The sequence below is a fragment of the Lutra lutra genome, chromosome 1 (assembly GCF_902655055.1).
Source record: "Lutra lutra chromosome 1, mLutLut1.2, whole genome shotgun sequence".
NCBI classification, from domain to species: domain Eukaryota; kingdom Metazoa; phylum Chordata; class Mammalia; order Carnivora; family Mustelidae; genus Lutra; species Lutra lutra.
Genome location: NC_062278.1, coordinates 55,297,640 through 55,441,818, shown reverse-complemented (window position 1 = coordinate 55,441,818; position 144,179 = coordinate 55,297,640). Strand labels below are relative to the sequence as shown.

Below are 144,179 nucleotides of genomic sequence, written 5' to 3'. Positions count from 1 at the left end.
ATCTTTTCGGTATTGGAAGACTTAGAGAAGAAAAGTTAAAGTGGAAAGATAAATCGATCAAAGATTTGGAAAAGATGATGTTTAGTTATCAGATTTTAGAATGTGAGGAATAAGAGCAATTTTTGATATTTGAAAGAGGTACATTTATTTAGTAAATAATTGGAAATGTGTTTGATGAATTTATGCAATTTAGTAATCCAATAAATGATTTATACTGTAAACCCCCATCCTTTAAAAAACTCTAGTGACATAAATGTACATTTGAGGATCTCTGCTCTTGGGGCATTCATATTCAAATTTGCAGGCTTATTTCAAGGCAAATAATTAAGTGCTTTACCTTTTATTCTTGTGATGCTCTTAACAGAGCTACTGTAGTCCTGGGCTGTAGGAAGTTTTTATGTTCTGACTGTGAGAATTTAACTTCCTTCAGTTGGTTTGACTTTATTGTCATGTTTGTATCAACATGGGGAACTTTCTTCCAGTTTTTCAGAATCACTCCAACACTTGGCTAGATTTTTAAGATAAATTGCCCCGTTTTTGGCTCTAGAGACTGAATTTTGGGTGGCAGCCCTGCAACAATGAGTAAAAGAATGACCTGGGGCGGAGACAGGAGGCAAGAGATGCAGGTTTCTCGACGTTTGGGTAATAACTGTGAATTTTCATTATGATACTAACAGGATAGAGGTTGGGATTCTTAAATCTATTTTTGCAAAACTAATCTATTCTAATTTATTGAAATGTGACCCTTGGTCTTTGATTCAGAAATAAGAGTAGTGACTGGGTGTTGTTTGTAACCGTGAATTTTTATGAAGCATTCATTTAATTTCAAATGGTTACATGAAATGATGATTACTTTTATTTTTTTGCTTTGTTTTTATAAGTTATTTCAATTCATTTTTTTCTGGTTAAGTGTTTTAAAAAAGCTTAAACTTAAAAATATATTTGCAGAGCCAGAGCTTTGGTGTATTAATATTTTGTAAAATAGTTAAGCAAAAGAAGGGACCAAATAAGGAAAATGATCATTTTGTGACCTTGGAGAGGCATGGATAATTGTAAACTCTCAATACAGCTACTCTAGTGGCTTTCCTGCTCTACGTGACAATAACAGGAATTGATTAAAAAAATTTTTTTTTGAGATTTGTTTATTTATTTTAGGGGAGGGGGCAGAGGGAGAGGGAGAGAGAATCTTAAGCAGACTCCTTGCTGAGTGTAGAGCCTGATATAGGGCTTAATCTCATGACCCTGAGATCACGACCTGAGCCGAAAACCAAGAGTCAGATGCTTAACTGACTTTGCTACCCATGTGTGTCCCAGGAATTGATTTTATTTTTTTGATGATTCAGTTTCGAAAAAACAAATTACCCACTCTAAATTGTCTTTATTGAGATATACTGTGTGAGACCAGTGGTGTGGTGTTTTGTTTGGAGACATGAAAGCCGAGCCGTTGCAGTGACATTCGGGTATTTCCTGGGTGACTTGTGGGGTAGTCAGACAGTGTCGTGATGAGGCGATGGTCTCCAGAGGCTGCGAGAGTTGGACTGGTGGCCTGGCCTAAGGGAGATATCCTGCCCTCTCAGTGACGGCTCACTCACCCCTGGGCCTGCATGCTGCATTTTCTCAGGCGTATTACTTGCTAACATGAGAGGGAAACACCCTTATTGGCACATTAAGGCACTAAGAGGCTTTCACAAATGCCATCTCTGACAGCTTCTGAAGGGGCTTTTCAGCTGTCACCATGACCCCTGCTGGGCTAAACATATGTTTAAAACATGTGGAGGAATGGTCCGGTTTAGAGACTCTGCTGCTACTCAGTATTATTCCTGGCTCTGTTTTCTGCTCCACTTGCCAACATTCTAATTGTGTGGGGCTTGCAGCTGCCGCAGTCATACTGGTCTCAATTTGGTGTTTCCGAGCTCCTGAAGATTCCACCACTCCTGCCAGAAGTCCTCCCAGTTGTTACCACCCAGATTGCTTTCAAGTTCATAGGCAAAACTGGGAGACTGGTTTCTCTGTCTCTGTGTCTCTTTCTTTCTTTCTCTCTCTCTCTCTCTCATGCTCAAGCTCATGTTCTCCTTCTGTTTCTTAACCACATACTCTAAGTTCATAGAGGGCAGCTCTTTTAGCTTTGCTTGTGTGGTGCCCGCCCATCCCCACCCTGGACTCGGTTTAAAGGAGCAGTTTATGAATGGGTTAAATATTACTCACCCATGTTTTTCAAGTCCTGTCTGTTGCTGCTTGCTGAAAAGGTGACTGGGTTAACTTAAATGATACTGTTGAGCAGGAGGTTTTTCCTCTGTAGCAATGCAGATATAAATTGAGCATGAGTTAATCAGTGGTGATATTTAACTCGGGCAGCTTTTCATAAGGGATCTGCCATGTTTATTCAAATGATCCCTTTACTTTCCTACTATCTCCAGTCCCTAAATGTGGCAGTCCAGATTTATCAGGGTAAAGTAATGGATGTGACAAATATTTCAGTTGGTCCAATGAGGTCTTATTAAAGAGTCTGTAATATAGCTGATACTGATGTTTTTGAGTAGCAGCACTGAAGGGACGGGGATAAAGAGGGATTGGAAGGCAACTAACATATATCTGTTCCAGCAGCCACGTGTGGATCTTTATAAGCATTTTCTCATTTAATCCTGACAAAAACCTTATGTTCTACTTATTTTACTTCTACTTTAAAAATAGAGAAACTGAGGTTCAGAGGTTTAAGTATCGTATTCTAGGATACATAGATGGTAAGTGGTAGAAATAGTTTAAAATCTCGGTGGGTCTGACTCCAAAGTCAGTGTTCTTTCACTTGGATATAGTGTCCCAAGTTTGGTTCATTCTTACTTTGGTAAATGTATAAATGCAAATGTGTTGATTTTGGAAGGCTATTTACCTGTCCTATTATCATCTCCAAGGTTGTTGGCCAAAGTATTACCTACTTTATGATATGTAAATATAAATCAATGAGGCTCATTTAAAAAATATCCTTTTCCTTTGTACCAAATAAGAGCCATTTCCTAATATCACACACCTCAAGAAACTATGGAATTATACCAAAATCTGTCTCTGTTAATGGCATTTTAGCAATCAGTGTTTGGGAATTGCTTTCAGAGCAGATTTACAAACCACAAAGGGCATGGAATTTGTGGTGTATGTTCAGGATGAGGCAGTGTTTTCTCAAAGGGTACAAGTGAGAAAAGATAATCCAGATGAAGACCTAGACACACATGTTGGGGTCTTCTAAAAGAGTTGTCATAGCCAGAATGGAAAGTACTAGAACAGTGGGTTTGGAGCAGGGAGGGAGGTGGTATAGCCTTGTAGTTAAGAGCATCATCCTGGGAGACAATCAGTTGGGGAAATCTTATCGCTGTCACTTATCACTGTGTGACTTTAAGCAGTTGATTTCTCTGATTATTTCAATTTCATCATCTTTAAAATGAGGATAAAAATTGTGTTAAGGTTCTCTAGAGATATAGAACCAATAGGCTATAAGATAGATAGATGGATAGATGGATAGATGGCTAGATAGCTGGATAGCTGGATAAATAGAATTATGAGGAATTGACTCACATGATTGTGGAGGCCGAGAAGTCTCATAATCTGCCATTGGCAAGCTGGAGACCCAGGAAAGCCAGGGGTATAGTTCCAGTCTGAGACCCAGGAAAGCCAGGGATATAGTTCCAGTCTCCAAAGGCCTGAGAACCAGAAGTACTAATCGTGGAAGTCCCAGTCTGACCAGTGTCCCAGCTCAGCAGTCAGGCAGAGAGGGAGAGCTTGCCTTACTCTGTATTTGTTCTATTCAGACCCTTAACAGATTGGATAATGGCCTTCACATTGGGGAGGGTAGTCTCTTTTACTCAGTCTACCAATTTACATGCTGTTCTTTCCCAGAAGCACCCTCACAGACAGACCCAAAAATGATGGTTAGCCAGATATCTGGGTATCTTATAGCCCAGTCAAGTTGGCACAAAGTTAACCGTCATGACAGTTCAATCTTCTTCCTAGCAGTTTATTGATAATAAATAATATGATGGGCTTTTAGAGCTTGCACAATGTCTGTCACATAGTAAACACTGGCAAGGTGTAGCTGTCATTTCCTAGCACTAGCAATGAAAGGTTTTCTATACCATGCCAAGGGGTTTAGATGTTTTCCTGAGTTCTTCATAAAGAATGTGATCAGCAAGCCATATATTATGTTAATGTTTTTGCAAAATAATCCTGTGAAGGTTGTAAAAGTAGAAGTGCAGAGCAAATTTTAGGAACAATAGAAGAAATAACATGATACTGCAGGAGTGATGAAGAAATAATAGGTAACAAGTATAAAGGCAATTCAATTGACTGGTTAGTGATTTCTGGGTCTGAGAGAGAAGGAACTAGTATAATTATGTTTTTAGCCAGGATGACTGGGTAGTATCAATATACAAGAAAAGAAGCCTAATAAGCAGATCTTATGACAAAATATTATTTTTGTGATATTGGATTTGAGATGCCATTGACAGAGCCAGGTGATGACATATGATCTAACCCCAGCCTCAGCAGAAAGCCCGTATATAGAAGGTTTTCAGTAGATTTTTGGTAAGATTTTTGGGAGATACATATATGGCAGATGAAGGTGTGGAACTTTTATATTATTTTGGTAGGATTAGAAGAAAGCCAGTACTAGGGGCGCCTGGGTGGCTCAGTGGGTTAAAGCCTCTGCCTTCAGCTCAGATCATGATCCCAGGGTCCTGGGAACGAGCCCCGCATCAGGCTCTCTGCTCAGCAGGGAGCCTGTTCCCCCCTCTCTCTCTGCCTGCCTCTCTGCCTACTTGTGATCTCTGTCAAATAAATAAATAAAATATTAGAAAAAAAAAGAAGAAGAAAGCCAGTACTGTACCTTCGTACCTAGGGGCTGAGGAAAATAGAAGCAGCCCAGAGAAGAGATGGAGAGGGAGTTGCCAAAGGCGGAGAACTAAGAGAAGGTGGCGGTTGCAAGGTCAAGGAGGAATGGAAAGCAGTCTTCTATATGTTAATATTCGTAGAGAAGACAAGTAAGAGGTACAATGAAAAGAATTCACGGTGGGGTGCCTCAGTGACTCAGTCAGTTAAACGTCTGCCTTCAGCTCAGGTCATGATCCTGGGGTCCTGAGATGGAGTCCCATATCAAACTCCTTGCTCGGTGGGTAGCCTTCTTCTCCCTGTCCTTATACCCCTCCCCCCTGCTCATGCTCTCTGACTCTCTCTCTCAAATAAATAAAATCTTAAAAAAAAAAAAAGAATTCATGGTATTTGAGATGATGGGATTAGTCATTTTCATCCTTGCCAAAGTATATCTATACTGTGGAAGTAGGGGCTAAAAATGGCTTTAGTGAATTGAAAATAATTAAATAATTAGAAATGAGGATGCGGGTATAGCAAATGGTAAGTGCTGTGACTGTTCTTCCAAGAAATAGAGTTGTCAGGAGATGGAGGCGATGCATGGTAGGTAGAAGAGGGGTTGACACGAGGCTCTTCTACTTGACTATATGGAGGCATGCAGGGAACAGGGCAGGAGCATACAGGGTAGAATTACTGGGGCAGTAGAGAATTCACCAGTTAGGAAGGGACCAACTCAGGAGCAGCTGCAGTACAATTAATCCTGAGCCGTAGAATGGGAAGTTGGGAAGGACTCCTTTACCCCCGAGATGGATAGAAAGGAGGTGAGATGGGCAGAGAGTTGAGGAAGTCCGCTGTTCCTCAGCTTCTCTGTCCATGTGCAGTAGCAGACAAGGCTTTCTGTTGAGAGAGGCTTTCCATTGAGAGCAGAGTAGGTTGTAGTGAGATGGGGACTCGGAGAGACATTTTTTTTTTTTTTTTTTTATTTGACAGAGAGATCACAAGCAGGCAGAGAGGCAGGCAGAGAGAGAGGAGGAAGCAGGCTCCCCGAGAGAGCAGAGAGCCCGATGCGGGGCTCGATCCCAGGACTCCCGAGATCATGACCTGAGCCCAAGGCAGCAGCTTAACCCACTGAGCCACCCAGGCGCCCCTCGGAGAGACATTTGTAATAGACGCTGTTGGGAATTCACTGGAGGCACGTAGCAGTTGTTCTTTGGGTCTGCCTTAATTCGGAAACAGTGTTTGCTTTCTTCTAGGAGTGCTAGAGTTTGGGTGGATAAATGAATATAGCAGATAGGGGGAAAGGAGCTGTGGCAGTGAGGATAATTGCACGAGGTGGGTGTGTTGAAGTGCTCTGGGTTCTGGTTCTAGCAAAGAAACTGACACCATGGGAGGGGGTGTTCAGGGGATGGGATAAATGTCACAGATGATATGTGGTGTGAGTATAACACAGATACAGACACAGGGCTGGAAGGATGCCTGTCCCTATCCTCTAATCTATTGCTGTGAATATTTATGGTTGAGATGGAATGATCACCTGACAAAGTTCGGAGGCTTCAAAGGCTTTTTTTTTTTTTTTTTTTTTTAAGAGAGAGCTAGTGTGCCTGACTGAGGGGAAAGGGCAGAGGGAGAGAGAGACTCCACATCCAGTCTGGACCCAGGGCTTAGCGTCACAACCTGAGATCATGACTGGAGCTGAAATCAAGAGTCACACACTTAACCAACTGAGCCACCCTGGCACCCCCAAAATAATTTTTTTAAAAAGTTGTAGTTATTCATTGTTTATAATTTCAGCCTTATGTAGAATGCTACTTTTACGGTAATAAAAAAAGTTCAGTTAATTCTAGTGATATCTTTTGGGGGATAAAAACAAATAAAATTAATTTGTAGCTAATTATAAAATTTGTATTCATTTTCAAAAAGTACAATGGTAGCTTGAAGTTGTTAAGAAACCTATGATCTGAGGTCCTTTCAAATTTTCTTATTCCTTACATTCCATGGCCAGGGCTCCTGGTTTTTAAATTGAGAACAGAAGTTGCTTTGGATACTCTAGGGCAGAACATATGAAGGTCTTTAGTTCAAATGTTCAGTTTATAACATACAGGTTTACAATGACTATACCTAAACAGTCTTGGTAGGTGAAATGAGCCATATGTTTGTCTTTTAGCAAACAATTCATTGCACTTATATTAGAGATAATTTCAAAGCCAAAGTAGCATGATATTTATCTATCTTTATATAAACTGATCCCTACATTCAACAGTGAAATCTTTTATGTCAATTTACAACCTGTATATTCTGACGAATCAAAGATTTTCTGAATGTTACAGAATTGTCATAAGCAATACCATCATTGAAATGGCTTTTAACAAAAAGGGGGCTTTCCTTTATTACTTCTACTGAATAATTTCTATGTTTTAGAAATACTGCGTGTTAATTTTTGTGGAAAATAATAATGCAATTTATTTGAAAGGTCCATTTTTCTGAGAATAAATCAATGCTTCTTAATCAGCTGTCTAATCTGCAAGCATTGTAGATATAAATCAACTTACAAATTAAGTTAGAAATCTAAGTTAGACACAGATTGATTTTGACAATTGCCTTCAAGTGAAATAGCCTGGACCCAATAAAATTCTCTCCATTGATTTCCAGAAATGGCATTTGGGATAGCCTTCTGGTATTAATGTGGTGGTCATGCCCTGGTATTTGTACTCAGCTATGGTAGTAAAGTAAGTTTAAATTGATGAGATTGGATAAATAGCATTCTTCAGATGTTCTGGATGACAGCATATCTAATGTAATTGCATTTGTCTGCCAGTTTCTGTGTGTTAGAGCACAAAAGATTTTGAACCATGCATAATTTTGATAGAGAAATTCAATTCACTTCCGTCTATAATATACTACAAATTATAAATTTTCATTACCACTATTCAATCACTTGAGAAAAGAATGCATTTTAAATCAGGTTCCATACCAAATATCTCATTTATGGAGCTATGCTGCTTAAAATTGGACAAATCGATTACCTTAGTTAATATTGAAAATATTAGTTGGAAGCATTAAAACCATCTTTATTAGTTCTAGGATCTAGTACTACATAAACTTGTATAATAAATATTAAGAACTACTAATACATCAGGTTTTAAAGTGAGAGAATTTCCATTTACTTAAGTGTGGTGAATTGTTGCGACATGATTATGCCGGCCTGGGTGCTGAAACAGGACTAAAACATTCAAGAATCCTATCAGCTCCTGTAGGCAGCTAATAAATATGCCCATTAGACAGTCTGATGAGGTATTTTGGGTTTCAAGGCCTGATCATAATGGTGATTTATGCTTTTATAGCTACTTTTATTATAAGCTCATGAAGGACTATGTGGTCACTCACTAATTGATCACCACAATTTCCTTATGAGCTAAGTGGCTGGTATTTATTTATTGTTCCTCCAGTATTTGGTTACTTTTCAAGAGGCTAACATTTTAATCCATTTCTTTTAGTCCCCATAACTACACAACTTGAATATATGATCTTCAATTGAACTATAATGTTTAGAAATTCATTGATATTTCACTCTAAAAGATGATTCATTTCATCAGAAGTTTTATTCCTAACCTCATGCACTCTTCTCTTACTTTTTAATATTACGTTTAACTGTAGCTTTGCCAAGGTTTTCTGATTTCTGTCATGCAGAATCACAGAATTGTGATTGGAAATGACTTTAAAGTTTCAGGTTCTGACTGCAAACATGAATCTCCTCTTGGCATCTCTGAAAGTTGGGCATTGGGCCAGGATAGTAAATGTGTTCCCTGGAGTCTGCAGCAAGACAGCCCTGATCTGAGTCTTTACCTAATAAATCTGTGTGTTTATTGCAGACATTTTGAGATCAACTTTTCAGTTAAGAGACAACTTGAATGGTTACAGTTTTATTTTTATATTAAAGTAAAACCTTTCTTGCAGTAGCCTTCAAATGCCCTAAGGATTAGTGGAATATGCAACTTCTATTATTTTGACACTTTTAATGACTAATATGTTCCATTTAGTCAGTTTTCCATAGTTCATGGTAAATATTTGCAGTTTCTTCAATCTCAGAATATTGACATGATTTCCAGAGGTCTTGTAAAGCACCCTCATTAAGATCTTCTGATATCTGCAGTTGTCTTAGGTTGTTGTTGCCAGAATGGCACATGTTAGTTAAAAACAGTAACAGCTTACATTTTTTTCTAAAGTAGGCATTGAGCGGCGCCTGGGTGGCTCAGTTGGTTAAGCAACTGCCTTTGGCTCAGGTTATGATCCCAGTAGGGCTCCCTGCTCAGTGGGGAGCCTGCGTCTCCCTCTCCCTCTGCTGCTCTGCCTGCTTGTGCTTTCTTGCTCTGTCAACTAAATAAATAAAATCTTAAAAAAAAATAAAGTAGGCATTGTAGTAAATAGCTTATATGAACTATGTATTTTTAAAAACTAAGCATTTTACTTTAAGGCAATTATGGATTTTATCGCATGCAATTGAAACAAGTGATGCAGAAATCCTACGTGCTCTTTACTCAGTTTTTTCCAGTGGTACTATCTTGTAAAACTGTAGTAAATTGCCATAACCAGGATGTTGATATTGATGCTATATTTATTGTTCAGATGTCCCCAGTTTGGTTTGTACACCTTTGCATTTGTGCATCGAGTTCTATGCAGTTTTACCAGGTGGGTACATCCACTGTCGTAGTTAAGATACTGGACATCTCCGTCACCTGAAATATCTCTTGTGTTGTCCTTATAGACACATCCCCTTTCCTCCTGCTACCCTTCCCAGTCCCATCCTTAACTTCTGGCATGAACTCATGAACTCATGAACTCATCTGTTCTCCATTTCTGTAATTTTTGTCATTCCATGAATGTTATATAAATGGAATTACATAGTATGTTGATTTTTAGGGACTGGCTTTTTCACTAAGTAAAGTTCTCTGGACCAAATTCCAAATTTTGTGTATCAAGAGTTTGTTCTTTTTATTGCTGAGAATATTATGTAGTGTGAATATACTGTATTTAATCCGTTGAAGGACATCTGGGTTATTTTCAGTTTTTGGCTATTATGAACATGAATAATTATGTACAGGTTTTTTGTGGGAACATGGATTTTTATTTCTCTGAGATAAATGACCAAGAATGCAATTGGTGTTGTACAGTAATTGCATATTTAGTCTTTGAAGAAATGACCAATTTTTCAGTTTCATACCAGCAATGTGTGAGTGATCTAGTTTCTTTACATTCTTGCTGCATTTGGTGTTGTGTGTGTGTGTGTGTGTGTGTGTGTATAATTTAGCCATTCTGATAGGTGTGTACTATCTTACTGTAGTTTTAAGTTGCATTTCTTTAATGGTTAAAGATTTGAACATTTTTTCATATGTTACTTTCCATCTGTATGTCTTTTTCAGTGAAATGTCTTTGTATATCTTTTGCTCATTTTCTTGGTGTGGTGTTTGTTATGGTTTTCGTTTTGAGACTTTATATATATTTTAGCTATTAGTCCTTTGTTGGTTTGGTAAATTTTGTGTCTATGGCTTGTCTTTTCAAAATCTTACAGGGCTTTGCAGAGCAAAAGTTTTTAATTTTGGTGGAGTTCATTTTATGTTTTTCCTTTTATGAGTTCTACTTTTGGTGTCTAGTTTAAGAACCCTTTGCCTAGCTCTAGATCCAGATGAATTTCTCTAGTTTTTCTTCTAAAAGTTGTATAGTTTTTCATTTTATGTTTAAGTCGATGATATAGTTTAGTTAATTTTGGGTAAAGGTACATGATTTAGATTGAAATTCAGTTATTTCCCGCCCTCCCCCCCATGGATGTTCAGCTATTCCAGGATCTTTTGTTGAAAAAACTTTTCTTCCTCCATTGAGTTGCTTTTGCATCCTTGTCAAAAACGAAGCCAGCATTACCCTGATCCCCAAACCAGGCAAAGGCCCCACCAAAAAGGAAAATTTCTGACCGATATTCCTGATGAATATGGATGCTAGGATTCTCAACAAGATCCTAGCTAATAGGATCCAACAGTACATTAAAAAGATTATCCACCATGACCAGGTGGGACTTATCCATGGGATGCAGGGGTGGTTCAACATTCGCAAATCAATCAATGTGATAGAACAAATCAGTAAGAGAATTGACAAGAACCACATGGTCCTCTCGATTGATGCAGAAAAAGCATTTGACAAGATACAGCATCCGTTCCAGATTAAAATGCTTCAGGGGCACCTGGGTGGCTCAGTGGGTTGGAGCCTCTGCCTTCGGCTCGGGTCATGATCCCAGGATCCTGGAATTGAGCCCCACATTGGGCTCTCTGCTCAGCGGGGAGCCTGCTTCCCCCTACCCTTCTCTGCCTGCCTCTCTACCTACTTGTGATCTTTGTCTGTCAACTAAATAAATAAATCTTTAAAAAAAAAATGCTTCAAAGTGTAGGGATAGAGGGAACATTCCTCAACTTCATGAAATCTATCTGTGAAAAACCCACAGTGAATATCATTCTCAGTGGGGAAAAGCTGCCTTCCTTTTGAGATTAGGAACACGACAAGATGTCCACTTCCACTACTGTTGTTCAACATAGTACTAGAAGTCCTAGCAACAGCAATCAGAAAATGAAAAGAAATAAAAGGTACTCAGATTGGCAAAGAAGTCAAACTCTCTCTCTTTGCAGATGACATAATACTTTATATGGAAAACCCAAAAGACTCCACCTCTAAATTACTAGAACTCATACAGCGATTCAGTAATGAGGCAGGATACAAAATCAATGTACAGAAGTCAGTTGCTTTCTTATACACAAACAATGAAAATATAGAAAGGGAAATGAGAGAATTCATTCCATTTACTATAGCACCAAAAGCCATAAGATACCTGGGAATAAACCTAACCAAAGAGGTAAAGGATCTGTACTTGAGGAACTACAGAACACTCATGAAAGAAATTGAAGAAGACAAAAAGATGGAAGACCATTCCATGCTCATGGATCAGAAGAATAAACATTGTTAAAATGTCTGTACTGCCTAGAGCCATCTATACTTTCAGTGCCATCCCGATCAAAATTCCACCGGCATTTTTCAAAGAGCTAGAACAGGCAATCCTAAAATTTGTATGGAACCAGAAGAGACCCTGAATTTCTAAGGAAAAACAAAACTGGGGGCACCACATGTCCTGATTTCAAGCTTTACTACAAAGCTGTGATCACAAAGACAGCATGGTACTGGCATAAAAACACACACCTAGACCAGTGGAACGGAGTAGAGAGCCCGGATATGGACCCCCAACTCTATAGTCAAATAATCTTCGACAAAGCAGGAAAAAATATACAGTGGAAGAAAGACAGTCTCTTCAATAAACGGTGCTGGGAAAATTGGACAGCAACGTGTAGAAGAATGAAACCTGACCATTCTTTTATACCATACACAAAGATAAACTTGAAATGGATAAAAGACCTCAACATGAGGCAGGAATCTATCAGAATCCTAAGGAAGAACATAGGTAGTAACCTCTTCGATATCGGCCACAGCAACTTCTTTCAAGGCATGTCCCCAAAGGCAAAGGAGACAAAAGCAAAAATGAAATTTTGGGACTTCATCAAGATCAAAAGCTTCTGCACAGCAAAGGAAACAGTCAACAAAACAAAGAGGGAACCCATAGAATGGGAGAAGATATTCACAAATGACACTACAAAAGGCTGATATCCAAGATCTATAAAGACTCAAACGCAACATCCACAAAACAGATAATCACGTCAAAAAATGGGCAGAAGACATGAACAGACACTTCTCCAAAGAAGACATACAAATGGCTAACAGACCCATGAAAAATGTTCATCTTCATTAGCCATCAGGGAGATTCAAATCAAAACCACATTGAGATACCATCTTAAACCAGTTAGAATGGCCAAAATTAACAAGACAGTAAACAACAGGTTTTGGAGAGGATGTGGAGAAGGGGGAACCCTCTTACACTGTTGGTGGGAATGCGAGTTAGTGCAGCCATTTTGGAAAACAGTGTGGAGATTCCTTAAGAAATTGAACGTAGAGCTATCCTATGACCCTAAAATTGCACTACTGGGTATTTACCCCAAAGATACAGATGTAGTGAAAAGAAGGGACATCTGTACCCCAATGTTCATAGCAGCAATGGCCACAGTCACCAAACTGTGGAAAGAACCAAGATGCCCCTCAATGGACGAATGGATAAAGAAGATATGGTCCGTATATATGATGGAGTATTATGCCTCCATCAGAAAGGATGAATACCCAACTTTTGTATCAACATGGATGGGACTGAAGATTATGCTGAATGAAATAGGTCAAGCAGAAAGAGTCAATGGTTTCACTAGTGGAGCATAAGGAATAACATGGAGGACATTAGGAGAAGGAAAGGAAAAGTGAATTGGGGGAAATCGGAGGGGGAGACAAACCATGAGAGACTGTGGACTCTGAGAAACAAACTGAGGGTTTTGGAGGGGAGGGGTGTGGGGGGTTGGGTGAGCCTGGTGGTGGGTATTAAGGAGGGCATGTATTGCATGGAGCACTGGGTGTGGTGCATAAACAGTTCTGGGACACTGAAAAGAAATAAAATGAAAAAAAAAAGTATTTACTTGGGTCTCTTCTGTTCCATTGATCTGTTGTCTGTTGCTTCACTAATACCATACTGTCTTAATAATGTAGATATATATAATATTGACAGAGTGATTCTTCCTACTTTATTCCTCTGTTCAAAATTGGTTTAGTTATTCTAGAACCTGTGTCTTTCCAAAAAATTTGGAGTAAGCTTGTGTGTATATGTGTAACACCTTGGTGAGATTTTGATGGGCATTGTTTTTTTGTTTTTTTTTTTAAAGATTTTATTTATTTATTTGACAGAGAGAAATCACAAGTAGGCAGAGAGGCAGGCAGAGAGAGAGGAGGAAGCAGGCTCCCTGCTGAGCAGAAAGCCCGATGTGGGGCTTGAACCCAGGACCTGGGATCATGACCTGAGCCGAAGGCAGCGGCTTAACCCACTGAGCCACCCAGGCGCCCCGATGGGCATTGTTTTAAACCTATAAATCAATACTGGGAGAATTGACATCTTCACTATGTTGAATTTTCCAATTCCAATTCAGGAACATCATCTCTCTATTTATTTAGATCTTTGATTTCTTTTATCAGCATTTTGTGGTTTTAAGCATACCGATCTTGTACATATTTGGTAAGATTATACCTGAGTATTTCAGTTTATTTGGAGCAATTGTAAAAGGTACTCTGTTTTTAATTTTAGTTTCTGCATATTCATTGTTAGTGTGAAGAAATGTTGATTTTGGTGTGTTCATCTTGTATCCTTTACTTTTGCTGGACTCATTTCTTAGCTCTACAGGTGTTTTGTAGATTTCTTGGGATTTTCTACATAAAAAATCATGTTATCTGAAAATTAGGAAAATTTATTTCTTACTTTCCATAATGTATGCCTTCTGTTCTTTCTTCTTGCCTTATTGCAGTGTCTAGAACTTTGCTGACTAATAGAAGTGAGAGTAGATATCTTTGCCTTGTTCTTAATTTTAGGAGGAGAGCATTCAGTGTTTTACTATTAAGTATGTTGTTAGCTATAGGCTAATGTACTTCTCCCCATTCCTAACTTGCTGAGAATTTTTTTTTCTTCTTTAGTTGTTACTGTGGTGGGTTCCATTGATTTTCAAATGTTGAATCAGAGTTTTATACCTGAAATAAATTACAGTTGGTTGTGCTTAATTCATTTTATACATTGCTCAATTCGATTTGTTAATATTTTGGAGTATTTTTGTGTCTCAGATACTGATCTGCAGTTTTGCTTTTTGTTCTACCCCTGCATGACTTTTATATTAAGGTAATACTGGTATATTAAATGTTCCTTCTTGTGTTTTCTGTAAGAGATTATGCAGTTTTTCTTTAAGCATTTGTAGAGTTTAAACATCTGGCTTGGAGATTTCTTTTTTGGAAGTTTTAAGTTATGAATTCATTATAGAACTACTCAGATTATTTCCTAAATTGAAATTTGGTAGTTCAATGAACTGGTACATTTCATTTAAATTATTGAATATATGAACTGAAAGTTGTGTATAACATTCCTTTCTTTTTAAATGGTTACAGGATCTGTTTTGGTGTCCTTTGTTTTATTCTTTATATTTGATTTGTGGATTTGTGTCTTCTCTTTTATCTTTGTCAGTCTTCCTAGAGGTTTGCCAATTTTATAGTTTTTTGAACAAGCATCTTCTTGTTTCATTGATCTTTCTCTCCTCTTTTCTTGTTTCCAATTTCATTGATTTCTGCTCTTTATTATCTCTCTTTTGCTTGAGCTGGGCTTGTTTTGCTTTTTTTTTTTTTAAGTTTCTTGAAGTAACAACTTTGGTTTTTAATTTGAGACTTTTTCTCTTTTCTAGTATAAGCATTTAGTGCTACAAAATTTCTTCTCAGGGGTGCCTGGGTAGTGCAGTTGAGTTGGTTAAGTGTCGGACTCTTGGTTTAGGCTCAGGGGGTTGAGAGATTGAGCCCCATGTTCAGCTCTATACTCAGTGCAGAGTCTGCTTGAGACTCTCTTCCTCTCCTTTTGCCCCTCCCCCCCAAAATAAATCTTTTAAAAAATAAATAAAATTTCCTCTCAGCAATATTTAGCTGTATCCCAATATTTTGATATGTTGTATCCTCATTTTCATTCAGTTCTTTGTATTTTACACTTTCTTTGTGACTTCCTCTTTGGCTTATGGATTATTGAGATGTGTTATTTAATTCTCCTATACTTAGAGATTTTATGTTGATTTGCTATTACCAATTTCTGGTTTGATTCCATTGTTGTCAGAGAATATTCTCTGTATGACTTTAATTCTTTTAAACTTTTCGAGGTTTGTTTTGTGACCTAGAATGGGTTTATCTCATTGTCTGTGAAATTTAGTCAGATGAAATTTATTACTTTCTCAAAACTTATCACTCTTTATTATTATTATTATTTGGGTATAGTTGACACACATTACATTAGTTGCAGGTGTACAACTCTAGTGACTAAACAACTCTGTGGGCTACACTGTGCTCATCACAAGTATAACATCTATCTAGCTAACATCTATCACCATGCAACACTAGCAACACCATAGACTCTATCTCCTATGTTGTACCTTTCACCCCTGTGATTTATTTCGAAACTAGAAGCCTGTATCTCCCACTCCCCTTCACCATTTTGTCCATACCCCCACTTTCTCCTCTCTGGCAACCATGAATTTCTTCTCTGTATTTATAGGTCCGATTCTGCTTTTTATTTGTTTATTTATTTTTTAAAAGATTCCACATATAAGTGAAATGACATGGCATTTTTCTTTCCCTATCTGACTCATTTCACGTAGTATAATTCCATCTAGGTCCATCCATCTTGTCTCAAAAGGCAAGATCTCATCCTTTTTTTTTTTTTCATGGCTGGGTAATGATCACTTTTATTTTTAGACAAACTGTATAGCCCAAGAGTGTTTCTCATCCTTTTTTCTACATAAACACAACTCCCCTATTTTTGATACTCTTCTCTATCCTATTCTGTTTCTCTGGACCATAACTGTCTTGTCTAATGTGAGGAATTGCCTTACCCTCAGACCAGGAAAGGCAGCAGATGCCACAGTTTTTTGTTTTTGTTTTTTTAATTTAAGATTTCATTTATTTATTTGATAGAGATCACAAGTAGGCAGAGAGGCAGGTAGGTTTTGGTATTTTCACAGGGTGGTGCAACCATCACCATTATCTAATTACAGATAATTTTCATCACTCCAGAAAGAAATCCCATACTTGTTAACATTAATTCTCTGTTTCTCCCTCCATCAAGCCCCTGGCAACCATGAATCTATTTTGTCTCTATGGTTTTGCCTACGTGGATATTTTATATGATGGAAGCATAAAGTATATGGTCTTTTGTGTTTTTCTACTTTCACTTAGCATGTTTTCATTTTCATGTTATAAACTGTAAAATACTTCATTTCTTTTTGTAGCTTAATAATATTCCATTATGTGGAATAGATATACCATATCTTACTGATTCATTCATCATTTGATGAATATTTAGGTGGTTTCCAGTTTTTGGCTTTTTGCTGCTCTGAATATTTATGTATAGGATTTTGGTAAATGTATGTTTTAAGTCTACCATCAGTTATGCACCTGATGGAATTAATGTGTCACATGGCAACTCTATGTTTAAGTTCTTTTTTTTTTTTTTTTAATTTATTTGACAGAGAGAGAGACATTGAGAGAGGTAACATAAGCAGGGGGAGTGTGAGAGGTAGAAGCAGACTTCCTGTAGAGTAGGGAGTCCAGTGGAGGGCTTGATCCCAGGAACATGGGATCATGACCTGAGCCTAAGGCAGACACCTAATAACTGAACCACCCAGGGGCCTATATATTTAAGTTCTATTTTTTTTTAGTTATGCATTGGTTCTTTAACTTTTAATTTTTAAAATTAAAAAAAATTAATTGTAGTACTGTTAACAACTAATATATTAGTTTCAGGTGTACAATATAGCAATTGAACAATTCTGTACATTTCTCAGTCTCATCATGATAAGTGTACTCTCAATCCCCTTAAATTTATTTCACCTACGTCCCCACCCATCTCCCTCTGGTAACCACTAGTTTGTTCTCTATAGTTAAGAGTGTGTAGTTCAAGGCCGTACGGAAAGCAGTCAGTAGCTGGTTTACCTGCCCTTGCTGAGATGCGTGGGTGCCTAGTTTGCCGGAGCCGGGCTCACACTGCCTCTTTGTCCTGGTCCCTAGTTTTCTTTGCAGATTTCATAGCTGTCTTTAGTTACTCTGCCTGGATAGAAAAGTCACCATTTACTGCAGCTTTCCTTGTTACCATCAAATAAAAAAAATAAAATCTTAAAAAAAAAAAAAAAAAGAGTGTGTTTCGGTTTGTCTCTTTTTTGTTTCTTAAATTACACATATGAGTGAAATCATATCTCTGACTGACTTATTTCACTACTCTCTAGATCCAGCCATGTTGCAGATGGTGAGATTTCTTTCTTTTTTATGGCTGAGTAATATTCCATTGTGTGTGTGGTGTGTGTGTGTGTTTGTGTGTACCACCTTTTTATCCATTCATCCATTGATAGACACTTGGGCTTCTTCCATTATTTAGCTATTGTAAATAATGCTGCAATAAACACAGGAGTGCATATATCTTTTTGAATCAGTGTTTTTGTATTCATTGGGTAGTGGAATTACTGGATCATACAGTAATTCTATTTTTAATTTTTTGAGGAACCTCCATACTGTTTTTCACATTGGCTAGAACAGTTTGCATTTCCACTGACAATACATGAGGGTTCTTTTTACTCCACTTGTTAACTCTACTTGTTATTTCTTGTGTTTTTGATTTTAGGCATTCTGACAGGTGTGAGATGGTATCTCATTTTTTTTTTAATTTTATTTTTTGATTGGCCTTTTCTTGGTAATTACTGATATTGAGCATCTTTCCATGTGTCTGTTGGCCATCGGTATGTCTTCTTTGAAGAAATGTTTGTTCATGTTTCTGCCTATTTTTAACTGGATTATTATTATTACTATTTTTTATTTTTTTTAAAGATTTTATTTATTTATTTGAGAGAGAGACAGTGAGAGAGAGCATGAGCTAGGAGAAGGTCAGAGGGAGAAGCAGACTCCCCATGGAGCTGGGAGCCTGATGTGGGACTCGATCGCGGGATTCCGGGATCATGACCTGAGCCGAAGGCAGTCGTCCAACCAACTGAGCCACCCAGGCATCCCTTATTACTATTTTTTAAAGTGTTGAGTTATGTAAGTTCTTCAGATATTTTGGATACTAGCCCTAATGGATATATCATTTATGAATATCTTCTGTTCAGTAGGTTGCCTTTTTGTTTCTTTAATGATTTCCTTTACTGTGCAAAAGCTGCTCATTTTAGTGTAGTCCCAATAGTTTATTTTTGCTTTTGTTTCTCTTGCTTGAGGAGACTTATCTAGTTGGAGACATATCTAATGTTGCTATGGCCAATGTCAGAGAAATTACTTCTTATGCTCTCTTCTAGGATTTTTATGGTTTCAGGTCTCACACTTAAGTCCTTAATCCACTTTGAGCTTATTTTTGTGTAATGTTTGAGGAAGTGGTCCATTTTCATTCTTTTGTATGTAGCTGTCCAGTCTTCCCAACACCATTTGTGGCAGAGCCTTTTTTTTTTTTTTAAATTTTTGCCATTGTGTATTCTTATCTCCTTTGTCATGGAATAATTGACCATATGAGTGTGGTTTTTTTTTTTTTTTTAAATTTCTGGGCTTTCTATTCTGTTTTGCTGATCAGTGTTTCTGTTTTTGTATCAGTATCATACTCTTTTGATTACTATAGCTTTATAATGTATCTTGAAATCTGGGATTGTGATACCTCCAGATTTGTTGTTCTTTTTCAAGACTGCTTTGGCTATTTGGGATCCTTTGTGATTCCATACAAAATTCAGAATTATTTGTTCTAGTTGTATGAAAAATGCTGTTGGTATTTTGATAGAGATTGCATTAAATTTATAGATTGCTTTTGACAGTATAAACATTTTAGCAGTATCAATTCTTCCAATCCATAAGCATGGAATGAATATCTTTCATTTGTGTTCAGTTTCTTTCATCAGTGCTTTATAGTTTTCAGAGTGCAGGTCTTTTACTTCTTTGGTTAAGTTTATCCTTAGGTATTTTATTCTTTTTGGTGCAGTTGTAAATGGGATTATTATTGTTATTTTTTAAAGATTTTATTCATTGATTTGACAGACAGAGATCACAAGTAGGCTGAGAGACAGGTAGAGAGAGAGAGGAGGAAGCAGGCTCCCCACTGAGCAGAGAGCCCGATGTGGGGCTCGATCCCAGGAGCCTGGGATCATGACCTGAGCCGAAGGCAGAGGCTTTAACCCACTGAGCCATCCAGGTACCCCTGTAAATGGGATTATTTTCTTAATTTCTCTTTCTGCTACTTCATTATTAGTGTATAGAAATGCAACAGATTTCTATATATTGATTTTGTATTCTGCAAGCTTACTGAATTCATTTATCAATTCTAGTTATTTTTTGGTGGTCTTTTAGGTTTTCTATACATAGCTTGATGTTATTGGCAAGTAGTGAAAATTTTATGTCTTCCTTACCAGTTGGGATGCATTTTGTTTCTTTTTCTTATCTGATTGCTGAGGCTAGGACTTCCAGCACTTTGTTGAATAAAAATGGTGAGAATGGACATCTTTGTCTTGTTCCTGACCTTAGAGAAAAAGCTCTCAGTTTTTCCTCATTAAGGATGATGTTGGCTATGGTCTGTCTTTATCTTTTTAAGGAACTAACAACTGTTTTCTAAGGATGCTTCACTATTTTATAATCCCAGCAGTATATAAAGGTTCTGATTTTTCTCTACATCCTCACCAACACTTAAAATTTTTTTAATGTAGCAGTTTTTGTGAGTGAAGTGGTATCTCATTGAGGTTTAGATTTGCACTTTTCTAATGAGTTCATTAGAGCTCATTTCCCATCTCTTCCAAATATATTGCACTATTAACTCAGTACAAGTTTGTTTGCCTTTGTCTTTATTTATTTATTTTAAAGATTTTATTTATTTATTTGAGAGAGAGAGAACAAAAGGGGAGAGGGGCAGAGAGAAGCAGACTCCCTGTAGAGTGGGGAGCCTGAAACGGGACTCGATCCCAGGACCCTGAGATCATGACCTAAGCCAAAGGCAGACACTTAACTGAATGAGCCACCGAGGCACCACGCCTTTATTTTTTTGAGCTGTTTTTTTCTATACCTAGAATGCCCTATCTGTACCTCTTTGCTAATACTTTTCATCCTTGAAGGCTCATGGCTAGTCCAATACTTCATCTATGAAATAACTCCTGATAGCTCCACAAAAATGTGACCTTGCAACTATTTGAAACTCCATAGTATTTATGCTTTCTTTATTAGAATTATTTTACTACTTCTTATAATTTTATAGTGGTCTTATACCTCTGCATAACAGATTTTAATTTATTTAAAATAAAGGATAGTTTTTGCAATTTTGATTTTCTCTAAAGCAACAATATATATCTTGTCTATCACAGATGACCAGATATTAGTGAACTAAACTGATTATCCTGCAACCTTCTCTTTTCCTTCCCTGTTCACAGTAGTTTAGGATCTTGATATTTCCTATTTGTCCTAATTTGATAATATTTAAACCTATTTGCCTGGCTCTATTTTTAGTCTACTCAGTCTACATATGTGGTAATAGTTTTACAAGCCAGGACAATTCATGCCTTGTTGTTGTTGTTGTTGTTGTTGGTGGTGGTGGTGGTGGCAGCTCCAAACACATTTTTACCTTCTAAATAAGATCCAGCCTACTGAATAAGGTACCCAAGACCCACCTGTTTACCTTATTTGCTGTGTGTGTTCATCTTGATTTCTTGAACAAGCTCTTGGCGTCATGGTTCACGTAGAAAGAACATTAGTAAGTCACACTGGGGTAGTTGCACACAATTACTTATGACAACGGTAATTGGCCTGTGGTCTTTGGCTATTCCAGTCTTCACCCATCTGTCCCAAGAGCTGAGGAAAATTTATTTAATCACAAGCATGACCTATTTATGATACGCCTTGAAGGAAGCTTTATACCATGCTTTTGCTCATGTCCTCTTCGCTGGGCAACTTCATCGTGTACCAGTTCCATGGGCCCTTCATCCCCTCCTCCCAACATGGCCTCTGTTAGCAAAATATACACCTATCTTTCCAGGCCTGACTCTGATGTAGCTCAAAACCTTCTCTGATATCTTCCTCTAAAATTATTTTCTTTATTTTTCCCAATACATTTTGTTTTACATTTTCTCTAAAACTACAAATAATCTGTCTCATATTAGTTAATTCTTGTTACTTTTTCTTTCCCTGCAGCCTCATTAGGTTGAAGAGTCTTTGATTTATACTCCATCTCACATTTTAATATTCCTTAGCAGACAAGGTGTAGCCTGTATATATTAGACATGGAATAAACATGTTTTTGAGTTGAATTGTTGGTATCTCCTAAAGATAATATTTTATGTTATATGTAGGATAATTAGATTGACAATATTTCTAGCCATTTCTCTTTAAAAAGAAATGGTTCTTGATTTTCTTACATCATTTTTTCCAAAATCATTAATTACATCACTGTTTTTCAAACTTTAGTGTATGTAGAATAACCTAGAGGACTTGTTACAATATGGCCCCAATCATAGAATTTCTGATTTAATAGATGGGGCGATATCCAAAAGTAGCATTTTTTTTTTAAAGATTTTATTTATTTGACAGAGAGAGATCACAAGTGGGCGGAGAGGCAGGCAGAGAGAGAGAGAGAGTGGAAGCAGGAAGCAGGCTCCCTGCAGAGCAGAGAGCCCGATGTGGGACTCGATCCCAGGACCCTGAGATCATGACCTGAGCTGAAGGCAGAGGCTTAACCACTGAGCAACCCAGGTGCCCCCAAAAGTAGCATTTCTAACAAGTGGGCTTCTTATGCTGATGCTGTCAATTAAGGGATTACATTCTGGAATGCTGCATTAGGCTACAGATACACTTATCCTACTTCCTGGAGCCTTGTAGAAGTATTTTAGAAGGACATTGTTTTGTATATGTGTGACAAGATAGTATTGTTGGAGGATGCAGTAAAACCAGAGGTTAGGCTTCTGGGCCTCAACTGTTCTTTGTTAGGGTGATACATAGAAAGTAATGATGTTCCTTTGGGATTTACTCTGTTGCAAATATACTCATACTTTTAGTCTATAAATGTATAGTACTATGCTAAAGAAGATTCTCCTTGTGGTTTTGGGATCAAGAAACATCCTTAGAGCCTTTGGATGTTGCTTATCAGCCACTTAAAGCCAGAACTCATCAAGTCTACATTATATTTGTGCCCAAGTTCTAGAAGAGAGAGAGGAAAAGGACCAGGTTCATTGTCAGGCCTCAATGCCACCTCGAAAATGGGTGATTACAGCAAACATGTGGCAGAGAGGAGAGTACAGCTGTGAATGAGAGAGACATGATGTTCCTGGTGTCACATGGTTTCCCTCTTAAGACCTGTGGAGGGTATTTTCCCTGTGCAGAAGAGTCCAACAGTCCATTATTAAAGGCAATGTGAAGTTGTGAATTTACTAGGGTTTTGTGGACAACACATGTAGCTGGCCATTATTTATAACACTGCTTTTGGGATAATGTATTCTGAGTTCCAAATAGCCAATTTGCAAATCAGCTCAGGCAATACAGCCTGTCTGCAAATTGGGCACTGCTTATATGGCAGTTTCTAGAGCATATTTGTTCTACTCATTTCCTGAAATGGTCCATTTGTATACGGCAGGGCAAAATACGAGCAGGTGTTTAGTTTCTAGAGAGGAATTGACAATTTCCTATAGCTAGACCTTGTTTATTCACATAGCATGGAGAGAATGCTATAAAAACCTTCTTGTGGTAGTTGCAGATTTTTGTTCTGGATCAAGGGAAGGCTAAAGGCTGTGTCTGGGTTGGCCAGTTGCAGTGTGGCAAGTATTCTAAAGCCACTGTGTAAGCAGTGGCCTCTCTGGTTTGTGTTGGCTGAACTAAGACCCCTAGGAAGGAAGGATCAGGGCTAAAGGATTACCCTGGCTATGACCTGTACCAGGGTTCCAAAAATAGTGGCGAAGAGGGTTATGAGCATTTATTTTACCAAATTTTGTGTTAAGATGATTGCACAGTGTCAACAATAATAGGTCAGTGAGTGGTTTTGAGCAGGGAATGCGGTAACTTATTGCTACCAGATGGAGTCCCCAGGAGGCCAACTCTGAGGCAGAGATTACCATGTAGGATGTTTGTGAAGGAGGGCTCTTAGGATTGATATCTATAGGAAGAAGGTGGAGAAGCAGGACCGAGCTGAAGGAAAAGATGGGCTGTGTGATACAGTCCCCACAAAGCTTCCCTTGGCCAGCCCTGCTCTGATGTTAGAATGTCCTTTCAGAATTTTTTCTGGTGTAGGCCAATGAGATTGGCCTTTATCCCCCTACACCCACCAGTCTTTGGATATAGGAGGGGGTGAGAAGTTGAGGTCCATGGTCCCACTTGAATAGGCATTATAGGGCATAATGGAAGGAACTGGAATAGCACAATATGAACTTGATTTATTGATTTCTTATGAATTCTTATGAGTCCTAAAAGTAGATATTATGAACTCCACTTTATTAAAGGAGTCTCAGAGGGAAAATTGGCTTGCCCACAGCCCTGTGGATGATAAATGCCCAGAGCAGAATCTGATACACTCTCTTTCCTAAGTTCCCGCTTTTCCGATTCTATTCCCTGAACATATGCAGGAAATTAAGTCACATCAATTTTCAAAACCAGGGCATATCCTGGAGTGGCCTCAGACTTGATAAACACAGGCTGTGGGATCACTCCTGAGAGCCACGCTCAGGGCTGGAAGATTCCTAAGGCTTAGTAGTGGGGCCCTTGATTTGAACTTAGTGCACAGAAGAGCAGACCTGGGCAAGGAGCAAGGACAGATCAGAGATGTGAAACTCCATGTTTCTACCTCAGAATGAGGTAATCCACTGACTGAATTGGGATGATTCATTTCAGCTCAAACAGATTTGTGAATTAAACTCACACTACACTGAGTGGTGCAGAGGAGTAATAGCTTTATTTTCTGTAGATTCGCTTTTCTTTAAGAACCTCCTTCTTTCTAGCTAGTAAGGAGGTAGAAATAAAACACCTAAATTTAGTCGTTTGAATGCAATAATTTATGCAGGCTTTTAAGGTAACTCAGAGTTTTATTAGGTGAAGTTCCAGTCTTTTAGGTTTTTTACCCTCCCCTTGTGTTTTCTTTCCAGAGCAATACTAGGGTACATGGAAGTAGATGTGATCTGGCCTGCTGGTGCTAGGGAAGAACAGTGAGGGCCCCAGAAGCCATGAGCAGGCCCCAGTACTGCCTCTTCTCCTCTGCCAGCAATTTCTCTTAACTGCCGCTATGGTCGGCACAGGGCACATTGAGGTCTCTCAGCTCTGGTTCCATCATGTCTCCAAGGATTTTCCCGAAGACGCAGTTTCCCCGTGCCTTTGATGGCTCTACAGGCCTCTCAGCAATCTGCTGGCAACTAATTTGATTTTCAGCTCTGGTCTTCCCTGCTGGTTCCTGTCTCTGGGCCATTTGACCTCTCCTGCCAGCCAGCATTATTAGCTGCCTTCTGTGTCCCTCCACAGTGCATGTAGAGACCCCTATCTCTGTCCCTGTCTCTCAGGGGCTGAGGAGGTCCCCCAGACAGTCAGGGGCAGGCCTTCTGTGACCAACGACAGTGTTCCAGCTCTTGCCCTGAAGTGGCCACCCCTCAGGCTGATCTGAGGATGGCCGATTAAATCACCTCATTGTCTCAGACAAAAGTGAGGTCAAAGCACGCTGATTTTTGGCTTGATCCTCAATCTCTTTCTTTAAAAACTGTTTTATGTGCATATAGCTGACACACAGTGTTACATTAGCTTCAGGGTACAGCACAGTGATTCAGCAACTCTGCATGTGATGCTGTGCTCACAGGGGTAGCTACTGTCTGTTGCCAGGCCCACTGTTACAGTATTACTGACTGTGCTTCCTATGCTGTGCCTTTTATCCCCAGGGACTTATGTCCTCCATAACTGAAGCTGTAGCTCCCACTCCCCATCACCCGTTTTTGCCCATCCCTCATGACTCTTCCTGCTGGCAGTCCCCCGTTCTCTGTATTTCTGTGCGACCCTCAGTCACTCTAACATGGCTCCTGCCTTGGCTGGAAGGGAGGGCATGGCAAACGTTTGCTGTTCTTTCTTCCTCTCGCAAACTCCCCAGGGCTGCATTGCCCCGCTCTTATGCTCTTCCTCCTGACTCAGGGCAGCTCTCTCCTTTCATCTTCTTCTCTTTTACAGAGCAGTGATAGTGAAATTTCATATTGACAGACAGAGAGAAGATCGAAAGCCCCTTGGCTTAATATTGTCAGATGTTCTCTCTCTGTCAGCTAGGACAGTGAATCATTTGCGCTGGGTCTCTGCTCCCAGTTTTCTCCATGCAGTGCATTCTCACTGATATTTCCCCTGAATTTTCTGACTTAGGCATCAGAATTAAACATTTTGCCAAAGTGGAGGAAAAGCCTTTCTAAAACTTTCTGTATAGTTAAATTGCTGAATTCAATAATTTAAAGAGTCCCTTGGTTGCTTGATTTTTTGGTCATAGTAATAAAAAAAAAAGCTGTAGTTAAGTTTCTCAGAAATTGAAATATTCATACACAAAATCATTTCTGATACAATTGTAATGGATACTTATAAGCCCATAGAATATGATCAGAAGTCTAAGAGGTCAAAAGAGCAATTTTAGATCATTAATATTAATGACCTCTTTAGTCATTCAATTTCCTTTAAAATCTCATCAGTATGTAGTTTACTTTCATTTCCTACTGATAGCCCATTTCTAACATTTGACAGCTTACCAGTGTTTTTAGCAGTCTCCTAGTCGGAAGTGCTGTGCGGTTGACAGACTTCTTGCTCAGAGTGTCATCCATGGACCAGCAGACCTGCCATTGCCTGGAACTTGTTAGAAATGCAGAATCTCAGGCACATCCCAGACCTCCTGAATCTGAATTTGAAATTTAACAAGGTCCCCAGGTGATTTCTACACACATTAAAGTCTGAGAAGCATTGGTCATCAACATTGGTGAAAACCCTCTAAAGAGACACCATCATTCACTCAGCATGTGTTAATAAACTGTTTATGGCAAATAATAAAATGGAGTGGAATCAAGCCATTGCTCTGCACTCTGGTTCTTACAATATTATTTTTTCAGATCCAAGCCACTTCCTTCCCCTAATTTAAATAGAGACAGCTGTTCCCTTGGTGCACCTGGGTTATGCCTGGTCCGGGTTCACTTAGGCCTCTGCATCAGTCAAGCCAGCTGAGAGCAGCTGTGGCCTTGCTTCAAGTCAGCAGTTTTCAGGCCACCTGTTACAACAAGCAACCTCAGAACACTCCCAGCGATCTTGTCTCCAATCCTTTCCTCCCCCGTCCCCCAGTAACAGCCCATAGTCATTGAAAGCAACATAAATTACTTGTCAAAAGTAAATCTCTATGAAGACATGCAGCTGTGTTGTATGGAAGGGACCTAATTGTACTGAGTGGTTCCCTTCCTCCCCATCAGTTAAAACCACAGGAGAGAGCAGTGGGACGATGGGTTATAAAACTCCCTGCAATCCCACCAGGAGAGGCCTCTACAGCCAAAGCAAAATGAACATCTAAACAAAGATTCTGCTAATGTAGGCCAAGCCCAGAACTGTCAGGATAATTGAGGATAAGATTTCCTTTGTTCTCCCTTCCCACTCCCTGCTATTTTCTCCTGTCTTCAAACCTCCATTTAGCCTTATCCTCAGCAATTGCCCTACCTTTTTGGCGTTCCAAGAATACCTCTCTTCATCTACCTCTTCCTGTGTACACCCACCCCTTCCTGCTCAATAGTCTTTCATGACTTGGTTAACTCAGTAGCTATACTGGTTTGGAGTCATGCCTGTAGCTCAGTTTTTTCATGAAAGGGGACCAGAGCCAGTAAAGGGGCACACTCATTAGCATGGAGCAGAGGTTTAGGGAGGCAAAAGGGCAGGGCAATGAGGGCACAGAATCCAGTGTGCCTGGTGATAGATGTAAGCTTTAGACTTTACTAGAAAGGCCCAGAATGCTTGGGTGGTTCAGTTGGTTGAGCATTGACTCTTGGTTTTGGCTCAGGGCATGATCTCAGGGGTGTGAGATGCAGCCCCACCGCGGGCTCCATGCTGGGTGTGGAGCCTGCTTAAGAGTCTTTCCTCCTTCTCTTCCTCTGCCCCTCTCCCTCTACTCTCTCTCTCTCTCTGTGTCTTAAAAAAAAAAAAGGAAGGCCCAACATTGATTATAAATAAAGATAACAATAGCCAATTTGAAGACCCATGTCATGCTCAGTTACTTACTACCCAGCTTTGAGGCTCTATCATTATTATTATCATCAGCATCATCAGTGCTTTAGGAAACTAAGAAATTAAAAAGAATTCCACAGTTAGTCAAGTATGGCATCAGATTCACACCCAGGTTTGACTCCCAAGTCACTGCTCTTGGGCTACTTCCCTTGTGGGTGTCTTAGCAGATGGGCATAGTATGAACCCAGACATGTCAGCAACAAGATGATGCATGGAACTGCAGCCAGGTAGCCATATGGTGGGCATTAGGAAAGTCTGGTTGGAAGTAATAGAACATCTGCTATGGGCCTAGTGTTCATGGGCAGGATTTGAACGCTGAAAGTATTGGCAAAAATCGAGTAGGGTCTAGCCTTAGAGGGCTCCTGGCTGTTATGAGTTGCAGGCCCTCCATCCAAGTAGAAGTACTCATCTGGAGTATTACAGGGGGACCGAGTCCTAGTAGCCCTAAGAAGTACCCCTAAGAAGAGCTAGGGACAAGGGCAATGTGGGAACAACAAAGAATGGGAAAAACAGATTTCATTTTCACTGGATATATGGACCTGAGAATTATGGAATTTGCTCTAATGGTTATAGAACTGACCCCAGACCAGGGTGTTATGGAATCTGAAGGTGGAAGGTTCCCAGACCAAGAGGGAACTTTCTGGGGTTTCCTTCTGTCATAGTAGGAATTTAAGTGGAAGTTACAAAGAGCCACTCAAGTATAAAAAGGATCCTTTAAATCAGGACTCATTGGAGCAGAATGTTGTATAAAGGCTTTATGTGTCTTATCTCTAAGACTTTCAAAAATATTTCCTTGCTTACTGGGCATTTAATGACTTCGGTTATACTTCTTCACTCTTACTGTGACCCCAAAGCCCTTCTGATGTGCCTCCAATCTAGCTCCTTGACCTCCCCTTTATCTAGTTCTCTTTCATTCAATGTTGTCTGACAGAGTTGCTCAAGGGAGGTGCTGGGTTTTTGGGTGGGAGAATTCTTTCTGGAGTATGACCACCTTGAATAGTGGTAGATATTAGCACCCTTGGCCCCTGTTCATGAAATAGCAGCAACACCTCCAGGCTGTCATGTGACAATCAAAAGTACCTCTCCACTTTTCTCATATGCCAGTAGAGACTTGCTCAACTCGCTCTGTTGGTTTTTGGTATTCCATCACTTTAACATGCCAAGTTATTCCTATGTCAGGGCTGTGACATTTGCTTTGGATCTTCTTCCCATGATGTTTGGTAGTACTTCTCATTTTTCATTCTCCATATCACTTTCTCCAAGAGCATGTCCCAGCCTCCATCGGAGCATTTGTCATGATCTGAAATTACTTTCCTTTTCTTGCTTCTTTCTCTTTCTCTTTTCATCTCCTGTCACTAGACTGACATCTTTATGAGAAGAGGAACTTGTTCTTCATATTCATCCCTGTATGTTGGCCCTTTCAGGAACTGTAGATAGTAGGTCCTCAAGTATTTTTTTGAGTTTTATAAATTAAAAAAAATTGAATTTTGAGTATTATGAAGGGACAGATGAACACTTTCTGAGATTTTCTGTAAGAGATGCCTTTTTTAAAAGTTTATTTATTTATTTTTGAGTAATTCTATACCCAGCATGGGGCTGAATCACAACCTCGAGATCAAGAGCTACATGCTCTTCCAACTGAGCGAGCCAGGCGTCCCCTATATAAAAGATTTCCACATTGCATAGAAACCTGGGTTCCCTATCAACTGTAAGGTTCTGCTGCATTCTTTTTTGGTAGCTTCTGGAGTGTTTGAAGAAGAAATTCTCCTTGGCTAGCCTCTAATGTCCTATTTACATTTATTTACCTAAAGATAAATGTGACTATATAATTAACAGCATAATTAAGTCCCTCTTTTGGAAAAGACATTTTATCTTTTTTTTTTTTTTTTTTTTAAAGATTTTTTATTTATTTGTCAGAGAGAGAGGGAGAGAGAGCAAGCACAGACAGACAGAATGGCAGGCAGAGGCAGAGGGAGAAGCAGGCTCCCCACCAAGCAAGGAGCCCGATGTGGGACTCGATCCCAGGACGCTGGGATCATGACCTGAGCCGAAGGCAGCCGCTTAACCAACTGAGCCACCCAGGCGTCCCTGGAAAAGACATTTTAATGATAAAAGAGATCTTTACCTCATCAAGACAAAACTGCAGGACATGGATTCATAAATATGACATCCAAATATTGAATATATCCTAGTCTTTCCAGGATGATTAAGAATATAATGGAATCACTGGAAAGTCCTAAGCAAGCATCTTGACATAAAATAAAATTAAAAACAAAACAAAACAAACAAAACCTGTAACAAGTCATTCACTCCGTTTTTGTTGTATATCCCCTGGCATTCTGATGGGCACTGGGGGAATGGCAATTTTGGGGGATCATTTCATCCAGTTGCTAGTGAAATCAAGGATGGTCCCATAGGAGGCTTATTTGGTTCAAAAGCATTTCTGTTCTCCTACAACTCAAGCTTAGAGGGAAGTGAAGTCAGGTTGACCCAGGAATACCATTGTTTCCAGGTACCAAGCAGCCTTTTTGTAACCCAGGCCCCAGGGATTCTTTGAGGGTTGGTAGTTCTAGCCTTCTGAGAAGAGCATGGCTGAGGTTGCTTTATGTTTAGTCTGTGAATATTTTCAGTTCATACACACATATCCTTCCTGGGTCAAATGACAGCTGATTTTAGAAATCAAACACTTCACAGACCTCAAACTCATAATCCTACTGTGTTAGTCCTTCCTCATACCTTTAGTTCCACTTCCACCCTTCCCTCCTTTGCCCTCTGTTCCTAGGGTGTCGACCCTTGGAAATGACCTTTCCCAGATCTCTTGCCAACTAGTTTCAGTTAGGTTAGACCAATGTGAGGCCCTGGAGCAAACTGGAGAACAGAATGAGGGAGCCACTGCAGGTTTTCTCTTCTCTCTGCATCAGGGTCCAGCACTGGCTGTATCTCCTCTATAGACAGCTCTTGCTAGGTGACCTCTACCCTGAGCTCCTGTAACACTGTCTCTGAGGGTAAATGTAACATGTCGGTTCTGGTACCCAGTTGTTAGGTCACACACTAGATGTGGCTATGAAGTGTTTGTGGATGTAGTGAACATGTACCATCAGTTGACTTGATGTAAAGCAGATTGTCCTTCATAATGTGAGTGGGCTTCATCCAGTCAGTTGAAGGCCTTAAGAGCAAAGACTGAGATTTCTCTAAGAAGCAGTTTTGCCTCAAGGCTACAACATCAAATCTTAACCTGAATTTCTAGGCTGCCAGCCAGCCCTATAAATTTCCAACTTGCCAGCCCTAATGGTCCCATGAGCTAGTTCCTTACAATCTCTCTCTTTTTTTCCTTCTTCCCTCTCTCCCTTCCTCCTAGGTTCTCTTTCTCTATAGAACCCTGGCTAATACACTACTTCTTCCCATTATCTTCCCTTCCTTAAGGGTCAGTGGCTTTCTAGAATTGGTAATTCTAGAATTGCCGCACTGTCCCCTGCAAGCTCTTTAGTGCTTCCAGCTCCTTTGTGAAGCTGTTCCCTGCATTCAGTTTTCTCTTTTGAACTACAGTGTGGGTGTTGTTTTCCTAACTGAACTCAACTTTATCCCAAGGAAGCTTATCAAGTCATTCAAAACCTAAAGTGCCCTTCTCTGAGGACAGGTAGCCCCGTTCCTTTAGCACCTAAAAAAACACCTTAAAAAAAATGGATACCACTCAAAATCTTAGAAAAAAGAGGAGACCACATTACTATGTCATTCTTTGCTATTGCTTAGTGAAAAGATAACAGTTGGGGAAGAAAAATTATTGTTGAGTGAGGCAGCCCTTTGGTTGACCATGTCACTGAAGGAGTGAGTGACTTTGGGTATGAAAGTCAGTGAGGGTGGGGAGAGGGAAGATAGGTGAGTGAAGCTGTGACTGAGTGTGAGACAGGGAGGGTAGAATGGGGTAGGTGGGGCTCAGTGTGAGGGAGTGGCACTGGTTGTGTATGAGTCAGTAGGTCTCAGCATGGGAACTTGTGTGTAGTGGGACTTGGTAGTATGTGTATATTTGTACTGTGTGTGTATTGTGTGAGACTTGGCATGTGTGCCCACATATGTGGGACTGTAAGTGAGTGTGGGTGAGTGTGTGTGTGAATGGGGTTGGATATTTCCATACCTGGGTGCAGGAACTAGGTGTGAGTGTATGAGTATACTTGTGCTAAGGACTGAATGTGTGTGTCACCCCTACCCTGAAATTCGTATGTTGAAACTTAACCCTTAATGTGATGGTGGGTTCTTTAAAAGATGCTTAATCTCTCATGAGTGGATTAGTGTTCCTGTAAAAGAGACTCCAGAGAGCTCCCTCACCCTTCTGCCATGTGAGGATACAGCAAAAGACACCTTTTATAAACCAGGAAGTGGACACCCGGTCTGCTGGCATCTTGATCTTGGACTTCCAGTTTCCGAAACTGTAAGAAGTAAATGTTTGTTGTTATTAATTCACTGAATTTATGTAGCCTGGACAGACAAAGATAGCTCGTATATGATGGGGAACATCTGCATGAGTGCGGCAATTGAGCAAGTGCGAATGTGTGCAGAGGAGAGAGACTCTCTCTGTTCATGAGGTTGGGTGAGTGTGAGAGCAAATGACTTGAGAGTGAGTAGGATGCAGTGGGACTAGGTGTGAGTGGGACTGTGTGAGACTAGGTATGAGTGTGACTGCATGGGGCTAGGTGTATATGAAACTGCACGTGACTAGGTGTTAGTGAGACTGAGTGGGACTAGGTGTGCATAGGACTAGGTGTGACTAGGTGTGAATTGGAACATTTTGTGACAGGGTATGGCTGGGTGTGTGAATATGAAGAGTATCAATGGCAGTGAGTATGAATGTGGCTCCATCCTGAGTGTGCAGGATGGCAGGTGTGAGAGGGAGAGGGACCATGCATAAGTGAGTGACTGTGTGACTGAGTGAGCTGACTAGCCTGGGTGTGAGTGTGGGGGGCTGAGTGAGACTGAGCAAGACTGAATGGAAGTCAGTGGGCTGAGTTGTGAGTGTGAAGGAGTATGAGTAGGCCTTGAGCAGGAATGTGAGTACATGGGGCTGGTTGTGGATGATTGTATGAATAAGCATGAGTGCGGCTGAGTGATTGTAGATGGCAGGACTGGATGTGAGTGAGTGAGTGTGTAAAAGCAAAGGCCTGGGGGTGGCTGCTTATGAGGGTGAGTGAGCATGTGCCCCTTGGTGTGTTGAATGGGCCTGAGTGTGTCGGTCTATGTGCTGATATCGCTGGGAGTCAGACAAGGAAGTGGACTGAAATCAAGTAGGCATTTGAGGATTGGGGGACACAATGGAGTTAGAATCCAAAGGAAGGAAATCACTAACTTGGCAGGAACAAAGAGAGCATAATTATCATAGAATAAATCAAGGAAAGAAATAATTTTAAAAAATCATGAGAACAGTAGGGCCAGGTGAGAGAATAAGGTCAGCTTCTATCCACCAGCATCAGCACTCACACCCCATCGGATAGAAACCAAGCAAACACCTGGGCAGTAGACATGATGTGCCAGCTATAGGGAGAAACCTACTTAGATGCTTCTTGGTGGAGCATGAACGAATTGCAGGCTGTGGATCACTTCAGTGCTCATAGATGAGATCGGGAAGATGGTTGCAGCCCAGGGAGGAGGGAGATGAAGTCCTGACAAAAGAATTAAATTGTTTAGTTAATTGAGCTTTTTATTCTATCCCTTTTCACTTCCAGCATCCATAAAAGTTCAGAAGTTTCATTCAACACAGGATCCCAACACGCACATCAAAGAGGTTTGATGCGGCAGGCTGGTCTTGGCAGCATTGCCTTTGCTCCCATCTCGGGGCAGTGTGATTCCCATTACGCGCTGGGCCCCTCCTGCCCTGTACCCTTTTTTTCAGGTTCATTTCTGTTACAGAACTAATTTCTTACAGTTAAAAGAGATTATTGCTTTCATTTAAGTAAACAAATAAATTGAAAGTCTGGGCCATAGCCACATGTCAAGATTGTTTGCAATAAGTTATATAATAAGTTATTGATAGAGAAAGTGTGTCTTTCATATATAATAACCAAAATACTGATATGGCCACTAGATAACATTTCTGTTGCAACCGAGGAGTATAATATATGATAATTTCTAGATGATAAATCAAGGGTTTGTTAGCTAAGGTTTATGGACATACAGACTAAGGTCCAGGGACTCCCTGAAATTATATGTATCAATATAAAGATGCATTTTACTGGATGGAGCATCCATAGCATGCATTAAAGTCTCTGAGGGAGACTATTGATCCCTAAGGTTATAAACTGCTGTTTTAGAGATTACCACTGTATAGACACTGACTTTCATTGTGGGAATTCTGTCTTTGTGATTTCACTAAAGCCGTTCCTGCTGCTTTGACTAGTGATGGTTCTGTCTGAGCCTTAGCCTTCAGTGGGTTGCTGTTATTAGAAACATTTGCAATCCTTAAAGTCAACATTAAAGGTAGGCAAAAGAAGAGGGAATTTGCCATCTGTTTACACGAAAGCAATATAAATAAATTCAGTTTGTCTGTATATATAATAATTTTTGTTGTACCAGTTTCCATGGCAATCACTTCTTTAAAAATATTCTACCCTTTTAACACTTAGGTTTATTAATTTGGTCACCTTATTCTCAGGTATTGTCATACCATAATTTTGTTCATTTTATATACTATTCTTTCAAAAATGAGAAAAACCTCTTTCTTTGACTATTTCTTTTTATCTGTCTTGTGATGAGCAAGAAGGAATTGCATCTAATTTTAATAGGACATATAGGTTAGGTACAGATTTTGTGGGACCTGAAGCTTATAACAGCTTTAGGCCCCTCTTTAAGAAAAATAATAAGTATTATGAATACAGCAAGGCTAGGGATTTTCTCTGGGCCTTGGGCAAATGAGAGGTCCTAAAGTTTAGGCTTAATTTTTAGGCATCATTGCATGTGAATATATGTACATGGGGAACAGATCTGACTTTTTAATGTTTAACTTTTAATAGAGTAACTTTTTTTTTTTAAAGATTTTATTTATTTATTTGACAGACAGAGATCACAAGTAGGCAGAGAGGCAGGCAGAGAGAGAGGAAGGGAAGCAGGCTCCCTGCCGAGCAGAGAGCCCGATGCGGGACTCGATCCCAGGACGCTGGGATCATGACCTGAGCTGAAGGCAGCGGCTTAACCCACCGAGCCACCCAGGAGCCCAATAGTGTAACTTTTTAATGTTGGGGTCAGGGATTAATTTTGGTTATTTTGCTTTAATTTGAAAATAAGTCTACTCTTAAGAAGAACTACTTGGTTAAATCATTTATTCAATGTTAGCTTGAGGGATTTATACAAATTTAGACTATGCCCGAATCTGCAAGAATTCAGGTAGTGCAATAATCTAATACCAGATGGAGAGCAAAGGGAGAACTGATTCAGTTTGTAAGTTCAAAAAAAGAGGGAAAACTGACTCTAGAAACTTGTTCTTTTGAGATGCTCAGAGAAGTGTCCTGGTTTAGGGAAAAAAAAAAAAACACACACACACACACACACAGAAAAGAAGTTTTATTTTATTTTATTTTATTTTTTTTAAAGATTTTATTTATTTATCTGACAGAGAGAAATCACAAGTAGGCAGAGAGGCAGGCAGAGAGAGAGGAGGAAGCAGGCTCCCTGCTGAGCAGAGAGCCCGACGTGGGGCTCGATCCCAGGACCCTGAGATCATGACTTGAGCCGAAGGCAGCGGCTTAACCCACTGAGCCACCCAGGCGCCCCAAGAAGTTTTATTTTATTTTATTTTATTTTATTTTATTTATTTATTTATTTTTTTAAAAAAGATTTTATTTATTTATTTGACAGAGAGAGATCACAAGTAGGCAGAGAGGCAGGCAGAGAGAGAGGAAGGGAAGCAGGCTTCCTGCTGAGCAGCGAGCCCGATGCGGGACTCGATCCCAGGACTCTGGGATCATGACCTGAGCCGAAGGCAGCGGCTTAACCCACTGAGCCACCCAGGCGCCCCAAGAAGTTTTATTTTAAAAGGCAGATTTTTGCTTTAAGAAGAGAGTTGCTTCATACTCATTGGCTCTGAATAAATTAGTAAGGAGAAACCAGTCTTCTCTTAGAACTACCAGTGGGACTAGTTGTGCAAAAATCTTGAATGGGATGAGAAAACGAGAGAGACTGGAAGGAGTTAACGTGGAAAAAAATATTTTATACAAATAACATTGGTATGAGCATACAAACACAATTTCTGAATGTGCTATTAATTTCATTTTATGATTAATTGGTAGGCTGCTAAAATTCTAAATATATTGAAGAAATAATCTCATTGCCCCAAAAGAACGCTTGTCTGGTTTTGGGAAGCAACAGGCTTAGGAGAAAAACTTCTAAAGAAATTCTTACTATAAGGTCAAGGTTGAAACATTGCATTTCTTCTTCTGCTTCATTGCATAATGTAAAGATGTCTGGAAAGGAGCCAATCAATTAAAAATATACCTAGAGGGAATTGTTCAGGGAGAAGGCTTGTGGCAGTAGAAGCCCATGAAAACCTTCCTTTCTCTTTCTGTCTTCCCAAGTGAAGAATAAATCCTGATTAGCCCTTTATTAAAGAAGGGTACTCATTTGCCAGTGGTAGAACTTGCATCTCCTGAACAGTATGGTATCCAGTTACCCTTATAGAAAATAGTTTTATTTTTCTGTTACATACTTTAAAAAGATAGGATGTTTCCTTGGGTATGATTATTCTTTTGGTGCATGCAAATAACCCCATTTATTTTTATTTTTATTTTTATTTTTTTTATTTTTTATTTTTAAATAGCTCTTTTTTTTTTTTAAGATTTTATTTATTTATTTGACAGAGAGAGATCACAAGTAGACAGAGAGGCAGGCAGAGAGAGAGAGAGAGGGAAGCAGGCTCCCTGCTGAGCAGAGAGCCCGATGCGGGACTTGATCCCAGGACCCTGAGATCATGACCTGAGCCGAAGGCAGCGGCTTAACCCACTGAGCCACCCAGGTGCCCCCAAATAACCCCATTTAGAGTGATATAGTTTCTGCTTTGATTAGGACATCTGAGTAGATAAATAAAGTAAGATGTTAGTATGGTAACATAGAAACAATACTCAAAGGATGGTCCCCACCCAGGACTCATAAAACTTGAAAATATATCATCCATTTCATTAATGCACATACATAAGTGAGTGTGTATGTATTACACCTTGTGGGAAGATGTGAGTCCACTCAGGATAGCATGTGTTGTAATCACTAACAAAATTCTCCCATGTGTCTGTCTCTTCACCTTTAGGGTGCATGGTTGGATTGAATTCCCTCTTCCATGGTCCTTTTATATTTAGGCTTGGACCACGTGACTAGTTTGAGCTAAATATTTATGAGCAAAGATGACATTTGTTATTCTGGCTGATTGCAAGGATTTTTGCTCTGTGATGTTTGAAATGGTGGTTGTCCTGTGAGTCTGTGTTTCTGAATGGCTAAGAAGAGCAGAACACCTGGTTAAGCTGGTATGGATATGTAATAGAAGAAATAAATCTTTTCTCTTTAACTCATTGAAAATTTGGGGTTGTTTGTTATCACAGCATACCTGAGCCTACTCAGACTTCTGTAAGTATTATTAGGGCAGATTTGGGGATAATTTACCAGAAGTGTAATTCTGATGACTTAGGTTGGAGAAAAATCTTATTTGATATTTGGAGCTGCCATCTCTAGAGATAAAGGTCAATTGTTTCAATTTCTACAGATTGCACTTTGTTTTTTGACTAGGATTCCAAAGAGTTTATTGTACTGTAAAAATTTTAGGACCTTAAGCTGCATAACTCACTTGGAAAATTCCATTTTTGCCTCTAGAGTTGTTCATGGACTGATTTCAGTAGTAGAAACCAGTTCTCACTGCCTACGATATCCCATTAGGTAATGCTAGTTTTTTTCTTAGCAAAGTTGAAGCTTCAACTAAACATAACCTTGATTTATAATATATATTACTATGATGCAAAAATTGATAGATTTTTTTTTGGGGGGTATGCCATTAAACATATTTTATTGATGTAGAATTTTACAGCCACAAGTATGATCGAGTGTTGGGGGATGCCTAAAAATGCTGAGTTTGTTGGCAGAGTCTAGATGACTCTTAATTTCCAACAGAATGTCACTTTTTTGAGGCAGGAGCCAAATGTTGTATTGTTTTAGCCAAGCTTCTTGAGAGATTAGCCTATAATTTCCTTCTCTGCTTTCTGACATTTTTACTCACTGTTGTAAAGTTTTAGTCACCATCTCCACACTAAGCCTGCTCTGGAAAAGGTCTCTAATTTGCTCCAAATCACCAAGATCTTTTGACACATTTCAGACTCATTATTTTGATCTCTTTGCAGCTTTTGATACTGACCTGTCGTTTCCTTCTAAAACTCTGCTCCTTTGTTCCTTGATACCACTCTAACTTGGAGTTTCTATTTGTCTCTGTGTTAAAGCTCAGTCTTGGGCACAAGAACTATACTGAAAATATTTGCCTCCTGCTGCTTTGATTAGGATCCTCTATGGGACTCCTACGTTTAACAAATCAAGCAGAATTCATGATCTCCTCCTCCCCAAGTGTCTCCACCTTAAAGTCTGTTCTTTCTTTTTTATTTCCATTCTTGATGAATGCAACTTCCATCTGTTGAGCCATTAAACCAGAAACATGGGAGTCATTATTGATCCTTCATGTATAAGTGTTAAATCCTTTTATTTCCATTGCCTAGATATCTCTGGAATTTATCTCTGGTAAATTTATTTTTGGTAAAGCTACCATATTTCTTTTTATCTCCCCCCCCATCAATTGATATAGCAGCTTCCTAACCAATTCACTTCCCCCTTGTCTTAGTTTTCTGATTTATCTTCCACAGGACAGTCATAATGATCCTTCCAAAGACAAATCAAAACATTTCACTCCTTTCAGCAAAACCCATCAGTGGTTCTCTATTGATTTAGAATTATACTCCAAATTCCTTTGTATGGCACATAGTGCCCCTTAGAAAGATGAGCTTCCTCCATTTTTGTTTACTGCTTGTCTCCTTTATGTACACTCTGGAACTCTGGAATTCTTTAAGTCTCCAAAAATCTATATTTTCTTTTGTCTTTTAATGAGGTTGTTCCATCTGCTTATAATAGGATAATCAACTGTTCCAGTGTGTCCAGAATTTACCTAGATTTAGCCCTAAAGTCTCTCCCTGGCAGCCCCTCATCCTCAGGCAAGTAGGGGTGGTTTATCACTGTTGCTCAGAATACTGCTTTCCCTTCAGTTTTCCTGATTAGTTCTTCAAGAGTGCTGACATTGACTTCTTCTAAAATCCTGTTCCAACTCAATTTTTCCTTTGGGCTGAAATTTATCTGTATATCCTCCAAGGGATTACCATATACTACTTTAATCTGGTCCTGCTACATTTTGTGCTCTCTGAAGAGAGACAACTTTATTTTGTTCATCTCTGCATCTCTGTCTCAGACATGTCTAGCACAGTGTTTAGCACATGGTAGGACACTGATAAAGATTTCTTGTAGTGTATTAGAAGAAAACTCAGGGCATCTATTTTAATGCTGTACCTAGCAAATATCATAAATACTTTGCTGATTATATTAGTTGAGTGTTTCTGTTGTTTTCAGTTTGAAATAAAATGTGTTACTTTTCCTTATTAATTAACTACCATTATTTAACTCAAAAGTAGTGATAATTTTTCTTGTTCTTTTAGTAGATCTACCATCATATAATTAACACTCATTTGAACATCTCTCCTGTGTCTTCTGTACCAAAAGATTTAGAGATGTTTGGAATACTTCAGTGTATTTTCAAAAAAGTATTTCTTAGAGCACCTAATTATGATCACAAGTGTACCAGGTGCTGTGAAATGCTAGGTATAAACTAAGGAAATTTGACTTCTGTTTTCCAGAAGTTTACAATCCAGATGAGATGTAAGCATGTAGAATTAAAAGACAGAGTATCTTCTTAAGAATTTCATTTGGCACATGAATCTGAGAACTAGAGATCAAAATTATGGATAGACAGTCTGTTGTCCTAAGGATCTCTTCCTTTAACATACGAAATGTGCAGCTGCTAGAGATGGAAAGAGTGGGGGATTAGGAAAAACCCCTAGCCTACCTCCTACATTTCTCCTTTACTGTTAACGCAACTACCACACTGACCACACTTCTGGTCCTAAAATATGTGGGGTTTTCCCCCACCTAGCAATTTTCTACAACACCATCAGGGTGCCCTACCATTTAACTCAATTCTGACACTGTCTACCTGGGGATGGCATCATATCCCACAGGTTGAGGTCTCAGTCCCACAAGACTGTTTCTACCCCACTTCAGATGCCAAGTACAAGTTCAGGTTGTCACCTATGCTTCTGACTCATAGGCTATAAGCCAGAGGTTCCCACCACTTCCTTTCCCAAGTTTGATTAATTTGCTAGAATAGGTCTGGGATGGTCCAAAGCACAGGAACTTCTGTCCTTGTGGAGTTGGGGAGTAACTTCCTGGTACATTGACGTGTTCACCAACTGGAAAACTCTCTGAACCCCATACTATTGGAATTCTTTTAAAAAAGATTTTATTTAGTTATTTTAGAGAACGAGAGTGTGTGAGCACATGCATGCGCACGCACACACATGTGCATGCAAGCAGCGGAGGAATAGACGGGAAGGCAGAGGGATAAGCAGATTTCTCGCTGAGCACACGCCCCAGTGCAGGGCGCAGGGCTCCATCTCATGACCCTGAGATCATGACCTGAGCCAAAACCAACAACCGGATGCTTAACTGACTGAGCCACCCAGGTGCCCTACTATTGGGATTTTTATGGAGGCTTCGTCATGTAGGCTCATCAGTTATTAACTCCATTACCAGCTCCTCTCCCCTCCTAGAGAATGAGGGGTTGCGGGTAAAAATTCTAAGCTTCTAGTCATGGTGTGGTTTTTCCAGTGACCAGTTCCTATCCAGGAGCCATCCACAGTCTGCTCAGAACCAAAGACATTTGCATCACCCAGGAAATTAGATTCTTTTATGAACCCCATGTCAGAAACTGGAGTCAAAGACCAAATATTAGAAACAAGGTTGTTTCCGGTATTCCTGTCACAGGAAATTGCTAGGGTTTTAGGAGCGCTGTGGCAGGAGGGAGAGGCAGAGACTGTAGTACGCATTTTTTATTATCTCACAGGTGTTTAACTTCTTAGTTACCAAGCACAACCAAAAAAGGCATACTATTTGAAACACAAAAACAGAATCTTTCTCTTTTCCTTTCATTGATTTGTTTTAAACTTTAGCTATCCTGTTTTTAATTTTAAAGAGCTTCTTGTCTCCCATTGTTCCTTTTCGATGGCACTGTGTTCTTTGTTATTAATATAAACTCATTTCTCAGAAAATGTTAATGATAGGTTTTAAAAAACACTTTATACTATCCTGCATTGTCTTTGTTTCCTCTGGTCATATCTTGCTCTGTTTATTTTTCCTGTTGGAGGATTCTCTCAAGGCTGGTGTTACTTGGATGTTTATTTATATTAAGAGTGAGGCAATAGAAAGCTGATTGAAAGCCTTGGGTCAGAGAAGCTTATCTGCTGATGCCTTATTCTGAGAGCTCTCAGCCTTTTCTTTAGGAGCCTTAAAATTTGTGGTATCTTCTCTTTGGGACTATTGGATTTTTGGGGGGGGTGGGGTAGAGGAATCCTTTAATGTACTGCCCTGGGTGGGGATTTAAGCCCAGTTTGTGGTAGTCTAGAAGAAGAGGGCTGGGATTACTATTCACTGTGAAATTTCACTTCTCTGTGTTGTTTGCTCCATGTCCCCACCTCCTACCTCTTCAGGTTTGATTTCTCCAGAGAATAAGCCTCTCATCTTTTAGGGAGGGTGGGAGGGGTGATGGTGGTGGTGGAGGTAACCACCAGGTTGGGAGGGGTGGCTGGGAAGGGCCCATGGATCTAACCTCTTTATAAACTTTTCTTTGAATTTGCCCTTTCTAGTTACTATAAATGCAATAGTGTGTGTCCTTGGCACTGCCCCCTCTGCAGAACACAGCCTATGGATGAACTGGAAACTAGCCTTCTTTAGGAATTCTGGAAAAAATCACATAGCTGAACTACCTAATCACTACAAAAAGAATTCTGTGTGGGAATCTCTTTTTCCTAGTTTTCAGAAGGTTAGTTTCATGTAAAATAAAGACATAACAATAAATGCCTCAGCATTTTTCAAAGACCAAGTTTCTACTTGATGTTTGTTTATTTGCCTTCAGATGTTGCTAAGAATTAGGGTTTAAAAAATTTTTTTCCCATGTAGATATAAAAAAAGAAAACCCTTTCAATCTTCTTGTTTTGTTGATTCTCATTCCTAGTTTTCTCACTTTCAGTTGCCTGCACCCTGGTCAAACCACCCTCATTGCTCACTGTTCTGATGAAAATGACAAATACCTTCTACACTTGCACTGCAGCCTTTCTTGGCTTATTCCAACCCATTCCCCACACTGCTGCCATATGATGGCTTAAAATCAGGCATAGGTATAACCCTAGAACAGAGGTTCTTAACCTGAAATCGTCCATTATTGGTGAAATTTAGAAGTCCGTGATCCCTTTGAATTATGTTTGTGATTATTTCAGGGAAGAAGTGTTGGATTTTATCATGTCTTTTATATAGACTGTGATATTCCCAAGTAGATTTAAGATGCCAGATAGTAAGGAGAATAGCTGATGATCTCAACACACACACACACACACACACACACACACACACACACAATCTCCATTATTTATCTGCAAACATGGTTGTTAGAAATCCACATGGCATCTGTGATTGATTGCTCTTCTTTTCTCTGTGTATAATGGTGGTAAAAGAATGACTGGTAGTTAAGTGTCTGTCAGAGTGAACCACAAATATGCTCATTAGAAAACAGGCTGTTAAAGTAGATCAAGTATAAATATATTTTGCATATCACAAAAGACACCTAAATTAAGGAAAGCTGTGGAAGAGCAGATAGCCACTTTTCAATTATATATGACCAATGTGGTATTTTTTGATATCTTACTCAGTAATTGAAAGGTCGGGAAATGCCATAACCTGCCTTTGTCATTTGGGGTCACTGCTTTTAATGTAGGCAGTGAGTCTAGAAATCCTACCCACCTCAGAACAATCATGCTTTGACTTTTTCCTATTTGTGCAATTACCAAGATTGCACCTCATTGAACACTTTTATGTTTATGCACATGAATATTTACTGGGAAATAGACCTGGACATTAAAGAAAAAAAGTCATCCAGCTTCCTTGACTTCGTCAGGTTGTTTGTGGAGAGGCTATTTCACAAACACACAAGCTACAAATCAAAGGGATGTGACACCTTTTTATATTATCAGGCAACATGTTGAAGAAAAAAATGAAATGGAGTTTGTGAACTTTATTACTCAGGGTGACAAGTTAATATGTGGGTGATGGTGTGCCGCTCCTAAATGAGATTTGTTGCATCCTTGGAACTGTGTAAAATCTCTAAAGAGAGAGGGAAGTTTCCATGCCATAGACAGTAGCATTGACTCTCCTGTGGAAGTTAGATTGGAAACTTGTAAGTTTGCGGTTGTTCGCAGGTGATAAAGTGTGTGAAGTGGATAGCAGGAAGAGACTGTACTTGCATGAAGAATTTTAATGACCGAAAGTTTCTTTTCTTATTAATTTCAACGTGGAGGAGTAGTGAGATAAGGAAGTCATCAATCTTGCAGATATCTTTTTCCCTTACAAAAGGCAATGGTTGATTTGGTACAAACATCATAGAGCAGGAAGCCAGAAAATAGAATAAAATCAAACATGATTTTATAGTTGTTATCATTCCTAAGAATATCTGTGCTCCCATAGGCATATGTCTTAGATAGGAGAATAATATTGGAATTCTTGGTCTGTGCACTGATGGGCTGTTGGTCATCTGGAACAGATTTGCCTATTGGATGTGACAGGGCTGTTCAAAGAGGCCTCACTGTGTCTGCTCTTGGACCTACTCGTGATTCAAGGCTGTGTCTCCTCTTTGCACATAAGACAGGTGAGTTATGTTACTTCCTGAGTAGAAAGGATGGCAGAAGATGAGTTACCTAAAACTATCTGACTCATTATTATCCCCTTCAGTATTGACATAATGTCAGAAGAGGATCACTGAATCAGATAGATCTAAAGCATTTTTTTCAACCTACCTATTGGGGTCTTGTCTCCCTTGCTGCACTAGACTGTGTAGGTGGAAACCAGACAAACTCAAATGAATTGTCTGATTAAATGGGCAAACTGTTCCTTTTTTTTTTTAAAGATCTTTTTTTTTTTTAAAGATCTTATTTATTTATTAGAGAGAGAGAGATAGCATATGCATAAGCAGGGGGAGCAGGAGAAGAAAAAGTAGGCTTCCCACTATAAGCCAGGGAGCCTGATATGGGGCTTGATCCCAGGACCCTGGATCATGACCTGAGCCAAAGGCAGACGGTTAACTGAGACACTCAGGTACCCCTAAGCTGTTTCAGTTATGACACAAATAAAGGGTGTTTTTCTGTTGTATTCTACATGTATACTTTGGAAGAAATTGTTATTGCATATTCACATATATTTTCCAGAGAACATATGGAAGTATCAGAGAACAGTTTTGAAATCCTTGTTAAAACCTAGGATTGAGGATCACGATATTTTCCTTTTTTATGGGTATTCACAGTTTAAATAACTTTATATTTTTACTTTTTCATTTCATAAATGTAAAATAATAAATTGTGTTCCCCATTGGGGGTGCTAGAATAGAATCATAGGACACTTGGAGCTGTCCACTTGGCCCAGGTTTCCTACCATTTTTCTGAGATCCCACTAAAATATTTGACCTAATATAACACAATATTTCCCAGATCAGACCCTCTTTTATTAAATAAAAACAATACACAGCTATGAAAGAATAGAAAATGTATTTGCAGTGTACTATCCTTTATTAAGTCACTGAGCAAAATGACTGTGAAGGGAGATTCAGTTGAATCCAAGAAAATATTATTTGAGGACCTATTATATGCTGAACTCTGTGAAGGACATTGGGGAGGAAAGTAAACATTATACCATCTACAAATAAAGATAATAAGCAACTCTAACACAATGTGATAAGTGCTATGATAGGGAATTTGGTTGTGTGACTTCAGTGTCAGTGGATTTCTGATTCAGTTAAGTTCATCTGCCCAGGAAAATATTTTGGTAATGAGGAAGTGGCACCAATGTTCACCGCTGAGAACTATTTATTAAGTTGTCATTTACTTGGATAATTTTACCAGATATTGCTTTAAAGATGATATTGAGTGAAAATAAAACTATTTTTAATAGAACCATCTTTGGCTTATAAACTGTGATACTCATAATGTTTAGTGAGTACATGGTGCATATGAGCCTTCTGCCCATCTGGTCTTTTGTTGAAGAACTAAATAATTATTTTCTGTAGGATCTAATATAGTACTAAAGCCAGGTCCTCACTGGATTAATTTTATCACTCTCTTCCTTGAGCCATTTTTTTTTTCCAAATGAGATTGTTTACCGAGTATAAACTTAATTGTATCATATCACAGGTTTCAGAAAAAGTACTGTGGCTGTGCCCATGATTTGCTCCTTATCCTAAAACTAAAATTTAATTGATCCTTTTTCCTCAGTGACTTTTTGGTTTTATTTTTTACCACTTAGCAAAAAGAAACAGTTGCATGTTCCAGTCCATGAAGTCCCTGAATTTCAGAACTCTGAATGAAGGGCAAGAAAGGAAGAATTAGAAAGTGGGTTTAGTGGAAACATACCTTAACATAGTAAAGGCCATGTATGTAAAACTTACAGCTAATATCATACTTAATGCTAAAAAACAGTGCTTTTCCTCCAAGATTAGGAGTAAAACAAGGATGTTCACTCTTTCTTTTTTTTTTTTTTTTTAAAGATTTTATTTATTTATTTGAGAGAGAAAGAGAAAGAAAGAGAGCATGAACAGGGAGAGGGGTGGAGAGAGAGAGGGAAAGACAGAGAATTTAAAGCATACTCCATGCTGAGTGCGGAGCCCAAGGTGGGGCTCCATCCCAGAACCCTGAGATCATGACCTGAGCCAAAAACAAGTTGGACGCTCACCCGATGGAGCCACCTATGCAGCCCAAGGATGTCCATTCTCATCACTTTTATTCAGCATAGTACTAGAATTCCTTCCCATAGCAATCACACAGGAAAAAGAAATAAAAGGCATTCAGATTGGTAAGGAGGAAGTTAAATTATTAGTCTTTGCAGATGACATATTATAGCGAAAACTTTAAAGATTCCACCAAAAAACTATTGGAAGTAATAAATGAGTTCAGTAAAGTTGCATGACACAAAATTAACATATAGAAGTCAGTTGTGTTTCTATGTACTAGTAATGAAGTAGCAGAAATAGAAATTAAGAAAACAATTCCACTTATAATTGCACTAAAAAGAATACCTAGGAATTAACTAACGAAGTGAAAGACCTGTACTCTGAAAAGTGTACAATATTGATGAAAGAAATTGAAGATGACACAAACAAATGGATTGATATTCCATGCTCATGGATTGGAAGAATTAATATTGTTATCATGTCCACACTACCCAAAGCAATCTATAGATTCAGTGCAATTCCAGTCAAAATACCAACAGCATTTTTCACATAACTAGAACAAATAATACTAAAATTTGTATAGAACCACAAAAGGTCCCAATAGCCAAAGCAATCTTTAGAAATAACAGTGCTCAAGGTATATTACAATCCTAGATTTCAAGATATACTACAAAGCTGTAGTAGTCAGAACAGTGTGATATTGGCACAAAATAGACACAAAGATCAGTGGAACAGAAGAGAAAGCCCAGAAATAAATTGATACTGACATGGTCAATTAATCCATGATAGAGGAGGCAAGAATATATAGTGGGGAAAAGACAGTCTCCTCAAAAACTGGTGCTGGGAAACCTGGCAGCTATATGCAAAAGAAAGGAATTAGACCACTTTCTTACACCACACATGAAAATAAACTCAAAATGGTTTAAAGACCTGAGTATGAGACTTGAAACCATACAATTTCTAGAAGAAAACATAGGCAATAATTCCTTTTTCTCCTTTTTTTCTTTTTTTAAAGTAGGCTCTACACTCAATGTGAAGCCCAGTGTGTGGGACTTGAACTCACAACCTTGAGATCAAGATGTGAGCTGAAATCAAGACTTAGACACTTAACTCACCGATGTACCCACAGACCACTCAGATAGTAATTTCTTTGACATCAGCTTTAGCAACGTTTTTCTACATGTCTCAGGCAAGGGGGGAAAAAACCAAAAGCCAACAATTGGGACTACACCAAAATAAAAAGCTTTTGCACAGCTAGGGAACTATTAAGAAAATGAAGAGGCAACCTACTGAATGGGGGAAGATACCCACAAATGATATATCTGATAAGGGACTAATATCTAAAACATAATGAACTTATACAACTCAATAGCAAAAAAGCAAATAATCTGAATAAAAATGGACAAAAGCACCTGAATTGACATTTTTCCAAAGAAGACATACAGATGCCCAGCAGACACATGGGAATATGTTCAGCATAACTAATCAAGGAAATGTGAATCAAGACCACGAGCTATCACTTTATACCTATCAAGAATGGCTAGAATAAAAGAGACAATTTAAGTGTTGGTGAGGATGTGGAGACAGAAATCCTCATGAACTGTTGTTGGGAACGTAAATTGGTACAGCCACTGTGAAAAAAAGTATGGAGGTTCCTCAAAAAATTAAAAATAGAAATACCTTGTGATTCAGTAATTCCACTACTATTTACAGAAACACTAATTTGAAAAAAAATATATGCACCCCTATGTTTATTCCAGCATTATTTACAGCAATCAGGACATGGAAGCAACCTGAGTGTTCTATCAATAGACAAATGGATAAAAAAGGTGTGATAAATACACACAAGGGAATATTACTCAGTCATAAAAAAGTATAAACTTAATATCTTGCTATTTGTGGCAACAGGAGCAGACCTAGAGGGCATTATGCTAAGTGAAGTGGACAGAGACAGACAAATGCTATTTGATCTCACTTACATATGGAATCTGCAATAAAACAAATGAATAAACAAACAAAAAGCAGAAACAGATCCATAATTATAGAGAACAAATTGATGGCTGCCAGGGAAATGGTGTGATGGGATGGGCAAAATGGGCAAAGGGAAGTGGGAGGTATCAGCTACCAGCTATGGAATGAATAAATCAAGGGAATGAAAGGTAGAGCACAGGGAACACAGTCAGTGGTATTGCAGTAGCATTATATGGTGACACACGGTAGCTACACTTACGGTGAGCATAGCATAACATATAGGTTTGCTGAATCACTGCGTTGTTCCCCTGAAACTCATCTTACTTTGTGTGTCAACTATACGTCAGTTAATAAATAAATAAATAAATAAATAAAAAGGAAAGAAGAATTAGGGATTCCTGGAAATCTGTGTGTGTCTTATGTCTATCTTCTTCCTGCCTGCTACGTCAAGGACTGCCGCTAACACCTAAAACCCTGTATAAAGGCTTCCTCCACAATAACCTTCTTGTCACCCACAAGGAGCCTCCTTGGGTCATCACCCTCTTACCTTTATAGCTTTACTTCTCCTTGTCATCCTGTCTGTCAGGATCTGACACTCTTAGCACTGTTCTGGAAACCCCATGGGGTCTCATCTCTTCCCCTTATCTCCAGACCTTGCACTGGCTCAGCTCTCTCTTGGTAAGTGCCGATGTGAATGCCCTGTCCCCTTGCCCAGCTCCTCAGTGACATAAACTGGAAACCAAGGTGTGTGCTTTCCCCGAAAGCAGTCAGACCATGTTAACCCAGCAGAAGGAGCCTGGTCATCCCATGAGTGGCCGCAGCAAAGGAGTCCTTGGATACAGAGAAGAGACTCACTTTGAGCTACTGGAAGCTTTCTGTGACCAGACACAACTTGTGTCTCTTTAGTTAAGAACCCCAGGGAACTTGGGTGAAGGCCAATGAATAGCTTTAAATGATGGGAATTATACTGTGTAAGTGTTAATTAATAATATTATTTAACCTGATATTTGATACAGGTTTCTACTGCCCATTATTCTTTTTTTTTTTTAAACTGCCCTGTGTTCTGAGGCTGTCTGTTTTACAGAATGATTTCTCCTAAGTAAATTGTCAACTCTTCTGAGGGGACCCTAGGTAGCCTAATCTTAACTGTGAAGAACTGATAGAGTTCTCTGGTTCCTTGAGGGGTGTTTAAAAATACATAAAGCAAAATTATATCACCTAAAGTACATTATGAATTTAAAAGCACACGGTTAGCCCTGCCAGATTTTCCTTTGCCTTGGAGAATTGGAATAATTATATTGTAAGTGCAGACAAAATGAGGTTTCTCTCACAGGCAGATTTTTGTGATTCCACTCTGGAGTTTTGTTTAGAAATCTTGTTCAGTTTCTTAGAGGAGCTACATAAAATTGCTGCAGAAAGGCCAGAGGGGGGCACCAAATAATCATGATTGATAGAGTGGTTTGTCTGAGCAATTGTGGGAGGCACAGGCATCAGGCTGCTGAAACCTGTGTGTCTGTTTTGACCGTTTTGGGCAGAAAGCACATTGAAGTTTTTCTCTTTACTGAATTATTGTCAAACCAGGAGCTAACATTCCCGCTTTAGAAGACTGCAAAAGTACTCAACTAATGGGGAAGCAGCAGCTGGCAGGATCTGTGACTGCAAACATTTTAGAAAGCCTCTGTACTCTTAAACTCTTATTTCACTATCAAAGCTGAACTGTAGGAAGAACTGAGAAATAAACTTTACCATGTCCTTGGGAAGGCACTGGGGTGGTTCTTTCTTGATCTTTCTCTCAGAGGCAGAGAAATTATTGGCAGTTTTCTAGCTTTAATTTTTCTTGGTAAGTTGCCGAAGTGTCTCTTTGGTCTTCGGGATGTGAGATAAATTTATCACATTTTAAAATTCATTTTTTCATCTGTGGCTATTTGAAAAAGTCTGCTTCCTTTGCTGTAGGCAGGATTTCCAAGTTGAAGATAACTTTCAAAAGTGTTTTACCACAATTGTTGCATTTTCTCTTGTGTGGAAAATTGTGTAGTGGTATTTACTACCCCTGTGGTCTGTAATTTGCTTTTATGTCCTTATTTGTGGTGGACTAATTTGAGGCGGAGTGGGGGCGCTGGGATGAAGCCGAAGAGATTGGAATTTCCTCTATTCAATTGAGGAGGATATAGGTATGCTTACTATGTTCTTCGCCAACTCTCAAAGGGTCCTAAGTCTTCTTGTGAAATATATGTGAATACCAAGTGATTAGTTATGATCATGTGAAATTTAAGACTCATTTTAGCTCCAGACTCCCATTTATCCCTTCAGTTCTCCTTTTCAATTTTCTGTATGTTCAAGGTGTATTTCTTTCTTTTTTTTTTTTTTTAAAGATTTTATTTTATTTATTTGACAGAGAACGAGAGAGAGAGAGAGAGAGAGAGCGCCCACAAGCAAGAAGGAGGAGCAGAAGGAGAGGGAGAAGCAGGTCCAGTGCTGGGCTCAATCATGACCTGAGCTGAAGGCAGACGCTTAACGACTCAGCCACCCAGGCGTCCCTCAAGGAGTATTTCAAAATCCTTTCCATCTTGTTTTGTAAGGTGGCATCTGGGCTTATTGTTTTTCCCATTATGGTAGTGCTTGACAAATGAACCAGTGCACAGAGTCGTTCTGACTCAGAGAGACAGCCTGTGAGGATCCCATAAATGCCAGCCCTTTTGTATGTCACATTTTATTTATTTATTTATTTGAGAGAGAGGGAGAGAGAGAGACAGAGAAACCATGAGCAGGGGAGGAGGGAAGGGCAGGGGGAGAGGGAGGAGCAGATTCCCCACTGAGTGGGGAGCTGGACCCAGGGCTTGATCCCAGGATCCAGGGATCATGACCTGGGCTGAAGGCAGACGCTTAACCGACTGAGCCACCCAGGTGCCCAAATGTGTCACATTTTAACTTTGTGTTTAAGAACCTGGTCTCTGGAGCCAGACTACCTGAGTATCAGTCTAGGCTCTGCCTCTTATTAGCTGTATGACTTTGGCAAGGTGTTCAGCTTCTCTGTGCCTCCATTTCCTCATCTGTAGAGTGGAGTAATAGTATCATAGGGTTATTGTGAAAATTAAATGAGTTATTACATGTGAAGCAGTTACACAGGACTTGGTATGCAGTGTTTCAGAAGTGTGTGCTAAGTAAATATTTATAGGCAATGTAAAACCTATTATAACAGTCTCATAAAATATTTATTTCTCCACAGAAATTTGCCATCAGGTGAGTTTTTATATGGGTACACACTGACTTAGGTGTTTCCTGCACTCAGCTCCCAGGCTGGTATTTCAGAACTCTACCATTATCTCCTATGCCAGAATCTTGTACAAAGATCATATTACAACTGACTCCTTAACATAATTTGTTTAACAAACATTGATATAGCACTTTCTATGTGCCCCACACCGTTTTAAACACTATGCAAATATTAACTCATTTAATCCTCATTATAACCTGAGAATACTTGTTGAATTTCAATGAAGTTATGTGAGAGAATCTTTTATCCCAGTGTCTGAAATGATGATCCTTCAATAAATATTTGTTGAAGGAAGGAATACCTATGAGTGACTCAATCAATCAGTCTCTCTTGTTTGCTATCAAAAAGCAAACAATACACCAGCATGTTATATTAAGTGGCCTAATGTATTCTCAGAAACTGGAAACAGTTGAGACTCAATTCCACAGCTGGATTCAGTTTGTCCTGAGGGGCTCAAGTAGCCTAAACATTCCTGTTCCTTTCTCAGTATTAAATCACCATTGAGTTTAGATGTTTAGATATCATAGAGCAGGTAAAATCTTCGGTGAGTTGTAGATTTTTATACTCACCTGTATTGATAGTTGAATACTCCATTCTAAATTTTGATTTGGAACGTAATTTTGGATTTTGAGCAGCAGGTATTAGGATTCTGTTTAAAACATTAGGACATGGCAATTTTCCCTCGCTCTTTGAATTGCATCCTTTATTTTTGTTCTAATTTGGGAAGACATATTTGCATCATATTTCATTTCTCACTGTCCTGAAAAGATTAACAAGCAAGGATTTAATATTAATGCTTATCATAATTGAAAACATCTACGTATTAAGTCTGAGGAATAAATTACCTTAAAAATATGTCAGGTCTATTTAGCATCCATTTGGGGACACTTGAATGGTAAATGCCAGTTTTTATGAAATGACAATAGATGTTTTTATTCAACATGCTATTGACCCAATCAATTGTAGACTCTTTTTTATAGTCACTAAATTAGTTGCATTTAACTTTAAATTGTATTTGTTGAAGTGCCATTAATGTGATAGAAAAGAATCAGTGTAATAACAACCTAAGACTTCAGTAGTCTGTGTGTCTGCTCTCTCTCTCTCTCTCCTCTTTCTGTCTCTAGCTACCAATCAAAATATTTATCTTTTCCTAACTACGACAAGTATCTGGTGAAGTGGGATTTACCTTTTTTATGGAACTATTGAAATGTGGCAACTGAAGGGCATTTGGAAAAGTGTGGGCAAATTTGCAGAGTTCAGGTCCCTTTGGTTGTTCTGAAGAGGTGGAGTTGAGAGATCAAACTCTCCAACCTCTTGAGACGAATATGACTGATATTGCTGGAATAGACATGGCTGATTGTGAACAAGTCCTGGGTTCAAGGAAGTCAACAAGTCTTTTTTTTTTTTTTTTAAGATTTTATTTATTTATTTGACAGACGGAGATCACAAGTAGGCAGAGAAGCAGGCAGAGAGAGAAGAGGAATCAGGCTCCCCACTGAGCAGAGAGCCCGATGTGGGGCTCCATTCTAGAACTCTGGGATCATGACCTGAGCCGAAGGCAGAGGCTTAACCCACTGAGCCACCCAGGCGCCCCATCAACAAGTCTGTTAACAGAAGTCATAATACTGGTAAAGATAACATTTGGGAAATGGACTCCCCCTGTGCCTCATCCAGCATTCCAAGGTAGAACGTGGATTGGAGTTTATGAATTGACGTACCTAAAATCTTTCCTAATCCCACCATGTAGCTGTCAGGCTTAAAGCCAAGCAAGCGGTGGTTCCTGTGACCTATAATTTCTAGTTCAGTTTGGACCCCCTTTTTTGTGCAAAGCCCGGGATGGGGAGAGGCAATCTTCTCACTGCATCACTTTTATTCATGCAGGTAAGGGCAGTGTCCTTGAAATGAGGATATCATAGGTAAGTCTAGATTTTGGCTGTGCACTGAAGCCTGATATTTGACAGTGTGGACAGTGAGCAGGCCCTGAGACAGGAGCAACAGGTTTTCCCTAGGGGTTGTAACATTGGCCGGCTTCAAGGGATACATCTGAACTCTGTCCCCTGAGATAAGAGGTACAAACTGTTGGTCTCAAATCCCTGTAAATGTTTTAGAGGATTCCTGGACATTTCAGGATGATGATATGGGGCTGGCCGCCTGGAAGAATAATGCTGGGATTGTTTATTTGGTTATGAAACCTATCTGTGTAAGTATTTGGGATGTTTGGATTTATAAGGAAAATGTATATGTGAACATCCAGATGACCAACATATATTCCTCATATATATTTGGTCTTCATCCACAATTCCTGACATACCTCCCAAAACCCTTGGCATTTCCTCAGTGTTGAGAGTGACAGAAGTGTTTCTTTAATGTTAATGAGTTGACTTTTGGACCCCTCCAGAGGAAGAGGACTGGTTGCCAGGAGAATCAACAATGTGATTAGAGGATTGGAACTTTGGTTCTAGCCCCAGACCTCTGGGAAGGGGAGAGGGCCTGGAAATTGAATCAGTTGTCAGTGGCCAATGATTTAATCTTTGTAATGAAGCATCCACGAAAATCCAAAAGAATAGGGTTTGGAGGGGCGCCAGGGTGGCTCAGCGGGTTAAAGCCTCTGCCTTCGGCTCAGGTCATGATCCCAGGGTCCTGGGATCGAGCCCCACATCGGGCTCTCTGCTCAGCAGGGAGCCTGCTTCCCTTCCTCTCTCTGCCTGCCTCTCTGCCTACCTGTGATCTCTGTCTGTCAAAAAAAAAAAAAAAAAAAAAAGAATAGGGTTTGGAGAGCTTCCAGGTTGGTTAACATGTGGAAATTTAGGGAGAATGGCATGTCTGCAAAGCCTTCTCCCCCTGTGCATCTCTGATACCTGGCTATTCCTGAGTTACATCCTTTTATAATAAACCAGTGACCATTTAAGTAAAATGTTTGAGTACTGGTGAGCCATTCTAGCAAATTGGTTAAACCCAGGGAGGGGGTTATGGGAACCTCTGATTTACAGTATCAAACTGGGCTTGCGACTGCCATCTGAAGTAGAGGCAGAGGGGGCGGTCTCATAGGACTGAGCCCTTCACCTGTGAAATCAGGTGCTATTTCCAGGTGACTAGATTCAGAATTGGGTTGAATTGTGGATACTCTGCTGGTTTGTGGGTATGGGGAAACTCCCCCTGACCTGTTGGAATTGGGGCCAGGAAACCCCAAAGAATATTTAATAAAAAATTAAGTGGCTCAACAAATATTTGTGGAAAAACTATTGAATAGAAGTGGTAGTAATCATGGTAGAAACCTTGAAATATTTGGAAGTTTTCTCTCTGGTGGATAAAGGAGCTCTGTGATTAGATGTTCCAGATGTAAGGTCAGTCATCAATGCTTATCTGAATAGGTTTTCTAGTAAGTTATTGGAGAATGTTTATTTAAAGTCTTCTGAAAAACTTTAAAATTGCTCTGATGAGACAGATATATCTTACCAGGCTACAATGCTTGAGTTTATGATTATCATACCAGTGAAATAATTTACTTTCACAATATATATTGAGCTCCCTGGGGCCTTAATGTCAGGCATATTGTTAGGCACACATAGGTTCTTAATAAATATTTAATGGATAATTAATGTATTCTAATATATAATTTTTTGAGTTTGCTATTCCATTTTGGCACATTGCCAAATATAATTGACTAGAAAATTCTGTAAAGTACTCATTTATGACCAAATTTAAAACCTCTTTGAGGTTACTAGAGGTGCTTTTGTCTTCACACAGCTAGGAAGAAAATAATCTGTTTTCTATAGAGATTATATTTAGTTGTTTTCTTATATTTCACAATAGTTCATTAGTATAATTGTATTTTAGCACAGACTGATAAAACAAGATATCAGGATTACTATCTTTTCTCTTTCCAGTTTCAATTTTTCCTTATTCTTAACAGAATTTTTTCTCAAAACTATTCATAGGCATTTAAATTAGATTAGTATTCTTTAGGTTACATGTGATATAAATTAATATTCTCTCTGGATAAGTGGTTGATGATTATTTTCGTAGTTGTGTTATGGACTTTGGTGTTAGTATTATTCTAAGAATACATAATTTAAATTCTGACAAGATTTTAAAATGTTTTCTTCTAAGTAATGCCTACAAATTCGTCCTTTCCTCTCCTTGTTAGTTTAGTGCTGTGACTGAATACCAGATAGGAAGAGGATCATAAGTTTCTGTTATATCTGGATCTAGATCAACAGGAGGACCTGTGGGTAAGTAGAAGCATGGTTATGGATGGATTTTGGAGCTTGCTTGCTAACATAGGCTTGTGGCTGCAGACTTTATAGGGTTAGCTTTTAATCTGCTGTCAACTAGCATGATATCACAAATGCCATAAGAAAATAAACACATAGTCTTATGAAGATGGCTACATTGGCCTCACCCTTTCTCTGAATGACTTGACAAAAGATCTGATTCTCTTTAATGCAAGAGAAAAATATCAGTTGCAATGTTTTGCTACATAAAGTATATTCTGGTTTAAATTAGTGGCATATAAAGTTGTCATCTTGTTTGAACAAAAATCTTACTAAATTGAGCATTATTTTTACTCCACAAAATGAAATTAAATTTTTAGATACTTATTTTTCTTTTCAGTTGGAAATTTTTTGAGTTAATAGGAAACAAGTTATACAGCTTTCCAAAGAATATATTACATGTTTTTGCATTTTGGTTTTATTTGGCTTTGTATGGTTCTTAGAAAATCTTGTAAGTTGATTATATTAAAGTAGAAATTGAAAGGAAATAACCAGGCATATAGCAATAAATTTGCAGATAAAGATTCTTCAAATGAATGTTTACTGCTTTAATACTATATATAAATGTTTACTGCATTAGTACTTACAAGTATTACTTATATAAAATAATGGGGAACTACCAAATTCTCCAACAATAAATATATTGTTAGAAAAACTGTGACCTTTCCATTAATGGACTATTAGGTAAAATTTAAAAATATTTTTGAGGAAGTTTTAAAAGCACAGGACATTTTTCCTAATGTAAGAAAACATAACGACAGCAATAACAACAAACCCAGAAAACCAACTGCATATACAATAGAATTTTGGTTTGTAAAGACAAAGAAATGAGTGGGATAAGGCAAAGTGCTGAGCACTTTGAGGGTCCTATCATATTTAATCTTCACAGGAGCCCAGTGAAATTATTTTGGGCAACTCAGAAAATTACACAGTCAAGGACTGATTCCCTGGATGACTAGTTTTAGGAGATCAATTTAGAAGTTGAAAGTCATAGGTCACCAATTTGGAGACATGTAGATTGTGTATTGGAAGAAATTAAGTATGTAAATGTAGTGAATGTCATTGATTTTAAGAATGTGTTTTTTCAGAGGAGATGTAACAACTGCTATTGTTGGGACTGGTTCTTAAAGTATAAACCGGCCAAGTACATGTAGACATTAAAATACTTTCCAGTGATTGGTTCCATCTGTAGCTTTTAGTTGTCTGTTCCTTAACACTTTCAGGCACCCATAAGACAAACCATTTTGCCTCAGTGATATGGAGTAGTCTTTTTGAGTGAGCTTGAATTCCAGTCATGGTGATTTTTCCCTGTGGAACTCGAGAAGAGCCATTTTCCCTAATGCAGAACTAAAAGGCTCAGCATGATTGGAGCCCAAAGTTTCTAGAATTGTTCTTTGCCATTCTTTTTTTTTTTTTTTTTAAAGATTTTTATTTATTTATTTATTTGACAGACAGAGATCACAAGTAGGCAGAGAGGCAGGCAGAGAGAGAGGAAGGGAAGCAGGCTCCCCGCTGAGCAGAGAGCCCGATGCGGGCTCCATTCCAGGACCCCGGGATCATGACCCGAGCCGAAGGCAGAGGCTTTAACCCACTGAGCCACCCAGGCGCCCCTGTTCTTTGCCATTCTTCTGCTCTTGTTGCTCTTCTCCAGTCAGCTACCCTGACATCTCAAGGGTTAAAGATTGGTATTGGTTCTTGAACTAATAGCTTTTACTTAAGATTTCAGGGTTTGGGTAAATGTTAGTAATAAAATGTTTGTGCTAAGATATCCATTTACTCCTAAGAATCATCATATTCTGTTATGGTGCCCGAGCATGCAAATGCAGGGCAACTGGTTTTAACACAGAGTGGAATCAGGCTTTGATTCTTCTCTTGAGAATGATATCTAAACACTGGTTAGTAACTTCTTTTGCATATGAGTAAAATTAAGACATAGAGAAGACTATAATTTGCCTTAAGTCACACATCTACTTATGACAAGATTTCAACCTAGCTCTGTCTAGTTTCAGAGATCTTGGTTATTTTAGTACTGGCATCATAGATGGTTTTCTTTTAAAAAATATATATTTTCTCTATTTTCTAAATCTTATATGATTATACTGCTTTCACAAATAGGTAATAAATGTTTTTTAATTTTTTTTATAAGTAATAAATGCTATGAAAGTAGAGACAAAACATTTTATGTGATCTGAAAAGGGGAGAAAGTCGACATTTTTCCTATTAATGAGAAACACGTTCCTGTTTCTCTTTTCCATCCTGGACCATTTGCTGTGATTGCACCTGCCATATTGTGCTACAATGACCTGAAGACAGATGGAAACAATGTGCTCTACAAGGCTGAAAATATCTGCCTTGACTTACAGTTTCATTAAAACTTGTGTGATCAGACTTGCAAAAATTAGCATATATTATTAACTAAGCTCATCAAGTGCTAATGACTAATAAAACATAGAACAATAAAAATAAAGCAGAAGATATTCTTTAATATTCACTACTTGATTTCTTCAGGTTCCAGCAGGATTCCATTTAGCTGTAGAAACTTGAATACAAATCTGCAGGCATATATTCCTTTATCCTCTTTGGGCTAGGTGTGCCTGCCCCCTGGGAAAAAAAACAGAAGTTTCAGAATACATTTTTATTCATGAAGGTGCTCGCTTTAGATTTCTGAAGAAAAGAACTTCTGGGCGGATGAGTAAAATATGTTACTTCTGTTCTGACATGTCTGCCATCAAAACTAGCTGCCACAGTGCACTTTAATGACCTTTCCACAGTCACAACTGCCACTGCCACTGACAAAAAGGATTTGGGACAAAGAGATGTGTTCACCTGTACATCACTTTCCAGCTTTACCATGAGCTCTGCTTTGTATGCTCCTATATTTGGCTTGAGCACGTATTTGTATCTATGAAAATAGAATGCTCCTTTACTACTTAAGGACTTTATCATGGGCAGGGGAGGGGAGAACCAGGATCAAACTGTTTGGCAGGCAAGCTCTTTAATAAGGAAAACTATGTGAGCTAAAAGTCATCAAATTAGGAACAGCTGAAAATCTGTATCTATGGAAACCTCTCCAGTTGAGCCATGTTTGTAAATGAAATAGTTCAAAGGCATTTGCAAAGCATGTTCCTTAAAAAAAATCATTTGCTTCTGGCAGTTACATAAAACTTCAAGTACTTTGTATAAAGCCCTCAATGTTGAATGATTGAAGGTTGTTAATGGAAGTAGTCTTCCATTGATCCCTCCATTGATACAGCCATGAAAAACAGCTGGGAGTTGGTGAAATGGAATGGTATTCAGAAACACAACTAACTGAGGCTGTCTCTGGGGCAGGGCTTAAATAACTGAAAATTTGAATGATCTTCTGAAGAGTATCCTGTTTTTGTTTGGGTTCTACAGTATAGGATGTGTGGTTCCAAGGAGCTTGAGGGTACAGTGCTGCTGTGAATCCTGGCATAAAAGTCAATAACTTCCAAAATGATAAGAATTCTTCTGAAACTGTTAGTTCTTAGTGAAACACTCAGTTTGGAGCATCTTTTGCCAATGCCCATTAGTTTTAGAGCAATAATTAGAAGATAATTAGCCTAGCTGCTCTCTCAGTGATTTTATGTTAGGAGTGATAAATATCAATATTTTATCCCCATGGTTTCAGTTCTGTGTATATTTGCTTTGTACCATATCCAGGCAACTAGGGCTGTTCGGGATGAGTGACGTGGACCGCTAGGGGGAGGAAACCCCCCCCCCCAAAATCGGTCCAAGAGTATTGGTGACTCCGTGGCCTCAGCATACCACAAGTGAGTGAAATAGCAAAACAGAGATTCTTTAGTGATTCTTGCAGGGATTAGTTCATGCGGACAAATAGAATATTTCACAGAGATCTTATCCGATCAAGAAGAGGAACTTCTTTCTGTATGAATGCAACCTGAAAATTCTGCCATAACAAGAGTGTGATAAAAATCCCTCCACTGATACGGCTTACAGTGGATAAGGGATGTAATACAGCAAAAAAAGAAAAAAAAAAACAGGCTCACAGAGGAGATTATGCAGAGCTGAGAGAAATTTTCTCAGGTAATAAACACTTGCAGTCAGGATTTTGCAGTGTTTGGGAAGGAAGCGAAGTCACTGAAATGCAGTCAGAGGAAACCATGTTGAAATGATCAATTTTGCCATCTGTAATAAAGAGACCAAAAATTATTTTTGAGTTGTATTGAGAACATTGATAGAAAAAAGCGACCGTTCCAATAGACATTTGTGGTGCAAGGTATCATCAGTGTCAAATGCAGACAGGGTCTGCAGATGAAAAGAATTTGATGACTAGCAGGTACTAGAAGCCAAACCAGAGTAGTGCTGTGTCATTTCCTCTGGCTTCCTGGGTTCCCCAGGAGAAGCAGCTGGATTTTTTGCCCAGGACCTGGCTGCTTGTTGTATAGCTGAGTAAGTGCAAAGTTGAGTGTGTTTGAGGGAAAGAGAATCTTAAGCTTCACTGTCAGTAACAAAGCATTTGTTACTCAAAAGCTCCTGTTAAATTAATTTAATGAAGAGCCCATTAGACTGATTTGGTTCTAATGACCACTGGCCTAGGTCAGCAAACCAAAATATAAATCTGCAAATGCCTCAAAGTTACAAAATTGAAATGCCAAGGAGAACCAATCACAAATTGGATTTATGCTACAGACAATCAAATGATTTCCTTCCTTTGCTTCTGCACTTTCTCTCTCTGTATATAATTCTGTCCCTGAACCACTTCTGGTTTGGCACTGCCCTATTGGAAGTGATAAATGCTCAAATTAACTCTTAAAATTTCTGGTATGTCTTTATTTTTTAATATCTCTCTCGAGTTATAACGAGGGTACACTCTTTAGGGGGACTTTTATTTTGTTGAGGTGGATGATGGGTAAGGATACAAACTGGGGAAGTGAAGGATGAACCCAAATGTCCAATTTAAAGAAAGCAGATTGAGATCTTGGGGGAGATAGTTCTGTGAGCAGAGAGGGGGTCGCAGATGCAGAGAAGGGTTCCAGACGCTTGAAGTAGGGGAGGAAGCTGAGAGTGATATAAAAGCAGGTTAAAGAAGAGCATTTCTTATGTTTTACAGGACAGAACACTTTCTTTCATTTCTACAGGGACACTTCAGTAAAAATGACATTATTTATATTTGGAGTTATGTTTATGTATTGAGATGGGACATATCAAGACTGACCCCAGGACACATTTGGGAGGAGAGAAAGGAAGTCTAGTGAAGGCTGGTCTCATGTGGATTACAATGGATAAATTGAATTTTAAACTGTATACAATTATTCTTCCATAATTTATAGTGTATGTTTAGCCATTCTCCATTTTTGTTTATCTTTATGAAATACTTATTTAATCTCCCTGAAGTGTTATTGGGCATAATTAACTGAATTGAGGAAATTTGTGCTGACAATTGCAGCAGGGAATTTGTGCCTAGAGGGAAGAATGGGTGTATAGACATTTTGATAGAATGGTTCCAGAAAAACTTTCATTTCTATTGGTGTTTGCTTAACCTAATATGCCTACAAATTATCATTATGTACAGATTAATAAGATAGTTTATAAGCTTTTTATCAATTTTGTCAATATGTAATTATTTTTCCAACTAATGAGGGATTGTTAGCATGTAAATAACATACCAAGAGTGTGTCTTGTCTACTTTAGTAAGTCAAATACTTATTATATTGATGATAAAGCAAGATCTAAATTTAAGAACACTTTATGTCTTTCCTCAATTGAAGGTATAATGCAAAGTAAATGAAGGTTCTATATAATTTATTGGATTTTTAAAAGCTCTGTGCATTTTTCCTAAAAATACCTTGAGGCGTTTATAATAAAATTAATTTAAGCATCTGCATCTACTTACAGCAATAATGACGTATTCAAAAGGAAATTAGGAGCATGCTCGTCAAGCAAGATGCCTCGTTAACCCTTGAAATATTGAAGGGTGCATTGGAAATACATAGTTATTTTAGTAAGGAAGGGGGAAACCTTTCTTGTGTCCTCTTTTGTACATTCTCTACACTTCTCTTAAAGCAGTCAAGACAACAAACCAGTGTTTGTCAGTGTTGGTCTATAAGCTAAGGTTCAGAGATTCCTCTTGGAATGTGGATGCCTAGGTCTTTCCTTTTCTGTCCTTCCCTGCCAGAGTCCCTCTGCCCTCAGCCTGTGCAGGGGGATGACTCCCTGGGACTGCAGCGCACATGCGCACTGTAATTCTCAGCCACGCACCTGTGGCCAGGATGCCGCACACATCCATCATTTTATAAAGAGGTCTTTTCAGTAGGCTGCTTTATTTATTAAGAAATGTCTAAAACGTGAGAAGAGAAAGTAGAAATGTGCAGCTCAACTCATGAGGGGAATAAAGCTTTGAGATTTTTCTGTAACTGATTTTATCAGGCACTATGACCCCCTTTTGCTAGTGAGATGAAAACTTAACCTTGATCATTAGTGATAATTAAGTCTCTTCTGGCTACAACAGCCTCTTTTAGATAAATATTCCATCTGTTCAAAGCTCAACCTCACTGTCAGGGCTGTTTCTTTCCTTTCAGGTGGTACCACTTCCATCTCTTCCTTCTCAGGAAGGCAGGTCGGTGCAGGAGGAGACTAAGTGTTCTCACTGCAGTGGGTGGGAAGTACCAGACTTGGGGCAGGAGGAAGCCCTGGTCCAGCCAGGCCTCTGGGGGAGGGTGTCTTGTTCTGCTTGTGTGTGGGCGGAGATGTCTGCCTCTCTGCCTCTGTCACTAACATGTTTGCTCCTGTTTTCTTAGCACAGTAGTACAGTGGGCTCTAAATGGTTGGGAGTTTCCTGAGCATTTCTCCGTTCTCTACCAGCTCTTTTTTCTTTTCTTTCCTTTTCCTTTCCTTCTCTCCTCTCCTCTCCTCTTCTCTCCCCTCCCTTCCCCTCCCCTCCCCTCCCCTCCCCTTCCCTTCCCTTCCTTTCCCTTCCCTTCCCTTCCCTTCCTTCTCCTTCTCCTCTTCTGTTCTCTTCTCAAGATTTTACTTATTCATTTGAGAAAGAGAGATACAGAAAGAGAGAGAGAGCATGAACAGGGGGAGAGACAGAAGGAGAGGGAGGAGCAGACTTCACGCAGAGCTGGTAGTCCACATGGGGCTCAATCCCAGGACCCTGAGATCAGGACCTGAGCTGAAGGTTGACTCTTAACCATTGAAGCCATCCAGGTGCCCCCACCTGTACATTTCTGATGCTCTGATTACGCATGGTAATGACTCCCACTTACCCCAGCGTGATAGTTGGCCCTTTGGCTTCCTTCCTCAGGATCACTTATCTCACTGTGCTACCCCAGCAGGTGAGCTCTCCAGCATCTGCTGTTCTCTCTGGGACAGAGGAAGCTTCTGGATTACTTACATGTCACACCGAGGCCACAGAGGATGTGGGATACTACATCAGGCCCTCTCTTGGTCAAAGCCTGCCATTTTATTCCTCCACAGTTGCCCAGCATTGGCAAGGCTGGTTGGAGGGGTGGTCTTCCAGGGTTCCCCATGGCACCTGGCTTCCATTTTAGCCAATCTAGGGTATTTCTCTTGCCCTTCGATCTGATGCCAGAATCAGATCCGTAGGTCTTTGTAACCTTTGATTCCCACCGCTCTTTCCCTCTTATTTATCCCATGACGAAGGAGCCATGTATACATGGTAAATAAAAAGGGGAAAAAAAGAAGTGGTCAGTTCCCTGTCATCTTGAGTCAAAGTCATGTCCGATCCCAGTTCTTGCACTTTTGCTGTGTGCTGTGTGCTTTCCTGTGGCATCTGTGAGTGCAGAAGTACAGCCAGTGGTATGGATGTTAGCAGGTCATTGGTAGGGAGAGGAAAAGGAACACAGGGCATGGAAGGACGGTCCATCACAGAAATTTTTGACAATCTATTTCGTAGGGTTAGCAATCAGGAATGCAGCCCTGTTGCCATCTAAAAGTATGAATTTGCTTTCGTTCATTGTATTTTTCTCAGTTGAGAAATGAAACCAGCTCAATAACTTTTGTTTGCTTCTTACCTTTAACTGTTCTTAGTGAGAATGGGATAGGAACCAATAGATAATTTTATTTTTGAGGTATTCTTTATACAGCAACAGCATTAGTTTGCTAGGGACTTGGGTGGCTTCAACAATAGAAGTTGATCTTCTCCCAATTCTAGAGGCTAGAAAGTCCAAGATCAAGGTATCTACAGGTTTGGTTTCTTCTGATGCCTCTGTCCTTAGCTTGCACATGGCTCCCTTCTCCCTGTGTTTTCACAGGGTTTTTCCTCTGTGTACAGCATCCCTGGTGTTTCTTTCTCTTCTTATAAGGACACCAGGCATGTGGGATGAGGGTACTACCTTAATGGCCTCATTTTAAATTAATTCCCTCTTCAAAGACCTGTTCTGAGGGAATGGGAGTTGGGACTTCAACAAATGAATTTTGGGCTGAACACAGTGCAGCTTGTTGGAGCAAATGTATTCTACGGAATTCAAAATACTTTTAAATCATAACCATTACTAAAACAAATGTTAATACCATTACTGCTTTTCAGACTGTAAAACACTAGAATAGGGGATGGTTTGTTAGAGATTCTAAAACTTGGGAGAGAAAGTGAGAACTTTATTCAGTGCTCTTAGAATGAATGGGATATTGCCCCTGCATTTTTAATTTTATTCTTTGAATTACACAGATAGTACCTTAAAATGTGCTTGGTGAGAAAATTTTAAACTGTATAGAAAACATAAAACGTTGTTGCCTTCTTTATTTTATATTTAATTTCCTCCCCCCTTGAAGTCAAACACTGTTACTGTCTTAATATCTCCTCTTCCAGATAAATATTTATACACAGATATAATGTACAGAGTTCTAAATTTATATTTTGTTCTTTCAAGGTGGTATAATACTATATGCATTGTTGTTTGGCTTTCTTTTTTTTTCCCACTTAACGTGATGACTTGGAATTCTTTCTATGGCTAATATAAGGCAAAGTTTCTTAACCTTGGCACTGTAGGTATTTGGGACTATATGATTCTTTGTCTGGAGGCTAGGTGTCTTGTGTATGGTAGAATGTTTAGCAGCATCCCTGGCTCTGCTCACTAGATGCCACTAACACTTCCCCCTCTGCCAGTGGTGCCAACCAGAAATGTCCCATTCATTGCCAAATGTCTCCTGGTGGGCAAAATTGCTCTCAGTTGAAAACCCTGGGTATAAAAAGATTTCCTTAATTTTAAAAAAACTGCTGTATGGTATCCAGAGTATGGGTTCTGCCACAGTTTATCTATGCTTCTGTTGATAGACATTTAGAATATTCCATTTTATTACCATTAGAAGCAAAACTGCATCTTTACGTGTGACTCCTTTTTGAAAAATCTTTTTAAAAAAAATTATGTTAGTCGCCATACAGTATGTCATTAGTTTCTGATGTATTGTTCCAAGATTCATTTTTTACGTGTAACATACAGTGCTCTATGCAGTAGGTAACCTCCTTAATACCCACCACTGGGGCAACCCATCCCCCCACTGCCCTCTCCTCTAAAATCCTCAGTTTGTTTCTCAGAGGCCACAGTCTCTCATGGTTCGTCTCCTAATACCCCCATCCTTACATGTGACTCTTTCCTCCTTATACTAACATCACTTTAGATTTAAAAAAAAAACAAACTGTAAATTTAATTTCTGGGTCAAGGAAGAGGCACATTTTATATTTTGATAGATGCTATCAAATTATCCTTTAAAAGCTTTGTCCATTTCTCCACAGCCTTGCCACAATTGAATAGTATCAAGCCTTCTGAATTTTGCTAGTTAATAGAACTAAAAATTTGTATCTTGTTATATTTCCCTAATTACTAGAAGTTGAAATCTCTGCAGTTCAGTTCCGTTTCTGTGATCTATTCCTGTTTCTCGCCCCTTAACCATTTTTATGAGTGGTTGGATTGGTAGTTTTTCATAAGTATTCTGATTCCTAATCTTTCTGCTACTTACATTGCAGGTGTTTTCTCCTAATCTGTTGTTTGTTTTCTAACTTTGTTAACAGAGCCTTTTATGATTACAAATTTGAAATTTTTAATTTTGAAATTCTTAAATTTTAAAATGCTTAACCATTTTAAGCATTTGAATCTTATTTAAGGAAGCCCTCCAAATGTCTATTATATAATACTTTTTATTTTTACTCCTCCTTTTTTAAAAAAAGATTTTTATTTATTTATTTGACACAGAGAGAGCGAGCGAGTACACAAATGGGGAGCAGTAAGCCGAGGCAGAGGCAGGCTCCGGGCTGAGCAGGGAGCCAGACAGTGGACTCCATCCCAGGACCCTGGGGTCATGACTTGAGCTGAAGGCAGCTGCTTACCTGATTGAGCCACCAAGGCACCCCCAAATTTGCATTTCTATCCATGTTAAAATTTATTTAAAAATCTCCTATCTCTCTTTTACATAGAATTTGTGGCATTTGGGCAGGTGGATTTCTGACTGTTTTCCCTGTTGCCTTCACCATTCCGGCTCACCATCCGGTGCGGGTAATGGAATAGAGGTGTCCCTCGACAGGGAGCAGAAGAGCAGGATTCTGATGATTTGTAGCCAGTGGCTCCTTTTCAGAGAGCAGAGTCACCATCCTAGTGAGGACTCTGAATTCCCCCTCCATTTCGCTCTGCGCCAGCCCCTCTTTGAAGTATACACTGTGCAAGAAGTAGGTCTTTTCTCCTTCCTGGATTAGTCTGGCTGGTTTCCAAAGATGCAGGGCCATCACATGTTGGAAAGCATATTCTTGGATTGCAAAACCTGAACGACTAGCTGAAGGCTGGGAGGACCTAGGAGGCAGAGGTTTGAAAGGACCTCATGAAAAGGGAGCAGCCCATTGCCCAAAGCTTAAGCAGAGTTGGAATAAATCAATGGTTTCCGTCCAGCTCATCACCAATTCTGCCCTCACACTGGGTGTGTTCAGATCTTTTCATAGTCACTGCAGATTAATTAAACTCTGTACTCAGGAAGGAGAACAATGAAAAGAGCAAAGAGAGCCTGGAAGAATATAAAGCTAGTGAGACTGTACATGAAAAAGAACAAAATACAAATATGAGTGGGCGGTGAAATCGGTTTCTTCCTCTCTGACCCCATTTCCTCCCTCCCCAACCCAGTCTTCTCACTTGACCCTGGCCACCTGCCTGCCCTGCTTTTCTGTCTACATTGCCATGTGTGCGGCTCTGACCAGAGTGCTCTTCCCCAGGGTTCCAGGCCCATTCGCTCACTTTCTGCAGTCCGGTGACACAGGGAGCCTGCTACTGAGAGCCCTGTGCCCTGTCTAGGCCATAACACACCTGCCTGCTGACGTGGCTCAGGCTTCTTTCTCTGCAGCTCCTCATACCTTCCAATGGGCTGTATTCCCACACCTGGTGTGCACCCTCCCTGAGGCACATGGATTGCTGTCACTCCCCCCATTGGAGTGTGATTGGGAAGAGGGGGTTTTCTGCTTCTTTGGTTCATGCTGTATTTTCAAGTCTTGGCACCATAGCTGACACTCAGAACACTTTCGTGCTGAAAAATGTCCCTGTTGAGATTATTCAACTAAGATGTGGGGAAGATAAGGCGTGATATTGTCTTCTTAGGAACCCTGAGGTATTATATTTAAAGTGGATATGACATTCTGGGATGAGGTAAATACATGTTTAGTGTGTATTTTGTTTGTATCATGTACTGTACATCTGACTTGTGAGAGTTTAAAGGGCATGTTAAATTTGCTGCAATAAATGCTATTGTCAGTAACTCTGGAGTTTTGTGAGACTGGAAAATAGAAACTAGGGGAGGCAGCATTATTGTGATAGATTTCCACTGGCCTGTGGCTAGTGTGCAGGTCTTGATGAGGCCAATCATGCAAATCTTTCTGTTTCAGGCTCATCTCAGTAAGATGTGCTTTTAGTCAGAGATTTCTCTTTCTGGGAATAATGGAATCAATAAAAGATTAACAGGATGTTCCTTGAAAACTAACAAGTCAACCAACAGAGTGCATATTTGGCTAAAGGTAATACCTTTTTGTTTGTAGTAGCTGTTTCCCAATAATTATGAACATAATCTCTTCATCTTCTGATATTGCTATGTGAAAAATAGAATCAACTGTATACAATTTTAATGAATGCTGTATATTCACAGAGGGCCAAGTAAAACCTGTGGATCCTGCTTTCCTGTTTTGTGTATCTTGATAGGATGTTTGAATCTTTTTATCATATAAAATAAGAAAAATGAAGTAAATAGAGAGTATTGCATTGAAATTGAATTCGTTTCCAAGTCCTGTCTCAAATTCAGTGCTCTTAGTGAGCTTATCCTGAGCTCCTCAACCAGTTTGGAGCTTTCTTACCTTAGAACTAGGAAGGACTTTGGATTTTCCTAAAAACGCTTGCTGACTTTGTATTCTAATAAACCATATACATGTCTCATTTGCTCTATGAGATTGTGATTTTAGAATTTATAGTTGATTCAAAATAAATGTTGAAAATGTCAGCTTCATAATAAGATAAAATGGAATTTTTAAATTATGTTTAGGACACAACAAATATTTAGGATAGGAAGATGATTTAACATTTAACAAACTGTGATTAAATGCTGGGAAATGAGAGACTGCCTTTTGCTCTCAAAGGGCTCTGGTAAAAAAAAAGAACATTAAAGTGAATATCTAGAATACATGGGGAAAATAACAAAATGAGAAATAGTGACCAGAATTTCATTCTTATTTCCAGTATTTAGGCGTTGTGCTATTTCAAAGAGTTCTCACTGCAGAACTGTGGCACAAAAGGAGGGCAAATACACATGGAAAGATAAATTAATGGAAATTTTCCTTTGAGTGAACAATGCAATTACTGTAATTACTAAGCTGAATATTTAAGCTTTATGAAAAATTTAGTGTTTATAGCTTATATATACACTGGCAAGATGACTGCTAGGACTATCCTCTTCTGTAATACCTAGTCTTATTCAGTGATACTAAGAGTAAAATAAGAATTCACTTGGATTACCTAATAAATAGTATTGTCTCTAATATTGAGTTGTTTGCATTTTTTTTCTTGAAATTTTTGAATTTCAAGAAATTGAAATGAGGCCAATCATTTCAATTTTTGAATATTTCAATGTTGGCCTTAAAATCAGCTGTGATAGAATCAACAGCTGTGAGCTTTCTTCAGCAAGGATGATACTCAGGGATGGGTTAACTAATGCTTTCTTGGAAACTTTAATCCAAGTGGGATTTGTAATGCCCTGGCTCTTTGTTTCAGTCTAAAGGTCATCTATTTAATAACTTCACTGACCTAATGAGATACTACTAGAGACTCATTTAGAACTTACCAGTTCAGTGGGAACCCTTATAGTAGATCCAAAAGACACCTTACATTTTTTGATGATTGTGAAATGAAGTGAGAATGGTTTCTAATGATTATAAAATGAAAGCCAGGGCCGTAGATGATATTTGCAGAAAATATTGCCCATAAAACCATCAGAAAAATAAACTTTCCTTTGGTTAAAAACAGAAAAGCTAAAAAAAAAAAAAAAAAAGTTTCTTGCCAAGCCTAACTTCCATGACTTTCCATGGTGGTCATTTTCTTTCTTTTTTTTCTAAAATTTAATTTAATTTACTTTTTTTCAGTTTTCCAAAATTCATTGTTTATGGACCACAATCAGTGCTCCATGCAATACATGCCTACCTTAATACCCACCACCAGGATCACCCAACCTCCCACTCCCCTCCCCTCCAAAACCCTCAGTTTATTTCTCAGAGTCCACAGTCTCTCATGGTTCATCTCCTCCTCCAATTTCCCCCAACTCACTTCTCCTCTCCATCTCCCAGTACTCTCCGTGTTATTCCTTATGCTCCACAAGTAAGTGAAACCATATGATAATTGATTCTCTCTGCTTGACTTATTTCACTCAGCATAATCTCCTCCAGTCCCGTCCATGTTGGTACAAAAGTTGGGTATTCATCCTTTCTGATGGAGGCATAATACTCCATAGTATGGACCATATCTTCTTTATCCAGTCGTCTGTTGAAGGGCATCTTTGTTCTTTCCACAGTTTGGCGACTGAGGCCACTGCTGCTATGAACATTGGGGTACAAATGGCCCTTCTTTTCACTACGTCTCTATCTTTGGGGTAAATACCCAGTAGTACAATTTTAGGGTCATAGGGGTAGCTCTATTTTTAATTTCTTAAGGAATCTCCACACTGTTTTCCAAAGTGGCTGTACCAACTTGCATTCTATGGTGGTCATTTTCAAGGCAATGTTCTCCCTCCTCCCCTACAGGCAGCAACTAGGTATTTGGACAGACAGTAGAGCTTTAGTATTTATTTCTGAAAAGAAACTCAGGAAAAAATGTCTTAGAAATTGGAATGATTTCCTCTGTTTCCTATCTAAATATTCATATACCTGCTCTTACCTCTGCCAGGCACACAGTATTGGATACCAGCCTATTACCAAGGCTAATGTCAGGATTGCACACTTTTTTCTGCATGTCATGCTTTTATAGGGCATTGACTCTAGAAATAATCACCGACAATTACTACTGTTAGTCACATAGTATGACAGAGACCCTTAGACTATTATCCTTCCATGGCATTTTCATTACAAATCCCATTAAAATGTGATTTACTGTCTCAAGTACTTCATACATTATCCAGAATCGCTGTTCAAGGCTGATATTATAAACCACTCTATACCTTTTTTGATATATCAAACAAAACTAATAAAGATCGACTGTCCAGAATCTGTGTATATGTCATAGTAAAAGAATGCCTATTGTGTCTTTAAAAGAAACTAAACCTTTATTTGAGACTGCCTTTAATGGGGACTCATGCTTGCTTGCTTCGTTTCCTTTATTATTGTTTACATTAACCTGCATAGTTGTATTCTCTCAGGGCTCCCCTCTAACCCCCAAGCCCAAGACCTAAACACATCTGTAAAATGTAAGTTGTCTCAGGACAGGAGCTATATCTTTTGAAGCTGCTATTCGAGTTTATAGTATTTAATATCCATGGATACAAAGTATGAAGTGATAATGGTTATAATGAAGATGTCTCTAGGTTTTAATTCTAATTTCATGTGAGAATCCTAATAATACCAGTGCTTTTAATCTCAAAGATCTTGCTGCTTTTTAGATAATTTCATAAACCATCTCAGAATTTCTCCCTTTCCCCTGGTTAGTTCTTGCATATGTATGCAGTGGGCCACAAGACTCAGTTTCTTTAGACAGGACAGAATGCCACAGGTACTTACTTAGAAAAGAACTCCCTTTCCTCCCCCGCCTTTCCTCCCTCCCTTCCTCTTCTTCTTCCCTCCCTTCCCCTTCCCTCCCTCCCTACCTTCCCCTTCCTTGCTCCCTCCCTCCTCCTTTTTCTCTTTCTTTCTTTCTTTCTTTCTTTCTTTCTTTCTTTCTTTCTTTCTTTCTTTCTTTCTTTCTTTCTTTCTTTCTATTTATTCCAGAAGGAAAGAGAGAGAGAGAGGGAACTATGGGAGGGGCAGATGGAAATGGAGACAAGCAGATTCTCCGCTGAGCAGGGAGCCCACCCTGGGGCTTGATTCCTAGGACCCTGAGATCATGACCTAAACTGAAATCAAGAGTTGGACACTTAACTGACTGAGCCACCCAGGTACCCCAGAAAAGAACTTTTCTAAGCCCTGAATCACCTCCAGCCTCTGACAGGAGACCAGGCCCTCAGGGCTATGTAACTGAGTGGGCCTGTAGAGTTTCTAGGTTACTGTCCACTTTAGTTCCACCTTAGTTCCTCTTTATTGCTGGTAGATGATGAAGAATGCTGCTCCCAGGCAAAAATCTGTGGTGTGATTTTTTTTTAGACCTGATCACAGGAAAGAACAAAGACTCTAAGGGAAGGCTACCCTCCCCATAACCAGGCTTGGTGCACAGCCAATGCATTGTAGTCTCTGAAAGGAGTTCCGGTCACGGACTCCAGTGCCTGGCTAGCTGCCATGCTCTCATGCATTTCTGGCTTCCTAGCCCAGGTCCCTACATTCAGGGGCTTCTTTACTGGGGGACTTTGGCAGAACTGTTCTCCCAGTGCCTCTGCTAAGATCCCTTTATCCAGAGGAGGAAAGAAAGCCTTGAAGACAATATTCTCCATTCTGACCCAGTTCTTGGTACTTTTCCATTTCTAACCCTTCCCACTCTTTCTCCTTCTGGCCTCTAGGTTCTTAAAATTTCAGGAACTTTTTATTTGGGATCATTTTGGCAGTGAGATAATTCCCCACATCTGGGTTGATCCACCTGACAGCGACTCAGTGGTGATCCATGGGGAAAAAATGGAATAGTGAGGGAACTGGCACTTAAATCCTATTTGACTTCTTGCTTATACTATCACAGTAAATGATTAAAGGCTTGACCATTTTCATTTTGGCTTCTCATCTTAATTGACAGTACCATTTAATCTGACATCTGGCAGCGCAGCTCAGCTGAGCGTAGCTCTTGATAGTTGACATTACTTGCGTGTAGAATCATCTCACCTCACCCAGTTTCACATCTGAATTCTAAACATTATATTTCAAACCAGAAATTTAACCATTGAACCATGCGTTGGAGAAGTATACAGAGAAAGGGAATCTACTTTTGACTATTACTAGGATAATTGGTTTTGTTGTGAAGCCAATCCTAATTATTGGTGGTAAGACTCATCCCTGAACTGTGTTCTTTCATCTGTCTGCCATGCCCACTTAACCTTTGATATAGATAGAAATTTTAGTCAATAATATCTCTAATTAAATAATAATGTTTATTGAATGAATGCTTGGTGCCACACACTATGCTTGGAAGATAGTAATAATAAAATCTCACAAGTTCTGTATAAAATCTTGGAGGAAAATATGGGTGGGTAATGCTTAATTAGGTGAGCACAGTATTATGTTTGCAGGAGATCCATTCTTTACAATAGCAGGGTGCTGGTTAGTGGATAGTACATATGGAGATGACAGGTGGAAGACTCTGGGTGGCTGGCAAAATTTAGGTTGCATCATTATTCTGGCCATGTAGAATGGAGCCCAGGGTATGATCCTAATTTCATTGAAATGTCAGATGGGAAAACAAATAAGATTAATCCTATAAATAGAAGCAATATGTTAGGTATCAGGAAAAGTTTTTGTGATGTGGGGAACTGTTAGTATATTAATGTATGGTCAGCCAGGCTAATCCCATAAACAGACTCTAACCCTAAATCTTCCACCTTCATCCCTGTGCATACAACCAGAGACTGGTAGACAAAGCAGTGAGGTTGCTGATCTGCCCTTGTGAATATTGGCTTATGAACCTTAACAGGAGGAAGGCATCAATCACTCTAGTTGTATAGCTAGTAAATGGGAAAGAAGTTTGAGGAGGTACTGAGAGTTCATTAATGATTGGTAATCTGTTGAGTGAAAAGGTATGGATCTTAATATGTTTAAGTTCAAGGACTTCTGCTTCCTGTTTTGAGTAGAAAGTTGCAAAAGACTATTGTTTCCACTGTGAGAACAACCAGATAAATTCTAATAGCAAAGAGCTAATTAATCATAAGTGAATTAAATTCTAGAAAGGGATCAATCCTTCCTCAAGGCTGTTTTTTCCCTTGGGGAATGGCAAAGGAGGTATCCACCCAACTTAAACTGGGTAAAATGAAACCAGGTGAAATTTTAATAAATATTTAACAAAGCATTCTGGTTTGTTTGTTGGATTAAACCCAAAGAAGCCCTAGTCAGAAAGCAAAGCCATACCTGCCTTCCAATTCTGGCCTATTGAGAGTACAGAGACAGCATGCTGAAGGTGGGGGCATATGGGGAGCTAAAATTACCTTGAGGCACACAACAGCTTCTTAGGGTTTAGGAGAAATCAAATGCGTGTCGCTGTAGTGCACTAAAGGCTGGAGGCAGAGCAGGAGAGCTGAGGGAAATCCCTCTGGTACACCAGGAATTTACTAATTGTGAGGCAGTGGTCCACTGAAGACTAGGGGCAGGACAGTGAGCTGGAGAAAGATGTTCAGAGTTTAGGACAGAGCAAAGGGACTCCACAGAGGTCTTAAAAGCTGATGGGTAGATTATAAAGCATAGAGAAACTTTTGAAGCATTACTGGTGTTCAAATCATAATTCCTGATCCTGCCATTAAAATATTGGAAGCCATTGGTTACTAGAATTTACGTAAAGCTGAAACAAATCTAAACAGCTCAAACAAAACAAATCAGCTCAACTACAGATTAGGTTGATTCAACATTGAACTAGCACAGTATAACTTCTGCTGCATTCTGTTGATCAAAGCCAGTTAACAAGGCCAGTGTGGATTCAGAGGGAAGATAAATAATCTCTCTCTTTTGATGTGAGCATGTATGGAGAGGAGAAAAATTGTTGGGTCCATATCTGTAGAGTAATTATGATATTAAGCGGTGCATTTGTAAATAATCCACAGTTTTAAGAACGAGCCATAGTTTTAAGTAAGCCAGAAGAAATTAGAAAATACTTCTAACTTAAAGAAAATGCAGTCTATCAAAATTTGTGTAATGCAGCTAACACTGTACTTAGAGGATAATTTGTAATGTTAAGTGCTTATATAGTTAACTGAATGTGACACCTGAAACCATAAAACTCCCTAGAAGAGAACATGGGCAGTGATTTCTCTGACATTGATCATAGCAACTTTTTTCTAGACATGTCTCCTAAGACAAGGGAAACAAAAGTAAAAATAAACTATTAGGCCTACATCAAAATAAAAAGCTTCTGCACAGCAAAGGAAACAACCAACAAAACAAAAATACAGCCTACTGAATGGGAGAAGGTATTTGCAAACAGTGTACCCGATAAGGGGTTAGGATCCAAAATATATAAAAAAACGTACACAACTCAACATGCACACACACAAAATAATAATAATCCAATTAAAAATGTGCAGAAGGCATGAACAGACATTTCATAAGACTTGTAGATGGCCAACAGACGCGTGAAAAAGTGTTTAACACTGATCATCAGGGAAATGCAAATCAAAACAATGATATATCACCTACACCTGTCAGAATGGTTAAAATCAAGACCACAAGAAACAAGTGTTAGTAAGGATGTGGGAAAACAGGAACACTCATGCACTGTTGGTGGGAATGCAAAATGGCATAGCCATCTTGGAAAACAATATGGAGCTTCCTCAAAAAATTAAAAATTGAATTACCATACAATCCAGTAACTCCATTACTGGTTATTTCCCCCAAGGAATAAAAAACACGAAAAGATGTATGCACCCCTGTGTTTATTGCAGCAGTATTTACAATAGCTAAGATAAGGAAGCAGCCCAAGAGTCAATAGATGAATGGATAAAGAAGTGGTTTATACAGACAATGGAATATTATTCAGTCATAAAAAGAAGACAATCTTGACATTTGCAACAAAATGGATGGATCTGGAGAATATAATGCTAAGTGAATAAGTCAGTCAGAGAAAGACAAATACCATATGATTCCACTCATATGTAGAATTTAAGAAACAAAACAAATGAACAAAGAAAAAGACAAACAAAAACCAGATTCTTAAATACAGAGAACTGGTGGTGACCAGAGAGGAGGTGGTGAAAGGTATTAAGAGCACACTTATTGGGGTGCCTGGGTGGCTCAGCAGGTTAAAGCCTCTGCCTTCGGCTCGGGTCATGATCCCAGGGTCCTGGTATTGAGCCCCACATCGGGCTCTCTGCTCAGCGGGGAGCCTGCTTCCCCCCCCCCCCCGCCTGTCTCTCTGCCTACTTGTGATCTCTCTCTGTGAAGTATATAAATAAAATCTTAAAAAAAAAAGCACACTTATTGTGATAAGCACTGAGTAATGAATGTATAGTATGTTGAATCACTATATTATACACTTGAAACTAATATAACACTCTATGTTAACTCTACTGAAATTAAAAAATACTATTATGAAGAGAGATGGACAGCAAATGATAAAATAAATGGAGTAAAATATTAATAGTATGTGCATTGGATATGCATGTGTCTTGATACTATGCTTATTTGTGCAGGTTTTCTGCTAACTTGAAATTATTAACAAATTAAAAAGTTAAATTAAGACAAAAATTTGTGGAATGCAGCTAACATAGTAATGTTAATGTTACAAATTTGTAATGTTAAGTGCTTATACAGTTGACCTTTGAACAATGTGGAGCTAAGGGGTGCCAACCCCATGCATGTTGAAAATTCATGTACAACTTTTGACTCCCCCAAAAGATAACTTAGACTAATAGCCTCCTGTTGATTGGAAGCTTTACTGATAAAATAAACAGTCTATTAACACCTATTTCATATATGTATTATATACTTACAATAAAGCAGGCATATTGCAATGAAGTAAGTTCTTACAATAAAGTAAGCTAAGGAAAACAAAATATTCTTAAGAATATCATAAGGAAGAGAAAATATATTTACAGTATTTATTGAAAAAAAAAATCTATGTATAAGTGGATCTATGCAGTTCAAACCCATGTCTTTAAAGGGTCAACTGTATTAGAAAATACAAAAAAAGTTTAAAAATTAATGACTTAGTTTCCAGTTTAAGGAAATAGAAAAACAAGAACAAGTTAAATCCAAAGTAAGAAGAAAGCAATTAACAAAGATAAGAGCACAAACTAATGAATTTTAAAGTGGACAAACTATAACACAGAAAATCAGCAGAGAAGCCAAAAGCTAGTTCTTTGAAAAGATTAAGAAAATCAATAAAACTATAGCATGGCAGCATAAAAGAAAAAGAGAAAAAACCCCAGTAATTATGAATACAAAGAATGAAAATGGGACATCACTGCAGGGATAATATAGGAATGTTATAAACAATTTTATGCTAGCAAATTTGACTATTTAGATAAAGTGAACAAATTTGTTGATAGACATTACCAAAGCAGAGTCAAGAATAAACAGAATATCTGAAGAGCTCTATATCAATGGAAGAAATTGAATTTGTAATAAATCACAAGAAAACTCCAGGACCACATATTTTAATGAATTCTATTAAATATCTAAGGAAGAGAATGCCTACTAATCTCATACAAACTTTTCCAAAATATAGGGGAGGAGAACACTCTTCCTAATGTATTTTGGTCATATCCCTGATACCAAAACCTAAAAAGGATATTTCAAAATAAGAAAAACACAGATTAACATCCCTCATGAACATAGGCACAGAAATCTTTAGTAAATTATTAGCAAATAAAATCTAAAAATATATTAAAATTAGAATATATTTTATATAAAATTAGAATATATTCTATATATATTCTATATATAGAATTCTATATATAGAATATATTCTATATATATTCTATATATAGAATTCTATATATAGAATATATATATTCTATATAAATTAATATATTCTATATTAAAATTAGAATATATTCTCTATGTGGCCATTCATTGAACCAAGGTAAACGTTATCGTAAACTGGTTTCAAATGATTACAATGACAAAAAAAGTTCATGATGATAGAGATGCCTTTCAGTTATCTAAATCACAAAATCAGTTGCTGGGTGAGACATTTTTAAAAATTAACTCATGTATATATATATATTTTTTTTTTGAGAGAGAGAGAGCACTTGAGAGTTTTCCCTCCCCTCCCTCCTCCCTTCTTCCCTTTTTCCTTTCCTTTCCTTTCTTTTCCTTTCCTTTTCTTTCCTTTCCTCCTTCCTTCTCTCTCTCTTTCTTTCTTTCATTTCTTATCTATAATCTATCAGATTAGTATTATTCCACTTTCTTTAATCATGTTCTTGTTATTTATTGGCAAGTCTTAGTACACTTTCTCTGTCAACATTAGTGCTTCGTAAAATATGTTGATTCTTAATTCTGTGGGCTTTTAATTAAGTGAAACCAAATGGGCTTACTTACAGCCAGGCTTCGCTGAGCCTCATTGGTCCTGATGTGCTTAATATTAACAGAGGTGAACTACTCTGCAGTCTGTCTTTGTTGGTGTATTCCCCAGACTCACCACATTGACTCCAAGTGCCCTAAAGAACAATGTGGATTGTAACCATCAGTAGTATTGAAGAGATAATGTTTGTGAAGTGTATTACAAAGCAAAGCATCCATCATTAAAGCAGCTGCTAAAGAATATTTCCTCTGTGCCTCTCTCCTTTTTTCTGCTTCCACCATTTGTCTGTCTTTCTCTCTGTCCTTTGGTCTGTCTCTCCACCCATTCATTAATCCATTTATTCCATTCTCTTCTAATAATCCATGTTTCTTCATATATAGATTCTGTTCCCAATATGAAAATCTTTTTATTTTTTTCGTAGCAACCTTGGAAATTTAACACAGTCTATGCTATATTTCTTTTTCTTTTCCTTTCTTTTTCTTTTCCTCTCCTTCCTCTCCTTCTCCCGCCTTTTTTTCTGTGGGGATAAATACCCTGGATTTATGGTAAGTACAGTTTCCCATCTGATTACATTTCAGTTCTCTGAGAGAGGTATATATGATAGAGTAGGTATTGTTTCCTAAACTTATTTAACCACAGAATGTACTTTTTTTTTTCCTCAGATGACATTTTGTGGAACTAATTTTCTATAGAAAAAGATGGGATACTCTGCTCTATTTTGATAAATAAATGTCATTTTCTTTTTTGCTTTCAAGATATTTTTCAATAATAAAAGGGAAATAAATGCTCATTGTAAATGAAAAATTTACAGAAATGTAAGGTTAAAAAGCTACAATTCTCTATACATTTCAACACAATGTGCTCCAGGAGGGGAGGGGCTGTCTCTGTTTCACATTTCTGTCTTCCCTGTCTAGCATGGTGCTGGATGTGAGCTGGCCTTGAAAAAATACGTGCCGTATGTTCTAAACTGATACAGACATATAAGGTGTATTGATTGTTTATCAGGAGCTAAACTATACATAACTATTCTGCATGTATATGCCATCTAGTTCTTACTGAGTGATGCACAACGAACTCATAGTTAATCTATGTAGTGTGAAAGTCCCTGTCCAAAAGAGCAGATGCAGCCCAAAGTTTGAGATTGAATTATTGAAGAAATTTAAGAACATATTCTCAGAAGTGGTGGGCTACTTGGAATCCCCTTATGCAAGCTTCATTTGGGGACCTAGAATTCTATTTTATGCAACAGTCTCAAGTTCGCCTGCCATTTCTTTGCATTATTCATACTACAGGCAGTGATAGCTGTACTGTCATTCTGGAAAAATATTAGAGACTTTCAAGTCACAGACCCAGGTAATTGCCATGCTGTCTATAGGGGAAATCAGTGTTGGCAGCTGTCTTCTAATTTAAAACCACATTACCCTGTGTACAGTTGGTGGCAGATCATGATTTAAATGTATTTTGATAATTACTTCTTTAAATTTGGAAACAAGTTCATGCAATTATTAACTGTTCAAGCAGCGTGGAAGAGAATACAACAAAAAATATCTAGTGACTCCCACCCACCTAACTCACCCTTTGCAGAAACAAATGTTTCCTGTGTTTCCTTTCAGAGCTATTTTGATCACAAATTTTAGCTTCCAAGATTTTTTTTTTTTTTTTTAAGGAGAAAGTTAAACAGAGACATAGAGAGCACATAAGGGAAAACCATTAAAAAAGAAAAGAAAAAAGAGTCTTCCAGATGGTATATATCAGAATGTGAATAGACACACAGACACATACACGCATTTGTATCCCAAGCCATGTGCTTTCCTTAGCCTCTGGGGGTGCTGAGAATCCGAACCAGTCTTTGGTGCCTGAGCATCTGTAGAATGGTGGTTTCTTAACTGTTGCCCTGGTGGTCAGTCATTTGATCGGCCCTCCTTAGAAGGAGTCATGTTAAAGACCCTATCTTCCCTACCTACCCTACCTTCCCTCCTCATTGATAATTACTGTGTTTCCTATTATAATGGGTAAAGGATGATAATGACAGGTAGGATGGTAGAGATTTGGAACCAGGCAAGTATGTCTGGGCTTTCTTTAGGTCAGTGGTTTGCAAATAGAAACAGTTTTATTTCCCCAAGGGACATTTATCAGTGTGTTTGGAAACACTGATGGCCATGACTGGGGATGGGCGAGTATTCTGCACATAGTGCCAGAGGGTAGGGATGCTGCTAGACATCCTGCAAGGCACAAGGGCAGCCCCTTGCAACAAAGAATTATCTGGTACAAAATGCATAGTGCCGGCATTGAGGAACTCTGCTTTACATGAACTATTTTTGCCATTGGTTCTTCTGAGAACAGTGGTTTTCATTCAGAGAAACAACTCAAAATAGGCAACAGTGTCAATAGCGATAAAATCCTATGCAGTTTTCCACTGTGTTTACAGTTCAGGCTCTTGAACCTCAGAATATAATGGAGGAGGATGTGGTGTCCTACTAGTTCATCCAGAAAAATAATTTTTTCATAGCATTGTCAACCCTTAGCCTTTTCCCCTTTTAACCTTCTGATTATATGGCTTATGGAAAAACCCAATATACTGCAGAGAGACGAAACTTGAATAGCAGGGAATAATAGTAAATAACTATTTTAGATTTGTGTGAAAAATACTAAAAGATTGTAAGTTACTTGCTGAGTTTTATTATCAGCTCCTTTTTCTGTGGTGCTGAGCAGAATCTGCACAGATGCCATCTTTGAGTCAAAAGGTGAGACATAAATCCCTTTCAGGGTGAAGCCTGATAACTGGGTTCTGGTGGGCTAATTGTATTTAATCTGCTCATTTCTGAATGTCATCACAGATTAAAGCATGTGAAAAATTAAATAATGTGAGATTGCACTGACTCTGGGTTAGAAAGATTCTTGACCCATAGTAAATCCTGTCTTTGCTTCATTTCAGTGCAGTTTTGTTGGCCTAGAGGAAAATGTGGACCGTGGAACACTTAAAGTTGTCTTAATGAAGGGGATCAGGTTGTTGGATCTGTAGTAAGATGGTTTGAAGGGTGTGGGATATATCCCCTTAAATTGTTGATGAGAAAGTGGGGACTTTGAGCAGATAAGTGGGTGGCCCTGGGTCACAGGTCAGTGGTGATCCCAGGGGCTGGAGTCTAGTTTTCCCTCATCTGAGCCCACTGCTTTTTTGTCACTGTTAGTGTGCTGCAGCTCGTAATTATTTCCATGTGGCCAGAGATGCTCAATATAAAATATGCCAAGGTCAGACCATAATATCTTATTTGTGTCATCATTTTAGACTGTTAAAACTACTTTCACATGTATTAGCTCATATTAAAAACAACCCCATTACATAAATAGAGCAAGAATTTTGTCTCAGTTAATCACAAGAAAGGTAGAGATATTAAGTATCTTAGATGAACTTAAATAACTGATAAGAAATAGACCCAGATGTCCCAGTCCAGGACTCTGCTCTCAAGAGGCGAACAGTTCCATACTGGTGTTAAGACTAGCTCCTCTGTATCGGTTGTTACTGTGTGTCTGGTACTGTGCAGACTATGCTTTTGCCCATCTAGTCCTCATCATAAATTTAAGAGATTGGCAAGATTATTAATCTCATTTGATTAATAAATAAAGTGATGTTTGGTGAGGTTCTATAACCTGCTTATGTTTACAACACTATTAAGTTCAGACTAAGACCTCTTTCATTCTAAAACCCTTTTCTTTTTTTTTTTTTTTAAAGATTTTATTTATTTGACAGAGAGAGATCACAAGTAGAGAGAGAGAAAAGGAAGCAGGCTCCCTGCCAAGCAGAGAGCCCGATGTGGGACTCAATCCCAGGACCCTGAGATCATGACCTGAGCTGAAGGCAGAGGCTTAACCCACTGAGCCACCCAGACAGCCCCAAAATCATTTTCTTAACAATTACCCTCTACTACCAGAATTCTTAAGTATGGTTTTTCTACTGCTATTTTGGTAACCAATATGGTCTCCTGGTGGAGTAGCCATTGCAATCCAATTTTATGCATTGATGTTTAAATTAAAAAAAATTTTTTTTGCTTTCTCACCTTTATAGCTGATGTTAAGAATGGAGACAACAGGTTAGGATAATTTTCTCTCTTTCCTCTCCATGTTTATCTGGTAGTTCCTATCTGATTTTTCTCCTTCAGTATGTTTTCATTTACACATTCCACCTAACCTACCCAATGCAGAAAAAGGAGTCTTTCTAGGAAAGAAATCTGATTGTGTCACTGTTCAGAAGCCTTTAACGGATCACCATAATTTAAAACACAAGATATTCTAAAATCTCTTTCCTCCTTTATCATGCAGTTTTATCTGCTGCCAGTCTACCACGGAGTCTGCTGTAGTTGTCTTGAAATTTGATAGTTTCCCAATGACATCATGCAGTTTCATGTGTGTGCATTTTTATATTCTTCCAATTACATCTCTACACTGCCACCTGCTTCCATCCCCTGGCCAACTAGCCCTTATTTAATTTTTTTTACTCTTTTAAAAAAACAATCTTTATAATTTTTAGAGTATAGGTCTTTTACCTCCTTGGTTAAGTTTATTCCTATGTATTTTACTCTTTTTTTGGCGCAGTTGTAAATGGGATTTTCTTAATTTCTCTTTTTGCTACTTCATTATTAGTATAGAACTGCAACATGTTTCTGTATATTAATTTTGTATCTTGTGACTTTACTGAATTCATTTATTAGTTCTAATAGCTTTTTTCGTGGATTCTTTAGGGTTTTTTTTCCAAATATTCTTTTTATTTGTTTAGCAGAAAAAGAGAGCACATAAGAAGAGAGAGCAGTAGGCAGAGGGAGAGGGAGAAGCAGGGTCTCTGCTGAGTGAAGAGCCTGATGTGGGACTAGAACCTAGGACCCTGGCATCATGGCCTGAGCCCAAGGCAGACATTTAACTGACAGAGCTACCCAGGCATCCATATGGTTTTCTGTACATAGAAATACAGTATCATGTTATCTATGAATAGTGAAAGCTATACTTCTTCCTTACCAAGTTGGATGCCTTTTGTTTCTTTTTCTTATCTGATTTTTGTGGCTAGGACTTCTAGCACTATGTTGAATTCAAGTGGTAAGAGCAGAGATCCTTGTCTTGTTCTGGATCTTAGAGGAAAAGCTCTTAGTCTTTCACCATTGAGTATGATGGTAGCTCTGGACTTTTCATTCATATATGGTCTTTGTTATGTTGAGGTATGTTCTCTCTAAACCTATCTTGTTAAGAGTTTTTATTATGGATAGATGGTTATACTTTATCAAATGCATTTTCTGCTTCTGTTGAAATGATTGTGTGGTTTTTACCCTTTCTCTTGTTAATGTGATGTATCACCTTGATTGATTTGTGAATATCGAACTATCTTTACCTCCCAGGAATAAATTTCACTTGATCGCGGTGAATTATTTTTTAAATGTATCATTTGCTTCAGTTTGCTAATATTTTGTTGAGGATTTTTGCATATATGTTCTTCAGAGATATTGACCTATAGTTTCCCCCGCCCCCGTAGTATCTTTATTTGATTTTGGTATCAAGGTAATGCCACCTCATCGAATGAATTTGGAAGCTTTCCTTCCTCTCCTATTTTTTTGGAATGGTTTGAGAAGAATAACCATTAACTCTTCTTTAAATGTTTGGTGGAATTAACCTGTGAAACCATCTGGACCTGGACTTTCATTTATTAGGAGCTTTGTGATTACTAATTCAATTTCATTGCTAGTATTTGGTCTGTTCAAATTATCTATTTCTTTCTGGTTTGGTTTTGGAAGGTTATATGTTTCTGGGAATTTATGCCTTTCTTCTAGGTTACATTTTCATTTCATATAATTTTTCATAATGATCTGTTATAATAATCCTTTGTATTTCTGTGGCATTGGTTGCTATTACTCCTCTTTCATTTCTGATTCTATTTATTTGAGTCCTTTATCTCTCTCTGTCTGTGTCTCTGTCTCAATCTCTGTCTCTGTCTTTGAATGAATCTGGCTAAATATATTCATCAATTTTGTTGATCTTTTCAAAGAATCAGCTCTTGGTTTCATTGATTTTTTTTTAGCTTCTATTTTATTCAGTCTTTATTCCATTCTAATCTTTATTATTTTGTTCCTTCTACTGATTTTGGGCCTTATTTGTTCTTTTTATTCTAGCTCCTTTAGGTATAAGGTTAGGTTGTTTATTTTAATTCTTTTTTTCTTTAAAACTCCCTTCAGGAATATTGCTTCTGAGACTCCCCAAACACCCAGAACTTAGTTCTATCATGGCCCTATCACGTAGTTGATAATTGACTTCCCTTTCCAGCTATGTTATGAGCTGTTTGATAGAAGGCACCATTTCATGTCTTTATTTCCCCAATGTTTAGCTCAATCCCTGGCATATGATAGGCCAATAAAGTTGAGTGAGTGTGGTAGTATCACAAGAATGTGGGTATTGAGTAGATACAGAAAGTAAAAGAGACAGGAGTGAAAGATGGTTTCAAGCTATCTCCTTTGGGTAACTGGGAAGATCATTATGCTGTTAACTGAAACAGGAGATTCCAGAGAATGATATGAATCTGATGGTGAAAAGGAGAGTTGGTAAATTTGGCTTTGTTCATGTGGCATGTTGAATATGATAAGATGATCATAGAATAGTAATCTCCAATGGGCTAAGTATATTATGTGTCTAATAATTAAAAATTTAGGTTTCATGCCCCCCCCCAATTTAAGAAGGCTCTGTTATCCTTTGCATATATAAAGTAAACAGATCTTGAGTTCCTTAAAATAAAAGGAAAGAGTAGGCTGACTTCATTGGTCAGACTCCAGGTATTCCTCCTTACGTATTTGACATTTCTCATGAAGAAGCAGACACTGACCTTAAGCTTTATGAGGAACTGATCTGCTTCACGCAATCAAATTTCATGAGTTTGCCTGAAATGGAATGCTATGTATGAATGGAATGTTTGGTTGTGTGGTTTTTTTTTTGGTAGCCAAGTGGTTCTTAATAACGTTGTGTAAATATTAGCAGACAAGGAATAGTTTGCTTTAAGATGCTTATGCCTTTGGTTTCTAAACTTTATTATTTAAGCAGAAAATTTGTTTATGCATGTGGACTCTCTTCTCTCAATGTCTGGACTGGACACAAAGAACAGGGAACAGAGTCCTGTGAAGAATGAATATCCTTTGTAAGAATTATACAGATAAAATGGAAGTGTAGATAGTATACAGATAGCCATTTTGCTCTTTCTGGAATGGACCCATCTGGTTACTTCACTATCATTTTGGCTTCTACTTGCATACATATTTTTTGTCAAATGTAGTCACAGTGATTTATAGTTCCACAAGGATTTTGAAAATACAGAATGCCTCTCTAATTCTCTGGCAGTGTGGCTTGTTAGCAGAGCTTAGAAATCTCTTAACAGAGTACTAACTGCAAATTCAGTTTAAATATAAAAAAAGGTGAGCTTACTGCTGGGAAGTAGGATTCTGTCAGGCAAGTGCTAGATAGCAACACAATTTTTGCCTTCCGAGGCATTCCTGTGGGCATCTCAGTGAACAATCACGTGTGAGTATTCTGAAATAGGGAATGTGTCCATTATGGGCTGAATAGTCTCCCTACCAAAAGTTAACTCTTGAGGTCCTAACCTTCAAAATGTCACCTTATTTGAATATAGTATCTTTATGGAGAGAATTGAGTTAAACTAAGGTTGTTAGGGTGGACCCTAGCTAATAGAAGGGGAAATATGGATACAGATACACATAAAGGGAAGATCGTGTGAAGATACAGGAAGGTATCAAGGAGAGAGCCTGGAACAGAGTCTTCTCTCATGGCCCTCAGAAGGAACCAACCTGAAGACACCTTGATCTTGGATTTCTAGCTCTCAGAACCATGAGAAAATAAGCTTCTGTTGTTTAAGTTGCCAAGTTTGTGGTACTTCATTGTGACAGCCCTATCATTTTTAAAATTTATTTTGATTTTTTTAAAAAGACTATTTATTTATTTGACACAGAGAGAGAGAGACAGCGAGAGACGGGATACAAGCAGGGGGAGTGGGAGAGGGAGAAGCAGGCTTCCTGTTCGAGCAGGGAGCCGGATGCAGGGCTCCATCCCAGGACCCTGGGCTCATGACCTGAGCCTAAGGCAGACACTAAATGACTGAGCCACCCAGGCGTCCCATGACAGCCCTATCAAAAGGAGTCTTCACTTTGTATCCTCAGACCTTAGCATGTGGCCTAGGATATAGAATGTTCTCAATAAGTGTGTTTGAATCAAGGATGTAGAAAGGGGCCCTGTTGGTCTTAACCCTAAAAGGGTTACATAACCTAGAGGAATAAGCACAACCCACAATTCCATTTTTAAAAGTTTACTGATCAACCAAAAGTTGCTGTGGCTTTAGATTTTAGGTCTTGTAGTAGGTCCTCTTTGTCGGTTGTACTCAGAAGAATGGGTACCAGTCCTGCCCTCAAAGAGCTCATTGCCCGGATTTATCCTTCCTAGGAAAGCAAAATCTTAGTGAAAGGTTTCATCGTACCCTATCGGCATAGGTGGTCCCCTTTCTTTACTTCTAGTCTTGTCTGTATCATAATGGCACTTTTTTGGGGAGGTGGGGGTGGGGGTGGGGGGGACCATCAGTAATTTAAAGAGCTTCCTAAACATATATGTTTGAATTTTCCTTCCCGTAGGTAGATAAATTGGCTGATAATCAGGGATTAGGTTTTGGTCTGGGCTCCTTGCTAATGATCCAATGATCAGTAGGGTCCCCTGAGATTGAGGTATCCCTATCCATTTGTTAGTATCATTTGAGTCTTCTTTACTTACACTTGTAGCAGAAGAGAATATTTGCTCTGTGGATGAGTTTTTAAACTGAATTTACTATGGAGTTGAATGAAGCATAAAATATACAAGGTTGTATTTAAGTTAGACCAATAATCTTTCCTCATACTGAGAGCTTATAAATATTCTTTAGCCATCCAAGGATACTTCAACATTTAAGTCTTGCCCTCTAGAAATGAGAATTAGTTTCAGTGCAATATTCTCTATGTAGATCATATGTTGTTAATCCTTTTAGCCATGGTTTCACTGAATTCTTACTGTAGGCCTAGGCACTGAATGTAATTGTCATAGCCATTTTACAGATGAGGGGATTGAGGAACACAGAAATTGAGATCATCTGATTAGTCAGTGGCACAGCCAAGGTTAGGGAAAGACACAGCCTGTTTCCCTTTGCTGTGTTGTATTGCCTTCCTGTTTCCACCAGTATTCCTATTTTGATCCACTATTTCCTCTTCTTTTCTTGTGAATGTGTTGTATGTAGTGAGTAGAAGTTGGGAAGGGTTGCAGCTTCTCAATGGCTTTAAGATTTCCCAACTTTGCCACTTTTTTTTACTCTGTTTTTCTTTGTGACTCTGTGATTCCTCTCTTCAGCATTTTCACTGAGATATGTTCTCAGCTCCATGCACTATTGCCAAGAATCCAGATTCTGCTGCTTTTCCCCACTCCTCCTATCCTAGCTCTCCATTTGGAGAGTTTGTCCTTGTCTGCTCTCCCATCTTTCAGTTTCTTATTTCATGTATTCTGCATTTCCTTCCTTTGTGTTGCCTGATACCACACTCTGTTTACATTCTTTGGACTTGCCTACCATCTGGTATATGATTTAGCTCACCCTAGTGGCCTAAGTATTGGGTAATTGGTTTCATGTACTCTGCTGGTCCCACTTATTTCACTTCTTATATTTTAAGTAAAATAGAAGTTTGTCTTTTGCTTAGGAAACTGCATTCTTGATATGGAAAAGACCTACCTTTATTAGCAGGTGTCAGGAAAATTATCTTTCAACCATGAGACAAATCTTTTATGATTTTCCCATGTTTTCTCATTTTTTAGGAATTCCTATGGTTGATAGATATCAAATCATAGAATTTTAATCCAGCATACTTCTAGACTTGCATTTTCCTGTCTATGTAACAAGGAACATTAGTCCTATGAGTTTCCTGAAAAATTATAACCACAGTAACATCTCCCCTTTTCCAGTGGCAGGTTATTGGGAATTATGGAAACTAATCACGGAGCTCTGTATGCTCCTTGTGGGATCACTGCTGCCCCTCACTTGTCACCACTTGCCCATCTCTCTACTATAGAGTGCCTGAATGGCCAGCCACTGAAGGAGACTACAATTACACCTAATAATCTGCCTGAAGATGTCATCAAGCCCTGCATCCTTTTTTTTCTCAGTCACTGCAAGAAGCCTCAGCCTCCCAGCCCATCCTCCATCCCCACGACCCTTATATAGCTATGCATATTCTCCAGTGAGTCTCAAGTTTTGCTCCTTCCATGGCTTCTCCACTGTATATTCTGGGACTCACGATGTGTGTACAAATCAGGAGAGGCTAAGTTTTACTGTGGTAACAAATCAGCCACACATGCATACACACCCCAGAAAACACCCCAGCACTTAAAAAAGTAAAGGCTCGTTTGTTACTTATACTTTATGTTCAACATTGGTTGGCAGGGAGTGTGTTTTACACAATCAACTAGAAAAGAAGCAGACAAAGGCTCTATAATATTGTATTGGAAATTCCTGTTGTTTTAAACACTCAGTCTATGATATTTTGCTTTGGCATCCTGAGAGGACCAGTATAGCCCTCTAATATCCATGCGTTCTCACGTGTTTCCTTAGATAGGATTTCATGGTCTAGTACCATAATTACACCCTTCTATACACCTTTGTTTTTCTGGCCCTGCATCAATCTTTTACATGTTATGTGTTATAAATTCTGCCTGGAAAAGCTTCCACTCTGCTTGGATCCAGCTCACCAGTTGGATAAATCCCATGGCCAAGCAGCTGAGCATGGCCAAAGGAAACTCAACACCCATCAGTATACGTGCGAGCATTGCACTTCCAATGTTCCTCTAGTTACTTAGTCTCCCCTTCTCAGAAAAGACCGTTCGACAGCATCTTTGTCCTCAGACTTTCATTCCCCTTTACATTCTCAATGATCTGCCCCTTGTTTCAGGGCCCAAGCTGAAGCAACCCAACTTCAATCTTATTTCACCAAATCTCTCATTTGCCTTGCTTCTGTGCCCACATAGATTGTCATCTGATCTATGAAAAAGGATGAGTTTCTGCTCTCTCTAGCAACTCCTTTACTGGTGCTCTGGATTGTCCACTCAAGGAAATTGTTCCTGCAGTTGACCCCTCCCTCTCCTGCACAAGTGCCCTTCCCAGCTTTCCGCGGGCTCGTATGTGTCGGCTCCCCTATCTGCTAATGCTTCTCTGCAGTAGGCTTTGTTGGGCTGAGTTTACAGACCCTGAAATCTTCTTGTATGCAACAATGATTTATCTCTTTCTTATACAACATCCATTGGGTGCTGGGGGGCTTTTAAAGGGCAGTTTTCCCCCATGAGACTGACACAGGGATCCTGCTTCCTCTAGCCCATGAGGTCATCACCTCAACAAATGGCTCCCAGTGTTCCTATAGCCAGGGGTAAAAAGAGGGGAAACGGCACACACATAATTGGGAGAATAACATTTATTATTTTTTTCTAGGAAAGATTGCTGTAGAGATAAAAATTTTAAATTCCAAGATATTCTAAAAATAAGTTTTTACTATCCATTGTATGGGCTTTCACCTACCACTGATAAAAATAAGGATGATGATCTCTTTTGTATGCTGTGGACATATCAATGGAATTTTCTCTTTTATTCTGTGTTTGTGAGTTTTCCATAGAATTCACAACAATACACTTATTTTGGGAGAGCAAGGGTGATTTCATTTTAATAAATGTGTGATCAGGAGAGAGGGATTATTCATTAAGTTTTCTCTTTTCTATAGCGTATGGAATGAAAATCAGCTGAATTCACGTATGAAAGGAAACTATTTGCTGTCCATTTTGTCAAAATGAGGGCAATGCATTTGTTCACACTTGCACATTCCTGGTTAGGGTTTTCAGTAAGCACTCGTAGTGCTCCAACCTACTCTTGGGTTTTGGTTTCAGGAGTCCAGCTGCATATCCATAAACAGTCCTTTGAAACTAACAGATACAGTAAGGAAGAATATGGTATATAGCTCCCATTTATTTAGGTCATGATTCTGTGGATCAGTGGTTCTTCTGGTCTTACTGGACTTAGTCACGTGTCCTCAGCTTACTGTTGGCTAGTCAGTTCTGCTTTTGAGGGTTCTGGCTACAGGCTAAGAGGCAGGGGAGATGATTTAGGCAAGTGTCTCTCATCTTCCTGCAGGACTGCTCAGCCTTGTTCGCAAGGAATTTGGGCAAGATCCCAAGAAGGAGAGGGGGAGACTGTAAGGCGCTGGATCCCAAAGCTTGGAACTGGTGAGCTCTCTCAGTTCTGCCACATTCTGTTGGCCCAACAAGGTACAATTTCAGCCCATATTCAAGGAGTGAGGAAGTAGATTCTAATTCTTCATGACAAGAGTTAAAAAGTCAAGTGCAAACGGATACAGAAAAAGGAAGAAATAATGATTGGTGGCCATTTGGTAATCTATCACATAGGATGGACATTCGAGAAATGCAGACGGAAGATTGTTTCTTCACCTAATACTAGCCAGTGGAGAACAAAGTCTGAAGTATGTCTTTGAAAACAAGGGCTTTCTAAATATTTCTCCTTTGCTTGCCCGTCTCTCACTATTAAATACAGATTTTTCAGAAACTCGTCATTCTTTTAAAACTAAAAGCTTCAATTTTTAAGCTCATTTATTTTCCAGTAGAAATAGTTTTCTGAAAGAGGAAGTGTGTTGATTGCCTCGAGAAGGACTAGCATCTTGTCCCCATGGTAACAGCATCTTGAATTCTCCAAGTGTTCACCACCTGGTGTTTTGAGGCCCGATAGCCACAGAGTACCATGTTATAAAATGTGAGAGAAAGAATCTATATGCACCACACGTACAAGGACAGTGGCCCCACAGGTGCTATTTGGTATCAGATCATTCTGCTTAGAATGATCTGATACCAAATAGCACCAATACCAGGTACTCCTTCTAACAACATAGAAACAGATTATGTTGTAATGCTTTCAAGGTTTATCGCACATGTGCAGATAAACAGAAACACACACGATTCTTGAGTTGAATGAAAACAAAACTCATAGCAGCTGTAATAGTCCTGTTATTGGTTACTGGAATATTTAAAATTATTATGCTAGTCCTGACTTACTGTAGTCTTTTAAAGATGTTGTTTGAGAACTACAATGTCTAAGTCATAAGATATTTGTGTGGGTGGTTGCCTTTCCATGAAAATTGTCCTCTTTCCCAAAACCCTTATCTTACTAGGTGTCACTAGGGCTTTTGAAAATTAGAATTTAGAATCAAGCCAAGCTACATCTCTGTGCAGTTGTTTTGGGGATGTAAATGACAGATTTAATATCTGTCTGCATCTATGACTTCTGTTAAACTCTACAGAACCATGAGAGAACAATCTTTGTTCACTGTGGTGGCTGAATGGCTGCTGTTGCTGTTGAAAGTGTAAAGCAATTTTCTATTGTAAAACCTGTAGTAATAGAATTCGAGAAAGGTGGATTCCTAGGGGGACTGAAGAGGGCATGATTTTTGAAAGAGTCACTGGGTAGGAGTGGAGGCATTATTCAGATTTGAAGCAGGAAACAAGAGGTTGCTGGGAAAAGTGGACTTGAGCTTTGAACTAAGAAGAGCCACGTTTTTTTGGATCCCGGGAGAGATGTGCCATGAGGCAGAGAAGTTCCCAGGATGATGTCATCTACCTGAAGGGAACACAGTGCGTGAGGAACCTAAATTCTGATACCACAAACAGTAGGATAAGACCTGCCACTCATTGGCTGGTGTGATGATGAACGAAGCCAGTGCAAGCAATGTGCTTTAAAAACTATAAAGCAATGTCCAAAGCTCTTTCCTCTTCCTTGGGGATCCACAGGGCAAGGAGTGAGGAAAAAGAGGGCAGACGTGGTGTTAAGAAAAGGAAAATACTATTGATTGCACCTCCCTTCCCCACACTGCAGAAAAGCTGGCTCCTATGGGCTTGGAGATCCTGGGTTTGAAGAAAGGAATATTGAGTGGAAGAAAGAAACAGGGGATCTATGTAGCTTGACAATTGCTTCTCAGGTCACTTGGCATCTGGATGTCAGTAATCTGAGAAGAGGGAGTTTATCTCAGCAAAGATTTGTTTTTGTTTGGACATGGGTACCCTGGAATTCCTTGTATTCTCATTTATAATTCAATTTATAATTCATCCTACATAGTCATATTTAAGAGTTTCTGTCCTCCATGAGTCATTTATTCCTCGCTGTCACTCTAGGATGAATATATTTATGGAACACCCATCCTGTATCTATAATTCCAAAACCCAGAAACCTCTAAATGAGAATGTTATCTTAATTTTGGTGACAAACACCTGACTCGAATTGTCATTTGATAAATTTTATTTTCTCAATCAGTTGATTATTGATATATTTTTGTGATGGAATATAAGCGTGTTTGCTTTACTAAGTGCTGGTCCAAACATGATGGGTGTTATATAAAATTCAGTATCTGTACTGCATTACTTTATGTAATTAAACTCTAGCCCCAAGGATTTCATGTGAGACTGTGGATGTGTATTATTTCCACGTTAAAGATTGAAAGTGAGGCTTTGTGTGGTTAAGTGCCTGACTCAAGATCACATAATCAAAAAGTGGTGGATTTCAACTCAGGTATGTTGGATTGTGGTGTCTTTTTCTACTGAGTTGCAACTCGTTTCAGTGAATACTTCGCTTTTGGATGATCAGGGAATTCTTCTGATGTACCACTTTTAAAAGAATAATGAAAGGTGCTTTTGAGAGCTGTAGCCATAGGCAAACATTCACCATTAGTCCATCACAAATCTGTAGAAGATAGAGAAACCTTCTGTTGTTCTTTTAGCTTGCAGCAGACTGTTCATTCTGTCCACCGTTCTCTTTAGCATTAGTCCCTGGATGACATACTGGCTTCCAGTCATCTTAAACTGAGTGTCTTCTTAGCAACACAAATAAAACATGGTGAGAGAGGAGCAAGTTCTAAGCACTGTCTCTGGGCCATCATCATGTGATGTCTGAATCTTATAATCATCATCACTCTTTACAGACTTTGGTTCTTCATCTCAGTCTGTTTCTGTGTTCTTTCATTTTTCCTTTTACACAGTCTGGGGAAAGAATGTTATTTTTTATTCTTATTTGATTAATTTTATTTATTTATTTTTATAGGAAATTTAAAAACAATTTTATTTATTTATTTGACAGAGAAGGAGAGATCACAAGTAGGCAGAGAGGCATGCAAAGAGAGAGGGGGAAGTAGGCTCCCTGCTGAGCAGAGAGCAGGATGCAGGGCTTGGTCCCAGGACCCTGACACCATGACCTGAGCCCAAGGCAGAGCCTTAACCTACTGAGCCACCCAGGTGCCCAATTTATTTTTTTTTAAATTCAAGTAATTAACATATAGTGTATTATTAGTTTCAGGGTAGAGTTTAGTGATTCATCAGTTGCATATAACACCCAGTGCTTAGTACATCATATGCCCTCCTTAATGCCCATCACCTGGTTACCCCCTCCTTTGACCCCCCCTTTCTCTCCAACAACCCTCAGTTTCGTTGCCTATGATTTAGAGTCTCTTATGGTTTGTCTCACTCTCTGATTTAATTTAATTTTATTTTTCCCTCCCTTCCCCTGTATTCATCTGTTTTATTTCTTAAATTCCACTATGAGTGAAATCATGATATCTGTTTTCCTCTGACTGACTTATTTTGCTTAGCATACTACCCTCTAGTTCCATCCATGTCATTGCAATGGCAAGATTTCATTCTTTTTGATGGCTGAGTAATATTCTGTTGATATACTGAGACAGAGATTGGAAAACAAGAGAGAGAGAGAGAGTAAGAGCTCTGGTCTCTCTCTTCTTCTCTCTCTCTCTCTCTCTCTCTTTTTTTTGGTCTTTTTTCAAGTTTTTATTTAAATTCCAGTTAGTTAACATACGAGGTAATATTAGTTTCAAGTGGAGATTTCAGTGACTCAGCATTTACATACAATACCCAGTGTTCATCACAAGTGCCCTCCTTAATCCCCCTTAGTGCATCCCTAGCCCATCTTCCCCTCCCACCTCCCCCTCCAGCAGCCCTCAGTTGGTTCTCTTCAGTTAAGTCTGTTTCTCTTTCTTTTCTATAAGGGCACTAATTCTATCATGGTAGCTGCACCCTCATGACCTCATCTAAACCTGATTACTCCCTGAAGGCCCCATCTGCAAATATTACTATACTGGGACTTAGGGTTTCAACATATGAATTCTGCGGGACAGAATTCAGCCCCTAACATAATCTATTTCACAACCACATCCTTTTAGTATTTAAAAATGCTACATATAACACTGGATAGGGAATCAAAAAGTTAGGCGTGTTTTCTACTTTAGCATTAGGAAAAACAGTCCAAATCTTTAGACTTCTGTTTCAGTTCACATAAAAAAAAATGGGGTAGAACTAAATGATCCTCATATAATATCCTAGTTTAAGTAATTTTTTTTAAAAGATTTTATTTATTTGACAGACAGAGATCACAAGTAGGCAGAGAAGCAGGCAGAGATAGAGCAGGAAGCAGGCTCCCCGCTGAGCAGCAGAGATAGAGCAGGAAGCAGGCTCCCTGCTGAGCAGAGAGTCCGATGTGGGGCTCGATTCCAGAACTCTGGGATCATGACCTGATCCGACGGCAGGGGCTCCAACCCACTGAGCCACCCAGGCGCCCCGCCTAGTTTAAGTAATTTTGTCAAGGGTCCTAACACTATGTTATGTGTATAACAGCCACACAGAAGTAATAAAATCTCTAAAGTACACTTTAGAGACTTTTTTTGTAGATTCACTTTTTTTTAGTAGTTCAAAATCTAGCCATCTTTTCTGAGTTGCTACTAATAAACATTTTCCTTGTTTTACAGATTTTGGAGTAATTTTCAGCTTCCACTCGATAGATATTTGTATCATAGTAATTACCTTTTCTCTTTTTTAGTTTTTTTTCCTAATACTTGTGTTTCCTTTTGTTCCTTTTTTGGGTTGGGTGGGTAGTTTGGATTTTGCTGTTTGGGAAGAGGATTGAGAGAGTTAGTACAGTGGTTACATGAGGTTAAAAAGGTGTGAGATGAAAATCCCATTTTTTAAGAATATAATTTATATACAATTTGTAGTTTCAAAATTAAACATTGACATGGTCTCCTTTTTAAAACTAAGAAAGATTTAAGATCCCTAGTGTTCTAAACATGTTCTAAAGCATTCTTCCAGAGTGGGAAAAAATCATGCAAGATATTTAAAAGATTTTTTTTTCCCCTAAAAGACTGTTCTAAAGTAGCCTTGAATATGTCATTTCAAAATGTATAAAGAAATAAAACTGTCACCTCTTCAGGTTGGGTGTGACTCTATCCTTTGTCTTTTCTGTCACACTAGCCTGCAGTCATTTGCTGAATGAGGCCCACTTTTCAAAGATACGATTGTGTGGGTTTCAGGGTGCTGTCAGCTCTCCTTTCCCCAGATGCTCTGGGTCTGCTCCAGGCCTCTAGACACACCTGACGGTGGCAAGCCCCAGAGTCACCAGCTCTGAAGAGGCTGCGGATCCCTGGACAGATGACAAGATGTGCTGAGCCTTTGGGACAGACACGGCAGTATGTTACTAATAAAAGATAGCTCTACTGCCGAGGAAGGGGAAGGAAGCAGATGTGAGGGCAAGATTCAGGTGACAACCTGGGCATTATAGAGATACAGAATGTTATGGAGGAGGGAGAAAAGTGCGTTGGCATTTGGCAGTACGTGCAGAGGCAAGACCCGAGTGTAGGCGGTGGAAGCAGCAGCTTTCAAAGATTTCTGACCTTCTGCCTGCCAGCTTCGAATTAGATTTCTTGATGGAGGGGGAGGAGGAGGGAAGGGGTGAAAAAGGCAGATGCCAAGAGAGATTATTGACCTGGCAACCAGACAAAAGGATGCTGGGGCTGGCACCTGAGGCAAAGAAGGGCAGAGCAGTGTAGCTCTAGGTCTAACTCACAGGGCTGAGTGCCAGAGTTTCGGCTGCCAGAAAGTGGCCTAAGATGGCCTCTTCTGTTGACAGCAGAAAGTAGTCTGGAGAGAAATTAAAAAAAAAAAAAAAAAAAAAAGTGAAATTTAATATCTTTGGATAGATTTTTAGGGTTGGCATTCAGAAGCGTATTCAGCTGCCTTTCTCCCGTCAGGGAAGCATAACCACTTGTAGCCATTTGATAATGCCTTTTTTTTTTTTTTTTTTAATCCCAGCAATATTGCCACATTTCCCATTCCAAGACTGAGGTACTGTGATATGACTACAGCTTTCCCCATTGTCCAGCAGTGAACACTAAGTGACTATTCTAAATGTTGACCCAGAACACTGTCATTTTCTGGGAGACAGGACTCACTGATTCCATCAGAATACAATTTTGTTGCCCTGTAAATCAGGAAACTTTTAATGGAGCAGCTTCGTTCCAGGGCTTTGCTCTCAGCTCTCGCTGAGCATTTGTTTCACTGTCCTCGATCACTTTAAACACTAGATGTCGCTGTTACCCGGTCCTTTGTGTGACAGACACCAGGAGCAGGGTAAGAATCTTCAGGAGGGGAGGGTAATAAGTCTGTCTTCTGAGGATTTCAATTTAAGACCTCTTTACCTGGCATTTTCATCCCCAGACAGACACTCCGTATGTTGTGTTATTGGTTGCTATTTCCCCTTTTTGTTCTTGAAAGGGAGAAACTGAATTAAATTTCTTTCTGCATTTCTTCCCCCAATGCACCTTCCCCTCCAGCCTTACTAATTCTTAATTCTCCCTTAAAATGTGGTTTTCAGCTCTATAATATGAGGACTGTTTGTTAGCAAATTTGGAAAATCCAGGCTGCGGATATTCACAATCTATATATGGACTCCAAATGTTTCTCTTCTAATCTCTTCAAAATCTTAGAGAACTTAGAAATGCAGTTTCTCATTTCCTTAGGAAGAAATTATGTAACCTTAACCCCCAACTATGAAGAGAATCCTATGAGAGCATGGCAAGTCAGGGTTAAAAAAACAGTCATCATGCCTACTCTCAGATGCCCTTGAACCTAAGGGACAGACGTTTCAATGAGTTTCAGGTTTTTTGAGTGGTAGTGTTAGACACACAAATCATTTGTTTTTCTGCTGTTTTATTTGTTTCCTTCTGTTTTATTAAAAATTGGATACAGGTATATGTTTTAAGATGTGGTCTTGGGAGTGCCTACATGGCTCAGTTGGTTGAATGTCCTACTTTTGGTTTCTGCTGGGGTCATGATTTCAGCCCTGGGATTGAAACCATGCATCCAGCTTCGTGCTCAGCAAGGGTCAAGGACAAGCAGGGTCTGCTTGTCTTTTTCCCTTGGCTCCTTCCTCTCCCTCTCTCTCTCTCAAATAAGTAATAAAATCTTAAAAAAAAGATATGGCACTGATTAATATATAAAAGAACATTATTTCATCATGAAGTTAAATAATGTATCTAAATAATAATACATGTATAAAATTCCTTTTTGAAAATAGATCAGTTATTAGAGCACGTTAAGTGAAGCTGTCTCAACATAATTTCATTATAACAAATGATAGACTTAAGTAATAAGATAATAACATTAAAAAAGTTACAAAATTATCTTTTTTTTTTTTAAATTATTTGAGAGAGAGAATGAGAGAGAGCGAGTGAGTAGAGGGAGAGGCAGGGGGAGTCTTCAAGCCGACTCCCTGCTAAGCCTGTAGCCTGACACTGGGCTGGATCTCACGACCCATGAGATCATGACCTGAGCCGAAACCAAATGATGCTTATCTGACTGAGCTACCCAGGCTCCCCCAAAATATATTTAAAAAAAAAAATTAAGGCATACTTGAGTTGCTGATGCAAAAATGAATCAAGTTGGTTTTTTTGAACTTCATCTCACAGAGTTTATTTTATTTTTTATAGGTCTTGAACTCACAACCCTTAGATCAGGAGTCTGATGCTTAACTGACCGAACCGCCCAGGTGCCCCCACCTTACAGCATTTAATACTGTATCTTTAATGGTTGGCTGTCCCCAACAATTGCTAAGCTGGTCCATGTCTAAACTAGGACTACATGAGTCTGTTTTCTCTTTAGTTGTGATGCTACAGGATTTATAGATTACTCTGTGTTGTGATTTTATGCCCTAGAGCTAACTCTGGACTGTGGGCCTTATTCTTCCCTATCCTCTTATCTTCTTAACTTTCCCCCATTTTTCTTTTCCTTTTCCCTCCTCTCTGCTCCCTTCACTTTTCTTTTTTCTTTCTTTCTTCCTCTTCTGCCTTCTCCTTATTTTCCATATGTCTGATCTTTCAATTTATTGTGGAATTGTATTAGAGAAAGAATCACAGCCACATATGTGTTAGTTTCCTAGGGCTTCCATAACAAATTACCACAAACTTGGTGGGTTCAAACAATAGGAATTTATTCTTACAATTCTGGAGATCAGAAGTCTGATCAGTTTCCTGGGCTGAAATTCAGGGCTGCTAGGAAAATCCGTTTCCTTGGCTTTTCCTGGTTTTAGAGCTGCATGCTGTGTAGTCTTTGGATGGAGGGCTTCTTGCTTCAAAACTAGTAGTAAAGCATCTTCAGCTCTCTCTGCTGAGATTATGACTTTGTCTTCTCTCTTCTGTGTCAGATTTCCCTCCTTCTTTCTTTTGGGACAATTCTGATCACACTTAGGGCCCATCTGGATAACTCAGGCTGATAATCCCCATCTCAAGAGCCTTACATCTGCAAAGTCCCTTTTGCCATATAAGGCAACATTACAGTTTCCAGAGATTAGGTCCTGGATACCTTTGGGGGCCATTATTCTGTCAGCCACAGCTTGCTAGCTATGTCTTTGGTCAATTTATTTAGTCTGTCTAGATTCAGTGACATCACCTAATGTGTCCCAGTGAGGAGTCATGAAAAAAATGCTTGTAAAGTGCTAAGCACAGTGTCTGGCAAAGAGTAAGTACACTTTAAATTAACATAATTTAAGTGCTAATAAATACTGTTCCTTCTATTAAGTATAATTATCTTAAAGATCATCTAGTTCTTTATCTCCCATTCACTTTTATGGTACTTCAATCTGACTTCTGTCCTCACTACTCTACTAAAACATTTATTTCAAGGTCACTGGTCTCCTCCAGCTGGTTGAATTTAAAGACCAATTCTTGGGCTTCATTATGGCGGCATTTGATATAGTCGACCACGTACTTTATGTAGAAACACTCTCCTTACTTCTCTTCTGCCATACTACATGCTCTGGTTTTCTTCCTTCCTTACTAGATATCTCTCCTGTTTCCTTTGTCATCTTTTCCTACTTTAAACCTGCCATAAAATATTGGTGTTCCTCACACTGTGGAATGCTTCTCATCTGTCTTTACACTGAGGTGAGGAATAGCATGGTATGTTTAATGATCATAAAGAAGATAGTGATAGGGCACCTGGGAGACTCAGTGGGTTAAGCATCTGCCTTCAGCTCAGGTCATGATTCTAGGGTCCTGGGATGGAGCCCAGGTCAGGCTTCCTGCTCAGAGAAGAGTCTACTTGTCCTCCTTTCTCTGCCTCCCCTTACTCCCCTGCTTGTGTGGTCTCTTTCTATCTCTCTGTCTCAAATAAAAAATAAAGTCTTTAAGACAAAGTTAGGCAAGGATACAGATGGCAAGGGGTGGGAGTGGCATGGGATATGGCTGGAGTGGTGGTGTAAGTAAGAGTCTGCAATGATTGGGGGGCGCCTGGGTGGCTCGCTGGGTTAAAGCCTCTGCCTTTAGCTTGGGTCATGGTCCCAGGGTCCTGGGATCGAGCCCCACGTCGGGCTCTCTGCTCAGCAGGGAGCCTGCTTCCTCCTCTCTCTCTCTGCCTGCCTCTCTGCCTACTTGTGATCTCTGTCTGTAAAATGAATAAATAAAATCTTTAAAAAAAAAGAGTCTGCAATGATTAGAAGACCTCTGTGATAAGGATTTTGACATTATGCTTAAGTGTGGTGGGTGCCAGGGAGGCCTTGATGTTGGTATGTTGTGTGGATATTGGTAGTAAATGCCTGAGTACTTCCCTTTCTATGAGGTCTACAACGATGACCTTCTCTTTCCTGAATGGTGCTGAACCACTGAGCCAGCATACCAACTGATGGTTCTGGGCGTGGATGAAAGGGCTGGAAGGAGAGAAATGACAGGGTTGTGAGTAGAGTGACAGGCTCAACTCTATTCCCCCCATTTAGTAAGGATATGTGATTTTCCTGTTTGTATCGAAAACACCGCTAATTATGGCTGATATTGAGCAGAAAGGAATAGACTTAGCTTCAGCCTGGTCTCCCAGCCAAGAGATTATGCAGAGTGATTAGGCAAAGTACCTTCCCTCCTATGAACCTACAAAGAGCCCACACACTTGGATATCTCTTTCAGAGGTGGAATTGACAAGCAGCCAGTGTTCAACAGAGAATCTCAACAATTAAAAGAAAGAGAATGGTGGATTATTCACCAGATATTGTGGTCACTCAAACGAGCGGATGTCTCGGGGCACCTGGGTGGCTCAGTGGGTTAAAGCCTCTGCCTTCAGCTCAGGTCATGATCCCAGGGTCCTGGGATCGAGCCCTGCATCGGGCTCTCTGCTCTGCAGGGAGCCCGCTTCCTCCTCTCTCTCTCTGCCTGCCTCGCTGCCTACCTGTGATCTCTATCTGTCAAATAATAAAAAAAAAAAATCTTTAAAACAAACAAACAAACAAAAAAAAACCGAGCAGATGTCTCTCCACTTCCGCCTGCCATTGAAGCTTAGGCAGAGGGTACTATCTCTGGAGTCCACCCTCCTTCCTCCCTACCCCGAACACTGTCAGTTAATGGGGTACCCTGCTATTGTAGAAGAGGGAGAAACAGAAGATATGAGATAAACTGAAGAATGGTATAAGCATGGGCTCAGAGACTAAACCTAAACTGAAGAAATGGTATAAGCATGGGCTCAGAGATCTTTAAGGAGCTTGTTCCTAGCTGGAACAGAGGTTGAAAAGAGACATTTGAATAGGTATTCCTTTGGAAAATGGTAAAACAATTTCAGATTTATAGTTCAATGAGTTGAGACTTTTTAATTAAACTAAGTAAATGTATATTATTTAATTTCATTATTATTTTGATAACTGTAACAAAACTTTGAGTTCAGTGTTCCTATTCTCACACTACAGATGGGTAAGATGAGGTTTTATGAGGTCAGGTGACTTACCCAAAGGGACACAACTAGCAAGATTCAGATCAGGGATTGGAACACTCATCTCTTGGACCTTGAAGCCTACAGCCTTTCTTTTTTATTATTATTAATATTTTAAAATTTTGATTCCAGTATAGTTAATGTACAGTGTTATATTAGTTTCAGGTGTGTACAATATAGTGATTCAGCAACAGTCTACATTACTCAGTGCTCATCATCATCAGGGTACTCTTTAATTCCCTTCCCCTATTTTACTCTCCACCCTCTTCCCTTCTGGTAACCATCAGTTTGTCCTCTATAGTTAGAAGTCTGTTTCTTGTTTTCTCTCTCTTTTTTCTTTGCTTATTTGTTTTTTTTTTTTTTAAATTGCACATATCAATAGAATCTTTGGGCATTTGTCTTTCTCTAACTTATTTCGCTTAGCATCATACTGTCTAGCCCTATCCATGTTGTTACAAATGGCAAGATTTCCTTCTTTTTTATGGCTGAATAATATTCCTCTCTGTGTGTGTATGCATGCACACGCATGTGTGAAACCACATCTTTTTTATCAGTTCATCTGTTGATGGATACTTAGGTTGCTTCCATTATTTGGCTGTTGTAAATAACGCTGCAGTAAACATTGAGGTGCATGTATCCCTTTGAATTAGTGTTTTGTGTTATTTGGATAAATACCCAGTAGTATTATTATTGGATCATAGGTTAGTTCTACTTTTAATTTTTTGAGGGACCTCCATTCTGTTTTCCGTAGTGGCTGCACTAGTTTGCATTCCACCAGCAGTGCGTGAGGGTTCCTATTTCTACACATCCTAGCCAACACTTATTGTTTCTTTTGTTTTTGCTTTTAGGCATTCTGCCAGGTGTGAGGAGATATCTCATTGTAGTTTTTTTTTTTTTTTTTAAAGATTTTTTATTTTTATTTATTTGACACAGAGAGATCACAAGTAGACGGAGAGGCAGGCAGAGAGAGAGAGAGAGGGAAGCAGGCTCCCTGCTGAGCAGAGAGCCCGATGCGGGCCTCGATCCCAGGACCCTGAGATCATGACCTGAGCCGAAGGCAGCGGCTTAACCCACTGAGCCACCCAGGCGCCCTCATTGTAGTTTTTTTGGTGAAGATTTTACTTATTTATTAGAGAGAGGGAGAGAGAGATCACAAGCAGGGCGGAAGGGTAGAAAGAGAAGCAGACTCTCCACTGAGCAGGGAGCCCGATGCAGGTTTGATCCCAGGACTCTGGGATCATGACCTGAGACGAAGGCAGAGACTTAACTACTGAGCCACCCAGGCACCCTCTCATTGTAGTTTTGATTTGCATTTCCCTGATGATTAATGATATTGAGCATCTTTTCATGTGTCTGTTGGCCATTTGTATATCTTCTTTGGAGAAATGTCTGTTCGTGTGTTCTTCCTATTTTTAATTGGATTATGTACTTTTTGGGTGTTGAGTTGTATAAGTTCTTTATATATTTTAGATACTGATCCTTTATTGGATATGTCACTTGCAAATTTCTCTCCCATTTGGTAGGTTGCTTTTTAGTTTTATTGATTGTTTTTTGCTGTGCAGAAGCTTTTTATTTTGATGTATCTCCAAAAGTTTATTTTTATTTTTGTTTGCCTTGCCTTGGGAGCTGTGTCTAGAAAAAGGTTGCTATGACTAGTGTTGGTGAAATTACTGACTATGTTCTCTTGTACGATTTTTATGGTTTCAAGTCTCATATTTAGGCCTTCAATCCCTTTGAGTTTATTTTTGTATATGGTGAAAGAAAGTGGTCCAGTTTCATTCTTTTGCATGTAGTTGTCCAGTTTTCCCAATACTTGTTGAAGAGATTGTCTTTTTCCCATTGAATATTCTTTTTTCCCTTGTTAAAGATTAATTGACCATGGAATTGTGGATTTATTTCTGGGTTCTCTGTTCTATGTCTGCTTTTATGCCAGTACCATACTATTTTGATTGCTATAGCTTTGTAGTATATCTTGAAATCTGGGATTGTGATGCCTCAAGTTTTTTTCTTCTTTTTCAAGATTGCTTTGGCTATTTGGGGTCTTTTTCAGTTCCATACAGATTTTAGGATTATTTTTTCTCATCCTGTGAAAAATGTTATTGGTATTTTTATAGGGATTGTACTAAATGTGTAGATTGCTTTGGGAAGTGTAGATATTTTAACAATATTCTTCCATTTCAAGTGTATGAAACTTAACATTTCTTTATATTGTCTGGAATTTCTTTCATCATTTTATAACAGTTTTCAAAGTACAGGTCTTTGACCTCTTTGGTTGAGTTTATTCCTAGGTATTTTATTGTTTTTGGTACAATTGTAAATGGGATTGTTTTGTTAATTTCCCTTTCTCCTGCTTCATTATTATTTTTTAAAAAGATTTTATTTATTTATTTATTTGACAGAGATCACAAGTAGGCAGAGAGGCAGGCAGAGAGAGGAAGAAGCAGGCTCCCTGCTGAGGAGGGATGAGCCCCCAAGATGTGGGGCTCCATCCCAGGACCCTGGGATTATGACCTGAGCCGAAGGCAGAGGCTTTAACCCACTGAGCCATCCAGGCGCCCCTCCTGCTTCATTATTAAGTGTATAGGAATGCAGTAGAGGTCTGTACATTGAAGCCTGTACCCTTTCTAACCCATTATACTGCTCCATATAGGGCACTGTTAACTTCGTTTTATGGCAGTGGCAAGTTTACATAGAGATACAATTAAATAACAATGATAATACATTCTCATGTAAATCAAACTACCTAAGGTTGCAAAGAGTGGAATGATGTAAATAATTAACTCTGGTTTAAGGGCAGTTCCAGTTTTGAAGTTAGTTTCTGCTAAGACTACAGAAAGAACGATGATACTTCCGCATTTGTTCTCTATCAGATAACCTATGTTATTCTAACCATAGGACATGATTATTTACTTTTGTATTATCTATTCCATACTCCCCTATCCCAGCTACCCCTCCTCACATTTAGAATGACTGCTTATTGATCTTATTTTTCTTCTTTTCTGATGTTTTATCAGCAACTTAGAACCAACTCTTGGCAAATAATAGGCCTTCTATAAATATTTTTTTGGATAAGTGAATAAATGAGGAACTGATATTTAAGTTGCCACTTAAATTCTATCTAAAAGAGTTAGAGGCAGAAAAGGAGAAAAAGGAGGATGTTACGGATTGAATGTTTGCATCCCCCTGTAAAGCACCTCACAGAATCTTCCAGAAGATTGTGAGGGGAACTGAAGGATAAATACCAATGAGTCATTACTGTTATAATTGGTGGAAATTTCCAAGTAAGTTTACTTAAGTGTTTGAAGAAACTTTATCAATCCACATTCTGCTTCAAGGCAAAACACATTAATTGTAATAGTTTTAACTCAGGTAAACTGTAGTTACCTAGTTAAATAGTAACTAGTTAAATAGTTACTCAGGTAAACTGAGTTACCTTTATGCGTTGTCTTATTGTTTTTGTAGTAAACTGAGTTAATTCTGAATTTTCTTCCTCCCCTGTGTTTTCTTCGAAGTGGCCCAAGTTCTGGCATCCGAGGGAAGCATGTGGTCCAAGTTGTTCTTTCTCCCATACAGAAATCCACAAAGTGGGATGTCACTCATCCTGTCTGGTCGTTGGCCTTTGGCTGTTGCTCTGTGCTCCCATCATTGGAGATATTGGTGTTACCATCTGGAGGCTGGCTGTAAGCTCTCAGTTGTGGTGGGGTGTGGGGAGAGAGCTTGTCATGACTGCAGGATACTTCAGGACTCCCCAGTCAGATATTCGGCACCATTCTAGGGGCCAGAGACGTTGGGCTTCTGTCCCATACCATTCCTGGCTGGGCAAAAGACATCATGGTTTGGCTGCCTCAGGCTCTCCGCTACAGAAACAAGCTTTGTTCTATTACAGCTACACCAGGGACACTGCACAGTGCTGGGAATTCTAGAACTGATTCCTCTTTAGAGCCCCTGCCTCAGAAAAGAATGTCTCCTTTTCTCCCAGATTCATAAATATTTCTCTTATTGCCTTCCACTTTGGAGCCAATCAAATCATAGTTTAATTAAATACTAGGGTGGAGGCTTAAGGCCAACTATACACAACACATTAAAAACTGAACTCTTGGTTTCAGCTTTTCCATTCTTTCAATCTTTCCCATTTCAAAAAATGACACACTGTCTACCATGGGAGTCTTCATAAAGTCCTGCCTTTTGTTCATTGCCTGCATTCATGTCAATACCATGTCTTGTCAGCTCAGCTTCTAAAATACACCCTGAAAATGACCATAGCTCATCCTTTCTGGCACAACCATGGAACCACCACACCTTCTGGATGGTTCAATTATGATAGCCTTTTTCTTTGTTTCTGTGTATTTACTCTTGTTCCTCCAATCCATTTCCCATAAAAGAGTTTTTAAAAAATATAAATCTGATCATATCACTCTGCAGCTTAAAATCCTATTAAAAGCTTTCTGTTGCACTCTGCACAAAATGAAAACTCCCTACATAGACTATAGTCTTTTGCACATTGTAAAATGAGGGTCAGAATAGTACAAACCACATCAGGTGGTTTTGAGGATGACATATTTTTAATGCATTAATATATGCCAACATGCCTGTCATATAGCAAACACTATGTGTTAGCTCTTAGTAGAGGAGAGGAGATGGAGCCAGACCATTTTTGATATGGGTCTAGAGAAGGAGAGTTGTGATGCTGACAAGCCTGGAGAGGGAACAGGGGACAGTTGCTAAATCAGAGACAGCCTGGAGGAAGGGGCAGTCTGCATTCTGCCTGAAAGGCAGGCTCTAGGAATGCTGCTATCAGATGGAGGCACCATAAAAACATCGCATCTTTTGCCCAATTTTGCCTGCAACTTGCAGGGGGACTGTCATTGCCAGGGACCAAACTGCTCCTGATTTTGGCAGGGGTTCATGAAACTGATATTTTGGAATTTGTTTTTCTCCATGAAAAAAAAGAAAAAAAAAACAACAAACTTGATTAACAGTCATAGGAGAGGAGAAATGTGCATGCCTGCAGACTTGTGGTTTGCAAATTGCTTATAATTCTCATATTACCGTCTGCCACCAAAATACCTCAGCCTGACGAGATCACAGCTACTGTCATCCTTTTACATTTAATTTTAATTTACACGAAATAATGTTCTTCGTGCTCCATTTCTCCCCATTCTTTTCTTCTCCTCCCCTGTTCATTTTTCCTTATCACTTCAAAGTTCCTCCTTTCAGCAATGTCATCTTCTTTGGCTGTAACGTGCTTCACCTTTATCCGTCTAATAAACGCATTATTTTCATTTCAAGTTTACGTCCTCTGCGGTCACACTTCTTAGCTATAAAATTAAACTTAGAAAAAAATAACAAGCTGACTATCTAATAGAGACTATTTCACTTTTGTTAACAAGGATTTGGGTTGACATTTCTTTATTTTGGAAACTTTTATTTTGAATTTAATTTAAAAATTCTGGGAGCACTAAAGAACTCACGAATGAGTCATTTCCCCCTCCTTTTTTTTGACTTCCTTTCTCTCTTCTTTTTCATGCCTTTTCGATTCACTTATAACATGAACATTTTTTAAAAAATAGAGGGGGCTACTGGTTTGTATATTTTCTTTACCTTGGATGTACTACTAACAGATTTGCAAACAGTTTTCTTTATAAAAATGTTTTCTGTGATGTGAGACCCTGCCTCGGGGGGTAATTTTGCCATAAGATCATTTCCCCTACTTGAGCTAAATATTCGATGTGCAATCTTAGGGATAGGCATTTTCTTTCTTCTTCAGCTCAACAAGTATGCATTTCCTAGCTATCACTGTCAGAGACTGAAAACTATCCAGGGTGAATCATAAACTTGCTTGCATTTGGCAACTCTTCATGCTTTTATGTGCTTGCACAGAGCTACACATTTTATCATAATTTATTGCCTTCATAATTGTTCTGCTTTGGAATATGGAAATACTCAGTGCTCTCATTTCATTCTTTCTGGCAAATTCAGGTAAGATTTGCCTCCCATTTCAACTCTAACCTGTTACCAAAGGCCACCACATTCCTAATATCACATGCTGAAAGTTCTGGCCGAGAGACCTTTACTTTTGCTAATTCATTTTTTCCCCAAGAGATGATGGCTACTATTCTTTTGAATTATTGCATCCATTTTAGAAAAGGAACTAATTATTCCTTATCTAACAAGGAATATCCTGTGACCGATATAGTTGGATTCATGTAAAAATGCATAAGTGGTTAGTGAGGAGATCATTTTCTCCAACAAAAAGTAATTTCAAAAGTGATTTAAATGGGGCATAAAGAAGTACTCATGAATGTGGTTGCTCTTATGGCTAATGCAGATATCTTACTTCTACCACTGATGTTCCTGAGTGCCTTATACTTAGCAGCTTCTTAGAAAACATTTCTTGATATTAAGAGTTTTCCAATCCTGACTTTTTGTGTTGGCTCTTGAAAGATTTACACCGGGTTTAGAAATGACTGTATATACACAGGCAGGGATCACATATTTTCTAAGGTGATATGATAGCTGGTGACTTGGATAATTGTGTGTTGATGTGGCCCCAAAAGACTGTAGTGCCATCAACATTCCTCTCCCTACTGCTTAAAGATCCATTTATGTGCCCTGGCTTGCAACCCTTCCTTCAATTACAGATAAAGCTCTGCTTCTTTCTTTTAAGGCACATGCTTTGCTTCACTGTAGGATGTTTTGTGACAATTATAAATTTACTTTTGACTTTTCTGCATTATGGATTCCACTTCAGTGCATTGCAACTGCCTGCAATTAAAAAAATATGTATCATATATTCTGTGTGTGCTACCCTTTCCAGCATGAATGCTTGGAGGATAACAGTTTTTTCATACTATTGACTTTGGTGAACCTCATCACTGCTGTAAAAGGAAGTCACAGCAAAGCAAAAATATCCCTGACATTTGAGCCCCAAAGGGGACTTTGGATAGAAATCTGGCATAGGAGTAGCAATGATCAATAACTTCATTGATTTATTGATTTTTTTTCATTCAAAATCTTTAAATAAGCTTATTAATTGCCTATTGTCAGGGCTTCTTCTAAGGACTGTTTTCCTTTCATATCTGCTTTAAAAAATACCTTTTATTTGACATTTAAGCAGTATTTTGTTTCATTTGGGCCATGTTGTTTACATGATAAACAGTTCCAGTTAGAATGGGTTTCAGTGATTGCGAAGATGAGCTAATCTGCCAGGTAGGGTATTGGTAGGGGTCTAGCTGTCACATGGGGAGTTAACTACAACTCTTGGACCTTCCTCTTGGACCTTCCAGTTGGTTGGTGTTCATGTGGGTCTTGACGCAGATTTTATCAGTTCCTAAAGGCATTCTGCACTTGGACTTGGTGCTCTCCCTGGACGTTTGCAGATTCCTTTGCGATGTGAGATGTCTACTTTGTTCTTAGCCACAATCCTATTATTCTAAGAACAAATCTCCAGAATTACTTTTGAAATCTGATGCAGGCTGCTGACTCACTTGTTTTTCCTTAGGCAAATTACATTTCAGAACAATGTGTGTCATCTAAAAAAGTATATCATAGTTGTCTTTAAAATAAGTTCCAGTAACAAATTATTAGCACATATTGAAGCTTCCAGGTGACTCGACTCATGTAGTATGTATTATTGGTACTTACAGATTAGTTCATGCTAATTTTCAGGACTATGTAAGGCTGGGACTAACAGAGTATTTGGTACTCCTTTGATAATAAAGGAATTAATTAATTAAAAATTGTTTTTTTAAAAATTAATCTTCATTTATTTATTTATTTATTTATTTTTAATTTTTTAAAATTTCTTTTCAGCGTAACAGTATTCATTGTTTTTGCACCACACCCAGTGCTCCATGCAATCCGTGCCCTCCCCAATACCCACCACCTGGTTCCCCCAACCTCCCACCCCCCACCCCTTCAAAACCCTCAGGTTGTTTTTCAGGGTCCGTAGTCTCTCATGGGTCACCTCCCCTTCCAATTTCCCTCAGCTCCCTTCTCCTCTCCATCTCCCCATGTCCTCCATGTTATTTGTTATGCTCCACAAATAAGTGAAACCATATGATAATCGACTCTCTCTGCTTGACTTATTTCACTCAGCATAATCTCTTCCAGTCCCGTCCATGTTGCTACAAAAGTTGGGTACTCATCCTTTCTGATGGAGGCATAATATTCCATAGTGTATATGGACCACATCTTCCTTATCCATTCATCTGTTGAAGGGCATCTTGGTTCTTTCCACAGTTTGGCGACTGTTGTTTCTGAACAGTTTGGCGACCGTTGTTTCTGAACAAAGATACTTTTTTTTTTTTTTAAGATTTATTTATTTATTTGAGCGGGGAGGGATAGAGGGAGAGGGAGAGAGAGTCTTAAGCAGACTCCGGGCTGAGTACGTGGGGGCTCCATCTCATGACCCTGAGCCAAAACCAAGAGTTGGTCACGTAACCTACTGTTCCAGCCAGGTACCTCAAAGATACTTCTAATATATAAGACATTCTACTGATTCTTTAATGCTCTCTCCTCAATGTTTTGTTGCAGAAAGTGTCAAGTCACCTAGCTTTAGCTCTGCTTGTCTTTTTTCTTTTCTTCTTTTTTTTTCTCTCCCTCTGTTTCTCTTTTAATTGCTGTGGCCAACCGCTGTGTTCGCTTCATTCCTTCAAGAGGGGAAACATTCTGGAATAGATGTGAACATAATGTGAGAAGCTGAATCTGGAGGTATATCTAATGACGATAGGAGATATTTTGTCCACACTCCCAAACTTTCATAATGGCAGCACCCTGCCTCTACTAGAATATAAAGTCCATTGAGATTTAGGCCAGAGCTATGCTTCTCAAACTTTAAGTGCATATGGATCATCTGGGGACCTTGTGAAAATGCAGATTCTAACTTAACAGTCCTGGGATGGAGCCTATGATTCTGCATTGCTACAAATTCAACACTTAGACTGGGCCTAGAGGAGCAGAACACTTTTGATTTTAATACAGACCCTAAGTGTTTTGGATTCTAGATACAATTTATATTCCTAGATTTCCATGCTGAGGATTTGAACCCAAAGCAAAGGCCTTATCACTGACATTTTCATGCTGGGTGGGCCCACTCAAAATTTTCAGTTCAGAAATTTTCAGTCTCAGACTTCTAAGAGTACTAAACTCTTTACTCTAAAGAGTACTACACTCCTACTGGGCTTGAAATCATTTTACCTGAAATTATTTTCTCAAGTCTGTGGAATCATTAGAGATAGCTTGGATGGATGGGGGAAAACAGAGTATCTGGAATCGGAAGTTCTGAGTTTGAGCCTACCTTTGCCTCTGCTGGGCTTCATAAGCTAAAATAAATTGTATATCCTCTTTTAGTTTCTGTTTCCTTCTGTATGAATTACCAATAGTAAAATACAACTTTATAGGTTTGCTTTGATATCAAGTACAAGAATATATATAAAAGTGTTTTGTAAATGTTAAGTGCTATGCAAATATTAGTTGAGGAGTTTGTAATCTAGCATTGATGATTTACACTCACATAAGAACATTTATGTTGCCTCAGATTCTTTCATTGTTTATTAACAGTGAACATTCTGACCAAGAACACAGGTATTTTATTGTTCCCCCAAGGTGTCATTTGTATGCAGTCATTGGTTATACTTCTATATTAAAAACCCGTAGTTTTTTTCCCCCTTAAAACATCAGTATTGTCATTACCACCCTGGTTGTTTTGGGAAAGAGGAGGTAATGGGTAGCAAGTATGGAAGTTGACGTAGGACTCTGCTCAGAAGAACTCATTAGCGTCCCGTGACAATGGTGGATGGTATCCTGACTTACACACAGCTGAAGAGAATTGCTTCATCAACACAGAGGCACACTTGGTCTGAGAAGAACATGCCATCTTCATCACCTAGGGAAGAAGTCGGCCTGCAGGCAGCTTGCATTTTAATTGATTTTATGATGAGCATTGACTTTATTAAATTTTAGACAAAATGCCCTGTGGCATCTGTCAGTGATAAGTGACAGGAAAGGCATTAAAAGTTTAGTGAACACTTAGGAATTCTTTATCAGCAGGCATTTATTGAATGCCCCCTGGATGAGAATAATAATACTTGCATTTATAACTTGCAAGTCATTTCCACAAATTTTATTTATGACAGAAAATTTTCATTGAGTCTATTTCCTTCTCTGATGTAAAAACCAATTTTTGTGGGGCTTTCATTCATCATTATGTTACAGACTCAGCACAATTTCCACTTTGGGGAGAGAGAATTTATCTTTGAGGGAGGAAGTCAAGAAGGAGGGAAGACCAAAAAGCTCCATAGCCGCTTTGGCACGTGTATAGTTAGATTTAGTACCACTTCTGCTTTTCTTTCTAGAGCCCCTGTGATTTGTTTTCAGTCTTAGCCATGTCTTTCCATACCTGTCATTCTCTTTTGTAATTAGCATATTCTGAGGATTTGCATGAAAGTTTAACCTACACTGAGCATCCAAGGTCTTTTTTATTAAGACAGTGTTTTGAGCAAGGTAGAGGACACGACACTTTCCATGGATATCTTATTTAGAAGATCTTCTCATGGCTGAGGTGACCCCACCTTGGATTATAATCTCATCAACTTGCTGCACAGGTTTGTTGGTTGAACAGGGGGTGCCCAAGTGAGGCTCCATTTGCCGCAGTGCCTGCTTTGGCCCAGACCTCTGCGGTGGTCCAAGTCATGGAAGACGAGATCAGAGTTAGTAGAGAAAGGCAGCATGAATTTCTGAAAGTTCAGAATTAAGGAATGTTTTGAGAAATCAGAACTTTTATTCTTCAGAAATATATGGGACATACAGTATCTGTTCTGACTACTAAATAAACATCTACTTATGAGGAATTTAGAAAGAATGAAATGAAACAATCTGCTATTAACTGGTTGATAAAAAGAACTTTCGTAAATGTTTGATGCTTGTATTCAACCATTATATATAATGTAATTTATGTTTAATCACACTGACGACTTGCCAAGTAGCAGTCCATAGGAATTACTCTAATGAATACATAACCACCTCTTATATTGAGCATATTAATTGCTTATATGCAAATGATTTTAAGTACTTGAACAGTTTGACTTAAGAAGGATAAACATTATCTCTATAATCTTGTATATGATATTCATTTGCTTAGCAAGCCTTTTTTTTTTTCTGATGGATTGCATACAAGCAAACTTTATAATCAACTGAATATAAATTATCCTTAGTTTGGAAAAACAAATTAATGAGGTTTTATGATCTTAATTTCTAGACTTCTCTATCACCTAACTCAATATGGGACAATAATATATCATAAGTTGGTTTAAGTGACTCATAGTTTTACATGGACTTTTAGTCTTTATTTTTTCTGCTACCTTTTAAATGAACTAGGTAATTTGGAATAATAGAATTTGTATTAGTATTATGGAATTAGACATCAGCCAACTCAACTTACCTATACGAGTGGAAGCACCATAATTCTCTTGTCATTTATGTAATGGATCTTCTAGTACCTTTGCTATTCAAAGACATCCTTTTTTTTTTTTTTAAAACGATTGTTGATTCTTTTTAATTTTTTTAAATTTTATTTATTTATTAGAGAGAGAGATCACAAGTAGGCAGAGAGAGAGGGAGAAGTAGGCTCTCTACTGAGCAGAGAGCCTGATGTGGGGCTCGATCCCAGGACCCTGAGATCACGACCTGAGCTGAAGGCAGAGGCTTAACCCACCAAGCCACCCAGGCACCCCCTGCCTTTTTTTAAGATTTATTTATTTATTTGAGAAAGAGAGAGAGTATGTGAGCAAGCTGGGGGAGGGGCTCTGGGAGAGAGAGAATCCTGAAGCAGACCACGCCCCCCACCAACATGAAGCCAAGGAGGGGCTCATCCCAGCACTCTGAGATTATGATCTGAGCCAAAGTCGAGAGTCAGCCGCCCAACCAGCTGTACCACCCAGGGCATCCTTGATAATACCACCCCAAAGACATCCTTGATGATATTTCTCTAGGGTCTCAAGATATCATCCACCTTTTTGGTGTATTAATTCTTAAGTATGAAAAAGTAGGATTATAATATCTCAGAGTTGACAGGACCTTTAAGATTAGTTGGTAAAAACCACTAGTTGATAGCACAAATCTGAATTTCCAGAAAATATTTTATTTGTAAAGTTTCCCTAGTGCAGTGAAAGGAATTTTCTATATGTGGAGCCAGGCACATGCATCTTCCTTCATCATAACCACATACATACACACTCATAGCAATCAGCTGATAAAATATTTATTGCTAGAGCCAAGTAAACCTGTCATAATTAATTTGAATAACATACATATGGGTCACTATATCTAAAGAATTGGACTTTAATTCTGATCACAGAGTCACAAGTTGAATGAAAAGAAAGAGGGAGAGAGGTCCGTCCTTTCAGAATTCACCTGAAAATTTTCAAGAATATGTCTACAACTCTTCTAATCAGAATTCTGCTATTTGTTCATATTCACAGATTTGTGATCTTGTGGATTTTAGATTTGAATGCAATTTCCTATGGGTTTATTTGACAGTTTATATCTTTATCCCAGGGAAGTTTAGATTACTGGTATGTTTCCAAAAGTGTGTTTTGCATAATACTAGTTAAACAGAATATTTGTAAGTAGGTCTTGCAATCTTTTTTTCCAGTAAATTAGAGGAATTCTGGGTACATTTATTCATTAATTAAACAAATGTTTTACCTACCTTGTGAACACAGTATGCATGGTAAACACAATGCAAGATGCTGTGCATATAATGATGAGCAAAATGGACATGATCACTGCCTCATATTGCTTATGGTCTAGTAAGGAAAACAGACATTAAGTGCTATGGTCTGAATATTTGTGCTTGCCTTCCAATTTATATGTTGAAATCCTGGTGCCAAAGGTGATAGAAGTGGGCCCTTAAGAGACGATTAGGTCATGAGGGTAGAGCCTATGAATGGGATTAGTGCTCTTATAACAGAGGCTACACAGAGGTCCCTAGCCCCTTGCACCATGTGAGGATGCAGCAAGATGGCTGTGGCTGTGAACTAGGAAGAGGGTCCTCACCCAACCATGCTGGTGCTTGATCTTGGACTTCAGTCTCCAGAACTGTCAGAAATAAATTTCTGTTGTTTATAAGCCACCTAGTCTATTTGGTTATAGTAGCCCAGATGGACTAAGACATTAGTCAACTAATTACAGAAATCTATAATACCTGACTGAAATCATTGCAATGTACATGAAGTATAGGACACATAGACTGTTCTAGGAGGTGTCGTATAGTTTTGGAGTATTTGGGGGCTAGAGAAGCTTTTCCAGGAGAAGAGGGAAATTGGCAATGCAGGAATGGAGTAGCATGTACAGAGGACTTCACATAAACAGAAACATGATGTGTGAGAAATTTAAAGGTCATTATAGTGGAAGGTAGATTGGGAGGGAGGTAGCTGAGGTAAGTAGATGCCAGAATGAGGAAAGCACCGATGATATTTTTAAAGACCATTTTTGAAAGAGAGAGACATGATCAGATTTTCATTTTTAAAATAACACTTAGGTTGTAGTATAGGTGTTAGAGGAGAAGTGGGTGGTATGGACTGAACTGTGACCCCACCCACCAGATTTATATGTTGATGCCTTAATACGACTGTATATGGAGTTAGGGCCTAAAAGGAGGTAATAAAGATTAAGTGAGGTTATAAGGGTGGGGCCTTAATCAGATAGGACTGGTGTCCTTAAAAGAAGAGGAGAGACATCACAGTTCTCTCTCAGCCTGTGCACAGAAAAGAGGCCACGTGAGGACAAGTAAGAAGGTGGCCATTTGCAAGATAGGAGGAGAGGTCTCACCAGGAACCAAATTTAGGTATCAAGGTACCTGGTACCTTGATCAGGGACTTTTCATCTTCAGAGCCATGAGAAAATAAATTTCTGTTGTTGAAGCCACCCAGCTTGTGGTGTTTCGTTATGGCGGCCAAGCTGATGAATATGGGCAGAGAGAATATATATGGGAGTACTGAGTAGGGAACCACAGCAGTAGTTCAGAGAAGAGATAATGTGGTATGTACTACAATGGGAATGGCAGAAATTGAGAAAAGCAAGGGGCTTTCTGTGTGTAGAATTAATAGGATTTGATGTTGGATTGTATATAGAAGATAGGGAGAGAGCTTTCTGATTTGCACCCTTGATGAATGATTTGCACACTTCAGAAGTCACCTGAAAATCGGGTTTGAAGCTTTAATCATTCAGTTTCTGACACATGAAGACTTAGGTGCCTTTGGATATGTTGAAGAGGGATGTGGCAGTGGAGTTTAGAGAGAAATGAAACAATGTGTAACAGATTCTGTGACTGTATGACTTCTCAGAGCTTTTCATGTGTTTAAATATGTATGTGAATTGTGACTCTCCAAGACAGGGTTATGGGTTTTTTTTTTGTTTTTGTTTTTTTGTTTTTGTTTTTTTTGCAGCTCTTTTCCAAATTTGGACCTCTTCTGAACAGAAAAAAATCACAGGACTAGTACTGTGTAGAATATATTTGGTAATTGCTGGTCTATCAGCAGAGTTTTAAATATTCTCCTTCCCTGCTGCTTGATATCAGTAACTTTATTTGATAAAAACCTATTTTGGATACATGATTGCCAGTGTACTTGAAGCTTGTGGAAATGAGATGGAGAAGGATTCCATCAGGACACTGAGTCTCTTAGGGTTCCTCAGTGAGCATTGCCAGTGTCCTTTCGAGTGTCTGGTAGTAGCTGAGCTGAATGCTCAGAACAGGGAACCACCCTCCATCCCCCCGCCTTTGTAGCCTCATCTGGATCCTGTATTCAGGTTAAGTTAATGAACGATAGTCCTGTTCTGAAATCCTTCCTTCTGCAAAAGTTGTTGACTCTCTCTTAGGGTTATACCACTCCTGGATTGATCATACCGTGAAAATTTAGAATATGTCTACCTTGGGTTTGTGAATCCCAGGTGTTCACAGTTATTGCCTAGAGGCTCAAGTCAATTGAGTATTAGGAGCTTAAGATTTAGTTATATGAAATTACAAGTTATCATGAGTTTTCCTTAGTGCTTATGACACATATAATATCATACCGTGTGCAACATTTTACAATTGGCTTCTCCATTCAACATATATTTTGGAAATTTATTCATCTAACCACTTGTAAATCTATCTTTTAAAAAACTGTTAATATTCTACAGTATGACTGTATCAAAATATATTTAGCCATTCTACTATATTCAGCTAGATTTAAAAAAAAAAAACAACAAAAGGAAACCAAACACTATGCTCTGGGTAATATTAGTAAGAAATATAGGAACAGGAAGATCAAATACAAGAATTGAATGATTCTGCCGTTTTTTGCCCAAGAGATTATATGGGTTGTAAGAACTTTAATTTATTCATCTTAATTACCTCTCTTCATATTTATTTTGAAAAATAAATTACCATCTAAACAGATCTCTAGAAAAACTCTTTATGTCTTTATGTGAAATCCTCCATGATGCTTTTCTGGTTGTTCCAAAAAATATAATTTCTCATTTTTTAAATGTTTCCTCTCCACTCTAATTAAATCACTTGGAAGCCTGTATTCTAGTTATTTGCAATAGCTCATTAAGGTACGTGGCCTCCTTTGTATCCCCCAGAGTGCCTTACTCAGAGGGGATCTACAGATATTTTTTGGTTTGATTTTTGAATTTAACTAGATTATTTATTCAATTCTGGTTGTTAGGTGACCGGTATGTTCTTGAGACTAATGTGTACCATTATACTTTGAGGGACAGTTTGTTATAAAATGCTGAGTTGGAGGTTAATAGTGATTTAAATGCTTCCAAAAGTAGATCTGTTTGTTATCCATGCTTCCTACTGCCCCATTCCACCTTATTCTGACAGTGTATGATGAAGCACAACAGCAGAATAATTGCTAAATAGTTGAAATATTTGAAAAATTTGAACTCAATCTATCAGTTGCCACCAAGTAGGAAAGAGAAGGCATAAACCATAATTTCCATTTGAAATATTCATAGAAATAAGTTTAAATCTGTTACAATAAAATGTTAGTAAGACTTTAAGAAGAACAATTAAAGAATCATGTTTACTGTTCGAATAAGAACTCAAATCTATTATTCCTCAACTTGGCAAAAAAGGGTATTTTGGGGTAATTCATATGTAACATTTTCAGGTAGGTACTTCCTTTCTCCAGGAAAACTTTCCATTGCTATGAAGTTTCCATATGATGATTATAATTTGCAGGATTTCCCTGTGGCAAAAATAAAACAACTAGAAGTATATTTAGGTATGTGCTCATACCTAATAGCAGTGTGTTTAATAGCAACTTAAATCAACATCATTTTGGGGAGCTCAAATTTGCTATCTACTATAGAAGATTCTTTGATCTCCAAGTGAGGATCATAGTTAAGGAATAATAACATTGCTCAGAGTTTAGGAATCCTGAGGCAGAGACAGAAGTAGGAAGTCCAAGTACCTGCCAAGAATTAATAAGCTATAATAGGATGAGAGGAGTCTTTCCCATTTTCTCATACTCCTTAATTGACTAACTCTAAGCGGCTGTAGAAAATATCAATCCCCTGTCACTTCACATGGCAAGTCTAGCATCAGCTGAGCAGATTGGCCTATGAACTCTGCCTCCATCAATTTCACTGCAGGCATCATGGAACTGACCATCCTGGATGAGAATGCTACTGGGCTGCTTTTCTGAAATGTCAAAAAATATCACTGATTGCAACCCTTGCATTTCGTAACAATAGTAAGTTTTTTTGAAGGACATCTAGCATGGCTGTTTATAGGGTGAGAGAGAGAGAGAGAGTGTGTGTGTGTGTGTGTGTGTGTGTGTGTGTGTGTGTGTGTGTGTGTGTTTTGGACATAATTCTGGAGTCTGTAGTTTTTTTGTCAGAATTCCTAAGCTGATAGCCTCAAATTTTACAATAGGCCTTGATAATGCAGTATTCACCATGACTTTGGGTATAAATCATCATTAGGAAGCAACATTAGTATTATGTCGAAGCAAGAGGAAAGAGAAGGCCATGGTGTATGTACAGAGCAGGCTTGAGGTTCTAAGAAACCAGGTGCTTCCGACTTTTAATTTAACATGCCTTGGGTTTCTTCAATTCCGTCCCCTTTTGTTAACACGTTCTTTTATAAATACAGGCCAATGGACAACAGGCAGTGTCTTCTCACTCTTACATAAAACTACTGGTACTGAATTTTGGGTGTTTTGGTCACACTGTTTGTATTCATGGATATTGTTTTTGCTGCTGATTGCAGCAACTGATCGGATAATTGCAGTCATTGTCTCTATATGACTCCTTCTTTGATTAAAAAAATTAATTATGTGAATGTAATTCTGGAGAGTACTGTTCTTAGATTTTATTAACAATTTCAGCAGAGAGTTATGCAAATCAAGACCTCATAAATGTCACTTAATGCTAATGATTTGCAACTTGGTGAGGAGTTTCAACTTTTCAGAGGGATTAAAAGAATAGAGAGAATTTTACATTTTTGGGGAATACAGTGTTAGTGGAGTATCTAATTGGGAGGCTATTCTTTCCTGGGAGGGAAGACCAGTTAAATTTTTATTTCTCCTTGCTTAAGAAGGATGCTAATGTCTCCTCATTCCCTCCTCAAGCCTTTCTCAGGATGGAGACACCATCTCTGTCACCTGCCTTGGGGTGAAAAAGTAGCATAGATGAGTTGCACCTTTTTGTTATCCCAGCAATATGAAGAACTAATTTTCTGGGATACACCATGAGTTCAGAAAAAATAGAATTTCCTAGCATGTCAACTTTGGGCATTCTGTGAGTGTCCAGCAAAGAAGGCTGTGAATTGCTTCTGTCAGTATGACTGGGACAAGCTCTTAAACCTGTCAACAGCTTGCAAATCTTTTTGCTGACTTTCAAACAGATTATTGACACTATTATGCACTAACTTTCATGTTAATGCAAAACAAAATAAAAGATTGAATATCAATTTTCAAATAAAATCTCATACTTAAAAATTAAACCTCAGATCTATATTTATTATCACTCAGCAGCCGCTTGATTGTATCAGGGTGTTGCACTTGAATTCAGTTTTAAGCAACTTTTTCTTGTTGTTGTTGTTGTATTTCTTCTCCCTCCTTACTTTTTTTTTTTAATTTCTTTTCAGCATAACAGAATTCATTGTTTTTGCACCACACCCAGTGCTCCATGCAATCCGTGCCCTCAGTTTTAAGCAACTTTTAAAATGTGAGGCAACTTCCTGGGATGTCTACATAGTTGAACACGATTGGGCTAACATTGTATTATTAATTCATCTGTCTGGATAAATTGCTTCTGACTTATGCTTTTACTCTGTGGCCAGTATATTTTGAATTATGTTGTGAAATGTGCCTTACCAGATTGTTACTATGCCTTAACTAGTTGTATTCCTATATATTTCAAAGTTGTTTGTATTCTACTAAAGTTAACCAGATTTATCATACTTTTATGAGCCTGGGTCTCGGATGGTAACCTTACTTATTTTAGTGTTTAATGCTGAATTTCACCTTTTGATTGAAAGCTTATTTAGTCTACTAAAACAGGGTTTGGTTTAAATTCCAATTAACGTTTTGTTTCATCTATGTTATTTCAATGCATAGTATTGCACTTGATAATAGAGTATAATTCTATCCTTTAATTCTTCATTGAAACCCACTATACTTGTTAAGCTAGCTTGAATTTCCTAACTCCAGCTATACTGCTGATAGGACTCCACTAATCATTGTCCTATAAAATAAATTGTTCCCTTTACAAAATTTATGAATCCTATTTCCTTAAATATTGTTGGAAATGTGAATAAGCTATTTTTTAAATAAAAGTGAATATGAATCACATTTTTGCAAACTTGGATGAACTTAATGTGAATCTAGCTTTGGTCAACACTGACTATTTTGAAATAATTAGTAGGACTTTTATTCACTTTATTTTTATTTTTTTTTAAACTTGTATTTTTTTTTAAGATTTTATTTATTTATTTGACAGACAGAGATCACAAGTAGGCAGAGAGGAAGGCAGAGAGAGGTGGGGGAGGCAGGCTCCCTGCTGAGCAGAAAGCCCGATGTGGGGCTCGATCCCAGGACCCTGAGATCATGACCTGAGCTGAAGGCAGAGGCATAACCCACTGAGCCACCCAGGCGCCCCACTTTTATTCACTTTAATTCAATAAGGCAGTTGAGGTCCTTGTAATATAGTATAAATTTTCAGTATTATTTCCTGACTTTGAAGAACTCACTATCTAGCAAGGAAGACAAACACATGAATAGTTAGCGTATTCTGCTACATGCTCTGATAGAGTAGTATATATGAAGTATGGCACAAGACTGGGAATGGAGCACCTGATGTTGGGACCATCAAGGAAGGCTTCCCAGGAGAGGTGGGACATTTGAACAAGGTCTGAGTAAGAGTATATCAGGCAGATGAGAGGACAGCAGGTGAGATCTCTGGCTGAGAGGGTAGTATAAGCGCAGACCAATAAAAGTGTATTGTGGATTTGAAAAGTTTGAGCAGTCATGAGTAAGTGGTTCATGGTATGTGTGTATGGGGCAGGGGACATAGGTAGAAAGGTGGGGGGTAGGAGATTAAGATGTAAAAGGTTAAATAAGCACATGATATTTTGATACAGCCTAAAATGCCAAAATGTTTTACTTTAAATTATTTTCAGAAGTGTCAAATAATGTGCTCAAAGACACTCTTACTTCATCTCTAACACTTGAACCGTGAGTCATTCCCTAAATTACTTAGGGATAGGATGAAGGTTAGGGTTATAGAGTACTGTAAGAAATGGGATGGAAGATCAGATTGGGTACAGCTTAGGGTGATTATTTTCATATTAACTAGCTTCCCTATGAAATCTACAAAACTAGTCAAAGATGAGTAGTCAACACAATTGTCATAAGTTCAGCCCTTTTCCGATATGGCTTAAAGGTGAATCCATATGCTGTGACTAAGACCATGCTTCTCCATAGTTTTCCCTACACAGCCTTGGGACTCAGGTCCCACATCAGGAGACTTCCTCGATTCCATAAAGAGGAGTTAAGAGAAAGTTCCAGACACCTAATCCTTCCTACCTCTGAACTCAGATTATTAGCAACACAATTTACTTTGAATCTACCAGGACAAATCCTATGCATCTCTCTCTGATTCATCAGACACTAAGCAAAGCCCTAAACTAGCTATCATCCCTTAGCTTCAGTATTTTCCATAATTTAGAAAGCACAGTATTTTCATTGTGCTTTCTAGAATTCACTGTCCAGCATCAGCAAATATTTCATATGTGACGACTCTCTTATCAAAACATTTAAATCACTTATTTTTATTTTTTTGTTCTAATAAAAGCCTGTTTTTCCCCTGAGACACTATTTAGCTCACTCAGCTATTGATAGTCTTTCTTTCACAGATTCTATCCTCTTCAAACTGGAGAAACATTTTATGTCATCTAATTATATTACTCATTTTCTATCATTTTGATTTTATCTCAACCTCTGGGTTTTTTCCCTTCTTTTTTCAAAGATATTAGCATCTAATTACCTGTGTTTTGCCAGCACCATTCCTACCTTAATTCTACTTCAGTTCAACTTCAACTTGATGATCTTTTTTTTTTTTTTTTTTTTTTTTTTTAAAGATTGTATTGATTTGAGAGAGGGAGGGAGAGAGAGAGAGTATGTGAGCACACAGAGGGAGAGGGAGAAACAGACTACCCCTGGGCAGAGAGCCTGATGTAGGACTCCATCCCAGGACCCTGAGATCATGACCTGAGCTGAAGGCAGACACTTAGCCAACTGAGCCACCCAGGCGGCCTTTGATGATCCTTTCAACATTGTGTCCTACAGTGATCTTGTCCTATATCGTATTTCAGCTCTCACTCATATGGTATTACTCTAGACCATATCATAATCAATAATTACAACCCATCCAGTAGATTAATTTAATGCATCCCACACTCTAACCAGGATTTAGTCCTTTGAGCAATCATTATAGATACTTCTGTTCCCTGGCCCAATTCTTTTGTTTCTCTCTTGTTTCATTGACTTACTCGGGAAAAAGCCACTACCTTAGTTAAAAAGAGCTCCTTGCCTGCTCCATGCTTACATTTTTCCTCTGACTAGAGAATAATACCCAAACATGCTGAATGGTTCTACTTTAAATTCATGGGCTCAAACATTAGCTGTCTTTTTTTTTTTTTTTTAAAGAATTCATTCATTCATTCATTCATCAGAGAGAGCAAGAGAATGCAACAGCAGGGGAAGAAGCATGTTCCCTGCTGAGCAAGAAGTCTGATGCTGGACTTGATCCCAGGACCCTCTGGTCATGACCTGAGCTGAAGACAGAGGATTAACCAACTGAGCCATCCAGGTGTCCCTCGGTGGATTTTTAATGCTACCTGGCAAACATACTGAATTTTCATAGACTAGCACAGACTCCTCTTTACTACTTCTTCTATATTAGTCCCTTTTCCTCAAACCTCCCAAACCTTGTCCTCCATCTGTAATCACAGATAATGGCATTTCACTGAGAAAATTGAAACACTGATAAGAGAACTAAGGACTCCCCCAGCTGCATCTCCTCACCTATCAGCTTTTCCATTTCTGTTCTTTTGCCTTTGTGCTTGTTCTGGGCTCCTATCTAAAGCCAGTCCTTTTACTTGTGTTATCAGAGTCTGTCCTTGCTTTCCTATTTGATTATCTTTCCAATTAGCTTCTCAAAGGTGGCATTTCAGCAATTACCTACATTCTTTGTAAAGAGTTGTAGTGAGGTATAATTGATATTCAGTAAACTGCTGATGCTTAAAATATAAATTCTGGCATATGTAAACATCCATGCAACCATTACCATATATAAGATAATGCACATATTCCTTACCCTTCAAAGTTTCACGTCCCACTGAAATCCTTTCCTCTCCTTTCCCCACCTATTCACCTATCTTCAGACAACCACTCTGTCACCAAACTGTGTCACTATAGAGTATATTTCATTTTCTTTAATTTCATATGAATGGAATAATACAGTATGTACTCCAGTTCGTCTGGCTTTTTTATTCAACATACTTAGTTTGAGATTCGTTGATGTTACCTGTTTCAGTAGTTTGTTCCTTTATATTGCTAAATAGTATTCCCTAGTGTAGATGTACCAAAATTTGTTTATCCATTCCTCTTGTCAATGTCTACAAAACAAAAACAAAACCAAAAACCTCTGATAGGCTTTTATTTGAATTTGCATTAACTCCATGAATCAGTTTCAAGGAAATACTGAATTTTCTGACCCACAGATACGGATTATCTATTTAGTTAGGTTTTCTTTAATTTCTCTCAGCACTATACTTTTGCACATTTTTGGTTACATTTATTCCTAAGTATTTCATATGTTTTGTGTTATACATGGTACTTTTTTTTTCACTGACTGTCCATTGCTAGAATTGGGAAAAAAACCTGATTTTTGCATATTGATCTTGAATCCTTTGACATCACTAAACTCACTTATTAGATTTAATATCTTGTTTTACAGATACCATTGGATTTTTTTTCAAGAAGATGATCATGTCATTGGTGAGTAATTATGGTTTTATTTATTTATTGTTAGTATGGATGCGTTTTATTTTCTTAGCTTATTGCACTAGAGAACTGCTAGTATAATGTTGAATAGAAGATAGGAAAGCAGACTTCCTTGTCTCATTACTGATCTTCAGAAAAAAGCAAGCTGTTTCTCACCTTGTAATATATCATTAGCTGTAGATGTTTCATAGATACTTTTTATGAAGTTGAGAATGTTCCCTTCTGTTCCTGGTTTGGTGAGTCTTTCTGTTAAGAATGGATGTTAAATTTTGTCAAATGCTTTTTCTGTGTCTCTTGAGGTGATCATATGGTTTTTCTAGGTTAGTTTGTTGCTGTGATTAATTATATTGATTGACTTTTGAATTACTTGCATTCCTGTGATAAAACTCACTTGGTTAGGCTATTACTCTTTTCATATATTGTTGGATTTAATTTGCTAAAGTTGTGTTAAGACTTATAGCTGTTTTTGTGAGGGACATTGGCTTGCCATTTTCTTTTCCGGTATTGTCTTTCTCTGTGTGGGTATCATTATAATAATGGCCTTATATAATGAGTTGGGAAATGTTGCCTGTCCTTCAATTTTATGGGCTATTTATATAAAAGTGGTATTATTTCTTAAATATTTGGTAGAATTCACCAGTGAGGCCATCTAGTCTAGTATTATTCTTTGTGGGAAGGTTTTCAGAAGCAAATTCTTCAATAGATATAGGGCTATTCAGAGTATCTATTTCTTTTTGACTGAGATATGGTAGTTTTTCTTCCAAGCAACTTTCATTTAATCTAAGTAGTTGAGTTTATTGCCATAGTAATTCTCATATTATGCTGTTATTAATGTAAAATTTGTAGTTTGTAACTTTGCTCATTCCAGATAATGGTAACCTATATCTTCTGTTTTTTTTTTGTCAGTATGACTAGAGCTTTATTAATTTTAGTAATCTCAAATAATCAGTATCAGTTTTTATTTCACTGATATTCTCTATGGTTTTCTGTTTACTATTTTATAGATTTAAGTTCTGATATTTTTATTTCCTTTCTTTTGTTTGTTTCAGGTTTATTTTGCTCATTTTCTAGATTTTTAGGTGAAAGCTGAGGCACTTAAGATCTTTTTTTTCTAATTTAGGCATTTTAAGGCTATAACTCTCCCTCTAAGTACTACTTTAGTGGCATCCCACAAACTTTGATATGTTGTGCTTTCGTTCATTCTAAAATACTTCCTAATTTCAGTTTTGGTTTCTTCTTTTACGCTTGGGTTTTTTAGAACTATGTTATTCAAGTTTCCAAGTATTTAGGAAATTTCCAAATATCTTTGTGTTATTTATTTCTAATTTAATTCTATTGTGATTAGAGAATATAATATGTATAAATCTAATTCTGTTAAGTTTCTTGATACCTGATCTATGGCTCAGGATATTGGTTACTCTGGTAAATAGACCATGTACACTTGAGAAGGATTTGTATTTTGCTGTTGCACATAGAATGTTCTCTAAATGTAAATTATGCCTAATTGATTGACCGTGTTATTCAAATCTATTATTTCTTTACTGATGTTGATTTTCCTTGTTCTATCACTCATGAGAGGGGTATTGAATTCTCTGGCTGTAATTATGGATTTGTCTATTTTTTTCTTACAGTTCTATCAGTATTTCCTTTATGTATCTTGAAACTTTATTATTAGGACACAAAAATTTATGATTTTTAGGCCCTATTGAAGTATTGACCTATTTGTCATTGTGAAATGACCTTGTTTATCTCCAGTAACATTCTGAGATTTGAAATCTGGTTTGTCTGCTATAAATATAGCTGATTCTCTTTTCTTTTGATTAGTGTTTGCAAAAAATCTCTTTTTCTGTTGTTTTACTTTAAAGTTATTTGTTTCTTTATATTTAAAGGTTTCTTGTAATCACCATGCGGTTGGGTCTTGCTTTCTTATCTAACATACCTAAGTATCTGTATTTCATTAGGCTGTTTATCACTTACATTTAGTGTGAATCAACACCCAGAGTTAGCTACTCCTGTAGTCTCCCCTTATATTTGGTAACAACTCCATTTTTTTCTAGGCCCAAACAAACAAAAAAAGAAAGCATTAAAAAATCCTGGAGTTATGCTTGATTCTTTTCTTCCTTTCATAATCTCCACCTAATCTATTAAGACATTCTACTAGTTCTACCTTAAAACTGTATTAAGAATCTAACCACTTTTCATCATTTTCACTCACTAAAAGTGATGTTGTCTTGTTCTGAGCCACCATCATCTTTCACTTTCGTCATCTTTCACTTAAGTAGCCAGTAGCTACTTAACTTTCTCCCTGTTTCTTTCCTTTTCTCTTTATCAAGGCAGTAGCTTGAGTGTTGCCTTGAAAATGTAGGTGTAAATCAGAACATATCATTTTGCTTAAAATCTTTCAGTAGTTTCCCATTTCATTCAGAATAAAGCTGTCATCCTTCTAATAATAACCAGCATTCCAAATAATCTGTCTCCTCATCTTATACTCTGTCTTTACATTACACTACACTTCCTTTCACTTCCTCTATTCCAGCAAGTCTTCTTGCTATTCCTTGAAGATGCCGTGCTGTTTCTCTCTTTAGAGAATTTGGACTGGTAGTTCTTTTTGTCAGGAACACACCTCTTCTGATAACTCCATGGTTAACTCCCTCAGTTCCTTTAAGTTTTTGCTTATATGTTACTTTCTCGATGAATGCCATACTAATAATCATGTCAAAAATGTCAAGCTGCCCACTTCCCAAACCCAGCATATTTGGTTCTTTTACCTCTTCAGCTTCTTCATTGTGCTAATCATATTAAAACTTAACAATTTCCTTCCTTATTATTTTTATTGTCTTTCTCATTTCACTAGGATTTAAACTCCCCAAGGCACTGATCTTTGTTTCATTCATTGATACATCATAAACATCTGTAAGTGCTTGGTTCATAACAGGCACCTGAAAATGATTACTTGAAGTAGGAAATAAAAGTGTTTTGATATTTTGATGTGATCATTTTGCCATGAAAATGTTAGAATAATTGTGTCTAAAAAAGCAAAACAAAACAAAAGCATGCTCATACATAAAACAGATTGGTGGTTGCCAGAGGCTGGCAGTGATGGTGGGGGGTGCAGTGAGAGAAATGGGTGAAAAGGTTCAAAAGGTAAAACAAAACAAAACAAAAATGCCAGGGATAGTTTGAATTACCACTATATTGGGAGAACTGAACTGTGCTTTTCATGGAAGATGAGCAAGCAATATTTGCTGAATGAATGAACCATGAATGAACTAGTCAACCCTTGGTTTAAAACAGCAATAACCCCCCCTCTATTATATACTTTTATTAAACTTAGGGGGTGGGAATTGAATGTTTCGAAAATAACCTATAAAACCTATTTGTTTCAATAATAAAATATAGAATAGTTTGTGAATATGGTATATTTCTGTCAATCTAAAACATCTGAAAAAAACTATTATATAAGGAGGTAGTCCAGAAAAAAATTATGTCAAAGAGCGATTAAAATTATTTCAAAAATTATGTCATAATTATAAAATTATGTCAAAATCCATCTATTGCCACCACTGTTAATAGATTAAGTCCATTTTCTTATTTTAAGAATGGGCTATGAATGCTTGGGGGCAGAGTTTATGTCTTATGCTGTGGGAAGTAGGGCTGTATACATTTTTTTAGGAGTTACACTACGGGCCCAGACATATGTCTTAGAAAAATAAATGGTAGCCATGTAAAGAAGGGTATAGATGAGAAAGCATTTCTGGTAGAAAGCCACTTCGGGGAGACTACTATGTACTCTGTTCCCCGAATCTTTGGCTATTTGATTATCTCTCAGTGTGCCTTGATCTTTAGCATCTCACTGCCTTGCTTATGTTCTTTCCTCTCCTTCGAAACCATGTATCTGCTTTGGACTTCCTCAAGGAAAATAAGGCTTTTTTTCTTCATTCTGGAATATTTAACGTGATATATTTAGTTGTTTGATTATGCATCTGTTTTTGCCTCTGTACTTTGGTATCTGGTGTTTCCATATCATTTTTTGTAAAGCAGTAACAAGCATGTTACTTGGTCCAATATAGTGAAGTGATCAATAAATTGTTTGGGGATGGTTGGACGAGATGATGAGAAAGTGAGTTGCACTGGCAGTGAGGATGGAGGGGTGTGTGTGTGTGTGTGTGTGAGCATGTGTGTAACAGAGAGGGAATTAGTAAGTTGGATGTTAGTCATGAAGGAGATAGAGGAGTAAGGGGTGTCATTTAGGTTTTAGTTTTGTCTTTTGGATAAGTATTCCATTTGCCAGAAACATTAAGTGCTATGGTAGACACAAAAATAACTGTCTCTGTTATTCTTTTATAAACATTGGGAAAATAGCCCTGAGATGTTTTATGTGCTCTCTAACTTATAAAGGAAAATGAGATGCTTGCTCAGACTTGGAACATGGGTCCAAGTCTGATTCAGCTAAGCATTGTGGGGAGAAAAAGCTTTTTCCAATATTGGGTCATCTTAATTGAGCACGATATTATACATCCATTGGGAGGGTAGCCACATTTACAGTCATTAATATCTTTTTAAAAATGTATGGCTACAACATCACAGAGCTATTATATAAAACAATTCTAAAGCAGCCATGCAATAGCTGGGGTGATAGCATCTATTCGAATGAGTCACATGTGGCTCTGGAGATTGCTAACTGAGAATTGATTTGGAGGAAATCTCAAAGTCCGTTCAATTTGGTGGATACTAGTCTGAGACATAGAAGGGGCAATTCAGGGTAAAAATGTAAAATTAAATGAGGCATTTAATTTTTGAGGCATTCTCCTCAATGGTAATCTGGTTTACTATAGGATGGAAAAAAGGTAGCTTCCAATCACAAATAAAATTTCTGACTCAAATTGAATTAGTCAGCCTCCAAAGCTGGAAGAACATCCTTAAATATGAAATAAGGAGCAAACATATTCAGATTTATTTATTTTATTCATTGGCATTAGCTGTCTTGAATGTATCAATGACAGAAGTCTTTGAATTGAAACAGGTTCTCATAAATATCTATTGGGTTTAAATAAAGACCACGTATGAATTAATATCAGACTAGTCTCAGGAATTATGGGTAGAGTGTGTGCTTATTGATGTAATAAAGCATGCATATCTTGACTAAGGTATTTGAAGGTATTTTCTTCTTATACTACTGTTACAAGGATAAAAGAAAATGTATAAAGGAAATGTGTTTGAAAAAGAAAGAAAACTCTCTTCATATATGTGGGGATAGGAGCACTTCAGTTTTCTGTGTGCCACTAAGCTTTTATTTCTGCTATCTGCCCCCATGAGTGAGTCATATTTACAAAATGGCATATCAGTGTATTAAAACTCAGTTAGTTATGTTTGGGTCTCTTCTGTACAGCTGAGCAGAAGGGTAAATTCCGTCCAGTTCTTGCTGTTTCTTGTCTTTCATTCTCTTTTATTTTCACTACCTCTGTTTAATAGAGGGGAGAGGGTAACTGAGCCAGGGCTCACTGTGGAAACCCAACTGACTCTTTTGCTGCCATTTCCCATATAGCATGTAGATTCCTGTAGATTCCAATTTAGTTGGATTAAGAGCTGTCTATTTGTTGGAAGGGTCGTCAGAGACATTTATTTCTACTCATATGAGTATACTTTTCACAGAGAATACAAACTCACAAAGATTATACAAAACACAGATAGCCTTAAAGATCGTGGTATTTGCTTAGAGGTAGGAAGATCAATTTCATAAGTGTTACCCTCTACCAAGACACAAGGTTTAGTTTCATAGGGTGAACATCAATGGGGTAAACTGTTTGCTGTACTTCTGCTCTTATGATGAAATTCTGGATTGAATTATTGGGTCCTTATCTTGTTATAGGAGGCAATACAGAGGAATGTTAAGAACATAGGCTGTATATTCAAATCCTGAGTTGAAATCTGAGGTTTGCCACTTACTAATTGACTCAGCTTCTTTTTGACTCTCTTGGACTCATTTTTTTCTTATGAAAAATGAAGATAAAAATGAAACTTTTTTTATAGGTTTGATTTGAATATCAAATAAGCTAATGCATATAAAATGCTTAGAATGAGTTCTGATACATAGTAGGTGGTTGAAAATTTTAGTTGTTATTATCATTACTGACTTATTCTATTTTATTTTTTAAAGATTTATTTATTTATTTGAGAAAGAGAGAGCATGGGGAGGGGCAGAGGGAGAGAGAGAGAGCGAATCTCAAGCAGATTCTGGCTGAGCACAGAGCCTGAGATAGGGTTTGATCCTGTCACCCTAAGATCATGATCTGAGCCGAAATCAAGAGTCAGATTCTTGACTGACTGAGCCACCCAGGCACCCCTATCATTGTTGATTTATTAATAAAACTATACTTTGGTTTTTGTTTGTTACTCCTGGTATGTATAATGCCCTTGGGAATGGCTTCAAATAATGGGTGATTGACGTGATAGGATTTAGGAATTTCTGGGTCTCTTAAAGTAATATCTATCTCAATTGAATGGCTTCTAGCTACATTTCTAAAAGGACAGGTTATTTCTATTAGTAAACTGAAGGCTACTTGTATCATCTGTGGAGTTTAGCATAATGTTTTGCATATGGTCAGTACAGGGAAAGTAAACCTGGAATGAATGAACCCTCTTTATTTTTTAAAGAATATTTTATTTATTTATTTGACACACGGAGAGAGAGAGAGAGGGAGAGAGAATGAGAGACAACAAGCAGGGGGAGCAGCAGAGGGGGAGGGAGAAGCAGGCTCTCTGCTGTGCAGGGAACCTGATGCAGGGCTTGATCCCAGAACCCTGGGATCATGACCCAAACCGAAGGAAGACACTTAACCAACTGAGCCACCCAGGCTACCCTGAACCCTCTTTATTTGTGGGGAAGCAAACTGTGACATAGAAAGGAGAGATTAGCTGAAGACCTCACAGCTGGGGACCAAAAGGCCAAGATTAGGATTTACCTATTCTAATGAGTCCCAGGCCATTACTTTAAAAATTGTTTCCACTGCTTCTTGGATTATTTTGTATTACCTTAAAACTACAACTCTTCTCAAGAGTGCAGAAAAAAGGATCAGTTGTTAACAGCAAAGCCACTGGCGCTCAGAAATCAAACATAGCCTTAAGACACTGAGTATTGTGTGTAATCAAGAAGCACATCTTCCGAATAGTTTCCATTTAAAGAATAGTGCTGGTTCCTGGCATATCATATTTGTATGTATGTGTGTCAGTTCTTCCTACTTTAATCTTGATTTCTGAGATGTTCGGGGGGTTGTAAGAAATCATGGGAAGGTCTGTCCAAAGCACAGAAGGAGTTCATTCTGATTATAGCACTCATTGCCTGAATCCTGTTCAGCAGGATTTTCATAGAAAGGTATCGTTGAAAATCGACCTTATTCTTAAGAGGAAAAAATTAAAAATATCATTAGAAAAACGCAGTAGGCTTACTTATAATCAAATGTGTAATGGTTATGAAAAATGTATTTTGCACATTCAAATCACCTTTAGCAATGTATCTTAATTCTTAATTTATATACATATAAGATATATAAATATATATAAATACATATAAATAAATATATAAAAATATAAAAAATATATATTTCGCAGGCTCAAAAAAACCTTATGTATTTTCCAAATTCATAGGATTCAAACTACCAATGAAATATTTTGCTTTCTCTTATGAAATGTCACTGTAAAACCATTTGAATGAAAAATCTGGAACATGAATTGTATTTTCCATGAAAGAATGGGAATTGCAGCAAGGTTTCAGAAATCTATTAGTAATAACCCTTGAAATGTCAGCATGTTAAATTACATTTTAATAGGATTTTTTCAGTATTATTGATATAAGATTGACTACAACACTGTATAATTTTAAGGTGTACAGCATAGTGATTTGATCTACATATATTGTGAAATGATTGAGTTTATTTAACATCCATTATCTCATATAGATACCAATAAAAGAAAAAGTGGTTTTTTTTGCTTGTGATAAGAACTCTTAAGATTTACTCTCTTAACAACTTTCATATATACCATACAGCAGTGTTAACTCTAATCTTCATGTTGTACATTATCTCTGTAGTACTTATTTAACTCATACCTGGAAGTTTGTATCTTTTGACCACCTTCATGAAATTCCCAATCCCCCTGTCTCCACTCTTCACCTCTGGTAACCATAAATCTGATCTCCTTTTCTATGGGTTTTAATTTTTCTCCTCTCCTCTCCTTTTCTTTCTTTCTTTCTTTCTTTCTTTCTTTCTTTCTTTCTTTCTTTCTTTCTTTCTTTCTGAGATTCTGCATGTTAGTGAGATTAAACAGTATTTGTCTTTCTCTGACTTACGTCATTTACCATAATGCCCTCAAGGTCTATCTATAGTTGCAAATGGTAGGATTTTCATGTTTTTTTTTATGGCTGAATAATATTTGTGTATGTGTGTATGTACACACAACATTTTATCCTTTTCATTCATTGATGGACATGTTTCCATGTCTTGGCCATTGTAAATAATGCTACTGTGAACATGGAGGTACATATACCTCTTTGACATAATGTTTTCACTTCTTTTGGATATGGTCCCAGAAGTGGAATTGCTAGATCATATGGTATTTTTATTTTTAATTTTTGAGGAACCTCCATACTGTTTTCCATAGTGACTATACCAGTTTATAATCCCACCAACAGTGTGTAAGAGTTCCCTTTTCTCCACATCCTCATCAGCATTATGTTCTTTCTTTCTTTTTTAATGATAGCCATTCCAGCAGGAGTGAGGTGATACCTTACTGTGATTTTAATAGGGTTTAATTTTGAAATAGAATGCCTGTTATCATGTAATAAAATGTAAACTCTTTGAGGGTAATGGCATTGTTTATTCACAGAACCAGCTCTTTATGAGTACCTGATGTTGCCAGGATAGTGTATAAGATAGAAGAATAGGTAAATCTCTAATTCTGCCCTGTGTGAGAACAGTGAGATAGGCAGGGGAATAAAGAAATAAATCTAAGATAGTATGATTAGCATAATAGTAGAGCTAAATGCAAGGTACTATGGAAGCATAAAGATTCCAAAGAGGGAATATTTCTTAGACCACAGAGTAGGGACTATAGTAGAAATGTCTGCTGAATTGGATATGCTGTATTTTCTTTTGGGATGATTATCTTATTATCGTAAGTACTTTGAAGCTAATACTGTATCTTTAAATATTTAAATACAAATGATTCTCGTACTTGGATGAGGCAGATCTAATACCATCCTTTAAAGGTACTTAGAAAGAGTCTTTACAAGAGTGGGTTTGAGTTTGGAAAGGTCTGAATTGCAATCTGTGATTCCTCATATGAAGCTCACTTTGTGCTGGTGGTAGAGTGCGGTTAAAGGCTTGGCATCTGGAGCCAGATTCCATGGGATTAAGTTTCACTCTGACTTGTACCCATAGAGAAGTCAATCAATGCATTCTTGCTTCCTTTTCTTGATTTGAACAGAGGTGGATGGAAATAGCACCTACCTTTATAGGGTTGTGATAAAAATTAAATGAGCTTATTCTAAAAAATAGAGCAGTTTCTGACACATAAGGAATATGTGTCAGAAATAATAAGTAATAACTATTATTATTATTATTATATGCTAAGAAAAACAAGCATGAATATTTTTTGACCTAACATTCTTCATGGATATTTTATATTAAAAAAAATAACAAACCGGGGCGCCTGGGTGGCTCAGTGGGTTAAAGCCTCTGCCTTGGGCTCAGGTCATAATCCCAGAGTGCTGGGATCGAGCCCCCGCATCGGGCTCTCTGCTCAGTGGGGAGCCTGCTACCCCCTCTCTCTGCCTCTGCCTGCCTCTCTGCCTACTTGTGATCTCTGTCAAATAAATAAAATCTTAAAAAAAAAACTAACAAACAAAACTACTAAATGCCATATAATGTGCCTAAGCGTTTGTACCTTCCAGACCAGTTAAAAGGTCTGGTTAGAATGAGTTGGGTCCCTTGAAGGGGTGGGGCTCATTGGAATGCCTTATATGTGGAGAAGATTGGATTGCCCTGTTATGTTTTTCATGACAATAAACCATTGGTTACACACTGAATGCAGTTTCCAGAGATACCAGGCAAATGTCCATTGAGCTTAAAGCTTAAATACACAAGTCCTTGGACATATTTCTCAGAGACCCTCTGGATTGGAATGATTTATCAAAGATTGCTATTCAGGCCTTTCCAAACTCCCATCTTTTCCCAACCTTGAAGTAAATTGGACTAGGACCTTAATAAAAAAATCCAACTCATATGGACAGACTTCTTATGACTTGAATGAAGAGAAGGGAGTAAGAGAATTATAAACTGGATTTTCACATCTTTAGGGAGCACATATCAGTAATCTATGGGTAGTGAGTTTCATCTGGTTAGAAGTCTGTGTGAAAAAAGTAAGGGTGGGGAGTGGTACTAAGCTTGGAGAGACTCATATGAGGTAGCTTATTACAAGGAAAATATTGTATGCTTTAGTGTTCTGTAGAGATTCAGTCAATCAGTGACTAGCAATCTATTTTACCTAATTTTCCTGATACAGTTTCCCCTTTTGTAAAATAGTTTCCTACTTCCAGAATTGTTATGAGGAATAAATGTACCAAAGTATGCACTATAGGACATGATTAATTCCTAAGTATCAGATCTTTTCCTCATCTGGGAATTCCGGAATACTAGCTACTGCCTCCTGGGAGGAAAGCTGGTCTAGAAGAGTATGAGTGGATTACTGTGGGAAGGTGCTCTCTCCTTCTACCCTTCCACAGGGCTTTGTGTAGTTCTGTAATCTGGCAGATGAGTCTTCTCTCTCTGTCTACTGAATAGATAAAAAAAATTCTTCTTTTCTTGCTTAATGTTTTATTCTAGAAAATATTAGGGAAAACAGTGTGTGTGCAGTCCTAGAATTGCTTCTTTCCTAGTAAATCTCTCAATGTGGTTTAATGTACCTCTTTGATATGTGGTTTTAAAAAAGGTAAATATTAAATCACTGACTTTGATTTTTCATTGGGGAGGAGGATAAAATGGAAAAACAAAAACAAAAACAAGCAAACTAGATGCACACAGGGAGGGAGAGAAGAACTTGATTATCTTCGAATTGCAGCCTTGACTGATGCCGGCAAATGGTGGTGGCTAATATGCTGTGTGTTTTGCAGAGCCCTGGCATGCCACCAGCCATGATCGACCTTAATATTTAATAGGCATTTGTACAGAAACACTGCCTAAGTATGAGGAATGTTAATTGCTCATAACATTTTGTTTCATTTTATTTAGCAGCCTGTCAGACCTAAAGAATGTTGTTTGGCTAGGTTGAAATTTTACTGTTCAGCTCTTAAATTTTTCTGAGATAATTTTTCTGTGAAAAGTTAGTAATAAATACTTTGTATTTGCATCATGCCTTGTTCTGAAGAGATCAAAGTCTTGATCACAAACTCACTGAGACCTGGGAAGGATTCCAGGCTTCTGTACTCTGCTCAGCTTTCTTGAAAACACCATTCCTAGCAGTGGGGCCAAGCTGTGGGAAAGTAGTCTTTTATGTACCATCAGTTTCTTGAAGTTCTGCTCAGTTATTTAGTCTTTGTAGAAAATATCTCAAATTCTGAAGGTTCACTGCCTGTCTGGTTTTAGTTTCATTACTGAATGACTTTTTTCATGTTTTTGTTAGAATTTCACTTAAAAATCAGTTTTAGTTTGGAGAGAATTATGTAAAATATCTGTACAAAAGCACCAAAGAAACAATTTCTGGTAGCTTCCTAGGATTACAGCAGAAGGAAATGTGATACCTGATTGCAAATGTAGAGAGAATAAATGTGTTTTAATAGAGAATTCTTACATAATATGAGACTTTCTGACCATTCGTGGTATAGTCCAAGTTCTATAATTCTGTGTTCTTTTAATGCAGCATGCTGGTCTTTATGATTTTAACGTTTCTTCTTTTTACTTGTGTGAAGGCCTATTCTTTTTTTGTCTGTTCAAAAGTTGCTTTTGCTGAGAAGTTTTTCTATACCTAACCATATGCTCAATTTGTCATTATTTACTCCAGCCTAAATGTTTCCTCAAAGTCTAGTAGCACCCATGGCACTGTAATTATTTGTGTGCATGTTTACTTCTCTCCCTATGCTCTGAACCTTTTGAAGAGAGATCACTTGTCTTACTGTTTCTGAGTCTTTATTGTCTAACACAGTGCCAGACACTTATAAAATGCTCAGAATCATTTTCAGAATGAATTGTTCCTATACATTTTCAAAAGATGCTACAAAATTTAAAACTTCAATAGGTGTTTCATTTCAAATAGGCTCCTCTCTTCTACCAAATTGGCTTTGCTCAAGAGACTTTTTATTGGTGTTTTGAAAGCAATTACACTATATTCTTTATTAATTTTAAATGAGCATTTGAGAAAAAATAAGACAAAATAAATAACTTGAAATCTTAAGAATTGGATAAGAGATAATTATGGATCAATGTGAACTTTATAAAGTAAAATTGCTCTGCTAAGTGAAAAATTGTAGGTATTTCTAAACAGAAAGGTGAATGCTTGTTTATGAAAGGCAACAAGGTATTTCAATCTATGGAAACTTCTACAGGTATGTTAAATATAATTCTTTACAACTTCACCCCTAAAGTAATATAGTTACTTGTTTGCTCTTGTGTGTTAAATTCAACTCTTTATTTTTATCTCATTTTGTCTGCTTGGATTTTATAGCAGACAGTGCAATCTTTAAAAGAATCTGAATGTACTCTCTTGTTCATCCTTACTCTGTGGAAACTTGAGGCAGCTTTTCAACAAAATAGTTCAGTGAATTGCTTTAGGCCACAGAGCAAGTAAGCTGTAAGGAAGGGAAAAAGGTTCAAGTCTCTTATTTCCCTGGGTCCACATTCTCTGCTATGATGAGTAAAATGTTCTATCCTTAGACTACATATCTCACAATGATCTATAAAAGTATAGAGTTTCAAAAGTCAATTATCATATGGTTTCACTGATTTGTGGAGCATAACAAATAGCATGGAGCACAAGGGGAGATGGAGAGGAGAAGGGAGTTGAGGGAAATTGGAAGGGGAGGTGAACCATGAGAGACTATGGACTCTGAAAAACAATCTGAGGGTTTTGAAGGGGCGGGGGGGGGGGGGGGGGGGTTGGGGGATCCAGGTGGTGGGTATTGTAGAGGGCATGGATTGCATGGAGCACTGGGTGTGGTGCAAAAATAATGAATACTGTTACGCTTAAAAAATAAAAAATAGGGACGCCTGGGTGGCTCAGTTGGTTGAGCAGCTGCCTTCGGCTCAGGTCATGATCCCAGCGTCCTGGGATCGAGTCCCGCATCGGGCTCCTTGCTTGGCGGGGAGCTTGCTTCTCCCTCTGCCTCTGCCTGCCATTCTGTCTGCCTGTGCTCACTCGCTCTCCTCTCTCTCTGACAAATAAATAAAATCTTAAAAAAAAAAAGTATAGAGTTTCTACAATACTGTGACCCTCCATAAGGAATACAGATCCAGGGGCTCCTGCGTGGCTCAAGCGTTAAGCATCTGCCTTCGGCTCAGGTCATGATCCTAGGGTCCTGGGATTCAGCCCCACATCGGGCTCCCTGCTTGACAGGAATTCTGCTTCTCCCTCTCCCATTCCCCCTGCTTGTGTTCCCTCTCTTGCTGTGTCTCTCTCTGTCAAATAAATAAACCAAAATCTTAAAAAAAAGAAAAAGAAAAAGAAATACAGATCCTTATCAGTAATAGAACCTTAGACAACATGTCTGGAATGCAGAGCTTTAAAATGTTCACCCCCACTAATTTACATTCCTGAGAATCTCTCTTAAAGATATAATTAAAGAAAAGTACAAAGACTTATGCTAAAGAACTTCACATCATTATATATCTTAATGAAATAATTGAAAATAACTAAATGTTCAACAATGTACAATTGTTAGATAAATTATAATGTGTCTATATGAGGAAATATAAAACAAAAATTTAAGTGCTGGGAGAATTTTGCAAAGACATTGGTGAATGGTCACAATATAATGTTATATGAAGAAAGAGAAAAATAAACTGGTCTATATAAAAAATGCATGATTTAACTTTTAGCAAAAAGTATACGCACACATACACATACATACACATTAGAATAAGCAAAAAATATAAAAAGGAATTAAGAACAACTATATTAATTTTTAAAAATATGCTGTGAAAGCATATATTGCTGCAAAATTTAAAAAAAATTGAATGGTACTGCCTTGTAGATTAAGAAGCCTCTATTAAAATTTTAATGTAGGAAGTTACTTTTCACGGTAGATTCAGCACATGGTAGAACACTGGTATAAATGATATTTTGCTGCCTGATGTCCTGGAAAATGCATATAGATTTCACTTGAAGATCATGGGCTGTGCATCAGAGTGATTGGGGTAGAGACAAGTTTTCCTGCCTGGGATTCATCTAAATCCTATTGCATAAGTACTCTGGGAATGTGGGTATAGAATACAGTATATATATTTTTGCAGCACTTTTTCTAGGTAATTCAGATATGCATCACTGATTATACTGCTGCTTTGGTTAGAAATAAAGAGACCAAATCTTAATTCAAACTTAAAGAGAAGAGATAAGAATGAATGAGTGGGAAGCATTTAACTTCTGGTAAAAAGGATTAGTGAAGTGTCATAGGTCTCTAAAGAGGTACGTAATCATTGAAGCATATTTACTGGTAGTAAGTCTGCCTGTTAAAATTGTTATAGAATAGTAGTTGGTGACTTACTACTTTCTTAAGCTTTTGAATTGAGGATAGACTAAAGGAGAATGGATATTCTTTTTTATTGGGATTATGACCTGAGAAAGATATTTGAATCATCACGAGGATATGCAGGCCTAAATTGGCAGTTTAATTTAATTAATATCTCTACCCTTTATCAGTATAATACACATATCTCAGGAAGTTTTAATTCCTTTTACCTTCTCCCATGTTATATAATAAAACTATTTCTACTATTTAGTTTTATCTAGTTTTTATATCACATTTTTTGGTTTGTTTTTAGAGTCAGTGTTTATTCAAATTGACCCTGAAATTTGGCAATTTATTTGCCCACCTTGGTTTTTTTCTTTAAACCATTCCTTCTTTATCTAAATTCCATTTTATGAAAATTTAGTAGTTCACTTTGAGAATCTGGGTGATAAATTTTCTCAGGCTTTGAATGTTTGAAAATGTCTGAATCTTACCCACACTCTTGAATATGCAAAACAAAATATGAGCAGATGTTAGCAAGATGTCAGAACAGGAGGTCTGTGTGCCTATTCCCCCATTAAAAACACTGATTTAACAGTAATATACAAACCAAAATACCTTCATGAGATTTTCTGAATTCAGTTAAGAAGGTGTAATACCCCAGGTGAGCAAAAAGCAGAGAACAGTTGCAGCGAAACAGATAAGAGCAATTTCATTTTACCATGTCAGTCCCTCCTCCAAGGCAGCACATCTCAATGCCAGGAGAGAATGTTCTGGCTCACCACTTCTATCTTGGGGGAAAAGAGAAGAGTGGCGCATGTGTACCAATGTTCTAGCTCTTCAGAGTGCTGCCCAAGGGACTGATAGATCTGTCTTTCTGACTCATGGTACTGATAGGAAGCCAACATAGTTTGGATGCCTGGTGCCTGTAGCTTGCTGCTGAAAAGCCAGAGAACTTGCATTGCCATAGGCAGATACTAGAGGAAGGAAGAAATTATGAGCTCCTGAGAAAGAAATCATTAAGTTTCTTGAATTAAGAAATTTCATGTACAGACCCAGAGAAATTTCTTCCCAAAATTGCTTTAGAGGTTCCCAGAATCTGTAGTTGGATAGATTGGTGAGGGTCTCTGCCTGCAGAAAGCCAGTTTATAAAGACAGAGAGAGGGCTGTTTTTTTCAAATATTTGGATATAAGCACAAAGCTATGAGACACATGAGAAGGAAACATGGCCCAGTCAAAGGAACAAAATATATCTCCAGAAACCAATCCTAATGGAATATAGGTAAATTAATTACCTGACAAAGAATTCAAAATAAGTTTTGTAAAGATGCTCTATGAACTCAAGATAACAATGTATGCACAAAATGAGAATATCAACAGACATGGAAATTACAAAAAAAAGAATCAACAAATTTTGAAGCGAAGAATATAACAGCTGAAATATTCACAGAGACTTTCAACAGCAAACTCATCAAGCAGAAGAATCATCAAACTTGAATATGGTCACTAAAAATTATCTAGTCAGAGGAACAGAAAGGAAAAAAGTGAAAATGAGTGAAGACAGCCCATGGAACATATGGTACACCATTAAAAGGACCAATATATGCATTATGAGAGACCCAGAAAGAGAATAGAGAGAGAGAAGGTGGCAGAATGCTATTTTAAAGAAGTAATGGCTAAACACTTCTCAAATCTTGGGGGTGGGGGGATGGACATACAGTTTTAAGTAGCCCAACAGAGCCCAGCTAGGATGAACTCAAAGAAATCCACGGTGAGACACTTGATAATAAAAAAATCAAAGACAGAGAATTTTGAAAAGAGTAAGGGAAAAACTACTCATCACATACAAGGGAACTCCTTTAAGACTATCACTAGATTTTTCAGCAAAACTTTGTAGACTGAAGAGGAGTGGGGTGGTATAGTCCATTAATGAATTTCTCAGTAAAAACCTTGCAGGCCAGGGGACAGTGGGATGACGTATTCAAAATTTTGGGGGGGGGGGAAAGAATGTTCTTTCCACCATTATTAGGTCAGCCTCCTTATTGCTCTCATAAAGCAGGTTGATGTCTGTTTGGTAACTTTCCTGGGTAGACTTGTATGTGCTCTTTGCCCTATAGAATTTTTTGATTCTGATCTTGATGTCTGTATTATCAGGCCTGCCATTGCTCTTCTTGATACAGAAGATTTCTTTGGCCAATTGGGTATGGCTCATGGGCATCCTTGTTGCTCCCTTTAATATAATTAGAATATTTCCAGTAATGTGCTGGATATAGATCTGCATTCACAGGCTCCTTCTGTGGGTGTTTCACAGGACTGGACAGCTTGATGTTGAATGTGAAGGCCTCAGAGAGGAGGTACATGCCATTACCCCCCCCCCCCTTTTTTTTAATTTGACAGACAGAGATCACGAGTAGGCAGAGAGGCAGGCAGAGACAGAGAGAGGGGGAAGCAGCCTCCCTGCTGAGCAGAGAGCCTGATGCAGGGCTTGATCCCAGGACCCTGGGATCATGACCTGACCTGAAGGCAGAGGCTTTAACCCACTGAGCCACCCAGGTGCCCCACCATTACCCTCTTCATACTGGATGCTGTTCTTAGTCTGAGCTGTAGAGAACCTGGATGTCCAGGTCCTCAAGTTGTTCTATGATCCTGGGAATTTCTTTTTGCCTCATTTCAGCTGAGCAGGCACAGCTTACACAGAACTTATACTTGTTGTCCTCCATTGGCTGGGTTTTAGGAGGGGGGACATAATTCTTGCTTAGTCTTGATCACACCACAGCTGGTAGAAGTAGATCCCATAGTTTTCTACCATCAAAGCCTCAGGCTCCATGCCTCCCTCCAGGGCCATTTTCTGATGCAGTTTTATAGATGATCCACACACGTACACATGCACATACACATATATACACAATGGAATATTACTCAGCCATAAAAAGGAATAAAATTTTGCTGTTTGCAATAACATGGATGAACCTAGAGGGTATAATGCTAAGTGAAATAAGTCCGAGAAATACAAGTACCATATAATTTCACTCATATGTGGAATTTAAGAAACAAAACAAAAAAATAAAAAGATAAAAAAAACCCAAACTCTTTTTTTTAAGATCATAATTTTATTTTACTTTTTTCAGTGTTCCAAGATTCATTGTTTATGCACCATACCCAGTGCTCCATACAGTACATGCCTTTCTTAATACCCACCGCCAGGATCACCAAACCCCCCACCCTCTCCCCTCCAAAACTCTCAGTTTATTTCTCAGAGTCCACAGTCTCTCATGCTTTGTCTTCCCCTCTGATTTACTCCAATTCACTTTTCCTTTCCTTCTCCTAATTGTCCTCCGTGTTATTCCTTATGCTCCACAAGTAAGTGAAACCATATGATAACTGACTTTCTCTGCTTGACTTACTTCACTCAGCATAATCTCCTCCAGTCCTGTCCATGTTGATACAAAAGTTAGATATTCATCCTTTCTGGTGGCTGTATAATATTCCATTGTATATGTGGACCGTATCTTCTTTATCCATTTGTCTGTTTAAGGGCATCTTGGCTCTTTGCATGGTTTGGCAATTGTGGCCATTGCTGCTGTAAACATTGGAGTACATATGGCCCTTCTTTTAACTACATCTGTATCTTTGGGATAAATACCCAGTAGTGTAATTGCAGGGTCATAGAAAACCCCCAGACTCTTAAGTATAGAGAACAAAGTGGTGGTTACCAGAGGGGAGGTAGGTGGCGGGGATGGGTTAAATACATAAAGGGGATTAAGATATACTTATTATGAGCATTAAGTAATGTATAGAATTGTTGAATCATTATATTGTACACCTGAAACCAAATCACTATATTGTATACCTGAAACCAATATAACACTGTATATTAACTATATTGGAATTAAAAAAGTTAAAAATAGAATTATCATATGATTTAGCAATTTTACTCTTGGGTATTCGTCCAAAGAAAACAAAAACACTAATTTGAAAAGATATTTGCACCCTTATGCTCTGTGCAGAATTATTTACAATAAACAAGTTATGGAAACAATCTAAATGTCCATCAGTGGATGAATGGATAAAGAAAATGTGGTACATATACACACAATGAGATACTATTCAGTCATAAAAAAGAATGGGATCATGCCATTTACAATAAACTGGATGGACCTTAAAAATATTATGCTAAGTAAAATCAGAGAAAGACCATATGAAATACCGTATGATCTTGGTTATTTATGGAATCTAAAAAGCAAAACAAAACAAAACAGAAAACAAGCTCATAGACACAGAGAACAGATTGGTGGTTGCCAGAGGGGATGTGGATGGGAGTGGGTGAAATGGCAAAGGAGGTAAACAGTTACAAACTTTTAGTTATAAAATAAAGTAAGTCATGGGGTGGTTTCTTGAAAAGATGCCCAAAAGTTGACAAATTTTTAACTAGATTAAGAAGAAAAAGGAGAATACTCAAATGAATAAAATCAGAAATGAAAAAGGAGATAGTACAACTGATACTTAAGAAATACAAAAGATCAAAAGAGACTAGTAGGAGCAATGATTAGCCAATAAATTGGATAACTTAGGAGAGATGCTTCAATTACTAGAAACAGACAGCCTACCATGACCAAAATATGAAGAACAGAAAATCTTAACAAGACTATAACTAACAAGAAGATTGGTAAACAGAAAGTTCCTAACAAAGAAAAGCCCAGGACCAGATGCTTCACAGGTGAATCCTATCAAAGATGTAAAAAAGAATTAAGGCCAATGCTTCTCAAACTGTTCCAAAAAATTGAAGAGGAGGAAAAATTCTCAAACTCATTTTTTAAAATTTCTTTTCAGCGTAACAGTTTTCATTGTTTTTGCACTGCACCCAGTGTTCCATGCAATCTGTGCCCTCTCTAAATACCCACCACCTGGTTCCCCCAACCTCCCACCCCCCGCCCCCTGCCCCTTCAAAACCCTCAGGTTGTTTTTCAGAGTCCATAGTCTCTCAACTCCCTCAACTCCCATCTCCTCTCCATCTCCCCATGTCCTCCATGTTATTTGTTATGCTCCACAAATAAGTGAAACCATATGATAATTGACTTTCTCTGCTTGACTTATTTCACTCAGCATAATCTCTTCCAGTCCCGTCCATGTTGCTACAAAAGTTGGGTACTCATCCTTTCTGATGGAGGCATAATACTCCATAGTGTGTATGGACCACATCTTCCTTATCCATTCATCCATTGAAGGGCATCTTGGTTCTTTCCACAGTTTGGCGACCATGGCCATTGCTGCTATAAACCTTGGGGTACAGATGGCCCTTCTTTTCACTACATCTGTATCTTTGGGGTAAATACCCAGTAGTGCAATTGCAGGGTCATAGGGAAGCTCTATTTTTAATTTCTTTTTTTTTTTTTAAAGATTTTATTTATTTATTTGTCAGAGAGCGAGCGAGAGAGAGCACAGGCAGGCAGAGTGTCAGGCAGAGGCAGAGGGAGAAGCAGGCTCCCTGAAGAGCAAGGAGCCAGATGTGGGACTCCATTCCAAGACACTGGGATCGTGACCTGAGCCGAAGGCAGCCGGTTAACTGACTGAGCCACCCAGGCATCCCTATTTTTAATTTCTTGATGAATCTCCACACTGTTCTCCAAAGTGGCTGCACCAACTTGCATTCCCATCAGCAGTATAGAGGGTTCCCCTTTCTCCACATCCTCTCCAACACATGTTGTTTCCTGTCTTGCTAATTTTGGCCTTTCTAACTGCTGTAAGGTGGTATCTCAATGTGGTTTTAATTTGAATCTCCCTGATGACTAGTGATGATGGACATTTTTTCATGTGTCTGATAGCCATTTGTATGTCTTCATTGGAGAAGTGTCTGTTCATATCTTCTGCCCATTTGTTGATATGATTATCTGTATTGTGTGTGTTGAGTTTGAGGAGTTCTTTATAGATCCTGGATATCAACCTTTTGTCTGTACTGTCATTTGCAAATATCTTCTCCCATTTTATGGGTTGCCTCTTTGTTTTGTTGACTGTTTCCTTTGCTGTGCAGAAGCTTTTGATCTTGATGAAGTTCTAAAAGTTCATTTTCGCTTTTGTTTCCTTTGCCTTTGGATACATATCTTGAAAGAAGTTGCTATGGCTGATATCGAAGAGGTTACTGCCTATGTTCTCCTCTAGGATTCTGATGGATTCCTGTCTCACGTTGTCTCCTTTTATCCATTTCGAGTTTATCTTTGTGTATGGTGTAAGAGAATGGTCAAGTTTCATTCTTCTACATATAGCTGTCCAGTTTTCCCAGCACCATTTATTGAAGAGACTTTTTCCACTGTATATTTTTTCCTGCTCTGTCGAAGGTTATTTGACCATAGAGTTGAGGGTCCATATCTGGGCTCTCTACTCTGTTCCACTGGTCAATGTGTCTGTTTTTATGCCAGTACCATGCTGTCTTTGTGATCACAGCTTTGTAGTGAAGCTTGAAATCAGGTAATGCGATGCCCCCAGTTTTGTTTTTCTTTTTCAACATTTCCTTAGCAATTCGGGGTCTCTTCTGATTC

The 144,179-nt window shown here is 38.4% G+C and overlaps 1 long non-coding RNA gene across 1 annotated transcript; it reads left to right on the top strand.

The window, feature by feature from the left end:
• The first annotated feature begins 43,706 nt into the window (after window positions 1-43,706).
• On the top strand, window positions 43,707-118,050 carry LOC125096717 (uncharacterized). The gene is made up of 4 exons (XR_007126361.1): window positions 43,707-43,816; window positions 55,279-55,363; window positions 117,019-117,119; window positions 117,999-118,050. It is a non-coding gene; the product is annotated as an uncharacterized LOC125096717 (long non-coding RNA).
• Window positions 118,051-144,179: the final 26,129 nt, after the last annotated feature.